Source organism: Mesoplodon mirus (genome assembly GCF_964341445.2).
Source record: "Mesoplodon mirus genome assembly, chromosome: 5".
Taxonomy (NCBI): domain Eukaryota; kingdom Metazoa; phylum Chordata; class Mammalia; order Artiodactyla; family Ziphiidae; genus Mesoplodon; species Mesoplodon mirus.
In genome coordinates, this window is record NC_138980.1 from 139988426 (window position 1) to 140132604 (window position 144179).

At 39.3% G+C, this 144179-nt stretch overlaps 1 protein-coding gene across 3 annotated transcripts; it reads right to left on the minus strand.

The window, feature by feature from the left end:
• Positions 1-22849: 22849 nt before the first annotated feature.
• Positions 22850-95490, minus strand: GPBP1 (GC-rich promoter binding protein 1). Of its 3 annotated transcripts, none has more exons than XM_082623781.1 (13): positions 95317-95490; positions 93130-94083; positions 61271-61390; positions 48508-48631; positions 48148-48371; positions 46632-46698; positions 45505-45564; positions 37526-37710; positions 36768-36908; positions 34812-34979; positions 34148-34335; positions 29604-29706; positions 22850-23344 (listed from the first exon to the last, which is right to left on the minus strand). In XM_082623781.1, the coding sequence occupies exons 3-13, from the start codon at positions 61331-61333 to the stop codon at positions 23186-23188; spliced, it is 1482 nt and encodes a 493-aa protein (XP_082479907.1). In that variant the 5' UTR covers positions 61334-61390; positions 93130-94083; positions 95317-95490; the 3' UTR covers positions 22850-23185. The 3 variants fall into 3 exon arrangements, with proteins under 3 accessions (XP_082479907.1, XP_082479908.1, XP_082479909.1); XM_082623782.1 differs by lacking the exon at positions 95317-95490 and adding an exon at positions 94644-94942; XM_082623783.1 differs by lacking the exon at positions 45505-45564 and having other exon boundaries at positions 95317-95488.
• Positions 95491-144179: the final 48689 nt, after the last annotated feature.

The window sequence follows — 144179 nt, forward strand, 5'->3', positions numbered from 1 at the left end:
ACTGTAATAGCTAAAAAAGGGGAACAATCTAACTGCCCATCAGCAGGGGAATAGCTAAACAGGTGGTTGATTATTTATGCTATGGCATCTTATTCAGCAATTGAGAAGAATAAGATAGTTAGTTTACATGTACTAACATGGATATATTTTTTTAAACACTGTGGAATTAAAAAGTGTATTGTAGAAAGATCCACACAGCATGGTATTATGTATTTTTAATACTATAAATTCTCTCCATGTACATATATAACCATGTAAGTACACAGAAAATATCAGGAAGGCCACATACGAAACACATAACAAGGGAATGGGAAGGGAGGAGGGCCAGGATTCAAAAGGGGCAACTTACAAAATATGGATTCATTAACTACTTGAGTAATTAAAAAGTAATGTAAAGATAATCATCTCTCCACCCTCATCCAATCCTACCTCCCCAGAAGTAATCAACCTTAAGAGTCCTTCCATAACTTTCTCTATTTTCATGCAAAGATATACAAATATACATGCACATACAATGTTTTCTTTTTTTAATTTTCTAAAATAGGATTAGACTATACATAATATTCTACAATTTTCTTTTTTCACTTAGTAATATTTCAAAGATACCTTTTCAGGTAATATATAGATATATTTCATTCTTTCTTAATAGTTTCACTATAATCCATAGTATGAATGCATCATAATTTATTCAAAATTCCCTTACTTATGAACATTTCAGTTTTTTCTAGTGATTTCTTGCTACCGTATCGCCTGAGTGTATGACATATACACATGTATCATTTAAATAGAATATGGCAGCAAAAGTACAGATGTATATATAGAAATATAAACTCATATGAAATAGAAAAAGAAAGAACCAGAACGATTTATCTCTGCACCATGGCACTCACACACCCACCAGCAATACACGAGGGTTCCCATTTCCCCCACACATGCTCACCAGTTTAGATGTTATCAATCTACTACCAAATACAAGATTTGGAAGAGCATCTAAGCAAGCTCGTCTACTACAACCTCCTTGCTTTACAAGTGCAGAAGCTAAGACCTAAAGACATTAAATTATTTACCCAAATCACACAGCACCTAAATAAATGAGCTGGAAACTAGATCCCAAGTCACTTGCCTGGCATCCACTCCCCCTTCACCTAGTAATAGCTCCCTGATCTGGCAGAGGGTGGTGGGCAGAATATTACCCACCCCGCCGCCACCAAAGATATTCATGTTCTAATACCCAAAACCGTGAATGTGTTACCTCACATGGCAAAGGGACTTTTCTGGTATGATTAAGTTAAGGATTTTGAGATGGGGAGATGATCCTGGATTTATCTGGGCTGGAGTGATATGATTGCTGGCTGTAAAGATAGAAAAGGGCCATGAGCCAAGGAATGCATGCAGCCTCTAGAAGCTGGAAAAGGCAAGAAATGGATTCTCCCCTAGAACCTCTGGAAGGAATGCAGCCCTGCTGATACCCTGATTTTAGTTCGGTGAAACCCATTTCATAATTCTGACCTCCAGAACTGTAAGATAATAAACTGGTGTTGTTTTAAGCCACTTCGTTTACGCTCATTTGTTACAGCAGCAAAAGAAATTAGTATGGGGAAAGCACCGGCTTCCTACTCTGTAGTTTGGATGGAGAATACAGAAAAATCAGCCAAGGGCATATGACCCAGGATTGGGTAGTCAGCATATGCCATGCCCCAGGCCTATGTGACTCATGGATCGGCAGGTCAACAATATTGGCCTATGAAAGTCAGACCCAAAATTTGTATTGGAACTGTTTACTAAACAGAATTTCTATTTTTCACTGGACTTTACCTGAAAGCATAGAAGTTTGGCATTTCCCAGGGCTACCATGAGGGGGAAGCTAGCCTGAGAACAGAATAACACAGAGATGGACAGAGCTAAGAGATGGATATAAACAGCTCCCTCCTCAATGCTGTTTACACACTTGATCGATCTGAGTCTGAAGACAATTTCAGTCTGTTTTTCATCATTAGTAGCCTAAAACAAATTCTGCCTAATTCACCAAATTCCCAGTCATATGCTTTTGTCATTATGGTTCTTTCTGAAGATAATTTTAAGTTATTTTTTTAAGGCAACTGATATACTAGAAAACTATACAAAACCACAGAGCTAACTAAAAGCACAAGATTAATAATTACCTGGGCTTCCCTGGTGGCGCAGTGGTTGAGAGTCCGCCTGCTGATGCAGGGGACACGGGTTTATGCCCCGGTCCGGGAAGATCCCACATGCCACAGAGCGGCTGGGCCCATGAGCCACGGTCGCTGAGCCTACGCGTCCGGATCCTGTGCTCTGCAACGGGAGAGGCCACAACAGTGAGAGGCCCGCATACGGAAAAAAAAAAAAAAGATTAATAATTACCTGATAAAGCATTAGCCAAGATCCCAGCCTAGTGGGTTCCTTTCCTTAAGTACAATAAGGAGCATCACGTTTCAGCTAAAAGCAGAATGAATTTAAGTTTGACATGGAAAAAAAAGACCTTATGGCCTTCATAGGTTGTAAGATATAAACATATTCTAAGGGACTTTCCTGGTGGTGCAGTGGTTGAGAGTCCCGCCTGCCAATGCAGGGGAGATGGGTTTGATCCCTGGTCTGGGAAGATCCCACATGCCACGGAGCAACTAAGCCCATGCACCACAACTACTGAGCCTGTGCTCTACAGCCCACGAGCCACAACTACTGAAGCCCACACACCTAGAGCCCGTGCTCTGCAACAAGAGAAGCCACTGCAATGAGAAGCCCGCACACCGCAATGAAGAGTAGCCCCCACTCGCCGCAACTAGAGAAAGCCCGTGCACAGCAACGAAGACCTAATGCAGCCAAAAATAAAAAATAAATAAAATAAATAAATTTTTTTAAAAGAGTATATTACTAATATTAAAAAATATATATTCTAAAATTACAGTGTTTTCCAGAAATCTTTGGGAATATGCAAGCGACTTGGGGACAAATACCAGGAGGAATAGTTAAGTACCTCTGGCCCTTTGCTCTGACCCTTGGAAAGAAAGTGCATGTTCTGTTGGTTGCAGATATAAGCCTAGTTGTCTAGAGCAGGGGTAGCTACTTGGTTTTGTAAATAAAGTTTTACTGGAAAATATCCACACTCACTTGTTTACATATTGTCTATGGCTGCTTTCCCACTACAAAAGTAGAGTTGAGTAGCTGCCCACAAAGCCAAAAACATTTACATTTCTCTGGACCTTCAGAGAAAACATTTGTCAACCCTTGAACTAGAGAGTTGCCTTATTCTGGGTCAGGCTGGGGAATAATGGCTCCATAAGAAGCATGGTTAAAAGTATGAAAGCAACCTAAGTGTCCATCAAAAGATGAATGAATAAAGAAGCTGTGGTATGTATATACAATGGAATACTACTCAGCCAGAAAAAAGAATGGAATTTTGCTCTTTGCAACAGCATGGATGGACAGGAGGGTATTATGCTAAGTAAAATAAGTCAGAGAAAGACAAATACTGTATGTTATCACGTATATGTGGAACCTAAATTATAAAACAAATTAATGAATATAACAAAATAGAAAAAAGAAGGATTAAACCAGTCTACCAGGAGGGTTAGACTTCACATCAAACCAAACACTCCCTAATGCAGTAGTGCCTGTTATGTGCAGGCACTGGGGTAGGTGCTGGGAGTATAAAGATGAAGAGCATCCAGGCCCTAACCTCTAGGAGCTTTCTGTCTCTGGGGAAACAGATACATAAACAAACAGAGCACAGCACATATGGGATTTGTACATTTAAACAAAGGTGCATTTAAACAAAACAATAAGCAAAGAATGCTTGGCACAGTGCCTAATACATAGTAAGCAATTAATAGATGTAGCTCTTAACTCTTAACAATTTTTATTATAATTCCCCAAATGCTTTGAGAGCCACCTAACCTTAGCGGAGGTCAGAGGTATTTCACCAGATTAGGCACTGAAGCAATGGAGCAAGAAGGAACAGCATGACTCAAGGCATGCGGGATTAGGCTGTGAGTGTGAAAAATATCTATTTTGTCAGAGTGCAGTAAGTAACTTCGAAGTCTTGGGCTTAGCAATTGCAGAAGGGAAGAATCTCTTAAAGCATCTGAGACTCAATCGTGAAAGATTCCTCGTGTTGCTAACATACAAAGAGCAAAAGGAAGAAGAGAAAGACAGGTTCAAGGAAGAGTTTGTTTTAGGATAAAGAAGCACTAAAAGGCTTGTAGGCACAGCGGAGGGAAAATAAGGGAGGGAAAAGGAGACCAAAAGCCCAGGCCTTGGGAAGTAGGTATCTTCCTTGGAGAAAGCAAAGAAGAAGGGTGTTGCTTCGAAAACTAGCCCCGTACACTGAGGGTAAGGAGAGACAGAAGGAAGAGGCAGGCCCCTCATTCCAGATGGGCAGGTGGCAGGTTTAATAAGCAGGGAACTTACATACTAGGCTTGTCTTGGGCACCACAAGATGGAGCAGACCTCCGCACAGGCCACCAGAACCTTAAAATGTATATAAAGGCTTTAATGGGGTTCAGTCACGTATAGGGACCATCCAGATGGTCTCAGCCACCCGTTGTACTGTCAAGGCTGCGTCCTTGGGGCAGCTCCTAGTGTGGGGAAGGCAAGCGGATGCATATTCCAAGGACAGGGAGAAGGGAGGGGCCTCCAGCTGCCCTGGTCCAGCGCAAGGGTCAACCCGCAGTCACGTCCTCTCCATGACCTCCTCCAACACTCCACCCCTCAGACAGGCTCTTACAACCTTACACCCACCCTCTTCCATAACAATCGATCCTTCAGCAGGGGGTCCATCAGCATGGAGGCAGCTCCTCAGGCAGCTGGGCCAGCAGTTCCCAGGCTACACTGGAGGCAGATCCCACAGCAGCAATAGAGGCACATGCAAGAGAAAACACAGATCAAGATAACGATTTTCACATAAGTAATTTTTTCCACCAAGAGCTCCATGATCTGAACCACTGATCACTTAGTCCACAGGGCTGGGGGTCAGATCAACCAGGGCACTCACTTGTGTCCTCATGTGATTGAATAAAGACGATACATTAGCAGACTCATCAGGTATGAACACATAACACTTCATGTGGATAATGGCACAGGTGTCTCCTTGTGAGGCCATCACAGTGTCCAAGGCCATTCTACTTTGAAGGACAGCTTTTCTCATTAGAGACATTTCAGTGTTCAGTAAAAACAGGCTTTGATAGCTATAATTTAAGACTTGCTGCGAGAGTTTAGTAAGAGCTTCTGTGTGTGCTTTCACGTCCTCCAGGCCAATGGAGCAGCCAAATGATGGAACCAGTGGAAAACAGACCACCACCTGGCCTTAAGGAGAGGGAGGCTGGCGGCATTAGGGATCTGATCTGGTTGTGTGGATCATACGTGCTGGCCGGAGGAAGAGGCAGTGTCTGACGTGAGATATGCTGGGGGTGGGCAGAGTTAGGGTTCAAAGCAAAGCTTTCCCAACTCTAGTGTTAATTACCTTACCATTTCCCATAATGTTCTTCACGTGGTTAGCAATCACCTCCAGCCTTTGACACTTTAACCCAAAACGTGGTCTTCTCTCTTCAGCCACTTGCCCGCATTTGACGTCATCATCCACCTCCCTCCCCGGCTCCAGTATACCCTTCTAGTCTTCTTACCTTCCTGCCCTGCCTGTTCACTCGCTTCATGTCCCCTGCACCTGGCCTTCCTCTGCTGGGCTACACCTCTGCACATGCTCCTCTCCCAGCTCAGTCCTGTCGACACAGGTCCTTGTTAATTTCTTGCTGATTTTAAACGAAATACTGACTTAAAGAAAATACATAATTTACATGTCATTATGACAAGAAAAATGGCAACAACCTGGTTTATAAGTGTCACCATTTTAAAGATTAAGATTAGCCACTGGGACTTCCCTGGTGGTCCAATGGTTAAGACTCCACACTTCCACTGCAGAGGGCACAGGTTCGATCCCTGGTCAGGGAACTAAGATTCCGCATGCCAAGCAGTGCACCAAAAAAAAAGATTAGCCACTTAACAAGAAAAATCGAAATGCCTAAAACCTAACAGTTCTCTGTGTGAAATGTGTGAAACACATTTGATAGAGGTTTTCTCCAATTAACAATTCTAAAAATGTGTTAGTTATGAAACTAAAAGAAACTTTTCTAAACTATCAATAATGAAAGACAAATTTCAGTTAATGACATTAGGGGGAAGAGTGGATTCTCTTTCTATTCCACTTTAAAAAATAAGAAAATGGTGTCATATGAAAAAGAGATCAGAGAAAATGCAGCCAAAAACTGTACTGGAAAAAAGTATTATAAAAGTATGTCTGTGAACTAATTTTATTTTATTTTATTTTTTAACGTTTTTATTGGAGTATAATTACAATGGTGTGTTAGTTTCTGCTTTATAACGAAGTGAATCAGTTATACATATACATATATCCCCATATCTCTTCCCTCTTGCATCTCCCTCCCTCCCACCCTCCCTATCCCACCCTTCTAGCTGGTCACAAAGCACCAAGCTGATCTCCCTGTGCTATGCAACTGCTTCCCACTAGCTATCTATTTTACATTTGGTAGTGTATATATGTCCATATATATTCACTACCACTCTCTCACTTTGTTCCAGCTTACCCTTCCCCCTCCCCGTGTCCTCAAGTCCATTTTCTACTAGGTCTGCATCTTTATTCCCATCTTGCCCCTAGGTTCTTCATGACCATTTTTTTTCTTTTTTTTCTTTTTTTAGATTCCATATATATGTGTTAGCATATGGTATTTGTTTTTCTCTAACTTACTTCACTCTGTATGACAGACTCTAGGTCCATCCACCCCACTAAAAATAACTCAATTTTTTGGCTGAGTAATATTTTATGGCTGAGTAATATTCCATTGTTTATATGTGTATGACAGACTCTAGGTCCATCCACCCCACTAAAAATAACTCAATTTTTTGGCTGAATAATATTTTATGGCTGAGTAATATTCCATTGTTTATATGTGCCACATCTTTTTTATCCATTCATCTGTCGATGGACACTTAGGTTGCTTCCATGTCCTAGCTATTGTAAATAGAACTGCATTGAACATTGTGGTGCATGATTTTTTTTTTTTTTTTTTTTTTTTTTGCGATACGCGGGCCTCTCACTGTTGTGGCCTCTCCCGTTGCGGAGCACAGGCTCTGGACGCGCAGACTCAGCAGCCATGGCTCACAGGCCCAGCCGCTCCGCGGCATGTGGGATCTTCCCAGACCAGGGCATGAACCCATGTCCCTTGCATTGGCAAGCGGACTCTAAACCACTGCGTCACCAGGGAAGCCCCCATGACTCTTTTGGAATTATGGTTTTCTCAGGGTATATGCCCAGGAGTGGGATTGCTGGGTTGTATGGTAGTTCTATTTTTAGTTTTTTAAGGAACCTCCATACTGTTCTCCATAGTGGTTGTATCAATTTACATTCCCACTAACAGTGAAAGAGGGTTCCCTTTTCTCCACACCCTCTCCAGCATTTATTGTTTCTAGATTTTTTGATGATGGCCATTCTAACTGGTGTGAGGTGATACCTCATTGTAGTTTTGATTTGTATTTCTCTAATGATTAGTGATGTTGAGCATCCTTTCATGTGTTTGTTGGTAATCTGTATATCTTGTTTGGAGACACGTCTATTTAGGTCTTCTGCCCATTTTTGGATTGGGTTATTTGTTTTTTTGATATTGAGCTGCATGAACTGCTTGTAAATTTTGGAGATTAATCCTTTGTCAGTTGCTTCATCTGCAAATATTTTCTCCCATTCTGAGGGTTGTCTTTTCGTCTTGTTTATGGTTTCCTTTGCTGTGCAAAAGCTTTGAAGTTTCATTAGGTACCATTTGTTTATTTTTGTTTTTATTTCCATTTCTCAAGGAGGTGGGTCAAAAAGGATCTTGCTGTGATCTATGTCATAGAGTGTTCTGCCTATGTTTTCCTCTAAGAGTTTTATAGTGTCTGGCCTTACATTTAGGTCTTTAATCCATTTTGAGTTTATTTTTGTGTATGGTGTTAGGGAGTGTTCTAATTTCATTCTTTTACATATATCTGTCCAGTTTTCCCAGCACCGCTTATTGAAGAGGCTGTCCCTTCTCCACTGTATATTCTTGCCTCCTTTGTCAAAGATGAGGTGACCATATGTGCGTGGGTTTATCTCTGGGCTTTCTATCCTGTTCCATTGATCTATATTTCTGTTTTTGTGCCAGTACCATACTGTCTTGATTACTGTAGCTTTGTAGTATAGTCTGAAGTCTGGGAGCCTGATTCCTCCAGCTCCGTTTTTCTTTCTCAAGATTGCTTTGGCTATTCAGGGTCTTTTGTGTTTCCATACAAATCGTGAAATTTTTTGTTCTAGTTCTATGAAAAATGCCATTGGTAGTTTGATAGGGATTGCATTGAATCTGTAGATTGCTTTGGGTAGTATAGTCATTTTGTGAACTAATTTTAAAATGCTATTTTTCTGGATTTTATGAGTTTGTAGCACTTGTCATCTTTTTAAAATTTATAATTTGTTGTGATTTGTTTTCATTCTAAATAAAGAGTCTCTTCTGTAGTTTTTAATTTTTCTTAAAGGAAGTCCCCCAAATTGCATATGTTTTAGATTCCACAAAACCTGAATCACCCCAACTAAGCTGGGATGGTATATTAGTTTTGTACAGGCAAATAACCACACAGAGGCTTAAACAACACAAATTTATTACCTTACAATTGTGTAGATCAGAAGTCCGACATGGGTCTCACTGGGCTAAAATCAGTAGCGGGCTGTATTCTTTCTGGAGGCTCTAGGGGAGAATCTGCTTCCTTGCCTTTTCTAGCTTCTGAAGGCTGTCCGCCATTCTTGGCTTGTGAGCTCTTCCTCCATCTTCAAAGCCAGTAATGACGGTCAAGTCCTTCTCACATCCCATCACTCTGACCTTCAGTATTCACAGTGCCCTGACTTACTCTCCTGCCTCCCTCTTCCACTTTTAAGGACCTCTGTGACTCCACTGGGCCAACCTGGATAATCCAAGATAGTCTCGCTATTTTAAGGTCAGTTGATTAACAATTGTAACTTCATCCACAGTCTTAATTCCCTGTTGCTATGTAAGGTAACAAATTCACAGGTTCCTGGTCTCAGGACATGGGCATCTTTGGGAGTTATTCTTCTGCCTTCCACAGAGGGTGTAAGCCTGGACCACTGTGCACCGGGCTTCTCCACACCCATACCCACACCCAAAGGCTGAAGCTATCAACAGAAGGGAGAATAAGGGTAAACCTCAGGAGATAGGCAGGGTGTGTAGTGAAGAGAGGGAGAAGGAGAGGAGATAGGGAGAGAAAGAGAGAGAGGGAACACTCACAAGCCCTGGTAACACTGAGTTCTTGGCTCCACCCCCTGTTCTTCCTTGCCCTTCTGCTTGAGCAAGCTAGAGTTCAGTTTCTGTCACTTGCCACCAGCAGAATCCTGATTAATAGTTCAGTCATTTATTGAGAGTCTACTATATGGCAAGCACTGCAAAACACTTCACATGTACTTGGGCTTTTTTAATCCTCACAACCACCCTGCAAAATATTAGTTTTTTTGCATTTTAAAAATGAATAAGCTAAGGCTCTATGAGCTGAAGTTCCTTGCCCCAGGTCACACACCAAGGCTCAAACCTCAGTCTGTCCAAAGATTTAAACAGACTTTATAGATAGAATTTGGAGCTCCTCTTCTGTGGGTCTTTTCCTTCTGGAATTCCCCCCTAACTTTCTGTCCTTTGGTTATTCAGCCAGAAAAACTACAGGTTTTCTATTGGGGTTTTAGCTGTTCCTAACTAGGGCCTGACTCAAGACAGAAGCCATGAAAACAGGAAACTCAGACAGTGCCATTCATTTCTCCAGAGTCAAACTCCCTCCAGATTTTGCTGGCTGGTCTCTCTCCGGTGCCCCTCTTCTGCCTTCCAAATCGGTATGACTAGACATTGCCATTTGAACATCTCAAATCCAGCATCCAAGGCTGGATTCTTATGCCCAAGGTACAATGTTCCTTCTGTATTTCTTATCTTAATGGCCGACACAACCATCTAAGCCAAACACAAGGCAGGTATCTTTGACTTCTTCACTCCCTTACCTACCAAATGCTATTGACTCTCACTCCTTAACACTTCAATTTCATTCCCATTAAACTGAATTGCCTGGGCTCACTTCTTTTCCATTCTTTGCCAGTATTACTGTAACATCCCAAACTCACTCCCTATTCTTCAGTTTACCCCCTTCCTGTCTTTTCTTTACACTGTGGCCAAAGTGATCTTTCTGAAATATATGTATCTGCTCATATGACTCCTCTGCTTAAAACCCTTTAGCAGTTCATTGCCTCCAGGAAAACATGCCAGACATTTAGTTGGACTGTCAAGATCTCTGCCTGCCACTTTAGCCTTTAGATACTCCTCCACACACAGTCCTCCGATACTGTCCACACACTAACCCCTCTGTTGAAACACGCTTTCCTCCACCATCCAGCTAACACCTAATTATTCCTCAAAAAAGGATCAGAATTTTACCTCTGCAGAGAATTTTCTGACCCTTTTCAATATCTGTGTTCCCAGAGCCTAGGACAATGGCTGATATGTATTCGATTCTCCATAAATATTTGTTGAACAAAAAATGAAACAAAATGTTTAAATAATAGAAGGTAGTTATATTGTAAATATACTTTGTGGATGCTTCTACCCTAGACTTTTCCCTATCTAGATAAAGAATTTTAGTTCTTCCAACCTTTCCTTTTAACACTTTGGTGAACCTCCACCAAAAAAAAAAAAAAAAAAAAATCTCCAGCTTCATCATACTGCATTCAACCTGAAGTGAACATCCCTAAAGCAAGTGTATTACTCTTGGTTCTTTCCACTACACTGACCATCAGTGTGATTGAGTGACCTAAAAGTTTTTTTTAATAATTTGGGTAGCAAAAGGAACTCAATACACCTAAGGCATGTCATCAGAATTGCCAAATTTCTTAATAATAACTGGGAAGAGCACCCACATTTTCCATTTACGTAAGAGTTCCCTGTGAATGTGGTCACCCTCGTTCTTTTGGTTAGAAGTATGCTAGTGAGAAACTATTCAGTAATGAATATTATCATTTCAACCTGTATCAACATGAAATGGCACGTAGGAATGGAATACATGCAAAGAATTTGACATTAGCAAGATAATTTGGAGTGGAAGAAAAGTCTTATTAATACAGAGAAGCAGCAACCCAAACACAAATTGGGCTCAAGATTAAAAAATAATGCATGCAGTATTTCTCCTAAGCTGCTTTGTAGTATTATGCCACTTGAGGGCACCAAAGATTTTAAAATATTTTCACGTTTTCTGATGAAATAAAAAGTTCTCAAATTTTTTCAATGAACATTTATTGAACTTACTGTTAATATATTTTATGGACAAGGAGCCATAATAACGACACAAAGATAAACAAACATGATCACTGGCCTTGGTGAGCGAGCTCAAGGTCTGGTGGGAGTGGCCTTAGCACTACAATGGAGAATGTAAATTTTTGAACTAATTATTGGCATTAGGTATAAGCATATCTAATCTATCCTTGACAGTGGTTCTCTAAGTAAGGTCCAGACTCCTGAGACTCATCTGAGTCCCTTTTGGGGTTTAGGGAGGTCAGAACTACTTTCATTATAATACGAAGATGTTTTTGCTTTTGTAATTTTCCTTTTCTGGCGCATGTACGGTGGAGTTTTCCAGAAGCTAAGTGACATGTGATAATGTTATTGCTCTGCTAACTAATGGAATGTGTTCGTATATTATAATTTTTTTTTTTTTTTTTTAGAAATCTCTAAGGTGTAGTTGGTTTAGGGTATGAATTCATGCATTTTCTGAGATTAACTAAGTTTGTTCTCTATTCTCCTCCTGGGCTCTTGCTAACTATCCTCAGTTATACTTGTTATGATCTCTGCAAACTCATTATCCAATAAATCATGGTTTTGAAGCCCACAAGTTTTTCTTGTACCTCTATGGAAACAACACTACTAAGTATACCTTGATATTTTTATATTCTTTAATATTGAATATAAAATTCAATATTTTTAAACTCTTGAAACTTTTAGATTTTTTTACCTAAAATATTATTTCATAACAATATTTTTATATGAAAATTAACTATATGTTGTTTCTTATGTTTAAGAACAGATGGCTTAAAATAGAGGGATTGAAAGACTGGTTCTTTTCAGTGCACAGTTGTGCCAGGGAGGCTCAAGAGGGAGGGGATATGCGGATATATGCATGCATAAGGCTGATTCACTTTGTTGTACAACAGAAACTAACACAGTATTGTGAAGCAATTATACTCCAATAAAGATCTATTCAAAAAAAAAAAAAAGATGTTGAAAGAGCTGAAACCAACACCCAAGTGTTTTCTATCTCATTGAAGGGAGGAATCTACTCCAAAGAAACAGGGCAGGGATTTCCCTGGTGGCACAGTGGTTAAGAATCTGCCTCCCAATGCAGGGGAGACACAGGTTCAAGCCCTGGGCTGGGAATATCCCACATGCTGCAGAGCAACTAAGCCCATGTGCCACAGCTACTGAGCCTGTGCTCTAGAGCCCGCTAGCCACAACTACTGGGCCCGTGTGCCACAACTACTGAAGCCCACGCGCCCTAGAGCCTGTGCTCTGCGACAAGAGAAGCCACCGCAATGAGAAGCCCATGCACCACAACGAAAAGTAGCTCCCATTCGCTGCAACTAGAGAAAGCCCATGTGCAGCAACGAAGACCCAACGCAGCCAAAAATAAATAAATAAGAAAGTATGAGGCAAATAAATTATACAGAACATCTAAGGGAGAAGCAGTTGAAGTTATTTATGACCTTGTAATAAGCCACAATGAAAAATGACACTTTAAAAAGCATGAGTTAACACATTTCATCTATGTAAGAGCATACAATCTAAGTCAAAAGGGCCATTTCAGTTATCTAGGTCAAGATTTTCCCGAATACAAAAAGTCCTTCATAATATCTATCAACATTGGTCACCTACCTCCTGCTTGTCTACTGCCACTGCTCACATCCTCTCAAGCAAACCACTTTGTAAGAACTCTAATCGCAAGATTTTTCATTCAGTGAGCTGAAATCTCCGTCGTTCCTCCAACATTCTTCGCTTGGCCCTTAAGGTAGCCTGACATAGTGGAAAGCACACTAAATTAGGAAATTAGAAGACCCCATTCATAATTTCCACTGTACCCACATGCTAGCAGGGTGACTTTGGGCAAATTACTAACCTCCTAGGATTTCAGCTTGTAAAAATAAAAAGTACTAATCCTTTCAACTACACTCCAGTCACATTGGTGCAAGGATCAGTGAAGAATATATTTAAAACTACTTGGTAAACATAAAAATGTTTATTCATGTGACACATTTATTTAGAAAAATTCCTTGTTAGATTTCTCTCCACTATGCTGCGCAGAAGAAAAATAATAACAAAAGCTAATATTTCTGATTGTTGACTACATGCCAAGCTCTCAAAATGGGCTTTACATGTTTTGGGGTTTTTATTAGTCTTCCCCAAAATTTTATGAGGCAGCTCCAAAGAGCATCCCATTTTATACCTAAGGAAATTGAGGCACACACAAGTTAGGTAACTTAGCCAACGTCACACAAAAACCACCTAATTAATCCCTCTTTTTCTAGTAGTCCTGCAAATACTTAAAGCCAGCTTCAGCTTTCCTACCTGCTCTCTAGTTGCCTTATCTTTGGGGGACCCTCGCACACACATTTATCTTTTGCTCAGAATAGCCTGGAGTCAAAGCAATTGATAGATGGACCTTCTGAGACCCAAGAATGCCTGTGCTAATTAGATTCAACAAGACGAATACCCATGAAAAGCCACCCAGCCTGCATTGAGAGATATGCTAGGAAAATCTAACCTCTCTTCGTAATTATCTCCAAGTCAAAAAGAACAGCTTGAAACTTTGCCAAAGTGAGCAACTGCAATTTCAGCAAAATTCCTGTCTACCAAATCAATAGCTAAAACTCAAGGCAAACAACCAGTATTACTCTAGAAATTTTTCATCCCATCTTATAAAACAAAGAAATGTGATTTTTATTTTTTAAGAGACACACTGGAACTGGAGCATCCAAATGACTATTGTTCCAGAGTAGTCACATTGGTAGGCTCTGTACTTCATAAGACTCAGGAGAGTGCTGGGCACACAGAAGCTGCTAAATGTGTGAATAATTTTGGTGATGCTACCATTACTTAGGGGGCATTTTTGGAATTCTTTTGGTTATGTCCTCCAAAGTCAAGACATGTATTTATTTTGGGGCTTCCCTGGTGGTGCAGTGGTTAAGAATCTGCCTGCCAATGCAGGGGACACGGGCTCGAGCCCTGGTCCGGGGAGATCCCACATGCCGCGGAGCAACTAAGCCCATGCACCACAACTACGGAGCCTGTGCTCTAGAGCCCATGTGCCACACCTACTGAAGCCTGCTAGCCTGGAGCCCGTGCTCTGCAACAAGAGAAGCCACCACAATGAGAAGCCCGCACACTGCAATGAAGAGTAGCCCCCGCTCGCTGCTACTAGAGAAAACCCACAGGCAGCAACAAAGACCCAACGCAGCCAAAAATAAATTAATTAAATTTTAAAAAGACGTGTTTATTTTAAATAATCTTTGATAGTAGCACTTTGGCCTTAGAGGACACTGCATAGCAAGTTGTGAAATGCTTCCTTCCTCTCAACTGTGAAACAAACCACGGAAAACTACATACAACATATGAAGAATTTGAACATGCTTTAAAATGTAAATTCAATGTATTTTTGGAAATACCTAAAGCACCTATTCAAAGAGATTTTTTTTAAAACAAATTTTCAGGTACTAAGAATGTACCTAGGTATCTATACAAAGAATCTAAGACTTACGTACCCTGGACTTAGTTATGTATACAGATATTTAGGTAAAAAGGTCATGTCTCTTGAGGAAGGGTCACGTCTTTATATGCTGAGCCTCATTCATTAACACTACATTTTGTTTATGGTAATTGCCAAATAATTATTCAATTACTTGCTGTTTAGTACGAGTTACTTTGGACAAGAGAAAAAAGGTTTATTTATTAAGAGAAAAATTACTTATTAGAACCTCATTTTTGTGGGGTCATTACAAGGTATTATTGATGGACTGCCTTGGGGAACTTCTCTTGTGCAGGCCAGATCCTTGTTCAACCTAACCCCCAACATGCCAGTTATAGTTTCCTCTTCTATTGCTAACATGTACCCCTCAACCTAGATGACTTTACCTACTCACACCTGCATGAGGCATTTGCAAGTCTTCCCTACCTGTAAGAAATCATACATACGAACCCTGATGTTAAAGGATTTTTAAAGCTCCAGCTTATACTGAACCCCATAAGGTTTCCTGAACTCATAGCCTACACAGGCCTAAAATTTGCCTAAAATTCTCTTCTGCCTTCTGTGTGCCTTATTATTCATTAAAACTGAGCTATGACATCCTCTGGAAAGCCTCCCCTGAACCCTTTTACCCTGCCCTTAAGTAACCCTACACACTGCACATACTTGAAAACTCATTTGCAATATGTTTATCCTACAGAGCTCTGATCAATTTCAGCACAGGTGTTATCTTTAATCTTTGTACTTTCAGCACAGGGCCTGGCCTAGCAGGCCCTCATTTTACTGACTTTACTATTTGTTTTAACTTGGGAGGTTGCAGATGTAATAAATATTCACTACTGAAGAAGTCACTGATCAAATGTAAATGTAAACTAACAGAGTTTGTACCTCCACACTTTTTCACTCTCCATTCTGGATCAGATCCCTTCTTATCTAGGTTGGATGACAAATCAGATTAACTGAACCTGGAGCCAGTTAGACTCTGTTTAGCCCTGCCTCTAGTGAGGTATGGTAGGGTTCTCAGTCCTTGCTGCAGCAACTTACTCCTTATTCTTTTCTATGGATTTAGAGCCCATGTGGTACCTGTGGAATGGCTTAACTACATCGTTTTGCAGCTTCACTAGCTGAGGAAGTTTCCTATCTCTAGTTTCTGGGTTCAGATTCAATACACTGATTTTACTTTCTCCCCCCATCACAGACATGAGACCTTTCCCTCACTCCAACCTCAGGAATAATTTTGGTACTGTCCTCTGCGCCAAATTGTTGGCCTGAATATGCACTACTGAGAGATTATCTGAGCTATTATCTGGGCAGTCTTACAAGCATCCATCCACCAGACTTCAAATGCAGGCACCAAAAATCTGATGGGAACCTGATGTCTTGTAATAGTAACTTCCAATACCAAACCTTGGACCCTGACTTGTTTCAAAGCTCTTGTCCCAATTTATTTCCTGTTGCAGGTACAGATTTGCTTCTGATTCTTGACTCATGTCTAACAAAAAGGATAACATACTCTTCACCACAAACTCCATCGTTTCAGAGAAAAGCTCTAATTTCTACCAAAGGCTTTGCCTAAAGGCTCTTCCTTTAAAATAACTGATTCATATTACTGTTGACAAAATCAAGAAAAAGACATTTTTTTATGTTTATAAACACACAAAGTACAGAATGCCGGCAGAGTAACGGAAGTCAAGAAATTACTGCACTTTTAGGGGATAAAAAAGTTTGTCCTTCTAAAACTCTCCATGTTTTACTAAAGTTTTCCCATTTTCTCAGTAGAAGTCTCTATTTGTATTGCATTGATAAATCTGCATTTCTTTCAGTGTGTTTCAGGATTCAATGTATTTTATCCTGGATAAATACTACAATCATCTTCACAAAAACAGGAAAAATATTTTCTTAAAAGTATTTTGTAAGACTGAAAAATCATCCAGGTAATAGTGCAAAGATCAAATACCACAACCCAACTTTTACTTAAGTTCCCAAAGGTCTGGTCCTTAAGACTTAGAAGAGGAATCAGCAAACTACTGTCCCTAGATAGCTAGTTTTATTGAAACACAGAACACATCCAATCATTTACATATTGTCTATGGTTGCTTTCATGCTATAATGGCAGATTTGACTAGCTGCAACAGATTATATGGCCTAAATATTTACCATATGCCCTTTATAGAAAGTCTGCCAACACCCAATTTTTAAAAAATCTCCCAGAAGGAAATTACAGACATCTTAATAGGTGGCATGAAGCCTCTATGCCTCTCTTTGGGCATAAAGATGGTCCCTATATGCCTTACTTCTCAGTACCCAAGTTTTATCCATTCTGCCACATGACTCACTCTACAACTCACTTCACCAAAATAATAAATGCTAAACATTGTCAGGACAGTAAGTTCAAATTTGAGGGGAAATACTAACTCCAAATAAAATACTTTTTCACCTCACCAAATTAACTTCTTATAAAGCAACTACTACTATTACAGTATCCAGACTAACCGAAGAAAAATACCAGTTAATTGCTAGTTTGCCCATTTCTCCAGTCTTTAAAGAAAACCACATTAAAGATGCATTAAGGCTGAATTTGACAACAAATTCCTTACTAAAAGGACACTCTCATATCTAAAATGTCATTACAAGGGAACCCTCCTACACTGCTGGTGGGAATGTCAATCGGTACAACCACTATGGAGGACAGTATGGAGGTTCCTTAAAAAACCAGAGTTACCATATGATCCAGGAATCCCACTCCTGGGCATATATCCAAAGAAAACTATAGTTCAAAAAGATACACGTACCCCAATGTTCATTGCAGCACTATTTACAATAGCCAGGACACAGAAGCAACCTAAATGTCTATTGGCGAAGGAATGGATAAAGATGTGGTAGGGACTTCCCTGGTGGTGCAGTGAATAAGAATCCGCCTGCCAATGCAGGGAACACGGGTTCGATACCTGGTGCGGGAAGATCCCACATGCCGCAGAGCAACTAAGCCCGTGCGCCACAACTACTGAGCCCGAGCACCACAACTACTGAAGCCCACAAGCCTAGAGCCTGTACTCCGCAACAAGAGAAGCCACTGCATGGAGAAGTCCGCGCACTGCAATGAATAGTAGCCCCTGCTCGCCGCAACTAGAGAAAGCCCGCATGCAGCAACTAAGACCCAACACAGCCAAAAATAAATAAAAAATTAAATCTTAAAGAAAAAAAAGATGTTGTATATATATACAATGGAATTATTACTCAGCCATAAAAAGGATGAAATAATACCATCTGCAGCGACATGGATGGACCTAGAGATTGTCATACTGAGTTAAGTAAAAGACAAATATGATACTGCTTACATGTGGAATCTAAAAAAATGGTGCAAATGAACCTATTTGCAAAACAAAAATAGAGTCACAGATGTAGAAAACAAACTTATGGTTACCAAGGAGGAAGGGAGGGTGCTGCTGGGAGGGATAAATGGGGAGATTGGGATTGACATATACACACTATATATAAAATAGATAATAAAAACCTACTGTATATGTATAGCACAGAGAACTCTACTCAATACTCTGTAATAACCTATATGGGAATAGAATCTAAAGAACAGTAGATATACGTATTAACTGATTCACTTTGCTATACAGCAGAAACACACTGTTAATCAACAATACTCCAATAAAAATTTTTAAAAATGTTATTACAGAATCACAAACCTAACACAAAAGTTGATACCTAAATCTAATTTTCTCAAGTCATCAATGTCACCCAGACCTAATGAGCTTATTCCATGATCTAGTGTGCATTTAAGAAGGGTAAACAGCTTTTTAAAAGTCATATTCCTCTCATCACGATCTCCAGCCCATTATCTGTTCATCTTTAGCATCCCAGAAAAAGGAAGAAACCTTGAGAGAAATGGAGTTAGCAAGTCAAACTCCAGCTTTGAATTGTTACTTCCACAAATCACATGAAATGATGTCATTGTTGGAGGCAAATCTATTTTTAAAAGTTTGAAAGCACTAAAGCCCATCTTTGTAATTAGTTCACAAGAGTATGATTTACCACTAAAGTTTGATGATTGCATTTCAGAAAACTGATTTTACTTTAAGGTGAGGTTTACCAAATTATCAAGCTTAGTTCATAACTGAGCATAATGACAAATAAATGAAGTGGAGATGAAACAGTTCAGTTTTAGTTCACTGTGAGAACTCAACCAGATGTTTCACACCATACACAACCATTTAGAACAGTTTCTGCCTGTTTAATCTAACATAATTTTTTAAAATATGTACTACATGCTACTGGGAGTTCCTGTTGAATAACATGGTGTTAACAGTAGTGATTAAACAGCTAAAATTTATGGAAGACCTACTATGTACTCAGGATTTACACCAAGTGTTAGTGATTCTCTTCATCCTTACAGTAACTCTACGGAATAAACATCTCAAGAAGCTATCTGGATTAAGATCACAGCTCACATAAAAGGCAAAACCAGAATTCAAATCCAGGTGTAACTTCCACCATACTGCATGTCAATACATTAGAATCGGGCTTCCCTGCTGGCACAATGGCTGAGAATCCTCCTGCCAATGCAGGGGACACGGGTTCGAGCCCTGGTCCGGGAAGATCCCACATGCCGCGGAGCAACTAAGCCCGTGTGCCACAACTACTGAGCCTGTGCTCTAGAGCCCATGAGCCACGACTACTGAGCCTGCGTACTGCAACTACTGAAGCCTGTGCGCCAAGAGCCCATGCTCCGCAACGATAAGTCACAGCAATGAGAAGCCCACGCACCACAATGAAGAGTAGCCCCCTCTCTCCACAACTAGAGAAAGCCCACGCGCAGCAACGAAGACCCAACACGGCCAAAAATAAATAAAATAAATTTATAAAAAAAATACATTAGAATCACCATTTTTTTAAGCTCTCTAATGACATCAATGTGCAAATTTGGAAACTACTACAACATGGGGTCTTATGTATACCAAGAGTTAGGACATTGCTGCATTAAACATGCTACAGTAATGTCCTAACACACCTAATGATTTGACACATAAATTTCAATCACTGTTTCAGATTAGGTTTCTACAAAACAAATATTACAAATGGATAAGGTAGAGTGAAACGTACAGGATAAGTTAAATGTCAGCAAATGATTAACTGCACAAGTTATGCCTCACAAGTATACAAGAGAACTTCAATTACAAAACCTTTTAAAGTAGGTGATGACTGAATTACACATATTCTCAAGCCCTTAACTACTAACTTTTCAGGTCCATGTGTTACATAGCACCCAGAATTATATATTAAAATAATCAAAGCTCTCTTGGGAGCTCCATCATTTTTCTAAATTCTAGCATTCAGCCCTAAGGCAAGGAAATTAACATTAAATAACAAAGTAGGATCAAAACTTCTCTGCGGCACTTGGAGGTTTTAGGGATTTTACTATTGCTTGAAATGCCCTGCTCTCTCACTTTGAAGAAAAATTTCACAAGTGCCTTTTCTAATCCAAGTATCTGAATTCTAATAAAAGCACATTTTAATAAAACATCTTTCACAAACTTTTTGAGTAAAAGATTATGGATCATCCCAGTAGAATCTGATGTCAGGTTAAGGTTAATTATATTTGGGGGGGGGTCAATAAGTTAAGACATTATTATTATTTAAACTTATTCCTAAATAAGTTTAAAATGTTTATATAATCATATTCTAACATCATTACATATAAACACTAGCAAAAGGGACTAAAAATGTTTAGATACCAAGCCCTTCAACATACTGAACTGTAATTAAGGTAAACCTAATATTATCAAATCGATCTGATTATTTTTAGATTAACACTTCTACATTTCAACTTTAATAAAAATATATTTATGGAAATAAGTTATTCTAACTCTTAATATAAAACAAGATATAATTTTGGAAATGCTATTTTAAACCCATTACCATAAGAATTTTGCTCATTTCATTAAAAAAAAAAAAGGCTGGGAAGACAGGAGAGTAGTAAAAAGGAAGGATCACAAAGGAGGAAACACTAAAAAGCTCTTCAGCGTGACATATATTCACTACCCTTAATTGCAGCAATGGTTTCACAAGTCAAAGGTTATCAAATTATATGCTTTAAATATGTAGTTTATGCCAATTTATACCACAATAAAGTGGTTGTAAAAAAGAATTTGCTGCAGAGAAACTGAGTTTGAAGCAATCAAAAGTAGTAAAATTTTTTTTCAGGCCTCCATGTCCTGGGTTTGGCAATTTCACACTAGATGTACAATGTAACTAGTTCCTACTTGTGGGCTCCCTTTCAAACAATAGAGTTCAAACTCTACCAGCTGCCCTTATTTCAACAGCAACTTAAAATTATGCTAAGCTTTAACCATTCTATCAAAATACATTTGCATGGCTCCACCCACTCAGTAGCCAAACTGGTTAAGGCTATAATGTAACACATAATCACACTGTTGTATCTTGACACACTAAACACATTCAATATGACAATGTGTGAATACACAATAAACAAGTAATAACTGCTGATAAAGAGTTAAGGCAAAAAAAAATTATCTGAATAGAAAGCAGAAAATGCCAAAAAATTAAAAATTCCAGAATCTTTTCTGAAAGCTATTTAGAAAACACATTAGATTTCAAATGTAAACCACATTTCTCAGATCCCTTCTAGCTTGTGTTAGCAAATACAATTTGCATCTGATAGATTTTATTAACCCATAAACGAAAGTGAAATCTAAGAATCCCAAAAACATTCAATATATGATACTGACAGAGCTTTGTGAAAGCATACTTTCAGGTTCTCTTGTGGCTAATGCTACATTTTACTTTAAGTGATTGGACTGACTTGTGGCATATTATATAATAAAGGCTGATTTTAAATGATAACTTTAAGATATATTTAATACTTTGTTACCACTCTAGGCCACCCTCCATAAATTTTGTGGGGTTGAAATTGTGTTTTGTTTAAATTTCCCCAACACCACCAGTCTCAGTGTAAACCAAAAAAATCTGGCTTCTGGTGGAAGCTGGAGAACTTGGGTAGGATTACTGAAATGGAAACAGCAAAAACACTGAAGCCTTCTGAGAAAACACAATTTAAAAATCTTGAGGATTACCTCAATCAGACATAAAACCTAAAACATTTTTGCTCTAAGATTATGCTCTTTACAATCAGAATACATTTAAACATGGGAGTGGGATGGAGGAAGCTAAAGCAAATGTGAAAATCAGAAAAATCAAAAATACAAAAAAAAAAATTACTCTTCCAGTGAGCAGTAAACAGAAATGATTCTAAAATTAACGTGCAAATGAAAAATAAAGTGGTTAACATTCATTTAATAAACTTGTTAAGCAGTTGATAATAAAAAAGCTATTTTCCATAGCTTGCTTTCTCTAAACTCAAAAGGTAATCACCATCTTTAATAAAGTTTAACTTTGTTTTAATAAGTGAATAAAGCACATTATGTTTACAGACCAATACCTTTAACACTACAGAGAACGACAATATTCTGAAAATCCAGTTTATTTTTCATGTTGTGGACAGATCCAGTCAGTGTGATCAGTTTTTCTGCATGTGTAATAATTTATCAAAATAAGTTTTCCCACAAGACTCTTTTCCATCAACTCTGAAAATCCTGGTCTGACAACATACCCAAATAAAGCTCTTGAAAATCACCTCTTAAAATTTGGAAGAAAATGTGGCAAGTCTTTGCTGTAACATTTACTGAACTACAAATGGCTAAAGAGCAATTTATGTTTTAAAAGGTAACTAGTACAATAGTTGAGTTCAGGAAATTAATGTTTTAGTGCACTTTGCTCCAGTTTTAGCCAACATGCTACATTGTCCTTTTTTTGCAGGGGGGAGGGGTGAGGGTGAGGGGAGCCGCACAAAGTGGACTTGAGGATTTCCACTGTACGAAAAAGATATGACTCTGCAAGCAAAACAGTGTAAGCTGCCTTTTTTCTTAAGACCTGGACATTTTAAGACAGAAGCTTTGCAAAACATTACACAATTTTTTTATTATTAAATGAGAAAATCTCATTTGTTACATCGTCACATTGCTAGTCAGAGAAATGCTGCAGTGATGAAGAAAGTCAATGTTGGATCAACCAAAGTCCTCATTTCTACAACATTCATTTAACAAAGAAATAATGTTCAACACAGCCCAACACAACATTCTTGGTTTTCTTCATATTGAAGTTCCCCAAAAAAATCATCTTCTAATGGGGTATTTTACTACATAAATTATAGTTCTTCATTTTTACAATTCACCCCAAACTGTATGAGAGATGTATCACACTAAAATTTCTAAAGCTGTTAGGAAATCCTTCACACATCGTCGTCATCTGATGTGTCACTGCTACTTGTCTCTGTGTCATCATTCTCAATAGTGGGTTTGAAAGTGCTGTTTTTCCAGGGTCCAAACTTGAAGTCACAGATCAGGCCATTTTTCAAAATACCATTTTTCCTCAGACCGTTCTTCTGTAACTAAAATGTCAACAAAAATAAATTGAATAAACAAACTATCCTCCAAGAGTTACTACAAATTAAGAATGCTCTAATAATCAAATGTACCCATGAATGCAATGAAGGTAATATAACTCCATAGATTATGATATCATTTTTGAAAAACTAGTTAGATATAGGTAATTGATCCAACCAATATAACAAAGTATTTCCTATGAATAAATCACTACCTTTGGGAGAACTGCATTTATCACTTACCAAACCACTATTAAAAAATATATATATATACATATATATATATATATATATATATATATATGGTGTATAGTACTAGTCTAGTGAAAAGATTTTGGATCCAGACAGGGTAGGTGTGAATTCTAAGTCTGTCACTTGTTAAGGAATTAACCTTCCCAAATTTTCATTTCCTTAATGAAAACTGTAATAAATATCTTCAGGTGCTGCCTACAATATAATGAGCAACCACTAAGCTACAGCTGTTATTTTTATTATTCTGACCTAACTAGGCTATTAACATACCCCACAATCCACTGTATTCATACTCTGCAGAATAACCAGAATACAAAGTACTCCAGTAAGTAAGGAGTATTCAAATAAGGTAAGTACAAGGTAACAAAATCAAACAGAGGCCTTTGCTTAACCACAGAGATTAAGATATTGAAAAAAATAATAAGTTATTTCTGAAAATCAGAACTGAAGGGTTAGTATGGTAAGTATGGTATAAGTAAGAAAAATGTCTGAGACTGGTAATTTTTATCAAAATGAGAAATACAAATTTCTGTAAGACCAAATCCAGTTATATAATAAGTTAATATTTGGAACTATCTATAGGTGTCATAGTCTAGAGGGCTTTTTTAAGTCATAAGGATTAGGATAAGATCCAAACCCAAAGGGCAACTTACATCATAGCTAATTTTGCTACAGACCTTGATAACTAGAAATAACAAGTCTTATTAGCTCTCAGTTTTCCTTTTTCCCTCCGTATTTAGCTACCTCCCTTTACTTTGAACAAATGACCTCACCACCAACTTTACTAAGAAAAACAAAAGCCATGTGGCTCAGTGTTCTCAGTCTCTGGCGTTCTCAGCCACTGTGATGGTTACAAATACACCTCATCTCTCTTTTAAAGGTACACCTTTCTAATCCCTCAAAGTTCTATCCTTGCTTCACATGATTTATCACCCAGTGCCACCTAATCTTTCCACAGCTTAAAATCAACTGTGGACAATTATGATAAAAACCAAATCTGATCTTTATCTCTGATTTCTCTAAATGCCTGCACCCTCCCCCCACCCTGGGGGTGGGGGGTGGGGGGCGTGGGGGGAAATACACACACACACACACTTGTCTATTTTACATATACATGTATTTATGTCATAGAATTACACACATACATACATGTGTGTCTATATATATATACACAGTCTCCTAAAATCAGCTCCTCCTCCTCCATTCCTGTCTATAATAATGATATAATTATCAGTTCATAGGTTGAAATTTCAAAATCCTGCTGATTCTATTTCAGATCTCAGTCTCATCAAGACCACGTTTTACTGTCATTTCTCTACTTCAGGCCCTCATTTACCCCTTCCCTAATTATTACAATATATTCCCAACTAACCATCCTGTTCCCAGTCTTCACAATTACACTTCCAATATACACCTTACACTATACCTGTACTTCCACACGTACAAATGGTTTCACATACCTAAAAATACCTCAAAAGGTTTCCTATAATAAAACACAATCTATACTCCTGACATGGCATACAAAAACCTTAATATGACCACAATGTGTTTTTTCAACCTTATATCACAGTTATAGGCACAGGCTATGAAGTCAGCCAGACTTGGGCTCAACTTCCAACTCCACTAATGATACACTGTACAGACCTAGAGAAAGTTACCCAACCACTATGAGCCTAATTAAGTTTTGTCATCTACACAGCAGGACTAATGATATTACCTACTTCATACAAATACTACAAAAATGCACTTAGCACAATTACCTAGAGGGCATTAAGAGCTCACATGACGTTACTCACAATTAGGGAGGCCACGTTAATTTATCATTCAAACTAGGGCACTTTTGAGAATGAGTAAACGTGCCATTAATAAATACAGCGGGATTAACATGCATAAACTGGGACTCTCCAAGGCAAACTAGGACTTAGACTCACCCTACTTATTACTGTTATCAAGATCTTTCATTAAAATCTTTCTACCCCATGCTCCAGCCACTCTGAACCCCAGCATACCCTGAACTCTTATTACTTTTGCCTTTGTTCACTCCCTACACCAGGAATGTCATTCCCTCATCTTACCTGACAAAGGCCAATTCAAACCCAACTCAATTATGCTTTTCCAGATTACTGCAACTGGCGTTGACCTCTAGATTAATTAATTAATGTAAATTCTACATGGGCAAAATTTTTTGTGTTTTCCCAGCACTCTAGAATAGGACCTCAAGAAACATTTGATGAATTTGCATGACTCTCTCTCTCTCTCTCTCTCTCTCCTGTCCTCACCTTAAATATTCTGAAAACTGCTACCACATTCCGCTTTATATGGGAATCTACCTATCTTCATTAAACTGCAGCACTGTGAAGGAGCTCATCTCCATAAACTCTAAAATCTTGGGCATAGTGAACACTTGATAAATGTTTGCAGAATTTGAAGAGAAGGAGTTTAAACTCAGATTCTCGACTGTTACCAGATACAATATGAATACTTTTATAAACAGCATCAGGCCCTAATGGTTTTTTAGGCATCTAAATGTCAAATGACATGTCATCATTAACATAAATATACTCATGTCTTTATCTTTAGTTTTTTAAAAAATGGACATTATACTTACAGGCCATTGCTCTCCAACCCACAGTATGCACAAATTTTTTATATCAGTTAATTATTTTATTATCAATAGGGTTTTATCTACCTGCCCCAGTCATAACAGGATTTTAAAGCCAATTATCTTGGTCAGGCAATATTATGTTTTCCTTGACTACTACCTTATGGTAATGATACTAAGTGGTTTTTCTTGATGCCTTTCTTCAGATTCAAAACAAATCCTTCAAAGAGATACACAAAATGGCAAACCCACACAATGGACTACTACTCACCAAACATGGGTGAGTTTCAAAAGCATGAAAGTAACCAGATCCAGGACTATAACAATATATGGTTCAATTAGTAAAACACTGTGTAACTTGGGAGATTGGGATTGACATATACACACTACTATATATAAAATAGATAACTAATAATGACCTACTGTATAGCACAGGGAACTCTTCTCAATATTCTGTAATGACCTATATGGGAAAAGAATCTAAAAAAGAGTGGATATATGTGTATGTATAGCTGATTCACTTTGCTGTACAGCAGAAACTAACACAACATTGTAAATCAACTATACTCAAATAAAAATTAATGTAAAAAAAAGGTATTCAGGAAAAAAAATTGTGGAAAGGCAAAACTATAGGGACAGAAAGCAAATAATCAGTGTCTGCCAGGGGCAGCTGGGAGTAAAAGAACTAAATGCAAAGAGGGACAATGAGGAACTTTTGGGGATCATAGTCATACAGCTATATACATTTGTCAAAACTCACCCAACTGTACACCTAACATGAATTTTTTGTTTGTAAATTGGACAATATAATAAACAAAAAAAATCCTTCAGAAGTATTACCCATAATCAGCTTGTGAAAAATAACATGGTTCACTAACTTCCGAATTAAAAATTTACATTAACTGGGAAGGAAGAAATATGAAAGTGGAAAAGAAGTAAAATTATCTCTGTTTACAGACAACATGATCTTATATGTAAAAAGCCTAAAAATTCTATTTAAAAACCTGTGAGAACTAACACATGTAGCAAAGTTGCAGGACATAAAACCAATACATAAAAATCAGCTGCATTTCTGTAACAATGAACAATCCAAAAAGTAAATTAAGAAAACAATTCTTAAAAAGAAAACAATTCTATTTATAATAGCATTAAAAAGAAAAAATACTTATTCTTAATTATAAGGAATGAACTTAACCAAGGAGGCAAAAGACTTCTACACTGACAACAAAACACTGCTGAAAGAAATTTTTAAAAACATTAACATCCCATACTCACGGATTAGAAGACTTAGCATTGTTAAGATGCAAATATTACCACAAACAATCTACAGATTCAATGTAATTCCTATCAAATCTCACGGTTATTTTTTGCGGGAACAGAAAAACCCATCCTAAAACTCTTATAAAAGCTCAAGGGATTCCAGAATAGCCAAAACAGTCTTTTGAAAAGAAGAGCGAAGTTGGAAGTTTCATACTTGCTGATTTCAAAACATATTATACAGAACTTCCCTGGTGGCACAGTGGTTAAGAATCCGCCTGCCAATGCAGGGGACACAGGTTCGAGCCCTGGTCTGAGAAGATCCCACATGCCGCAGAGCAACTAAGCCCGTGCGCCACAACTACTGAGCTTGCGCTCTAGAGCCAGTGAGCCACAACTACTGAGCCCACATGCTGCAACTACTGAAGCCCGCACGCCTAGAACCCATGCTCCATAAGAGAAGCCATCGCAATGAGAAGCCCGTGCACCGCAACGAAGAGTAGCCCCGCTCACTGCAACTAGAGAAAGCCCGTGCACAGCAACGAAGACCCAACACAGCCAAAATTAAAAATAAATAAATAAATTTATAGGAAAAAAAACTCCCACAAAAACAGAATTGAAGACCAATGAATAGCAAGCCCAGAAACAAACCCTTGCATATACAAATGATTTTTAACAAGGGTGCCAAGACCATTCAATACAGAAAGTACAGTCTTTTTCAACAAATGGTGTTGGGAGAAAAATACGAGAAATGAGAGGGAAGAGAGCACCACTGGTGGGAATGTAAAATGGTGTGGCTACTACAGAAAAACAGTAGGACAGCTTCTCAAAAAGTTAATAATAGATAACCATATGATGCAGCAATTCTACTTCTGCGTAAATACCTCAAAGAATTAAAAACAGGGACTCTACAGATATCGATAAGAGTCTACAGTTATCTATAGACTATCTATCTACCTATAGATATAAATGCTGCTGTGGACATGGGTGTATAGGTATCTATCTATAGATAGATAGATATAGATAGATACAGATAACTATACACCCATGTTCACAGCAGCATTATTTACAATAGCCAAAGGTGGAAGCAATCCAAGTGTCCATCAATGAATGAATGGATAAACAAAATGTGGTACATACACATATAATGGATTATTGTGTCTTTAAAAAAGGATATTCTGATTGACCCATGCTTCAACATGGATGAATCTCAAAGACATTCTGCTAAGTGAAATAAGCCAGTCACAAAAGGACAAATACTGCATGATTCCACTTATATGAGGTACCCAGACAAATTCAGAGACAGAAAGTAGAGTGGTGGTTTCCCAGGGTTGGGGGAGCAGAGAATGAAGTTATGGTTTAACGAGTACAGAGTTTCAGTTTTACAAAATGAAAAGAGCTCTGGAGGTGAGCGGTGGTAATGGCTGCATAACAATGTCAATGTACCTAATGCCACAAAACTGTACACTTAAAAACGGTTGAAATCGTAAATTTTATGTTATGCGTATTTTGCCACAAATTTTTAATTAGGACGATGAAGTCTATTTTATTATTAAGTAAACGTAACTAATTTCCTCAAAGATTTCATTCAAAACATTTAAGAAGTGTTTTGAAGATTGTAGTATAAATTATAATATCTCCATATAGAAAATCACTTCTGCATGACCAGAACTATTTTAAAAAACTATAATGGATTTGAAAAAGAAAAATCTCAACTCCCTGACACTCTACTGTACATTTTCTAAGGAATACTCTTTCAAAACGGCAACTATCAAGACATTTAAAAAAAGATGTTCTAGAATATAAAATATTCCTGTGCCAAGAAAAGGATAAAAAAATGAAGCTACATTTGGCAAAGCTACTGTTGTTTTCTACTTCTTATCCCCAAGTCATTTTTTAAATACCTGAAAAGTGACAAATCAGACATATTCTTTACACTAATTCCTAAGCACTGCAGATCCATGGATTTAAAGAAGTCAGCATTGCAGACCTATTTAAAAAAAAGGCAAATCTGACCTACAGTGTGATGTTTAACAAATTCCTAAATAAAACTGTAAAACTTTCTTTCTCCCCACCCCCCAAAAATGCTTAGTTATGTTGTTCTGATTAAGGAAGGGCAATTTTTAAAGTGAACTTATATGATTCAGCGCTTACCTGTTCACTAATAACCTGGAATTCTCTCATTTCATCCTCAGTTAAGGGAGCACATGTTTCATCATTTTCACTGTCTTCTTGCCAGCCCATCTCCTTTAACAATCTGGAAAGGGGGGAAAGAATAAATTTAATTTAGAACTTAACCCAAGTAAGATAATTCCTTTTACACTGTGAGCAAGAAAACATGATCTATTTTATTGGGTTGGCCAAAAGGTTCGTTCGTTTTTCTGTAAGATGGCTCTAGTAGCGCTTAGTTGTCTTTAACTTCTTTTGAAACAATTTTGTTAGACTGTATTGTAACAGCTGTCATATTCAGCATGCATTTTAAAAAAAAGCTTATCAAAATTGGTGAATTTTTGTGTAGCCATTTTAACAGTGAAGATGGAACAAAGAACATGTTTGGCATATTATGCTGTATTATTTCAAGAAAGATAAAAACGCAACTGAAAAGCACAAAAAGATTTGTCCAGTGTATGGAGAAGGTGCTGTGACTGATCGAATGTGTCAAAAGAGGTTTGCGAAGTGTGCTGGAGATTACTCGCTGGACGATGCTCCATGGTGAGGTAGACCAGTTGAAGTCAATAGCGATCAAATCGAGACATTAATTGAGAACAATCAACGTTATACCATGCGGGAGATAGCCAACATACTCAAAATATCTAAATCAAGCACTGGAAATCATTTGCACCAGTGTGGTTATGTTACGCGCTTTGATGTTTGGGTTCGCCTAAGTTAAGCAGAAGAAAAAAAACCCTCTTGACCATATTTCCGCATGCGATTCTCTACTTAATTAACATAACGAAAACATTCCGTTTTTAAAACAAATTGTGACGGGTGATGAAAAGTGGATACTGTACAGCAATGTGTAATGGAAGAGATCGGACAAGCAAAATGAAACACCACCAACCACACCAAACGCCAGTCTTCATCCAAAGAAGGTGATGTGTATTTGGTGGGATTGGAAGGGCGTCCTCTATTATGAGCTCCTTCCGAAAAACCAAACGATTAATTCCAACAAGTACTGCTCCCAATTAGACCAAGTGAAAACGGCACTCGACGAAAAGCATCCAGAATAGTCAACAGAAAATACATAATCTTCCATCAGGATAACGTAAGACCAAGTGTTTCTTTGCTGACCAGGCAAAAACTGTTACAGCTTGGCTGGGAAGTTATGATTCATCAGCCGTATTCGCCAGACATTGCAGCTTCAGATTTCCATTTATTTTGGTCTTTATAAAATTCTCTTAACGGAAAAAATTTCAACTCCCTGGAAGACTATAAAAGGTGCCTGGAACAGTTCTTTGCTCAAAAGATTAAAAGTTTTGCGAAGATGGACTTCCCTGGTGGCGCAGTGGTTAAGAATCCGCCTGCCAATGCAGGGGACACGGGTTCGAGCCCTGGTCCGGGGAGATCCCACATACCGTGGAGCAACTAAGCCGGTGCACCACAACTACTGAGCCCACGTGCCGCAACTACTGAAGCCCGTGCGCCTAGAGCCCGTGCTAAGCAACAAGAGAAGCCACCACAATAAGAAGCCCACGCACCGCAATGAAGAGTAGCTCCCACTCGCCACAACTAGAGAAAAGTCCGTGTGCAGCAACAAAGACCCAATGCAGGCAAAAATTAATTAAACAAAAAAAAGAACAGATAAACAACAAGGTCCTACTGTATAGCACAGGGAACTATATTATTCAGTATCCTGTAATGAACTGTAATGAAAAAGAATCTGCATCAGTTTGCTGTACAGCAAAAACTAACACATTGTAAATCAACTATACTTCAGTTAAAAAAAAAAAAGATTAACAGGGAATCAACCACTTTCTCTAGTTGGGCAAACAAGAATACTATAGGGCTTCCCTGGTGGCACAGTGGTTGAGAGTCCGCCTGCTGATGCAGGGGACACGGGTTCGTGCCCTGGTGCGGGAAGATCCCACATGCCGCAGAGCGGCTAGGCCCGTGAGCCATGGCCGGTGAGCCTGCGCTCCGCAACGGGAGAGGCCACAACAGTGAGAGGCCCGCGTACCGCCCAAAAAAAAAAAAAAAAAAAAAAAAAAAAAAAAACAACGAATACTGTAGCCATGACTGTTGCATTTGACTTAGAGCCTTCAAAGCTTCTGTTTCTTATATGGCCACATATCTTGTCTGATTATACTGGTTTTTGTAAAAAAATATCTTTATTGGAGTATAATTGCTTTACATTGTTGTGTTAGCTTCTGCTGTATAACAAAGTGAATCAGCTGTATGTATACATGTATCTCCAAATCCCCTCCCTCTTGCGTCTCCCTCCCACCCTCCCCATCCCACCCCTCTAGGTGGTCACAAAGCACTGAGCTGGTCTCCCTGTGCTATGCGGTTGCTTCCCACTGGCTATCTATTTCACATTTGGTAGTGTATATATGTCCATGCCACTCGCTCACTTCGTCCCAGCTTACCCTTCCCCCTCGCCGTGTCCTCAGATCCATCCTCTACGTCTTCGTCTTTATTCCTGTCCTGCCCCTAGGTTCTTCAGAACCATTTTTTTTTTAAGATTCCATAATTACATCCCTTAAACATACTCCTTTTTACACCTAACTCATCTTTCAAATTGAACCTGTCACATATTGGCTACTTTGTAGCCTTTACACATTTTCAAACAATCTCATAAAATAACAGTGCTCAGAGACTGGAAATAAAATGTAACACTATACCCAGATTTTACAGATGAAGAACCAGGATCTCTTAAGTAAAAACAATTTGCCTACTTGACAGCAAACAAAGGAGTAGAATTCTGGTTTTTTGCCTCGTAAGTTAGTATACATTGCACCAAACTCTGCTGCCTCTGGACTAAAATGCCGCAGTCACCATCACTGTTAATTACTATTTCTCACATTTCTTTTAATCAGTTAAAGCTTTGTCTTCACTGTAACCTAGATGGCCTCCCTGTGGAATGGCACTTCCATTCTCAATGCCACCCAGTCCAGAGTCTACAGATCTAGACTGGTAAAAACAATCTCACACCTTTCACTAGATCCTTACTTTTATTTGTTTCACTTTTAAAAACTGAATCATAACTAAATAATAATGCAGATGGAACAAATTATTTCAAATGTTATGAAAAACAAGTATTCCTAACTGTCCATTCTCTCCTCTTTCCACTTCCAAGGGCTGTAACTGTTAACTGTTTCTAGAATAGCTTTCTAAACAAAAACTCTGTATTTCCCTATTCCCCACAACTAGGAATACACCACAACAGTGATCTGCACTTTGCCTTTTCATTAGCATTTCTTCCTATTCTCTTTCAAATTATTACCAAATCACCCTGATACCATTTTCACAATTACCACCCTCCACTAAATATTTTCGATGGCTTCCCACTTCCTAAAGAACAAACTCCTTAACCTTAACACCATGACCACAAATTCAAATTCCTTACATTAGAAAAAGCACAGGACTAGAAGTGGAAGACCTGGGTCACAAATCCTACTCTCCACAAACCAGGTATAAGACACAGGCGAATTTGTTCACTTCCCTGAGCTATTTCTTCATCTGAAGCATTGAAAGAGCTTGAATAGATCTCTAAGGCCCTGCCTTTTCAATTTATCTCTAATTCCATTAAGGACTCCACACTCCTGTCAAGATATTCTATTCACTAACCCTAAAACAAACTAGGTATGTATTCAACTCTAAATATCCTTTCATGCCCCTTTTTATTCCAAAATGACTACCCAGTACCCTTGCCCGTACTGTCTCACCCTTTAAGATTTAATTTAGGTCCCAATTAAAACTCTGACTGGTACTCAAGCCATAATGCTATCTACCCCCAAACTCCCTTGAATTTCTCTGGCACTCATTTCTATTAATTCTTTTGGTGCTTAGACAAGGTAACAACTATCCCTCTGATGTTGAAGCTATCCTCAATACCTTCACGACATACTGAAACTTGATAATAATAGTAATATATGTGCCTATTTCATATTTTATATTTTTTAACAAAAAAATTGTCATCCTTGAGAATTGTGTCACTGTTGCCTAAGTTGTTAAATCAAGCAATATGAGTAACTTATATGTGTATGTAACTTAAGAATCAGAAAGTTTACAGGGAGTTCCCTGGTGGCCTAATGGTTAGGATTCAGGCTTTCACTACTGTGGCCCAGGTTCGATCCCTGGTTTGGGAACTGAGATCCCGCAACCAAAAAAAAAAAAAAAAAAATTACAGAAAATTTGAAGCCATGGAAAAGAAATATCACTCAATTTTCAGAGAAACACATGCTACACCACAGATGAACCTTGATAAAGTATTACTGAAAGCAAACTGGTGGTTACCTAAGGACAGAGAGTAACAATGAGGAGTAACTGTAAATGAGCACAGTGTTTCTTTTTGGAGTGAAAGAAACGTTCTAAAATTAGACTGTGGTGACAGTTACACAACTTCAAATACATCAAAATTTAGTGAACTGAGTAAAAAATTTATAGTATATAAATTATATCTCAATGAAGCTGTTAAAAAATCAATTTTCTATAATAAAATCAAAATTCTGGGTAGAGACAGAAGTAAAAATACTAACCTGTGTTCTGCTTCAAGTGAACTAGAAAGAACATCAGTTTGTGGGAAGGTTGAAGACCGAATGATCTGTTGGGAAATTACCGAGGCATTGCCATTCTCTTGTGGAATTTCATTTTCATCAAAGTTTCGGTTTATATCCCTTTCTTGGTGAGTACTATTGCTGTTATGCAAATTAAATGAGTCGTCATCCTGATTTTTGAAGAGTTAAAAAAAATGAGTTAGAGAATAGAATTGTTTAAAAAAAAACTTTAATAGATCTTGGTTAGATTTTCATTGATAAAACAACTGTAATGCTTATATAATCATTTAGGAGACAGTTTCATAAGATGTGAAACTAAGTTGTGAAGGGTACCAACAGCTTTCTGACTCTATGTATTCACATCTATTCAATAAAGACAAAACTAAAAGGATAAATAAACGTAGGCAAGATGGGGAAAACCAAAAACACAAACGTGAACAGGAATTTTTTAAATTTCATTTTTGCACAGGAACTACAGAGTAAGAAAATCTATTTTAGAAATGAATTCATTATTTATGCAAATAGCTACCTAGTCTTGCTTTCAGAAATATGAAAATATTCAAAGGTCCTAAATAAGTAATATTGGCCCACCTATTCCAATGACATGCTAATGTCAAACCAAGAATTACACTGCAAGTTCAATTACCTTTTCTGAGCCCGCATGGCTTTCATCTTCATGTTCCTCTTCTACTCTGTCCCTTTTCAATGCTTTCAAAAATTCACTCTTCTTATCAGTGCGCATACGTGTCAGTTTGGTTAGACGAGGCTGCTGATTAAGTTTGTCAACAGGTGAAGAGGAATTTGAGCGATTACACTAAGAAAAAAAATCAGAAATGTTGATAAATGTAGACAGAGAATATCAATATAAAGTTTACAACTACCATGACTTTCTATTTCACCTTCTTCCCAATACAAAATTGATTTTAAATTCTATTTTAAACTCTGTTTTCCACTATGACTGTCATTTTTATCTATCCCACTTAATGAGTAAACATAAAAATTTTATCCCAAAAACAATTAAGGTCTGATAATACCAAGAACTATGATTCTAAATTAGGGCTTTAAATACTATTTTATAAAATGAATCCTGAAATTGCTTAAACATTTCTATAATTCAAAATAAAGCAGTTTTAAAAATTGTGTTCCACAGAGTTCTAAGGTTCTAGTAACAGCTTCCCATACGAACTATTATAATTCTTTACACACAGGTACACATTGAGTTTATCAGATAGGGTTTTACGAGGGAAAATTTTTGTGGAAGAGCAGGAGGGGACAGTAACAGAACATGTACTGGAGTCCTTTTTGTTTTTGATACTTTGACAGTGGAGTACAAAAGAAAAGAGAATGTTAGAATTCTGTGTCACAGGTATTTTAAGCCATGGGACTAAACCAAAATGCTTAACTGTTGGCAATAACATCCGCAGAATTTAAGCCACAGACGACCAGCTGAGAATGCTTGTCCTTCCATCACAGCTCTAAAATTCTATGACTGAGAACTAGTATATGAGGGGTTATAATGTTCCACTATAGTACCCAGACCAATCTCAGTTATAACAATACAGTCACAAGTGTCTTTTGACCCTGAACTGGTCAGGGAAGTCCCTGATCTAGAAGTTTCAGAAAGCTGGCCAAATGAGAAAGAAATACGTAAGCTACTTCAAAGTCAGTAAAATAATAATATGCACCTTTCCCTTTTCTTCCTCCTCTCTGCCCTCTCTTAGTGTCCATCATCCCCAAAAGAAGATTATACAATAAAAATCCTTATTTTTAGTCAAGGTTCAATCAGACAGCATAGCATAAGTCTGTGGCAAAAGTCAAAATACCCGTTTTCATTACTCTTCTCTTAAAAATTACTCTTTCTGGTTGATAAGTATATGGGTGTTTCACTGTATGATTTTCTCTACATTTTAGGATATTTGGAAATTTTGTTAGAAACTTTAAAAATTATCCCTACTTAGGGCTTCCCTGGTGGCGCAGTGGTTGAGAGTCCGCCTGCCGATGCAGGGGACACGGGTTCGTGCCCCGATCCCGGAAGATCCCACATGCCGCGGAGCAGCTGGGCCCGCGAGCCATGGCCGCGGAGCCTGTGTGTCCGGAGCCTGTGCTCCGCAACGGGAGAGGCCACAGCAGTGAGAGGCCCGCGTACAGCAAAAAAAAAAAAAAAAAAAAAAAAAAAAAATTATCCCTACTTAAACTGCAAAAAAAGTTAGCGAACAGAGGGAAGTATCTGAATCAAGTTTTCTGAAAGAACTAAAATATCTCATTTTAATGCATTCATTTAATGCATCTATGCCTTTTGTTCACTGTTAATTAAATCACCATGATTAAGATACATCTTGCTTCTTAGGAGTAATATATATATATATGTATTTTTTTTTTTTTGCAGTACGCGGGCCTCTCACTGTTGTGGCCTCTCCCGTTGCGGAGCACAGGCTCCAGACGCGCAGGCTCAGTGGCCATGGCTCACAGGCCCAGCCGCTCTGCGGCATGTGGGATCTTCCCGGACCGGGGCACAAACCCGCGTCCCCTGCATCGGCAGGCAGACTCTCAACCACTGCGCCACCAGGGAAGCCCGACTCAGGAGTAATTTTAAATGCCATACCTCTTTCACTGAAGTTGTTGATGGACTAAAATTCTTGGCAGTTGATTTAAAAGTATTAAAGTTTCCGACACCATATGTAGACTCATGAGGGAAAGAAGTCCCAACTTTATTTTCTTTAGTTTGGCTTTTCCACTGTGTAGGCTAAAGAAAAACACACAAACGTTAATGTGTATCTAAAACAGAGTATATAGAAGAGAGAGAAAACAAACTGAACACATAAAGATGACTAAATGTGGCTCATAAAAACAATTATTTTTGTATTATACCTTAATCATTTCTACATGGTTCTCTTCCATCTTTTTTTTACAAATAAAATCAAAACCTGGTATTCAGATAAAACATCTAACTACACTGCTGTTTTTTCAAAGTTTTATAAACCTTAAGTTAGGTTTCTTTTGCCTAATACCAAGAAAACACAAGTGACCAAGTTTCAAAAACCTTAAACTGAACACGAAGGACAGAGCATTTTATACATTATTATTAAGCAAATATATCACAGATACATCTTGCAAAACAAGTATTTATAGATTTCATTTACTACTGACTACTAAAATAAGAAAACACACATGGACAAACACACAAGCCACTTACAAGACAATTAAAATCAATGACACACAGTGGGCCAACAATGCTTTCCACTTAGAAATCAGCAGCCCACCAATACCGCCACACTTCAACGTGAAATTTTTAACATTTTTTTGGTCAAAGTAATTCAATTGATATCAACTTAAAACTTGCATGTTTAACTTAGAACTTACTTTTGTAGGTGGAGCAGCAGGTTTAGGGACTAAGCCTTTATAAACACTTGGACCAGTCCCATTCTTAACTGGTTGTGACTGAAGATTTCCTACTACTGGGAATCCAGATAGCTGTAAGTCTTTTGTATTACCTTTCTTAATGACCAGCATCCTTTGAGTTCTAGATTTAGGATTCGGGGGATATTCTGCATAAATAAAGCACGAGCAATAGTTATACAGTTTAAATTTTAGCATAAAATTAAACCACCAAAAGAATCGTATATTCCAAACTTGATTATATTTAAAAATAACAGCTGCTTCCTGAGTAAAATAATTAAGCTAAGTATGAACTATATTCCTGCTTGAGAAGTAAAGCTAAAACAGTCAAACAAATCATAGCAAGAATTGAGCAATGTCAAGTAACAAAGATGAATTCAGCTAGATAAGTCTCCTAGAATGGTTAACTATGACCCAGCCAAAATTAACTACATTCTAGCATACTTTTCATTAATTTTTTTTAATTACAAATTTCATCCTAATGGCTCTTAAGACTTGAAATATAAAATATATTATATTTTCCTCTTCTCCATTTTGAAAAGAGAATTTTCCTAATTCCTTCATTCTTTTTATCTCACTCATAAAGTTATTACTAATTAGAAAGAAACTACAGTCCCTCTATTTCTAAATTCCTACTTAAGTTATGACTAATGAGGAAGGGAATTGTTTTCATAATACCAATTCATTCAAATATTTACTGGCCATCCACACTACACTGTGCAAGTCGTAGGGGATCCAACTCAATCCTGGCTTCTGAAGATAGTACTAGAAATAATATTTGCTAACTGAAAGCTGTTCTCAGTACATCCACAGTTGCTAAAATATGAAAAATTACTCCTAGAGTTTAATCAGTCAATGTGTAATCAAACAGATGTTACAGTGAGCATATTCACAATTATGGCAGTGACGTATGTCTTTCTTCCCTTAGAAAAACTATGAAAGCATCAGTTTCACAGTTGGAGAGTTTAGAAGAAAAGAATTAACTCAAAGAAAGAAATCGCAGAAAAACTAAATTAAAATTAGCTTAAGATATGACTCTGTGAGATGGTGAGTAGCACAGATGTATATGATGATGCCCTGCATCAAACAAACCAAACTTCCTACTGGATTATCTCAAAAACTAAACTAAACAATGACTCCTAGGGACATGGGACTCTCGAAGTCCATCTGAAACTTTGAACTCTTCAAACTATAGACCTGATATGGTATGTCATTTACTGTAATGCTAAAGGATTAAAGAACAAGGACCTGGCAATTCCTTGGCAGTCCAGTGGTTAGGACTCAGCGCTTTCACCGCCAGGGCCCAGGTTCAATCCCTGGTCAGGGAACTAAGATACCGCATGCTGTGTGTTGCGGCAAAAACAAACAAACAAACAAACACAACAAGAACCTAAAGCAAAGTGAGAAAAGATTCATCTTTCTGAAAGTTAAACACTGAAAGTTTATCTACTAGGGCAAACATTCCAACTGCTCAGCTGCCTACAAAGGCCCAAGATATTAAGGCTAAGAAAGATATTTTCAGGCACATAAGCACACAAATTACATCACCAATATATAGTTTTTCTGAAAAACTAACAAAATGAAGTCAAAACGAAAATGAAGAATAATGATCTCAAACAGAGGCCAATGAAGAACGCTAGAAAGTGCTAAACAATTTAAGTTACAATTACTTCTGGTAAACAGATGGTTACAGCATAACTAAAATTCTTGTAATTAGCAATTCTTTAAATTAAAATATAAGATAAAATCTTAACAGTCTGGTACTCATAACCTAAATTAAATGAAGCTCAGGAATCTGAAGAATGATTGATGCTGGGAAATGCAAAAGGTAGTAAGGGTTTGCAAGGTCTGATCTCAGAGGAATTCAGGTGTTAAAGCAGGGGGTATTTCTATCAGTACAGCACAATTAAGTAAGTTCAAACATGACAGATGAAGACTTCTATTCCAATATTACGAACTAAGCAAACAAGTTTATCTTCTTTCTCTTCTAGATCCTTATGTTAGAATTACTATAAGGGAGGAAAACAAATACAACAGTAAAGAAGAGGAGAAGGGGACTTCCCTGGTGGCGCAGTGGTTAAGAAACCACTTGCCAATGCAGGGGACACAGGTTCGATCCCTGTTCCGGGAAGATCCCACATGCCTCGGAGCGACTAAGCCCATGCGCCGCAACTACTGAAGCCCACACGCCTAGAGCCCATGCTCTGCAACAAGAGAAGCCACCACAATGAGAAGCCCGTGCACTGCAACGAAGAGTAGCCCCCGCTCGCCGCAACTAGAGAAAGCCCGTGCACAGCAACGAAGACCCAACGCAACCAAAAATAAATAAATTTATTTTAAAAAGAAGAAAGAACAGGAGAAGGTTCATCAGCAATGGATGACCTCAACACATATTTCTAGAGAGTGAAGTAAAGGAAAAAACTTCAGCTTAGAGTGTGTGCACAAAGGAACCCAACAGCTGAGGAAGGGGCTAATCTGCCCTTTAGAATCCTAGATTGTAGAACTGGGAATTGGAAGTGCCACATAAGGCAGAAGACAGAAATGAAATCTTTTCAGACAAAAATCAATCACCAAGAAAAGATCTTTACCAAAGTAAATCCTAAACAACGTATTGATACTTTAGGCAGAAGTAAAATGATCCCACATTGAAAGCTGAAGGTACAAGAAGAAAAAGAAAATATTTTTATATGTAAATCATCATTGATCAAAACTAGAAGACAGAAGAGGAGAACAGATAAGCAAGCAGGCATTGTTTAAGCCTCAATATAATTCCTGACTACAAAGTTCACCTTTCCTAAAACAGGATTTCTAGACACCTAAGAGCAAGAAATATTCTGACAGTTTCCTCAAAGAGGTCTTCAGTGCAAAGAATGAGAGAATTTCCTATAAAGAAGAAGGGTGAAGCCGAAGAAATCAGTCATAGAAGAGAGGTAGTAAAGTAAAAGATGATAAAGGTACCTAAAAGATGATGATAGGGATTGGGAGGAAAGAGAAGCAGACATAGTGCTGATGTACTTACGAAGTATTCACAGTCAAATAGTACAGAGGTTAAGACCATGTGTTTTTGTGCCAGATTTACAGAATTTTAATACTTGCTCTAACCTCACTAGTTAATCTCTCATCTGTAAAATGAAAAACAGTTCCTGTCTCAGAGTTGCAGTGAAATGTTTTCTTTAAACCAAATACTAGAAAAAATGTCCAGAAGTCATATACAATCTCCACTATAATAGGTTTCCAATTGTATTTCAAATAAAAGGTATCCTTTTTCAAGAATTTTAAACCTAAAATTTAAACCTAAAATCCACGAGTATGGAAGATGAGAAAAATTATAAAATAAACACCTTTAATAAAGACTAACCTATACTTTATATAACTATGCTGAACATACTACATAAACCTGCCTGTTTAAGAACAAGAAAAGTGTTCTTAGTCTAATGGGCCAGAATGGTGGCCACCAGCAGTGGTGTTCACGTGGTAGAGTGTTCCCAAGTGTGTGTGCCACCAGTGTCTATGTCCCCAGGGTGAGCTGCAGCCTCTCCAGAGAGACTCTCCAAGACCAGCAGCTGCTGGTTACTGAACTGCTGGTATCATGAGACTGAGGACTTGGACTCCAGAGACCCTGCTTTTGATCGGGAGACACCCTATCTGAGAGCTTGAATTGATAAGAATGTGTTAGGGCTTCTCTGGTGGTGCAGTGGTTGAGAGTCCGCCTGCCGACGCAGGGGACACGGGTTCATGCCCCGGTCCGGGAAGATCCCACATGCCGCGGAGCGGCTGGGCCCGTGAGCCATGGCCGCTGAGCCTGCGCGTCCGGCACAACGGGAGAGGCCACAACAGTGAGAGGCCCGCGTACCGCAAAAAAAAAAAAAAAAAAAAAAAGAATGTGTTAAATAACAATACAAGAACAAACAAGCCAAAAAGAATGAATGGGGGCAGGGGGAGTATTGGAGGGAGGGGGAGGGGTGAGGGAGGGGGAGAAGGGGAGGAAGGAGGGGAGGGAGGGGAAGTTAGTTCTTGATGGTAATTATCACATATAAGTAATGGAAAGGGTGATGGCAGCACTAATAACTTAATTTTGCCTCATTTATATTACTTATAAACTGGCTCATCTATTCATAGATTATCTCTACAAATTCTCCTCACACAAACCTTCTGAGTTAAAGTGTTGAATCTGTTGGATTCAAACAGTATCCAATGACGACTCCTACACTTTCTCCATTTACTTTATCAACTGGTAAACTACATGAAAAAGACCCAAATTGTTCAGTTTTTTAAAGAGAAAATTTATGTACTGATGAAAGACTTTAACACTTATAAACAAGAATTAGAAAGTAAGTGACTTTGGTGACTTCCTTCTATAAGTCATATGTGCTTATTATCAAGCTCATATAAACAGTTACTCTTATTCAAATTGCCTTCAAAATATCTAAAGGCAAATGTTTTGGATTTTCATATCATTATTTCCCTCTATCCTCACAGACAACTGTGATCTGATAACAACTGACTTTAAATATCCTTTTATTATCTTATTATTTCATGCTCTCCCAGTATCTTTGAATGTTATAATTAGTTTTGTTCCTTTAAATCCAAAGCCAATGGTGGAGGGGAAAGGCTCAAGCCTTTGAAGAAAGATTAGAATTAAAATACTGCCATGTATAATATTGATACAAAGTAAGCTGGCCAGACATAAGTCAGAGCTGACATCTCAATTCCTCATCTTCTTTTCTGTCTTTAACTATATTCTCCATATAGTTGCCTTATACATACATATATACATTCTGATTCAATCAGTTTTTATTTTTATCTTTTCAATCTATCACTTAGGACACTCTTTTTTGTCTTTTATTAAATGTACCAGAATCTCCCTCACTTATTGGATTTCAACATAATTAGCTAACATGTATTAAACACCTGTGACATGACCAAGGATATGACACAGTAGACAATTTAATATTAACAGTGCTTTTTCCATTAGTGTTAGTATAGTGATCCTCCTCATTTCACAGACAAGAAAATTCACTCAGAGATTAAGTAATCTTCCCAAAGTCTAAATAATTAATAAGTAAAAGACCTAACATTAGGGCCCAGACCTATCTGATTGTAAAACCAATGCACTTAACCACTATATTATACTACTGGAGAAAATGGAAATTAAAGTATTGCTAGGTCAGATACTTCAAAATGTATACTATCTCCAACTAAAATACTAATAACAAGTCTGTACTGAATGGTCAAAATTAAGAGGCTTGTAAGTGTTCATTACTAAGTCAGGGGTCCGCCCTTTCCCTCACCATCACAGTGATGCCAGTTAATAATTTAATTTGCTCATCTTGACATAAGAGGCAACTTTAATGTGTGAATAAAAGCATACAGCCAAGGGAAGGATAAACAGTATTTTAATTAAGTTTTCACACTAATTTGAAGAGGAAACTTAACCACATAAAATACAATAACATACAAATATCAAAAGCAAACAATCAGTACCACAGCAATTAAATCCAGTTGAACACTAATTTTAAAACAGAAGAATATTTTAAGTTTTTATACAGATTGAGGTTGTTTGAATTTTGCTGGTTTTGAATTTTTTATTTAATGTACAAATCTTTTGTTTTATAGTAGTATGAGAGTTTTTCATCAAATGAGTTTCACTAACATAATTTATGTCAAAGCAGGAGTATGCTATTCTTTCCTTTAACAAGGTCCCCATGTTACTCATATGAAAAAAGAGTGGGCTTAAGTAAATATATTTCTAAAACAAAAACAACTTAAATGATGAACGCTACGTGTAACTCTGACCAAATAAAATTTACTTGTGTCAAGTTGTCTAATCAAACTATTAATTTTTCCTTCTCAACCTTGAACATGTGTTGCATTACCTTTTTCTTCTTGTTATGTTAACAAATGTTTTCATATAAGAAAGACATTGAAGGAAAGTGTAGTCATATCAATATATAAACAATCTACCAACAGAATGCTTTTATACAAAGAAATTTGATAAAGATTATTCCCTTCTCTTAATCCTTTTACAAAGTCACTTTAAAAACTTCACTTGTTTTCATGACCTAAACGAATTTAGTGCAATCATGTCACTCAACCTGTATGCTAGTGGTTAATACCATTAGAATTCTCTAGAAAACAACCCACCTATAAGAACTGGTCACCAGGGACTTCCCTGGTAGCACAGTGGTTAAGAATCCGCCTGCCAATGCAGGGGACACGAGTTCGATCCCTGGTCAGGGAAGATCCCACATGCCACAGAGCAACTAAGCCCGTGCACCACAACTACTGAGCCTGCGCTTTAGACCCTACGAGCCACAACTACTGAGCCTGTGCGCCACACCTACTGGAGCTAGTGCGCCTAGAGCCCGTACAAGAGAAGCCACCGCAATGAGAAGCCCAAACACCACAATGAAGAATAGCTCCCGCTTGACGCAACTAGAGAAAACTAGTGTGCAGCAACGAAGACCCAACACAGCCAAAAAAAAAAAGAGCTGGTCACCAATTTGCTTTGATTTAGAAAGCTAAAAAAAAGAATACAGTTCTTAAAGATGAGCCTTGATGCTCTTAAGTACTGTATCAAATATGAGAAAAACTCAGGAATAAATTCATCAAATTCTCAAGGAATAAACACAAATATATATGCTGAGCTGAAACAAGACTATGCTTAAGTTAATTACTAGTGACTGAAGTTTTTCATTATTTAGTATCTTAAGCACAAAATGTTAGGCTCTGCTAGTGATATGTTCCTGACATTATGCCAACACAAATAGCCAGCAGGACTTCTAAAAACACACAAATCAATTTGATAGTCACTAATGTCTCCAATTGCATACAAACACACAAACACATCATTTTCTCTCTCTCTTTCTCACTACCCACATCAGTCACCCAGGTAAATTATTTTAAAATTCTCACAGGCACACTGAAGTGCCTTAAATTTTTGTTTAGTTTTAAATTATTAGGTATATGAGATAAATTAATTAGTAAATATTAATCTTATGCATCAAGCAACAGTGATCCTGGTTAAGATCAAAACACTACAGAAGTTACAGATATAAATGTAGGGTGTTTCCAATAAAGCTAATTAAACTCTAAGTAGAATTAAACTTATATTTAACTATAGTTTAAATAGCTTGACTACTTTCACTCAAAGTATTTTTTATTTGGGATATTATGTTTAGACTCTTGCAATTTTTGATCTACAAAAGGACAGTTTCAGGGACAAACTGGTGGTGTTTGCTTTTTAATACATACTACATTTCTGTTATTAAATTTTGACTTACCTGGAAGGAAGTAGCACTAGAAAAGTTCTACTGAAGTCCTTCCTAAAATTCTCTCATGTCTTCCTCAGGAACATAGCTATTTTAAATGTTGCAATGGGGAAAACAATATTTGGGAACCCAGGGGGGTAAAGTAAGAAAGGAATAGTGAAGTGTGATACAATGAAAGTTTCATTGTATTCCAATGGGAAGTACTGGGAATTTAACAATTAATCAAGCCACAATTAACCATTTTCTAATGCAGACACACTTTTTAGTTTACCTAAGACACAGTATTTTTAGTTTACCTAAGACACAGTAAAGAGTACATCTTCCTTTTAAACATCTTTTCAACTAGTGCCCAAAATCCTTAGACCAACCCTGAAACAGGAGAACCAAAATCTTTATATTAATACATTTTATTCTCAATATTTTCAAAGATGTATTTGCCTTTAAATCATTTCTAAAATTATTATATTAACCAAGGATCAGTACCAATAGTATCTATAGGTAGTTTTATATGACAAATGCTCACTAGCATTCTTGATTTTTTATTTACTTTCATTTTAATCAAATCCAAATTATTCCTAATTTCTTAGAGATTTTATTTAACACCTTCCAGGTGGTTCTATATTCTTATGCAATCAGCTGTTCCCAGAAAAACTGAATAATAAGGAAACATACCTAAGAGAGGAGCTTGGGAGATTTTTTTGGTTGGGTATGTGTGTGTCTGGGCGTGTAGGCCTGGGGAGAGTGGCAGAAATACTAATTTGCAATACAGAAAAAACAATGCCATTCACATGGTTCTAACAAAAGTGTCTGACCACCCCCACCCCCACCCACAAGAAGCCCTTAAATTGGGAGATCAAAAGAAACAAAATAATTCCCCCAGCGTATCACCCCATAAATACAATAAAGAACAGCACAGGAAGTGGCAAAGTTTAAAATAATGCCTTTACTGTTAGGACTAGTATGCTGTCATAAGCCACAATCCTTTTGTTTTGGTAAGTTGTTGATTTTCAATAGAAAACACAAATGAACATGTGTACAAGTTCCAAAGTGGATACATCACCTCTGAATTTGGTATCAAATAATTAAATTTATTTTTCAGATATCAAATCTTCATATGTTAAGTTTTTTCCATTATTTTAAACTTCACTTGAATCTCTAAAAAGCTAACTAAGTTGTACTATATGAGTGCAGTTTAATCTTCTGTAAGATGCTATCAAATTAAACTCTCAGCAATTTTAAAGAAAAGGGAGTTATTACCAGAAAAACTCATTAAGATCTGACAATCAAAAAGGCAAATAATTTCAAACAGACTAGTTCGGTAGGCAAAATTTATACAATTATTTTTTAATACTGTCTATGTATAACCATTTTCATAAGTAAAAAAATTAATTTTTTATATCACACTATGATTGATTAAAAGTACTTATCTTTCCAGTTAAGTTTTCAACTTTGAAAAACTACAAATTAAGTTAAAGTAAATTTTTTGTTTCGTTAGATTATCAGGCTGCTCTCAAAATGACTTTAATTCATTACATTAACTTACGACCATTTTTTCAAAATGCATATTTGAGTGTACTTAATGGTACTAACGTGTAAATCAACTATCCAAATCAAGATCTTCTGCTATCTGCAATATCTTGGTTTTTAAAAGGTAAGTGCTACCTTTTTTGTAGCTTAGCACATCAAAAACAGGTATTTAAGAGAAAGTTTAATTCTAGCCTATTTATTTTAAACAACACAAATGTGAAACCTAAAAATAACATTTTATATCCCTCAAAGATAGATCAAGAATTACTTACCCCATACACCTGCAGCTAAAGACTTATTCTGATTTGGTTCTCTCTCATACTCAGGATTTAAAGACGGCTGAAAAAAAGTTGGAATAAAAATAATACAATAAATGTTTAAACTGCTCACATTTAAGAAAAAAATCCTTTTAAAAATAATCTTAGGGACTTCCCTGGTGGTCCAGTGGCTAAGACTCCATGCTCCCAATGCAGGGGCCCAGGGTTTGATCTCTGGTCAGGGAACTAGATCCCACATGCTGCAACTAAAGATCCCACGTGCCGCAACTAAGACACGGCGCAGCCAAATAAATAAATATTTTAAAACTAAAAAAATAAAGGTAATCTCAAAACTATACAGAAAAATCTGACAGACATAATATAATGAACTTTAACTACTAAACACTAATTATTCATAAATATTACTTTCTGCTCATTCTGCTAACAATTAAAATGGTTACTATCTACACTCACTCCAAGTTGAAGAAAACAAAAGAAGGGTCTTTAAATATTCTCCTCATCCCCAACTACGTGAGGAAAAAGTATGAATTTTTTTAAAAAGGCAAACGTTAAGAGAATGTAGTCTTTGCATCAATATGAGAAATCATCCTTTCTTAGCATAAGGTCAAGAGCAGGGAAGAGGAAAATCAGACAATTCCTCAACTCTTCTGTTAGGTTTGCATCACTCAATGTTTAGTTAAACATGCTCATTTTCAAAGCAAAGTGCAAATTTATATTTCAAAAAGTGATGCTCAGGGTATTAAAAAGAAAACTGAGGTGAGCACTGAATGTGTACTCTAAAGCTAATCTTATTAGATGTTTACTCTCTAGAAAAGGGAATTTGTTTAAATCGCTATGAAGAGAAAAATGACATAAATTTATCCAAAGTTTTAAAAAACCACACAGTGAGACACAGGAATATAAGTAGGAGGGAAGGAGGAAGAAGACTGGGGAAGGGAAGAGTTATGTACAAAAAGCCTCACAAAATGTAAGGATTAAAAATAATTGAGGAGGGCTTCCCTGGTGGCACAGTGGTTGAGAATCCACCTGCCGATGCAGGGGACATGGGTTCGTGCCCCGGTCTAGGAAGATCCCACATGCCGCGGAGCAGCTAGACCCGTGAGCCATGGCCGCTGAGCCTACGCATCCGGAGCCTGTGCTCCGCAACGGGAGAGGCCACAACAGTGAGAGGCCTGCATACCGCAAAAAAATAAAAAATAAAAAAAATAATTGAGGGACTTCCCTAGCGGTCCAGTGATTGGGACTCCGAGCTCCCAATGCAGGGGGCCTGGGTTCGATCCCTGGTCAGGGAACTAGAGCCTGCATGCCGCAACTAAAGATCCCACGTGCTGCAATTTAGACCCGGTGCAGCCAAATAAATAAATAAATATTTTATAAATAAATAAATAATTGAACCTGTCAAGTGTGATCTCTGTAGAAAATGAGCTGTGCTGATAAAATCTGAGAGAGACTTGATGCTTACACAGCACTTACAGAAACCTCATTTGTATTAAAATTATAAGAAACTTACAAAATCCTCAGCCTCAAACTGTTTGCGTTCTCTCTTGTCTTCTTTCCTCCCCGTTTCACTGTCAGGTATGCTGTTTTCATGTAGGCCCTGGCTTTTTCCAGAATGGAAAATACTGCTACGAGAACGGGAACTTCCACCATGGTATCCCCCTCGATGATTTATGTTTTCAGTACCATTTCTTCCATGTGTACGCCATCCATTTTTTTCTTTCCTTCCAAAGTTACCTTTATTTAATAATGGTAAAGTAGTATAAATTCAAAGAAGATGGGTATGCTTAAAGATTTAATCACAATCAAAACATTCTCATAAGAATGTGAAGAAAATTATTCTTAAACTCTACTGTTCCTTAGCAAATTTTACCTCCGTTAGGACGTCCAATTCCAGAATCAAAGCCATCTGAAGAGTTGTGTCGTCGACGATTCACATCATAACGATTTTCTGTCCATGAAAAGTTTTCAGAATGCTTTTCAAAATTCAGTGACGACTGAAACAGATTATAAGCATACAGGTAAACATACATATACAACTTAACTATAACTTAAAAAACTAGTAATACTCTGGCTTAATTTATTTCCAAGAATTTTAAATGGTTAAGAAGAACATTTTATAGTTATTTTCAATGTGTTTGGTAACTGGTAACTTATAAGATGAGTTCCATTGTTCATCTATTTTTTTCTACCTAACAGAAACAAGAGCACCATTCTGAGCTCAACAACTATATTTATCCAAAAACTTTAAAGGTAAAAGACCGCTGTAAGGAAATCAAAGCAAATATAGTACCCTTATTTTATAACAAAATGTAATATTGTGTATCACACACTATTTGATTTAAATAGCTCAAGGTTTTCTTCAACATCAGAAAATTATGGCAAATGAAGCTAGTTCTATTTTAAGTTCTGTGGGTTTATTTCCAAACTCCTCTTCTCCAAAGCACATGTTTTAAAAGAAAATTTATCAAAGGAAGAATGTGTAAAAATGATTTTAAAGAATTAGAAATGTATAAAAACTCACAATGATTCATAAAGGTTGCGGTTTTTCCCCAATATTAATCCATTAGTCTGATAAAATCACAATCAGAACTCCAGAGCTTTTTTGTTTTAATGTCCTGACCATTCCTCTGGATTGTACTAATATTACAATTCTCTCCAGGACAAAGAGTAGAGTTCCTCAGTTACAATACAAACCCACTACACATACCCATTTCATCCAACTGGGCCCCTCCACATGGCTGCTGTGGGACTTAACTGGTGCAAGTTCCCCTACTGCCCCTGGCTTCATCCTCATGCTGCTTCTGTGCATGAAAGGTAAAGCCTTTGATTATCTGTCTTCTGCCAGCATCCATGAAACAACGGTAACAAGCTAGCTTGCTAAGCTTTTAAGTAGAGTAAAAACCCAAGCCCTTCACAGACCCTAACAGTTTTGGTGATGAGGATGTCACGCTCTCAGAGTTAAAACCTTCTGGAAAAAGAAAAACAAGGATATGGTCTCTTGGGCCAGACTGGGGCATAGGAGAAGACTCTCCAGGATCTGGCAGCAATTGCTCTCACCCAAGTGATGGGTGGAAGTGAGGGTCCCTCACTGTTTAGCGACCAAGTGGCAAGGGGCAGGACTGAAACAAGGTGTCCATACAGTGCTCTGATTGTTGCAAATCTCCTCTGAGTCGAAGGAAGGGATGTATTGCCATGAGATGGGGTCCCACCTGAAAGGCAATATGGCTGTGGCTGCCAAAGTCAAGAGGTCTCCAAAGCGGAAGAGCAATGAATATACAGAGTTTTGGAAAGACTGAAAACATTAGAAGTAAGTTTATTAAGCTGAACTGCTGCTAGTACTGGAAACAAAGAAAAGGCAGAGAGAAACAAAGAAAAAGCACAGAGTATTCTGTGCTCTTCGTACTCCCTGATCCCTTCCTTCCCCACATCAAACTCAGCTGCTTCAACAAGAAAGTCAACTGTGCGAGAACTTAAGAAAGAGACAACCTCTTTTAGTTCTGTTGCACACAGGTACCCAAGACACCATCCTAACCACTCCCATGGAGGAGAGACAGTACTAAGCATAAGAGTGGCTGAAAGTTTTCAGTATGGGGCAAAGCCATGGCAGTACGGTACATGGGGGCATGAAAGGCCCCAGCCTGAGTGTTTGCTGGGGCCAGGAGGTACACAAGAGAGAAGGCAACACCAATCCTGGCTTCAGAAGCCAGAACAGCAAAAGCCTCCAAGCCACCCATGCAATCCCCAAAGGAGCAGTCTTTCTCTCCACCCTGTACTTTCCCACATTCCAAGCTAAAGAAATCATGTAATCTCCTGAAAGCTTAGACTGTAACTCTGATACGCATGTACTAATAAACTCCTTAGTCTGTGTCCCCATAGTGGGAAAAGGCACCCCAGTGCCCCAAGGTGGCCAATAGTTTGGAAAAAAACTCAGCAGGAGAGAGAAATTAAAAGCAATCTTGCAGGTGGGGCTATTAGGCCAACTCAATGAACTGTTGTGTTTTACAGTTAGTGGTAATGCTACATGCTTGTACTGAAAATGCTCAAGATTCTCCCATTCAGGAAATGTCACAGGTTGACAGGTGATTCCCATCCCCTTCCAAGTGGTCTAATAAAAAGCACAGCTCCCAGAAGGAAAGAAAAGAAAATCAGATTATGTGGCTGAAGACTTGACGGCTCTGGAGTATTCAAAGAGGCTATTTCCCAGTAAGGCAGTGCCATCTGCCTGACACACGCACCAAGTACACTCCTTTTTAAAATGGAATGCGGGGAGTTCCCTGGTGGCCTAGCGGTTAGGATTCCAGGCTTTCACTGCCGTGGCCCAGGTTCAATGTTCAATCCCTGGTCGGAGAACTAAGATCCCAGAAGCTGCACAGCCAAAAGAAAAAAAAGAAGAAAAAGTGGCTCTTGTCCTAATGCTGAGCTCTTATTGAAAGCAAACAACTCAAACTAAGGACTCACCAATAAAGTGGTACACCAATCAAGAGCCCAAGAGGGCTCCTGACCAAATGGAAATCGTGTGTTCAACAGCACAGCTGGCCTAGCCCTAGAAGTGGCAACTACGCTTTGGAGTAAACTTTATTCCCCCGCCTGTCACCTGTAACAAGCCACTATAAGCCACTATTTCAATAAGCCTCTCAAATCAGAAAAGTTCCCTTAAACGCCTGCGCCTGGCTCACTGATGCTTCAACTAAGTTAAAAGATGATGGTGCACACAGCAGCCATCCAGCCCCAACTCTGGAAAACCAAATGGGTTAAGTGCTAATCAGCTAAACAGAACAACATAAAAGCTACGACCCTCGCCTTAGATAATATTCTTTAGGACAAGACATTCTCTATTTTTCTAACTCTTGGTCTGTTGCCAATGGCCTAGTCTTCTCGTCTGTCACCTGAAAAACAACAGACTAGCAGATTAAAAACATCTCTCTGGGGTCACACACTGTGGGAAACTGCAGCTGTTGCTGAGGCAATCTGAGTCACTAATGTTGATTCAGTAAGGCTTGCTGTCTGATGAGAGTGAATGGCACTGAGAACGACTGAAATTACAATGCTGATCAAGTCTTTGGCACACCACCTAGATCCACCATCACACCAGACATGGAACACACCCACTATCATAGACTGGCTACAAAATAAAGGACTTTATCTTTCTGATGCAGAAGCCACCACTGCATGCCAACTTGTGACTCTTGCCAAAAGTTGGTCCATTTGTCTCACTGTGAAGAAGACCATATCACACAAGAACTACATTGAACCTTTGAGTACTTCATGGAGCTCTCAATGGAGTCTCACTACCACTGAAACTTTTTCAGGCTACACTGTTACTGCTGCAGTCTGATGGGCTAACTCTGGTCACACTATTGTGGCTCTTGAAATTAATTCATGTAATGTTTTTGGTATATTCCAGACCACTAACATTCCACTAACAGTACATCTTTTGTCAAAAAGGTCATCCCTGCAATGAGCCAATATTCAAAGTACTCAATGAACATTCCATATTCCCTATCCACAAGTACTGACAAGCATTTTAACACATCCCTCATTTCTTCTCACATCTTAGTAAGACAGTCTGGTCAATGAATGCAGCATAGCCAAAAAAGGATCATCTCCTCTTAGCCACTTCCTGGGTAATCATCAGGATGAAATAAGTGGAGAGTTATGAGATTATACAGACCTACATCAAAAATTCAAGATTCTGCCCTGATTATCTTGACGTGATGTTTCTTTCTTTCCCCTAAGAACAACTGCAGGCCAGGCCACCCCTCAGGCTGATGGCCAACCAAAAAGGAATTCAAACAATCTGGTTTGGCCACCTGGATTCTCTTGTTGAACTGGCATGGTCCTACACATATAGACAATGACCATTTGCTTGTGTACACTTCTCACCAAGTCCCCACCATAGTGTCCAATGTAGACCAAGGTAAGGGTGAGACACCTTTATAATGGGTCTCTGAAAATCATTTTAAAATGCCCCTCTCCCAGTCACGTCCAGTTCCTCTAGATAAAAAAATCTGGGTGCGGGCTTCCCTGGTGGTGCAGTGGTTGAGAGTCCGCCTGCCGATGCAGGGGATGCGGGTTCGTGCCCTGGTCCGGGAAGATCCCACATGCTGCGGAGTGGCTGGGCCTGTGAGCCACGGCTGAGCCTGCGCGTCCAGAGCCTGTGCTCCGCAGCGGGAGAGGCCACAACAGTGAGAGGCCCGCGTACCGGAAAAAAAAAAAAAAAAAAAAAAAGGTAACCTTGCCATGGGCCAATATTCAAAGTACTCAATGGACATTCCATATTCCCTACCTGTACAACCTATTTCATTCTAATAAAAATTCATATGATTCTCTTAACACTTAAGTGGTCTTAGGTTATGCCATGTATGGCAACTGAGGTTGCAACTAATGATGACACTGTCCATGCTTCTTAACCAAGCCAGTGTAATAGTAATCCAAATCAAGTTTAACAACAAATTGGAGTGATCTGTGTCTCTTTGGACAAACTGGAGTGATCTGTGTCCCTCTGGGTGGTATGTTTGTAAAAGGGACGGGGGGTGGGGGAAGATAAGCCACAGAATGTCTTCTATTGAGGATAAATGTTGCTTTGGGGCCCATCTTATTGCCCCTATAACTGTAGGTAATAACACCAAACCTCAAGTCAGTTTCCCTTGAGTGGATTTGGGGGGTGGGGGGCGCATGCTGCGCAGCATGCGAGATTTTAGTTCCCTGACTGGGGATGGAACCTGCACCCCTGCAGTGGAAGCATGGAGTCTTACCTTAACCACTGGACTGCCAGGGAAGTCCCTCCCTTGAATGGATTTTAATGGATATAACAGAGTGGTCTTAGACCATATACTGGTTGGCTGAAATAAATCATTTACTGGTCCCCCCACAAGTTATTCACAATTGGCTAAATCCTGGTCTCACTCACTGTGCTGCTTGGGACACTGGTAGTAGCCTTCATTAAATGCTGTGTAAGACAAATTAAATGGATTTGGTTCTAGCCTCTGTTTGTCAGGTTAATCAGAGTAGCTGAGTGAGTGGTACAACCATGTGAAAATTCAAATTTGGCCAAAAACATGTATGGCTGATGGGTGGACTATTGGGACAAGCAACCAATCATGGGCCCTGAGCATCCCTGCATGTTCTTATTGTATGCCAAGAATGCAAGGCCTTGACAGCTCTTTGTATGGCTCATTTCTCAGGGTTACGTTCTCAGAGAACACTGAGGAACAGGTAACGTCCTACTCTGAGACAAAGAGCAGACTTCTTATAAATGCGGTAGATTTCCCTCTCAGTGCAAGAACAGCATCCACCTGGGCCCCCTCCATGTCAACTCCCAGAGGTTTTAAGGGACATGAAGAACCAGTGCCACAATCATGCTGTACTGCTTGTTGTGCTAAAAGTAATAAAGCTCTCTGGGACTTCCCTGGTGGCGCAGTGGTTAAGAATACGCCTATCAGGCTTCCCTGGTGGCGCAGTGGTTGAGAGTCTGCCCGCCAATGCAGGGGACACGGGTTCGTGCCCCGGTCCGGGAGGATCCCACATGCCGTGGAGCGGCTGGGCCCGTGAGCCATGGCCGCTGAGCCTGTGCTCCGCAACGGGAGAGGCCACAGCGGTGAGAGGCCCGCGTACTGCAAAAAAAAAAAGAATACGCCTACCAATGCAGGGGACGTGGGTTTGAGCCCTGGTCCAGGAAGACCCCACATGCCGCGGAGCAACTAAGCCCGTGCACCACAACTACTGAGCCTGCACTCTAGAGTCCGCGAGCCATAACTACTGAGCCTGCACTCTAGAGCCCACGAGCCACAACTAGTGAGCCTGTGTGCCACAACTACTGAAGTTGTGGCACTATACGCACCTAGAACCCATACTCCGCAACAAGAGAAGCCACTGCAACAAGAAGCCTACACACCACAACAAAGAGTAGGCCCCCACTTGCCACAACTACAGAAAGCCCACGTGCAGCAACGAAGACCCAATGCAACCAAAAATAAATAAAAATAAATAAATAAATAAATAATAAAGCTCTTTGTCTCTGACCCGGAAGTCTCAGGAAGTCTCACGTCTTTTGCCAGCATCCATGAAACAGTAACAGGCTACCTTGTTATAGTTACCTTGAAAGTAGGATAAAATTTCAGAGCCTTCACAGACTCTGACATATAGCCAGCACAATAAAATATGAATAAGAAACACAAGTAAGATGACTGAAAATGCAGAGAGAAAACTGATATTATTTGTGAATGAACGTTTTTCCACATTAAAAAATCCAAAAGACATTAGAGTAAAAACTACTGAAGGTTGCTAGAAACAATACTAACACAAGAGACAATATATCTGCAACAAAGACTTAATATGAAAGCTTTTTAAAACAGCATTTAAGATAGCAACAAGTACTATAGAGTACTTGAACATATATCTAGTGAAATACATGGGAGACAAAAAAAGAACTATGTGGGGCTTCCCTGGTGGCGCAGTGGTTGAGAGTCTGCCTGCCGATGCAGGGGACGCGGGTTCGTGCCCCGGTCCGGGAGGATCCCACATGCCGCGGAGCGGCTGGGCCCGTGAGCCATGGCCGCTGAGCCTGCTCTTCCGGAGCCTGTGCTCCTCAACGGGAGAGGCCACAGCAGTGAGAGGCCCGCGTACCCCCCAAAAAAAGAACTATGTGACTTTACTTAAAATATTAAAGATCACTCACACACACACACACACACACACACACTCCAAAACCAATCCCCCCCAAAAGGCAACCCAAAAGAAATAACAAAGGATGTGAACAAGCAATTCAAAGAAATATAAGCCAATGTCCAAGAAACAGTGAAAATACATTTCACAACAAAGATTGGCAAAAATGTTAACTGATAATCTGACAAAGTTTTGGCAAGAGTACAAAGTAAAGACAATAGTTACGCACAGCATACAGGGGTATAAATCCGCATACCACATGGAAGAGGAATTTAGCAATATAGAACTAAATTCCGGCAATTTTTTCTTTTAACTACCGGTTAGAGCCTTGCTATTCAAAGTGTGGTCCACAGACAAGCAGAATCAACAGCATTTTGAAGACTGTTAGGACTAGGACCCCATTAGAGACCTACTGAAATTAGAATCTGCATTTTAACAAAATTCCCAGGTTATTTTCATAGCCATTAATGTTTGAGAAGCAGAGGCCAAAAGAATTCTTATCCAGGACTTCCCTGGTGGCACAGTGGTTAAGAATCCACCTGCCAATGCAGGGGACACGGGTTCAAGCCCTGGTCCAGGAAGATCCCACATGCTGCGGAGCAACTAAGCCCGTGCACCGCAACTACTGAGCCTGCAAGTCACAACTACTGAAGCCCGCGCGCCTAGAGCCCACAATCCGCAACAAGAGAAACCACCAGGGGCTTCCCTGGTGGCACAGTGGTTGAGAGTCCGCCTGCCGATGCAGGGGACATGGGTTCGTGCCCTGGTCCGGGAAGATCCCACATGCCACAGAGCGGCTGGGCCCGTGAGCTGTGGCCACTGAGCCTGCGCGTCCAGAGCCTGTGCTCCGCAACAGGAGAGGCCACAACAGTGAGAGGCCCGTGCACTGCAACAGAGTAGCCCCCACTCGACGCAACTAGGGAAAGCCCGTGCGCAGCAACGAAGAGCCGATGCAACAAACAAATAAACAAAGAATTCTCATCCATGTATACAAGGAGACAGTACATGAATAGTCATTACAGTTCTCTCTAGAGTAGCCTAAAGATATAAACAATCTCAAATTAATGAGACAAATGAAATGTGATACAGAGGCACAAAAAAGATTACTGTACAGAGCTTTAAGATAATTACAGCATATCTGCAGGTATCAACAGGGGAAAAAAATCTCGAAGATATAATGAATATAAAAACAAGGTGCAGACATAAATGATAATCGTTTATATAAATGTTTTTAAACATACAGAACAATACTATTTATTTATTTAATTTATTTATTTATTTTTTTTTTTTGCTGTACGCGGGCCTCTCACTGTTGTGGCCTCTCCCGCTGCAGAGCACAGGCTCCAGATGCGAAGGCTTAGCAGCCATGGCTCACGGGCCTAGCCGCTCCGCAGCATGTGGGATCTTCCCGGACCGGGGCATGAACCCGTGTCCCTTGCAACGGCAGGCAGACTCTCAACTACTGCACCACCAGGGAAGCCCTCAACATACAGAACAATACTATTTATTGATATTCACATACTTAGTAATAATATAAGAACATGCATCGAGAATGCCTCTGGGGAAAAAATGAAGACAGAAAACAGACTGTGATGAAGTATACAGCAGACTTCAATTGTTTATTTCTAGAAGAGATACAGAACTAACATGACAAAATGTTAAGATGTGACTCTTGGATGGTTAAGTGTTCGTTTAATTATTCTTTATGCTTCTTTGTATGTTTAAATATTTTATTAGAACCATCCACATGGTTCTTTTAGAATTATCAAGACAAACACACTGGAGGGAAATATCTGCAGAATATACAGCAAACAAACCCCTCAATATGAAAAGAGGTATTACAAATAAATCACTAAGAAATAAATTACATGAATAAGCAAGTTCTTAGAAACAGTTCCTAACACAAAAATATGCTCAACCATAATAATGCATATCAAAACAACGAAGTGCCATTTTTCATCCAATTTCACGAAGATGAAAAAAATGGGAAAACATCCAGTGTTGCCAAAACTGAAAAAACTGGTCCCCCCTTATAAAATTTTTATAGGATTATAAGTTGGTATAACCTTTTTGGAGAGCAATTAGGCACTATCTACCAAAATGTATAAATCTTCCAATTCGCTGATTCTGCTGCTAGGAATTTCCCCTACAAATATATAATCAAGAGATGCCCAGGCATTCCTGTGGCTTAATCCATTAATAAGTAACCAATTAATCTCTGTAAATTCACCCAATAGAAGATTACAGTTGACAGTTGAACAATGCAGGGGGTTGGGGTACCGACCCTCTGCGCAGTCAAAAATCCATGTATAACATTACAGTCGGCCCTCTGTATCCACAGATCACACAGTACTACAGTACATATTTATTGGAAAAAAATCCAAGTGCATGAACACAAATAAGTCAAACCCATATTGTTCAAGGGTCAACTGTACAAAGCCACTGAAGAGTTAGATACCCATGTACTAAGTATAGAAATATATTGGAGATGCTATCCTTGAAGGAAAGAAAAAAAAAAAGCAATTTCATTTGTTTATCCAAACCAGGATAAAAATATATTCTGGTGTATGCATAAAAACGTCCTGGTATTTCACTTCTAAAAATTGGTCTACTTAATAATCAAGAAAAGAAAGTTATTAAGCTGATTAATCTTCAAAGTCAGGCACACATGGGCTCCTATCCTAATTCTAGCATTTTGGGTCAAGTTACTTATCTCACTCAACCTCAGTTTCCTCATATGTAAGTGGGGAGAAGAAAACAGTACTTTACCTCTTATGATTTTTGTTAGCCTTCTTATAAAGTGTTTTACACAGTGACTGGTATGCAGTAATGACTCAAGAAACACTAGTTATTACATTTTAAATCTTTTTCTGAATTCTTTTTCAAAATATAGCACAATTTTCTGATTCCCAGAATACCTAAATCAAAAGTTAACAGAAACTACGTAGTAAACAAGAAGTTTCAATGAACTCAACTACAAGTCAGACTACATTTTCTCATCCTCTCTTAGCCTAAAGCACACATTTTCAGGCAAACCGACACTGCTTACATTACTGAAGGAAAGTAATTACAATGTTACTTTTCAAACTGCAGGTCAGGGCCCATTATAAAGGACATGAGATTAGTAGCAATTTGCATTTTTTATTGGAATAACAAAGACCAAAAGAGAAAGAAGAACACAGGTAAATGACTTCTGTTTTAGTTATATCAATGTGCATTTAAAAACATTATGTAAAATTTCTTACTGGGTCCCAATCAATAGTTCAAAATCCAATGCCCCACTTCATAGACATAAACAACCACATGCAGTTTAAAATTTCACCACATGATGGGGCTAAACTTCTGTACACCTCAGAAAACTGCTCAGATGCAGTGCTGAAAATACTGCTACCCTTAACTCAAGTGCTCCTATCATCCCTTCAAATAACAAAGAAAAGACTTAACACTGAATTGAGGCAGGGTGGTGATGGGATGAATTGGGAGATTGGGATTGACATATATACACTAATATGTATAAAATAGATAAGTAATAAGAACCTGCTGTATAAAAAAATAAAATAAAATTCAGAAAAAAAACCCGCTAAGTTGAAATAGAGAACCCAACAGTAATTTAAGTCTATCCTATTTATTCAGGATAAGATTAAAGGGCTCTGGCAGAAAACAAGAGATTAATTATAACTGAGAATCCATGAACAGTGATTTTGAGAGATAAAAGCAGTATAAGAAGTCATTACTAAAAGTGTATACTTGTTTGTGTTCGTCAAAACCACTCTGGGTAAGGTCTAAGGAGATAGTTTAAAATACTGCTAGTTAAGAGTTCAAACTGATACTACTTTCTGCAGGTAATTTAAAATAAATTAGAATAACTGATCATTTAGAACAGGCAATCCCAAGTCTCAAAATCATCATCTTCATTCATGATCTATATAACCAGATCAAGAGTCTGGTTCTAGAAAGCAGTAAGGATTCAAGAGTCTGATTCTAGGGCTTCTCTGGTGGCACAATGGTTAAGAATCCACCTGCCAATGCAGGGGACACAGGTTCGAGCCCTGGTCCGGGAAGATCCCACATGCCGCAGAGCAACTAAGCCCAGGCACCACAACTACTGAGCCTGCACTCTAGAGCCCCTGAGCCACAACTACTGAGCCCACATGCCACAACCACTGAGCCCGCGCGCCTGGAGCCCCTGCTCTGAAACAAGAGAAGCCACCACAATGAGAAGCCCACGTACCACAATGAAGAGTAGCTCCCGCTCGCCACAACTAGAGAAAGCCCGTGTGCAGCAACTAAGACCCAACACAGAAATAAATAAATAAATAAATAAATAAATAAAACGGGTAAAGTGCATAAATAGACATTAAAAAAAATGAAAACAAGTCTTATACTCATTTCAGAGAAAATGAACTAAAGAGAAAAAGGAAACAAAGGGAGGAGCAAGAAACTCATACGTATCCAGGCTCTAAAGTAGGCCTGGAAAAAAATGAACCCAGGGAAAGCATAACTGAGAGCAGCCTGGGGGGTGGGGGTTGGGGGGTGGGGACATTAAAAAAAAAAAAGAAAACAAGTCTTATACTAATTTCAGAGAAAATGAACTAAAGAGAAAAAGGAAACAAAGGGAGGAGCAAGAAACTCGTATGTATCCAGGCTCTGAAGTAGGCCTGGAAAAAAATGAACCCAGGAAAAGCATAACTGAGAGCAGCCTGGGGGGTGGGGGGTGGACACAAACAACAGCAGCAACAGCGAAGCAAATTTCAAAGACCTAAAAAGAAGAGGAAAGGGGGCAGAGTCTGTAACTAAGAAGTGATCTCAGTTACTTCTCAGTAATAGTCTACATTTCCTAACAACTATGATCCATTTTATGTCTATGAAATGAAATGTTCAATCATTTTACGAAATTCCAAAATGAGTCCTATGGAAATATTACAGAATAGAAAATGCATCCTAGATTCTAGTCTAGGCTCACACTAATTACATGAAAACAGGCCAATTAACCTTCCAGAGAACCAGCTGTATAAAATAAAGTCAGTTCACATGATCATTAAGAGCCATCTTCAAACTTTAAAAATCCCCTGTCTAGGAAAATTTTCTCTCTCCAATGCAGCTTTTTCAATATATTATGATCTGACAAGTCCTTAATGGGGAACAACCTTCCAAATTGTAAAACTGTTCCTATAAGAGCTGTTTTAGTAAACTCTTCTGTAAGAACTGCCTGTACCCCCAAAAGGTCCTAGATGAATGCCTTAGCATGGCAGAGCTTGATTAACAGGCAAGCAGATGATCAAGACCCCCTCTTGATTCCTTTGCACTATGGAAAAAACAAAGTGGAAGACAGCTATTGAGCCAGACAGATTGATTCTAATCAATTTCAAGGTCCCTCTTAGCATGCCTTGTAAGTGGATGACAATTTCAATGCCAAGCAAGTCTTATAACAAACTATGTCCTGTTTTGGTTATGTAAAATGAACATTTTTAAATTAGTGAGTCACCTGATACGTAACAACACTGCAAAGTTCTCAGAACTCCTAAAATTTGAGTAATATGCCATTCACAGTCTCATTTATTTGAAAAAGAAGTCTTCTGGTTGTAAGAAAAGACTTCAAAAACTTCCGGTTTTTTTAAAAAACATTATCTATAGGAAAGTAAGTAAAGCAAGTTATCAGAAGAATAGTATAGGAAAAGGTAAGATGCAAAAGTAATGTGCAATGTACTTACCTGGTTTGAATTTTAAAACGCAGAACTTTGAAAAAACAACTTTTGAAGTAAATGGTTTAGTATGTTGATGGTATATTGAAAATTGACTTCTTAAATAATAAAAACCAAAGATTAAATATAAAATAACTTAGAAAATAATATAAAAAGTATTTTACGACAAACACATTAAGCTTTAGTTTAACTACATCTGTGTAGAACATGAACTAAACAGAGGCAGGCAGACAGACAAAAAGAAAAGAGAGATGCAAGAAAAAATACCTTTGTTGATGATGGTGGGGTAGGAAAATTAAGCCAGGCTGGAGCAAAGTCATGCTGCGCCATTTAGGTCCAGTCTCTCCAACTCAGCGAAACAAGGCTTCAACACCTCATGGCAAGTCCCTGTCGTATAAAAATAGAAGGTATTAGATCTATACAGCTCCTGGCCAAAATTATCTTCTTATACCTCCTTTAAATTACAATGATCTGACTACTACAAGATTTCAATTATAATGAAATTCTAGAAAAGGCAAAAATATAGTGACAGAAACTAGATCAGCGGAGTGCAGGTGAAGGGCCTGGGGAGGACGGAAATGACTACAAAGTGAAGGAAGAAATTTTCAAGGGTAACTGAGTATTTATCCTAATTGTGGTGATGATTATACAAACTATACACTTGTTAAAACTCATCAAATTGTGCACTTAAAACTGGATAATTTTATTATAAACTATCTCAGTGACACTTATTTTTTTAAATTACAATAGTCTTATCACAAAGATGAGTTATCAAGTGTCTCCTGACATGACACAATAGGATGTATGCAGCACTATCTATGTACACAGCACAAGTTATTCTTGCCGCCAACCCTTACAGAATCTGAAATCTAACTAACAATTTGCAGGAAATTCAACATAGAGAAACAAATTAAAGGACAAATGAAGGAAGTAACCCACCAAATGCAGATCACACGATGAGTTAAATGATCTGGTTTCTTCAACAAATAAATAGCTTTCATAGGCAGAGCAATCAAATACAACATGTGGCCCTTACATAAATCCTTACTCAACCAAGTTTAAAAAGTGAAAATTATGAAACAGTCAAAAATTTGAACATGAGCTAAATATTAAATGACTTTAAGAAATTACTAATCACTTTAGATGTGATGACTGTTAGTGCAATGCTGGTACAGTGGACCCTTAAAGAACAAGGTTTAGAACTGTGAGGGTCCACTTATACATGGATTTTTTTTTTCCACTAAATACATACTATAGCAATTCACGACCTGAGGTTGGTTGGATCCAAGGATGTGGAGCATCGGGTGTGGAGGGCCAACCGTAAAGATTTTCTGTATGGATGGACAGCACCCCAACCCCCACCCTGCTCAAGGGTCATCTGTAATAAAAGGACATATACAGAAGTCTTCGCAATTAAATCAATACATCTGGAATTTGCTTTAAAAAGAAAAAGGGAACGCTGAACACGGGTGTCACTGAAACAAGGTTGTCCATATGTTTATAAATGTTAGTAAAAGTAAGTGTACAGTCTCTCTACTTATACATATGTTTGAAAATTTCCATAATTAAAAGGTTTTTTAAAATTACAATCATCACAATGGGTATCCACTGCTCTTGCATTCTAAACTTAACTTTTTGGAAGCCTCTCTCAATTGCATCAATAAAAATTTCAAGTTGCCAGCCCAATCTAAACACAGTAAACTCATAGTTTTTTAAAATGAGGGAGAAGCCAACTGGGCAACTGTACTCATTTCAATATACAGCTTACATTATCAGTCAATGAAGAAATCAAATTTTCTGAACATTAATGACTAAGTTTACTAATAAATGTTTCATATTTACAACTACATAATAATCTCAAAAGTGGAACTTGAAAAAGCAAAATGATCAATACCATTGTTAGTCTTCCTTTTTCAAAATTCTTTCAAATATAAGTGCGTGCCATGGCAGAATTTGTCATACCAATTTCCTAAAATACTTTAAAAATTGTCAAGATACTACAGAAACGTTCTACTTCTATCCCAAACTGTACTGGTTCATTACAAAAAAGGTTAAGGAAAAAAACCCAAAAAACAAAAAAAAAACCCTGATACAATTTACCAATACCAATAAAACACTTATGAAACAAATACAATATTTTAAGACTGTACCTAAATCAAAACGAACTACACAAAAATTTGGACATTTTGACCTCTAACTCTACCACCACCATACATTATATTTTAAAGTCTTCTGAAATAAAAATGAAAACTCAAGTGTTTTAGGATGTATAAAAATTTTTATTATCTATTTTGACATGAAGCTAAATACTGTTTTGAGGTGTCTGTGATAGTATGTTACTTTTCCAACAACTTTTTAGAAACTTTTTGTTGGAAACTCTTAAAATTATAGGTCCAATAATTCAATGAGAATGAAAAATTATTTTTATAGCTTGTTACAAATAAAAATTCACAAAAACTCCAAAGGACCTAAATAAAATAACGAATAATTTAAAGCTTTTTCATTTTATACAGCGTCTCATCCCAAATGATGGTTAAATGAGAAGTTATATTCTAAAACTTATACCTAGGAGGCAAACCACTACTACCGTCTCTGTTTCTGCAATGTCTTTATGAATTCTAATTTAAATCAAGTTCTTACACAATAAAGCATGGATAGCTAATGGCATAGGTTTTCCTGTTCTGAAAAAAGGTAAAGAGCAATACTAGCTAATATTAGGACATTTATACAAGTATGTGAAAGGATCAGGATATGCTATCCCCAAAATATGCCAATTTGACATAAGAAAAATTTTGAGCTGAAGGCATGTGAGTTCCTGAAATCCCTTACCTACCTCAAAGCAGTGCCTCTCAAAAGAATTTATTAATCCCTTCCCCTGAAGCAACTCTAATCTTCTCCTTTTGGGAAACAACCAACAAACAAAAAATCCAGCACCACCAAACCCAGACATTGCCACAAACTCCTAAGGACCCAGTTATCTATCTTTTCTCAAAAGTCATTTGCTTTTTCTATTAAGTATCCTTTTTCCCTGTGAAGATATAGAGATCCCAAATTCTACTCATCTCTTTGAGTTACTCATCTCTAAGTACTGCTAGGTGTGAGGACACACTAATAAACTGGTTTGTTTTCTCTTGTTAATCTGTCTTTCCTCAGTCTAATTTACAGGGCCCCAGCCAGAGAACCTAGAAAAGAAATTTTACCCCCTACACATATAAAAGCAAATTAAAGTTTAAAAGCTCCACCCTATCCACTTTCTTTTTTTTCCTTTGAATTTTTGAATTTTATTTTTTATACAGCAGGTTCTTATTAGTTATCTATTTATACACATTAGTGTATATATGTCAATCCCAATCTGCCAATTCATCCCACCACCACCATCCCCGCCTCTTTCCCCCTCCATTTTCTTTTAACTGTGCTTTATGCCATCTGATTTCATTCCATCTTCCTTTCCCTATGTTATAGGCTGAACTGTGTCCATTCCCCAGCCCCCCTGCCCAAAATTTCATCATGCTGAAACCTAACATACCTCAGAATGTAGAAAGAAAGAAGGAAAGAGAGAGAAAGAGGGAGGGAGGGAAAAATGCTGCCAGTAGGAAAATCCTAATTTCTCATCTCACCCAATTTACTACTTGTTCACCACTGACAATAGAAATCCACCAGGGGAACACTGGTTCTGAAATGACCCAAATCTAAACTCTATACGTTCTAAGTGTACATGCTTGACTTTAAAAAAAAAAAAAAAAAAAGACCACTAACTACCTAGAAGTCCCAAATATAGTTCTTTAAATTGAAAACTAATATACTTTGGCAAGAAATACACAAATAGATGGGACTTTCCTATTTCTGGTAATGTTTTACTTCTGAATCCACAAAATTTGTGCCAAAGAATGAGCATCAAACTTACATCTTTATAATGGTTTATATTTCAGATAAATAAGCTTTAAAAGTCACGAAGCCTATCAAAAACACCCCAAATCAACCAATGGCTAAAGCATTCTAACTAGAGGTAGAATATAGATTACTGTTAAAAAAAAGAACATGGGAGGACTTCCCTGGTGGTCCAGTGGTTAAGAATCTGCCTTCCAATGCAGGGGACTCAGGTTTGATCCCTGGTCGTGGAACTAAGATCCCACATGCTGCGGGGCAACTAAGCCCGCACACCGCAACCACTGAGCCTGTACCAGAACTAGAGAGCCCGCATGCCGCAACTAAGACCCAACACAGCCAAAAATAAATAAATAAATAAAAAATTTTTAAAAAAAGAAAGAGAACATGGGCTTCAGAGTCCAACAGTCCTGGATTCAAATCAGCTCAACCAGTTACTAGGCTGAGTCTCAGCTTCCTCTCTTCATTAAAATTAAGATAACTACTACTTACTTACCTTATAAAATTCATCCTGAAAACGTTAAAGTTATTTTTTTTAAAAAAAGAAAAAAACTAGTACCCTTCCCCACCATAATGGTTTTATAGCAACCCTTGAATAAGGTTAAGTTTTTCCAACATTAAACAGCTAACATTCCTTCATTAGGAAGGCAAGAACCAGAAGACCACTATTCATAGTCATCTTTAGTTCTCTTATTGGTAAACCTGTGGAATACTCCTTTAATAAGCTTAGTTTAATACATTAACAGATTTCCTTTAAAAAGTAGTCTTCTTCCCAATTCAGGCCTAAAGCCATTATACAGGGCAGAGCAAAGGAGCCAAGGGTCTAAAACTAAGTGTTAGAGCCAGAGTAGGGATGACAGGGTATTAACACATGGAACTGGCCCAGCACAGTATGTCAGCATCAAAGCAGAGCAACAAAGGACATCCATGAAGAAGGGACAACCAGGGATGGGGCAGTGAGCCCAAAAAGAGTGAGGAAGGCATCCATGCAGTAGAAAGGAAGCAGCTAGAACAAGGAGTTATAAGACTAAGCAGGGAGAGAAGGGTATCCACATGGAAGTGGCAGCTGGGGCTACAATAAAAAATTGGTTATATACAAGGAAAATGATCAAATAAATATATTCAGAATGATGAAAGCTAATAAGTTTCATACTGTTAAAGATGGTAATTAATAATGGAAAGGATGAAAACTAGAGTGAATGATGTGTTGTTGTATGATTAACACAAGTCACGTATTAATAAAATACTAATATTCATATATATCATAAAGATAAATATTTCTGGTTTTGTGTGTGTGTGTGTGTGTATCCCTCCTCTCCCCCAGCTCTGCACACTGAACGGGCCAGGCCTAACCATAGTGACACTCCAATAGCAACAAGCATACTTAACATCCAGGTCTTGTCTTCTAAAAACCATTTTCCAATAAAAGAAACCAGGGCTTTTTTGAGAAATGAACAGCTGATTCCGGGGCTAGGAAAAGATGACAAAGCAAGTCTGGAATATTTTTTTGTGGCAAAAACCAAGGAAGTGTCCAAATAATGACTAGGAAATATCAAAAGGACACAGAAACCAGCTTGAGTGAGCTCCCATTGGTCAAATCAGAGACAATTTGAGCATTAAAAATGAGAAAATATATGGAAAGGACATCAACACAAATGGTGAAATACAGAACTCCAAGAGCCTACCCCTCCACACAAACACCAAAAACTCAAGCAAAATCTGTCAGAACCAACTTTATCAGAACTCTGAAAAAGTCTAAGGTTTACAACAATTAGGGCAGCACTGAATCAAGAAAATGGAAACTTTAAAATGATAGTAAAGCTTTATGGCATTTTCACTTGCCCTTGACCCACATCTTCTCCAGGGCACAATGGAGGTTTTGAAGACCCAGTGTAGGACTCTGGTCTCTGGTTCCAGAGTGAGCAGAGCAGACCTTATTCTCACAGAATTATGTTTGTCTGTGTAAACCTGTCTGGGGGCTACGTGAGGACCGAGGACAGGCACTTGCCTTTGTTTTGCCTAACAGGAAAGGAAAATGTGTCAAGCAGAGAGCAATCCTCCAAAACACTGTAAGGCAAATGCAGAGCCCCCTGCCAAGGACAGAGGTTTACAATTCAGTGAACAATAGCGCACCCAAAGCCTGGGAGAAAAGGCTGAGAGGGAATTGGGTGGAGGGTGGGGGAGAGTTATGGCATTGCAACAAACTCCCTCATGCCCTATAAGGGAAATGAGAAAACCACACCAACACTCAGGGCAAGATTCATGCTCAGGAAAAAAACCTGAGAAGGTCCTAAGCTTTCACCCCTGGCTGATCATTAGGTTCAGCAAAACCAGTACATGAAGGCTAAGACAGTTATAAACAGTGTGTAAAGAAATGCCCTAACACAGATCCAGTAAGAAAAAAGTGGGAGAGTTCATATTTTTTTCCTTTCCCTTTATTTTTATTCCCTTTTGGCTCCAGGCATGCATCTGCAACAAAACACTAGCTGACAAGGTAAAGATGGCTCTTGTCTGAAGAGCTCGGAGAACAGCAGTATCCATGGACAGCTGAAATAAAACTGCTATTGTATTGCACTGAAACTACTTTTTGTAACCACTGAACCTTTAGTAAAGCCTTACTAAAGGCTGCAACCTGTCTCAGATGTGCTGTGAGCACCAAGATGGTTTCTGGCTTGGCCCATGTGTGAAGGATTTGCAACCTTTAGACAAAATAATATATTGACCCTGATAACTTTTATATTTTGTTCATCATGGATTTTTTTGCATTAATTTAAATTTCATTAAAATGTTATTTATCTCAAACAACAACAAAACACTAGGTGATCGCAATCTAAGGGACAGAGACTTCAGAAACTAACCAACACAAAGAATAAAGACTTTCAGAAATAGTTTAGATAAGTCACTAAATGAACACAAAACCACAATCCACAGCAAGCAACCCTCAAGCATGGGGAGAAAAAACATTTGATTCCTAAAGTCTCCAAATTACAATATTCAAAATGTTCGATTTTCTAACAAAAATTACAAAGCGTACAAAGAAACAATAAAGTATGGCCCACTGTGGGGGGGGGGAACGTGGAGGGGAGGTTGTGATATTAGCAGACACTGTCCCCGATGATGAACAGACATTAACGGTCTTAAATACAAAGAGCTAAAGGAAACCAGGAGAACAATGTCTCAACAAATAGAATATCAATAAAGAGACTGGAATTACAGCAAAGAACCAAACAAATTCTGGAGCCAAAAAGTACAATAACTGAAATGAAAATTTCACTAGACAGTTTCAACAGCAGATCTGAGCCGGCAAAAAGAAGAATCAGAGAACTTGAAGAGGTCAATTAAAATTATCAGTCTAAGGAGCTGGAAGAAAAAAAAGAAAACTGAACAAAGCCAAAAAGACCTGTGGGACACCATCAAGCATACCAACACACAGATAATGAAAGTTTCAGAAGCAGAGAAAAGGAGGGGGGTAGAAAGAGTCCCTGAAGAAATAATGCCTAAACACTTATCAAATTAACTAAAGACACAGAATATACATATCCAAGAAGCTAACCAAACTCCAAGAAAGATAAACACAAAAAGATTCACACCAAGACACATAACCAAACTGTCAAAAGCAGAGAATCTGCAAAGCAGGGAGCCAAAGGCCAAAGGCAACTGGTGGCATAAAAGGGATCCTCAATCAATAATAGGCCACACTGTAATGAACAAAGACCTACTATACATAGCACAGGGAACTATACTCAATATTTTGTAATAACCTAAAAGGGAAAGAAACTGAAAAGGGATATGTATATGTATGTATACTGAATCACTATGCTGTACACCTGAAACTAACATGACACTGTATACCAACTGTACTTCAATTTTTTTTAATTTTTAAATAATAATAATGCCACATTAACAAAACGAAGGAAAAATACCATATGATCATCTCAGCTGCTGCAGACAGGCACTGGACAGAATCTAACACCCTTTCATGATCAAAACACTCAACCTGATAAAGAATCATCTATGAAAAAACCACAGCTAGGGCTTCCCTGGTGGCACAGTGGTTGAGAGTCCGCCTGCCGATGCAGGGGACACGGGTTCGTGCCCCGGTCCGGGAAGATCCCACATGCCGCGGAGTGGCTAGGCCCGTGAGCCATGGCCGCTGAGCCTGTGCGTCCGGAGCCTGTGCTCCGCAACGGAAGAGGCCACAACAGTGAGAGGCCCGCGTACCAGGAAAAAAAAAAAACGCAGCTAACATCATACTCCACACAACTTGTGTATGTATTCAATGGAAAAAGACACGTTCTGTTAGAATTAACCATGAAAACATGTTAAGAAAAAGAAGCCAGACACATCCAGAAGCCAGATCACATGTTGCAAAATCCCAGTTTTTATGAAATATCCAGGACAGACAAATCCATAGAGACAAGAAGCAGAGACAACCAGGGACTGTTGGGAGGGAGGAACGAATGGGTACTGGTTGCTAAACGGATACAGATTTTTCTTTTGGGGTGATGAAAATGTTCTGGAACTTGGTAAAGCTGGTGGTTTCACATCATTGTGAATGTACTAAATGTCAGTGAATTATACGTTTTAAAATGGTCAATTTCATGTAATGTGACTTTTGCCTCAAAAATAAATCAAAGTGCCGTATTACAACCCCTTGAATAAAACATATGAATCCAGAGAGATGAATACATACACTGAAAAATTTTAGGAGGAAGAGGTTATTTATACAATTTCTAAGAACCTCAAAAAAAGAAAAGTTACTACAGTTTTGCAGTGAAATGGCCTGGCAAATAGCCTGGGAAATCCTTAATCAACATATCAAAGTGAATCATCAGTAACAGAACAAACTGAAATTGCGTGCCAATGAGCAAAACAGAGCACCACTTCACTTTTATAATATCCCAACCAAAGATAAAGAAGCACAGCCTGTCTCAACAGGACAAAAGCTAACTTGAGAGACATTACATGTACTAAAACAACTGGCCCATAATCTTCAAGAATCAGGTTATGGAAGTCAAGAAAAATCATTTTTTAAAAATGATGACGCTGTGACATGTTTATTCTATAATTTTATGAGTCATGTTTTTAACTTTTGAAAAGTATACTTTGACATTTTATTCCATTCAGTTTTGTTTGCTTCACTACTGCAATACCATTAATAAAGTTTTATTAATATTTAGTAAGCACTAGGTAATTTCCAGACTTCCCTAATAAAAAGTAAGAGGCCCCTCCCCTGTGGAGTCTGATTCAACAGGTCTTAAGCAAGGCCTAGAATTCTGTTCTTACACAAGCACTTAAAGTAATGATCATCAGGAAAAGATGGTAAATACTGTAATAATTATTTACCAAGAAGAAAAAAAATCCTTGCCTATGGAACATGACCTCTAAAGGAAGCAAAATAATCTATTACTTTACTATTTTTTGCAGTTTTGGTCATGACACAGTGTCCATATCTTCTGTTATCAAACTCAAAATTACAGATTAGACTCTCAAATATAAAACAGCATTAGCAAATTTCACAAGAAATCTAGACTATTAGAAATTTCCATCCTTTAAGAAGTTTCGTATTATTAATGCTTGCTTTAACCTGGAATTTTGTTAGACCCCCTTATCCCCCTCAGCTTACCTCATCAAGTTGTTCAGAACATTTCTCTGTTTTACTTACATGAAAAAAAAATCATAAAAAAAAACAGCAGAGGAATGTTATGAGAATTGTTATTATTTGTTAAATTGCTACATATGAAAATTGCTACTTTCACCCCGACAAAAAAGAATTTTAAGGAGAAAAACACATTACTGGAAACAGCATGCTTTCAATTCTCAAGTTTTTAGGTATAATACACAAAATGTAACTGAAGTACTCCAAAACTTATAATGAGCTGACTTAATTTTCATATAAAATGCACCACTACAAAAAAATAAGCCTTACTCTATAAACAAATTTTTACTCATTGAGCTTCTCTTTCCCTCACAAAACTAAACAGTTTAAGTCATCCCTGAATGAGATTTTTTTTTAAAGGTTGGTAAAGGTAAACTTTAATTCAGAATTATACTGCAAACAATATGGACTAAATGGCATAAAATTTAATTCAAATCAACTCATTTACTAAACAGCCAATGTAAGCAAAAACAAGTGCTAAACACTGAATATACAAGGGCAGTTTTCCTTCTAACAGCTAACAAGCTAACAACTGGAAAACAAGGTTGCTGCCTCAAATCCTTTATCAGAAAAGGTATAAGCAAATTATTTATCTGAAGTATTTAACCGTAAGAAAAGTGCCAACATCATCAGGGTTCAAAGAGAGTAAACATATACACTTAAAAATATATATATACTGGGATCAGCTTAGATATGTTCTCTGAAAAGTGGGCAGAATCAGAAGAGATAAATAATTTACCGCTAAGCTACACAGCCAGTAATATGAACTCAGATTCTTCTGCCTCAAAAGCCATGTTCTTTGTTCACTACCAGTATATTTCTCAAACTTTCCCACAGAAGTTACTTAAAGCTAGTAACAAGTCCACTCTCCTGCCCCACCAAAATGTATTTTCGGAAAGTAACCAAAATAACTCATCCTCAAGTCCTATTTTTTTACAAACTTATAAAATTTCTGCATTATACTATAATATATCCATGTATGTTTTAATACAAAAATTTTTAAGTTATTACCATCAAGTAAAATAACCTTGCAGCAAGAGATGACTGGTTTACCCTATGTGTTTCTTAAACCATGTGTTTGAGAAAACACTGCTATAACAATGTAAAATCCCAGCGATGACTTAGTTCAGCTGGAATATCAACACGAACAAAAAAGAACGTAAGTATATATGACTACTGTTAAAAAAAAAATCTTGGATACAACTGACAATGTCTCATATAATGTAGAATTGGATTTTTTTTTAAACCAGGATATTATATACTACAATCAAGAAACTTCTAAATTACCGTCCCTTAAGATTCAAAGATAGTCTTTCTTATTTAATATGTTCAAACTTATTTTATTTAGCCCAAGACACAAAACCATAATGCTTAATGTTTTATTTCAATTAAGCAGAAAACAAAATTACCCTCTCTGGCACTGATGCAGGAAGGAAATGGAATTTATCACTGTTTCTCCCCACCTGCCCCCACACCTTGGCCAGTAACGTAATTCTAAAAAAAAAAAAAATCTGAAGCAATCAGTCACTCTGTGTGAAGAATTTAGAGTAAGCATGGAATATCTCTGAACAGGTCTCTTAAAACTATTGGGGGCTTCCTTTCTAAATGGTACTAAACCATTCTGCTACAAATATATCTGAACTAATGAATCTAGTCACTATACTCTCAACACATCAAGCCAGTAATGAACAGGTCAACCAAACACCACTTAATATGCCAGGTATATCTAAAACCGAGTAGAGAAAATACTCTGGGGAAAGTAAGCAGTGTGCTTTGAACAGCACACAGGAATAAGAAATCTGAACTACATTCAGCAGGCAAGGGAAGTACTCAGAAGTTTTAAAGTTGCAATTACATGTCTGGAAATGTGCTTTCAGAAAATAAATCTGGTAGCTTGTTGTAAAATAAAGGGGGTGGGGAGGATTCAGTAAATTACCTGGAGAGGAAAATATTAAAATCTAGAACTTTAGTTCCCATTACCATCATTCATAACAAATGTTTTCAAAAGTTTCGTTAATTTTTTAAAGGACTATTCATGAGTTCAATTCCAATGGAAAAGAGCTTCCCTCAACTTTCTAAAAACGACAATATAAAAGCCAAACTCAAAGCTCTCATAAAAAATGGAAGTAAAGAGAGCAAGAGTAAGGGAGTAGTACAGGTAATTCAATAAAGTTGGAACACCCCTTCACACCATACACAAAGATAAACTCAAAATGGCTTATAGACTTAAATGTAAGACATAACACCATAAAACTCCTAGAAAAGAACATAGGCAAAACATTCTGACATAAACTGTACCAATATTTTCTTAGATCAGTCTCCAAGGCAATAGAAATAAAAGCAAAAATAAACAAATGGGACCTAATCAAACTTATAAGCTTCTGCATAGCAAAGGAAACCGTAAAGACAACCTACGGACTGGGAGAAAATATTTGCAAACAATGTGACCAACAAGAGCTTAATTTCCAAAATATACAAACAGCTCACACAACTCAATAACAAAAAAAACCAAACAACCCAAACAAAAAATGGGCAGAAGACCTAAATAGGTTTTTCTCCAAAGAAGATATATGGACAGCCAACAGGCACATGAAAAGATGCTCAATATCATTAAGTGTTAGGAGAAATGCAAATGAAAACTACAATGAGGTATCACCTCATCTGATCAGAATGGCCATCATCAGAGTGTCTACAAATAATAAATGCTGGAGAGGGTATGGAGAAAAGTGAACCCTCCTACACTGATGCTGGGAATGTAAATTGGTGCAGCCACTGTGGAAACAGGATGGAGGTTCCTTTAAAAACTAAAAAGAGTTACCATATGATCCAGCAATCCTTCTCCTGGGCATATATCCAGAAAACACGAACACTCTAATTCGAAAAGGTACATGCACCCCAATGTTCATAGGAGCACTATTTACAATAGCCAGGACATGGAAGCAACCTAAACGTCCATCAACAGATGAAAGGATAAAGGAGATGTGCGCGCGCACACACATACACAATGGAATATTACTCAGCCGTAAGAAAGAATGAAATAATGCCATTTGCAGCAACGTGGTTGGACCTGGAGATTATCATACTAAGTGATGTAAGTCAGAGAATGACAAATATTATATCACTTATATGTAGAAATCTAAAAAAACAGTACAAATGAACTTATTACATAACAGAAACAGACTCACATAGAAAACAAACTTACGGTTACCAAAGGCAGGTGGGGAGGGATAAATTGGGAGTATGGGATTAACAGATGCACAACACCATATATAAAACAGATAAACAACAAGGATGTAAACAACTACACTTCAATTAAAGAAAAATTCAAAAAAATAAAAATATAAATAAGGGGGTAGTAACAATGGATATGGAGTGGGGAAAAAATGGCAGAGAGAGGAAGACTGCAGAAATCTACAGGTGGGTGATGGTAGATGACTGGATGTGGAGAGCTAAGGAGGCTGAGAAACCAAAGATGAAAAACATTTCAAAGTTAGGAAATGAGGGGGACACAAAGAAGATTTGGGGATGCTAGTAAATGGTGTTAACACTGTGTGTTCATTTTGTTAGAATTTATCAAGCTGTATACTTAAAATTTGTGCACATTAGTGCATGTGTGTTACAATTAATAAAACATTCAAATGCAAACGTTTTTTGAACAGAAAACCAGGAACAAAGTTCCCGAGAACTATTTGGTAACTTGGAGTGAATCACTGAAGGTCAGTGATTTAACCATTCGTGCCTAGGTACTAGAACCTCTGTAAAAACCCTAAAGGAAGAGGTACAGAGAGCTTCCAGGTTGTGGTACACCCCAAACTCCACAGGGACCCTTCCAGACCTCACCCTATGTACCTCTTCATTTGGCTGTTCAGTCGTGCCCTCTAGCATATCCTTTAGAATAAACCAGTAACAGTGGTGTTTCCTTGCATTCTGTAAACCACTACAGCAAAATATGGAACCTAAGGATGGAGGAGGGTTTTGCGGGCATGGGAATCTCCAATTTGCAGCCAGATCAGACAGAAGTGTGGGTAACCTGGGAATCTTCTACTTGAGGTTGGTATCTGAATTGAGGGCAGAAGGGCAGTCCTATGGGACTGAGCCCTTAACCTGCAGGGTCTATACTAAAGGGTCTATAGTAACTCCAGGTAATTGGTGTCAGAAAATCCTAACTGAATTCAACTGTAGAACACCCAGTTAAGTGTGTCCACAAAAAAATGGAGAACTGCTTGCTGCCTGGTATATGAATGCACACAAGAGTATCTAACTATCATTCAAAAAAAAAAAAAAAAAGGAGTCGGGGTAGATTCTCCAAATAAAGAGCTAACATGAGCGCTGACACCACAGAGATATTTGGCTTTTCAAAGTCTTTCAACATAACATTCAATAAACACTGCTCACATACACAAAAGTCCCAAACAGCTTTTTATCACCTCATTCTCGAATATGAAATAATAATCAAACATTTTAAGGAAATGGCAATAGGCAAGAGACCACTAAAAACCACGAACACAAAGGAAACAAATAATTCAAGAAATAACTAGCGAAATGGAATTTTCAGAACCCCAAAGATAAAGAGCAACTTCAGGAGAGATAAAAAGAGAACACTCCTGTAAAGGAAGGAAAAAATCAGAATGCATCAAAATTCTTAAAGATCTCCTGCTATAACACAACAAAATAGCAATCAAAGTGCTGAGGGAAAAAGTATTTTGAATCATGAAAGCTATACCCAAAATATCAAGTGTGAGGCAGATAAATACATTCTCAAACAGTTCCTAACAGCCAGGAGGAAAGAAAGACCAGTGGGACTTCCTGGCGACCCAGCCATTAAGACTCTGCGCTTCCACTGCAGGGACTGTAGGTTCAACCCCTGGTCAGGGCACTAAGATCCCACATGCTGCATGGTGCGGCCAAAAGAAAAAAGAAAGAAAGAAAAAGACCAGTGACCAACATTTTCTAGTCAGTCCATAAAAAAATTAACTATTAAACAGGAAAAGATGCCCTGCTATTCTCGTAACAAGAGAAGTACAAATTAAAATACTGGAACTACTCACCTACCAAACTTGCAAAAATCTTTGTTAGGGTGGGTCCAGAAAAGCTTGTAGTCTAGAGTTAATTTTTGTCCCCCTAATTGGAGCTAATCCTTTTGAAGACTTTGCCTATACTCCATTTACTGCCTGTGCTCCATCTGTTAGGTGGTCTTTCCACTGAGGCTGATGGAAACAAAGACTTTTCCTGGTCCTATGTAAATCTTTGGAATTGTTTCACCTACTCCTTTCTGGTGGTTCTATTCCCTGGCTTCAGTCACTTCCAAACGCGCATGTGCAAGTCAGTCCTAAGTCAAAGCCTTGAGTGGACCCTTTTGAGTTCTCTCTCCTACCAAGTTTCCTATTATAATACTTTGCCCCACAAATTCTACCTACTTTGACCTTTTCAAATTTTCAGTTGTCTCCTTAACTTTTAGTTAAGACCACCAGACTATGTTTGAATTCACCCTCCCTGTGCTGAAACCTATTAATTTTCTTCAAGCAATGAGCTGGGGCATTTATAACATTGACCACCCCCCGTCAACCAATATCTAAAAGCCTGTTTCATACACTTTGCCTGGCTTTTTAGATTTCTCAGATGAGTGGGTAAATCTGGTTATCTGGTTGCCTGTTAGTCCATCACAGCCAGAAGTAAAAGTCTGCGTGCCAATTCAATTTTTTTTTAAATTTTTCACCGGAAACGTGTCTATTTTATTTTATTTTTAATATTTATTTATTTATTTGGCTGCGCCGGGTCTTCATTGCAGCATGCGGGATCTAGTTCCCTGACCAGGGATCAAACCCGGGCCCCCTGCATTAGGAGCACGGAGTCTTAACCACTGGACCACCAGGGAAGTCCCTGCCAACTCAATTTTAACACTACAGGATTTTCACTAAATTGAATGTTTTACCTGTATAAATTTTCTCATGGAATTTTTCTTGAAAGGATTCAACTAATTCCAATTTAACTGTTTCCCCAAGCAAAGTCCAACAACAAAATCTAGCACTCAACAAAATGAAATTCGTAATTTTCAGCATTCAATCAAAAATGATCAGTCATGCAAAAAGGGGGGGGCTGCAGGAAAATGCTACCAATAACAAGAAAATAAATCTATCTTTATAGAAAGATATCCAGAAATGATGGATAGGATGGAATTAGCAGACAAGGACATTAAACCAACTATATGTTTAAGGAAAGGGAAAATAGGAACACAAAGGAAAAACAGAAGCTATAGAAGATACTTCTAAAGATTAAAAAAAAGTAATATCTGAAATGAAAAACATTGAATAGGATTAACGGCAGATTAGACAACGCAGAAGAAAATGATCAGTAAGTGTACTGCTACGGTAGCGTTCAAACTAAAAAGCATCAAAGGAGACAAAGACAGACACTTTATAACTGAAATGTACGTTTAGCAAGATAATTCTAATATTTGTGTACCCAATAACAATGAAACACTTTTATAAACCAGAAAATACAGGTGATACAAGAAAAACATAGAAGACTTGAACACACCTTGCTCAGTCCCATAAAAATCTTATGGATAAAAAATTAGTAAGAGTATAGAATATTTAAACCATACTCATTTAGGTGTTCACAGATTTTATATATCAAATACTAAACCCCCAAATACAGAAAGTATATCTTCTTCAAGCACCCATCTTAGGTCACCAAAAAATCTTTAATAAATTTCAAACATACCTGCAAACAGCACTATCTGACCATAATTCAATGAAACTAAAAATAACAAAATCAAAACAAAAAGACTCTTCTACATGTAATTTTAAAACAAAGTAGGTGAAAAGAAGCAAATTCACAAAACCAATAGTTAACAAACTGGAAAAGCTGAAGAACTACAAATAAATCCCAAAACTGTTCTGGGTGGGGGGGGCGGGGAGATCAATTGAGAAGCTACTAGAAGGTAAAATCAAAAATGACAAAAAATCATAAGAAATCATCTGAACGACTCTATGTAAAGTTGAAAATATAGAAATGGACAATTTTTAGAAAAATACAATTTACTAAAAATATCCCCAGTAAAGAGAAAACCTAAACAAATTACCATGAAAGCGTTCCATTACCAAAAAAAAGTCCAAAAGTGTCCTTGAGAACCAAGATTCTAAGCACTGAAGGAAGGAAATACACATGGTAAGACAGAAGGCAATAAATAAAAACCCTGTGGTCCTAAAATACGATTGGAAGTATCAGTATGAACTTGTGCAGTACTGTAGGGTAAATATACATTAAGACTGGCTTAGAATTTAAATTCTACTTTAAATATCAAGCATTCAAAATTTAATTCAATGCGGTAAAGCAACTATCACTTTTAAAACTCTTCCATCCATGGATGAATGGATAAAGAAGCTGTGGTACACGCTAAAAAAAAAAAAAAAAGGAAACCCTGCCATTTGCGACAACACGGGTAAACTTTGAAGGCATTATGCTAAGTAAAATAAGTCAAAGAAAGACAAATACTGTATGATCTTACTTATATGTGGAATCCAAAAAAAAAAAAAAAAACCAAACTCAAAGAAAGAGATCAGATTTGTGGTTACAGAGGTGGACTGAGGAGGCCAATAGATAAGGGTGACCAAAAGGTACAAACTTCCAGTTACAAGATAAGTACTAAGGGTGGAATGTACAGCATGAGATAATGGATGGTAACTAAACTTACTGTGGTAATCACTTCACGATATATGTGAAGTCAAAACATTATGTTGTACGCAAACTTACACAATCATATATGTCAATTATATCTCAATAAAACTGAAAAAAGATTCAAGGCATAAAAAAGTTTTTTTAAAAAAACCCTGACCGTTTCACAAGTTACTTATCAAAACATTCAGCATATATATATATATATATATATATATATATACATAGGCTATTCCATTAAACACAATTAAGCTTCCCATAAAAAAATATTTGACATATTTGTTTTCTGAATAACACAATTCATCAACAAAAATGACATTTATGGAGCAGATACTCCAAAACACCACTTTAAACAACTTTCTCCACAAGAACGCATACTAGTATGGAATGAATGAAGAACTGAATGAAGAACGGGAGGGAGGGAGGGAGATCAGCTCATTCTTCCCAGGTATCAGGAATGGCAATTACATGTAAAAAAACAGAGGCGCGATACTGGTAATGATTATCCTCAAACTACCAAATGTGAAATCCACCAGACCAAATTACAATGAATGTGGTATCAATTTAATTCCATAATTGGTTACTTTGTGCTGAAACTCCACATAAGTAGATATATTAGCAAAGAACAGTAAAAATCTTTAAGAAGGGAAGCACGTAGAGATAGAAAATTAATGACAAAAGTAAACATTACAGAAAAGGGAAAGAGAATACTTACTGAGCCTACATGCAGATACCATGTTAACACTTTACATCTCAATCTTCTTAATAAGAAAAAGTATTTTAATCCCCATTTTACAAATTTAAAAAAAAAAAAAAAAAAAACTTGTACCCATGGTGTCACAGCTAGTTCCAAACTAGCTGTTTGGAGGTACAAACACAAAAATCTTACTCAGTCTCTTCATCTAAATTATGGCACAGAATTCATTTTTTAAAACACAACTGTCCTATTTACAGGTTTGATAATTTGCATTTCAAATCAATTTTCTAGAATTAGGAAACCATAGATTTAAGAATATAGTTTCCTTAATTCCAGATTAAATAGTTCTTTAACTCCTTTTTATCTAACGTAACTCACTTTAAAAGCCACAATTTCACCGTAACATTAATATGTGAATTGAAAGAAACATCAATGGTAGACAAAATATACCCGACACATACAGAAATTTAGTATGTGAGTAAAGTTGAGACAACCCTACCTCAAAGCTTACTCAAAATAATCATCAAATGGATCAAAGACTTAAAGGAGAAAAAAGCAGTCATTATATAAAAAGTAGAGGAAATTTTCATTATCTCAGAAAGGGGAAGGAAGGCCTTTCTAAGTATGACACACAAAAACAGAAGTAATAAAAATATATTTACATATGAACTCAAAAAGCATTCTATATGATAAAATTCACAACCAAGGTCAAAGAAAACATCATACTGCGGGGGGGGGCAGGGCATACTTGTCACATAAAGCACATATAAAGGGGCTTTTCCCTTCCTACATAAAATGTTGCTACAAATCAACAGAAAAAGAACTCAATAGAATAATGAGGAAAGAATATAAAGAGTTCACAGAAAAAGATCTTATATATAAAATTTTCATTCTCGGGAGTTCCCTGGTGGTCTAGTGGTATTAATATGGAATAAACTTCTAAGATAGTTCCGTAGTAAAAAAAGGTTACAGAGCAAAGTGGACATCATGCTACTACTTGTATAAGAAAGAAAAATATAATGTGCTTATATATACATAAGGTCTCCCTAGAAAAATTCATAGAAATAGTTTCTTCAGACAAGAACTATTACTGGACAAAAGGACAGAGAGGGTGACTTTTCCACAAAAACCCTTGTACTATTTGTAATTTGCACGAGGTGCATGTATCCAAAATAATTTTAAATCCTCTTTAGTCTGACTCAGCTTTACCACTTCTTGAATCCTCAAACTCTTTAACATAATCCACCTTTTTCTGAAGCCAAGTTAGGCTGAAGAGCAGAATCCCAAGAGCAGCAAACAAGTTTCAACAAATGAATTTATAAAGCCTAACCCTATGAATAAGTTCACCAAGGGCTAAGAGATACAGGACCCTTGATAATGAAATGAAAAGATTTGGGGAATTCCCTGGCGGTCCAGTGGTTAGGACTTCCACTGCAGGGGGCATGGGTTCAATCCCCGGTCTCAGGGAACTAAGATCCCACATGCCTCGTGGTGTGGCTAAAAACAAATAAATTTTTAGAAAATGAAAAAGACTTGGAAATTCAGGTACCTTAATTTAAGGACATAAATGGTTATGAAGACAAAAATATACACTGAATATATATATTCTCTCACACAGACGCACACACAATCTGCTACGCAATTTGCTTTAGGGCTTTACAAGTACTATCTCATTTAGTCCTCACTATATCCCCAGGAAGTTGATATTGTCTTTTCTACAAAACAAGAATAACAGGTTTTTATATAGATGTGAAGCACATTTTAAAGTTCTCAGGGTCACAGTACAGTCAGTGGCAGCTCAAATTCTTAACCACTCTACACACCCTACACATGCTGTAAATAACCCAGGATACATTAGGTAGAGACCATGCGTTATATAAAATATTAGCTTTAAGTTTAACAAGCACCTAGGTCAGTCTCTAAGTTCTGAGTGTAAGTTTTAATCTTACCTGTCAGGCACTGTCTTCAGCTATAGCTTTATATCAAACTATACAAAATACAGATCTCAATCTGCTAGACAAAAAGTCTCTTACATGGCAAAAAAAAAGACAACGAGTAATTTGAACTACCGCAGCAGTCACAACTTGCTTTCCACTAACCTAGCCAACTTTGTCTCCAAATAAGACTCTTGTCCTCTCATCGAATTCAGTCCTTGGAAGGCCCTAATTTTAAGGACTAAGGTGACAACATTTTTACTCACTTTTCCCCATTTCCACAATGTGCGTATAAAAGGTACTCCTTTTAAATGAAGAAAGACCAGAGACTACAAACCTAAAACAATCAGTTGAGTTAAAAAAAAACGTGAGGCAACTATGCTTGCACAGGAAAAGTCCTTAAGACATCTTGATTATCAGGTAGTTTTCAACCTAGCTAGCATGCATGAAGCAATGATTTCATTATTCACCTAATGATACTTGCTGCAGTAGCCTCAAGTTTAGCATCCTGCTAGAGCTTCAGTAAATAAGGCCCCCTGCAAGGGATCTGTAAGATCCAAAGCTAGACCAAACTGAGAAAATTTGTAATAATACCAAAAATAATTAAAGCTCTACGGACATAAATCTGCATTTCCATCTTTGAGGAGACAATGTAAAAGGATTATGTTTCCTCAAATAAAGACATTAGTTAATATAAATGAACTATTATGGCCTTCCTGATTTCCAAAAATGAGGAGCCTGAATTAGCCACCCACATATTTCAAAGTCACTCCTTGAACTCTAAAGTGTGTTTTATCTTTTTAAACCTGAGAGGGCAATTTCACTAGATTTCAATCCCTCTGACTGAATACTTCAAAACTGGGGACATTTTTTGAAAGGCCAGGGTCATAATAAAGAAGTCTTTATCAGGTAGTCCCCTCAGAAAGCCAACAGCAAATCCAAAGCCAGCCTTGAATCTAGCAAACAGACTAGAAGCTCATGTAACAATTTAAGTCTAGGCAGATAAAACCGCTTCTAAATGATCAGACAGCAAAGAAACTCGGCTGTAAATAATCTCCTAACAAATTTTACCTAGTCCCCACACAGTTAAACAGCAGTTCTATAATAAAAATACCAATTATATATACTCAATTTGGGGGGAAAAAGAGTTAAGTTACATTATCTAAGATGTTAACAATTATTTTGCTGTTAACAATTCTCTTGCTCTGCAAGTAACTGCTCTGCAAGTAACTGCACTGAGCATATAACAATAAACAAATGAGACAAGGTACCTTCCCTCAGAAGTTTATGCAATAAACATGGGTGAGAGTAAATAAGATAACTAAGAGACTGATCTGAATGAAGTAAACAGGATAATATAGAGTAACAAGAAAAATCAAAGGATACAGGAAGGGGGTTGACCACTTTACATAGAATGGTTAGAGAAAGTCACTCAGAATGTAACATGAGTCAAAAACTGAGCTAACAAGGAAAAAAAAAAAAAAGAGGCAGAACATAAAGGCCCAAAGACAGGAAGGAAAATGCTTGGTGTAGTGAAGGAAGAGAAAGAAGGCCAAAGGTCAATGGTCTAGGAAGACAGTAAACAAGGTTGCAGAGAAAGGAAGGGGACAAACAATGAAGACGCTGGTAGGCTATAGAGTCTGCATGTTATTCTTAGGGTCCAATGGAAAGACATTCTGCTCTGCGAATCATAAACTACAGGAGTGTAAGAATGGCACAATAACAAAGTTACAAGGCTATATAGCAAGTAGTTCAAATAAGAGACGATGGCGGCTTGTATAAGCCCAGTGACAGTGGAACAGAAATGGATATAACAGAAATGGACATATCTGTTTGGGAGAGCAAACAGATTTGCTAATTGATTAGATGGGAGGAAAAGAAGGAATCAAAAGTGAGCCCTGGTTATTTAGCTTGAGTAGGTGGATACTGTATCCATTTATTGAGCTAGGGAAGAATGGAGAAAGTATGGGGCTGTGAAACACTCAAAAAAGCTCAAGTTTTGGATATGTTAAATTTGTAAACTAAATGGAGAAGTCAAGGTTAGTTAAATTACAATAGTAAAATATGGGGAAGATCTTTTGCATAAAGATGCCATTTAAAACTATGGTACCATACTGCAGGTTAAACAATTACCTCAGAAGAGTGTAATGCATTATGCTTCAACAATTTTAAACTGGTCATAAATGCAACCTAAACATACCTGATTTCTGCTCAGTTCTGTCCCTTCAACTTACATTTATCTATTTTCCCTTATCCACAATCTTCCTCCTGGTTGATCATATGATCCTCAAACACTACTATCTATCTGACCCAGCCATAACAATACTACTACTACTGTTTGTTATCATCTTACAATTTCGAAGCATTTAGCATTCATTACTTCACTTGATTCTAACGATAACTTTGTGAAACAGGAAAGAACCAGTTTTACTACAGCAGGAAATAAAAGTCTTACAAAGGCTGGCCTGGCCAACAACAAATAGCTATTATTTACTAGATGGGATGAAATCAGCGTTCAAATTTAAGGACTGTCTGCTCTGAAGTTCTGTGAATACTGAGTAAACAAACCACATGAGTTCAAGAACCTTACATTTTTGCCTTGTTTGTTAGTAAACAAGAACCAGTGAAAGTACAGGCACATAGTAGACACTCAAATATCTACTAGGCAATGAACATCTCTAGCATAGACTAGTACTCAAGAAATAAAAATCCCAGATCCACTGTTGAGCCAATGTTTTAAATAAGGTAAATAAATACCTTTGTAAGTAAGTAAATACCTTATTTAAGTAAATAAGGTGGTATGTTTGTATCCTACTTTCTCATTTCCAATATAGAAATGTTGTCATTTATTTTCCAAGTATGCTCAAGTATAAATTAGATAATATCTAACATTTCAAGCCACTCAAAAGAAGATTGCTCTATGAATTCAGGATGGCATTATTTTGCAACCAGTCTTATTTCACATATCCATAAAAACAATTTCCCCTTTTAATCCGAATTTCCTATAAAAGATTTTAGGAAAGAAAAGATGTCAAACAGGCTTTACAATAGAGCAGAAAAAAAAGATCAAAAACTACCATTTGTATTTATCGACTACTATTTTGTGGAACTAACATAATACATACATATCAAGGAAGAGGCCACAAATAGTTCCACATGCATAAGGTCAACTGATATTCAACAGAGGTATTCCAACATGATCCAATGGGAAATGAAGTCTTTTCAACAAACTGAACTGGGAGAGTAGAACATCTAAATTAAATAATAATAAAGAAATGAACCTAAACCCTTTCACAGGCCAAAAATCATTCAAAATGGATCACAGACATAAAAATATAAGCTAAGCTACAAAACTTTTAGAAGAAAGCTAAAAAAGCAGGAGAACATCCTGTGACTTGGGGTTAGGCAGAAATTTCTTATGACACAGAAAAGCACAAATCAGGGACTACCCTGGTGGTCCAGTGGGTAAAACTCTGCGCTCACAATGCAGGGGGCCCAGATTCGATCCCTGGTCGGGGAACTAGATCCCACATGCATGCCGCAACTAAGAAGCCACGTGCCGCAAATAAAGATCCCACATGCCGCAACGAAGATCTCACATGCTGCAACTAAGACCTGGCACAGCATGCATACATGCATGAATAAATATTTTTTTTTTAAAAAAAGCACAAATCATGAAGAAAAAAGTAACCAATTTTACTACAAATTTTGAACTGCCTGATCTTCAAAACACAGTTAAGAAAATGAAGACAAACCATAGATGGGAAAAATTTGCAAAACGTGTATCTAATACACTTGTAGCCAAAATATATAAAGAATTCTTACTATTTAATAAAACAAGCCAATTTTTTTTAATGGACCAAAGACTTTAACAGACACTTCACCAAAGCACATAAAAAGATGCTCATCATGTCACTACACCATATGATAGCTTTAATGCTGGCTAACTACCCACTCAACTACCCTGGCAGTAAATACTATAAAAATAAAGGAAATATACTCCAATTAATCACTGTATTATTAATCAACTTGAGGTACTTTTCTTCCTTAAAGGACAAGAATACTTACGAACAATAGATCATCTGCTTCTTTTAAGAAGGGCAAATAACCTGTACACGGTGTTTTGGAAATTGGGGGGCAGGGAGGTGGGTGTCTGATCACACCTGTGCTATTACATATTGAAATACATTATTATGAATGTCTTTTTTTATAGCTGTATATCATTGTGATCTTATTATATGCATAGGATATTTTATTTCAGGATAGTATACACATTTTAAAAAGTGCACTTTAAAAAGGTTAGGGATCTGACTGGATTCTGTACCACTGCTCTAGAGCTGTGCTTTCCAATACGGCAGCTAGTAGCCATATATCGCAATTTAAATTTAAACTAATATTAAATAAATCTTAAAATTCAGATCCACATCTGCACTAGACACATTTCAAAACTCCATAATGACATACAGCTAGTGACTATAATACTGAACAGTATAGACAAAAAAATGCTTTCATCTTTTCACAAAGTTCTATTGGACAGCACTGCTCTTACAATACAACCTATTACTTAGAACACTAAGGAAGTTAACTGTAACAGGAAAATGAAGATAAACAGAATCCAAATTATGGTTCTGTCACCTACTGAGAAGCCTGAGTAAACTATTTAATTTCAGACTGAGTTTCTTAAACCACTGAATGGAAATAGCATTTCTTCTACATGATAATTGGGAAAAGCACTTTATAAATTAAAATATTATATAACATTATTTATGAAGTGATCCTAAAGGAGAATATTCCTGGAAAAGAACTCATTTGAACATTTTATTATGAACAAGTCACAACTGTATCACATTAAGGAAAATAAAATTTAGTTGCTGGCTAAGAATAAAATATCTTCTAAGTTCCTGAAACAAAATAGTATTTGACTTTCTTTATATTGTCACAACTCTAACTATGAGCCATAATGGGTGGGAGTCTACGTTCTGGATACTGAATGTATGGATTCAGAAATACCACTCACTTACTGGCTGTGTAACCTTAGCAAGCAATTTAAAATCTGTGACTTCATTTTCTCATCTATAAAATTAGGACAATAGAACCTTCCCACACACTGTGTTTATGAAGATTAAATTAGTTAATACAGGGCTTCCCTGGTGGCGCAGTGGTTGAGAGTCCGCCTGCTGATGCAGGGGACACGGGTTCGTGCCCCAGTCCGGGAAGATCCCACATGCCGCGAAGCAGCTAAGCCCGTGAGCCATGGCCGCTGAGCCTGCGCGTCTGGAGCCTGTGCTCCGCAACGCAAGAGGCCACAACAGTGAGAGGCCCGCATACCACAAAAAAAAAATTAGTTAATACAGTTAAAAAGCTTAGAACACTGCCTGCAACATGGTAAGCATTAATATTAATTAAAATCCACTCATTATGGTAAATGTTGGTATCAAGAATAAAGAACTATAACTCAACAACAAAAACAATCCGGTTTACAAATGGGCAGAAGACTTGAATAAATATTTCTCCGAAGACATACAAATGGCCAATAAGGACATCACTAATCATTAGTGAAACACAAATCAAAACCATAACGATACCACTTCACACCCATTAGAACACAAAACATGGAAAACAAATGTTGGGAAAAAATAGGGAGAAATTGGGACCCCTGTGAACTGCTGATAGGAATAAGAAATGGTGCAGCCACTATGGAAAAAAATATGGTGGTTCCTCCAACAATTAATAATAGAATTACCATATGATCCAACAATTCCACTTCTAGGTATCTATCCAAAAAAATTAAAAGCAAATCTTCAAACATATATTTGTACACCCATGTTCACAGCAACATTATTTACAATAGCCAAAAGATAAAGGCAACCCATGTGTCCATCAATGGATGAATGGATAAGCAAAATGTGGTACACACACATATAATGGCTTATTGTGTCTTAAAAAAAGGATATTCTGATTGACCCATGCTACAATATGGATGAACCTCGAAGACGTTCTGCTAAGTGAAATAAGCCAGTCACAAAAAGACAAATACGTCATGATTCCACTTACATGAGGTACCTAGTCAAATTCATAAAGACAAAAAGTAGAGTGGTGGTTTCCAAGGGTTGCAGGGAGCAGGGAATGAAGAGTTATGGTTTAATGGGTACAGAGTTTCACTTTTACAAAATGAAAAGAGCTCTGGAGCTGAGTGTGGTAATGGCTGCATAACAATGTCAATGTACCTAATGCCACAGAACTGTACACTTAAAAACGGTTGAATTGGTAAATTTTATTGTTGTATTTATGCATAATGTCATGTATATTCTGCCACAAATTTTTAATTAGGACAATGAAGTCTATTTTATTATGAAGTAAACATAACTAATTTCCTCCAAGATTTCACTCAAAATATTTAAGAAGTGTTTTGAAGAATACAGTATCAATAGGTATGAGGTACCTAGAATAGTCAAACTCATAGAAAGTCAAATGGTGATTGCCAGGGGCTGGGGAGAAAGGGAAATGGGGAGTTAATGTTTAATAGGTACACAGTTTCAATTTGAGAAGATAAAAATGGTTCTGGAGATGGATGGTGATAATTGCACAATAATGGAAATGTACTCAAGGTAACTGAACTACACACTCAAAAATGGCTAAAATGGTAAACTTTGTTTATTTTACCATAATAAAAAAGTTCCCTCATTACACAGATTGGGAGATTAGAGCAAGGAGTGGAAAACCTTACATATCTCACACAGTGGTTCAAAAGGTAGAAAGACTTAAATCTTCTAAAGTGATACAAATTTAGAATACACTTTCTCCTCTAAACTTAGAACAATTCAAACCTCCTATTTTTTGGGTGAAGACTTTTAGCTAGTTATACTGACACAACTACTGGGTGTAAAGAATTACCCCTATTGTAGTTTTTAACTATGTCCACAAATTCTTTTGACAAAAGGTGGAGCCTAACTCCTCACCCCTTGATTGTGGGTTAGACTTAACAACTTGCTTCTCATGAAGAAAGTGTGGCTGAAGTGACTTCTGAGAATACGTCATAAAAGGTATCACGGGGCTTCCCTTGTGGCGCAGTGGTTGAGAGTCCGCCTGCTGATGCGGGGGACGCAGGTTCGTGCCCCAGTCCGGGAGGATCCCACATGCCACAGAGCGCCTAGGCCCGTGAGCCATGGCTGCTGGGCCTGCGCGTCCAGAGCCTGTGCTCCGCAACAGGAGAGGCCGCGGTGGTGAGAGGCCCACATACCGCAAAAAAAAAAAAAAAGGCATCACGCTTCTACCTACCTCTCTTCTCAGATCACTTCCTCTGGGAGATGCAGCTGCCATGTAAAGAAACTCAAACAGCTACAGGTCTGCATATGGTAAGGCATATGGTAAGGAAATTGAGTTCTCCAGACAACAACCAGCATCAACCTGCCAGCCCAATGAGTACACCTTCTTGGAAGGAGATCCTCCAGCCCCAATCAAGCCTTCAAATGAGTGCAACCCATGAGATTTTCATGAAAAGACATGGAGGGAGCCAGAACCACTCAGCTAAACTGCTACGAAACTTCTGACCCACAGAAAATCCATGTGCTATACTATTTTTCTTTAAACTCACTTGTTGAAAGAATATACAATTTACCCTTAAACAACACAATTTAGAACTGTGCAGGCCAACTTATATGTGGATTTTTACCAACAGTAAATACTACACTATCCACAACTGGTTGAATTCGTGGATGCAGAACTGCAGATACTGAGAAACCTCAGAAATGGAAGGTTGACTGTATGTTATGTGTGAATTTTCCACTTCAAGGGTAGGTGCCCATAATCCCCACGTCATTCAAAAGTCAACTGCGGGCTTCCCTGGTGGTGCAGTGGTTGAGAGTCCGCCTGCCGATGCAGGGGACACGGGTTTGTGCCCCAGTCCGGAAGGATCCCACATGCCGCGAAGCGGCTGGGCCCGTGAGCCATGGCCGCTGAGCCTGCGCGTCCGGAGCCTGTGCTCCGCAACAGGAGAGGCCACAGCAGTGAGAGGCCGGTGTACCGTAAAAAAAAAAAAAAAAAAGTCAACCGCGTATTTATGTTCACTGAAAAGCTAACTTGTTTTTACTAGTATACATATGTAAAGACAAAAATGACACTTCTTCAGTTGAAGAATGTTTTTTAACATATCTGCAAGTTGAGTTTCAACAGAAAAAAACCTATGTAACTAGGATTTTTTAAATTCTTATTCTTGCTTAAAAAATTGTTTTAAGTATGGAAAAAACTTTTAAATATAGTTTTAAAAATATATAACCTGAAAACTGGATTAAAGGGTAGAAAATGAAGATCAAAAATACTGCACTCCTCAAGCTGTGAACAGAAAGATGACTAAAGAACAAGAAAATGAGTAGGATATCTTGTATAAAATGATGCACAAACCACCAACTACTTGAAAAGATACAGAGCAAAAGCCTGTAACTATTCTGCTAGGTGGGGCAGCTAACAAAAAGGGGAAAAGCAAGCAGGTAAAACTGAAAAAGACAGACCCAACCACAAAGGGTCTTCAACAATTTTAACATTTTGTTTTTTACAATGCTACTGTCGAAAGAAATGAATCTGCTCTCCAAGAAAATACATGGAAGCACCACCAAAATTATCAATTTCGGAGACTTCTCAAACCACAGCCAAAAAGAATTCATGTAAGGAGCCGCTCACACATACATCATTAAAAGCAGGGAGGGCAGGGAATACATCTCTTTCCAACCTACTCTTCCCTAAATATTCCAAATACATGACCCTAAAGGCTGCTAAAGCAACAATAACAAGAACTATAATTTAGGTAGATTTCTCTGGCCACAGGAGACTTTGTGGAGAACTGAATGTAACTAAAGGCTAACACATGAGTTAGGAGTTTATTTCCTTAGTCAAGGACCAAGCTAGCACAATAAATGGAACTGGAAATAAGTAGGCAGCGCATGACTGGCATGCAGGTAATGCCATTAACAGAAACAAGAGATAGAATGACTTCAGAAACTAAAATACTGGTTTGACATGTAAAATACATTAAGCGGAATTTTAAAACGTTACAATTAAAATAAAACTTTACCTCTATATTACACCTCACAATTAACAAAGCCATCAGTTTTATGAAGAAACTAAGGCCAAGAGAGGTTAAGTAAATATACAAGGTCATACAGGCCCTTTTCTAGATATTCCAAATCCCAGACCGAAAAATCTCCTTTCTAACTCCCAGAAATTACCCTTTTTCTACATCACTACCCTTACCTGGATCTAAATTGTTATCAAAACATTTTCATCAAAAATTAAGCAAAAAAAGTGGTTGACTCAAAGAAAATCTGGCCTGGGTTTAGGTTCTATCCTCACTTGTAATTTTTCTTTCAGATTAGAGGTTCCCATCCTTATTCCCTTCTCTTGCTAACTTTAAATTTTATTTTCAGGGCTTCCCTGGTGGCGCAGTGGTTGAGAGTGCGCCTGCCGATGCAGGGGACACGGGTTCGTGCCCCAGTCCGGGAAGATCCCACATGCCACGGAGCGGCTGGGCCCGTGAGCCATGGCCGCTGGGCCTGCGTGTCTGGAGCCTGTGCTCCGCAGCGGGAGAGGCCACAACAGTGAGAGGCCCGCGTACCGCAAAAAAAAAAAAAAATTAATTTTCTTCTCTCTTACGTTCACTCCACAACCTGAAACATTTTAATTTTTAGCTAACCAAAGTTATCACTCAAATAGCTACTAACAAATAGCAAAACTAACAGTAGTTTATCTTCTTTCAGCTGGTCTCCAAGCTCTACTAGTAATCAATATTAACCAAAGAGAAGCAGTAAATAAGAAAAACAAAAACATCAGTGATTATGCTCAAACAGAATGAGTTAATAAAGTAAAATCCACATGAAGGCAGTATTAAATATGACTAGTGATTAAGCATTTGGGACTCTGGAGTCAGACTTGGAAATTTGGTCAAGACTCCAACCTAACCTTGGTCATAACCAAGTAACTCTCTCCCAGTCTCAGTCTCCCTAAAATCTTAAATTTCTCACCTATACCACTGTAACAATAGTACTTTCCTCTAAGATATACTATCTACACAGCAAAATACATGACACTATCATCATCTATAAACGTTAGTCATTATAATTGTTATTTTAGACCTATATCTTTTTCAGGCACAGGAGGGGGAAAAAAGGGAAAAAAATGGGAGTAGGGGAGACAGAGGTACTTAAGGGGGGAAAAGAAGCAACCCAGCAATTGTTCCAGTTACTACTGGTACTGTATATTTCAATGCAAAGAAAATAATGAAATATTTATCAAAAACCCAAGTTGAGTGAATCTGTCCTTGAACAACTGCTGTAAACAAATTTCACGAATGTCAGGATTAGAGTTAACTGAACCTGGTCGGGCTTCCCTGGTCACACAGTGGTTAAGAATATGCCTGCTAATGCATGGGACACAGGTTCCATTCCTGGTCCAGGAAGATCCCACATGCCGCGGAGTAGCTAAGCCCGTGCGCCACAACTACTGAGCCTGAGCTCTGGAGCCTGCAAGCCACAACTACTGAGCCCACGTGCCACAACTACTGAAGCCTGCGTGCCTAGAGCCCATGCTCCACAATAAGAAAAGCCACAACGAGAAGCCCACACACCGCAACGAGGAGTAGCCCCCACTCACCGCAACTAGAGAAAGCCCGCGCACAGCAACGAAGACCCAACATGGCCATAAATAGATAGATAAATAAATTTATATTTAAAAAAAACACCCTGGTCACTGAATAATCGTTATCCTGATACTACTGCTTGGAGTAACATCATCAATAGGAAAAATTTAAAGAAAAATAATCACAAATAGTAAACGTTACGTGGTTCTTTTCTATAAATAAAGGCCATTCACTTCCAGTTCAACTTCTCAATCACATTTAAAATGCATGTTCTTAGACAAGTAACTTGAAAATCCACTAAGTTAAGGAATACATAAAATACAAGCCCTCTGAAGCATAAAAATTAAGGGGGGAGAAGAGGGGTTGTTCTCATCGTAATTTTACATAAATCAAGGTGGAAACTCAATTAGGAGTACTACACACAGCTCTGACCCAGAAAACACAAATATCCTATTCTATTCTAACAGATTTATTGAACTCTAATCTCAATTTTACATCAGAAAATAAATACCATATATGTATATCTAAATACCTACAATCTTTCGGACTCGCCTACCTCTTCTGCTCTAAGTGAGCTAACAAGATACAACAGTATAACAACAACAACAAAAAAGTTCTGTGTTCAAAATAAATGAGCAACTGACCAGTTATTAGGCCATCCTGGCAAAGTGTTCAAAAGTTACAATTTTTTTAATCTCAGAAAAATAATGAAATGAAATAAACTCTAATTTTAGCTACACTGATCTGTTAATATAAATTGCTTTAAAAATAAACTTTACTTAACTTTTCAAAAACAAACACTTCTACTGAATGCCTATGATTCACTGAAAAACTAAATGCAGTAACAAATCGTAACACCACTCAATCCTCAAATATACAAATATTATTAAAAGATGATACTCTTATTCGTCAAAAGATTTCTATTACAGCAATTAACATTCACAACTTTTTTAACAAGCGTTGTTTATAAACTTAAGGCAGCATAACCTTCCAAGGGAGAAAACATACTCGTTTTTTTTTTTTTTTAAGTCATTTGAAAGGTTCTCAGTGCACCTTGCTCACTTCCTCTCAGTTTCTGTTCCAAGTAATGAACTGACTTTTTGGAAGTCGGATCTTAAGGAATAATTTGAAATACAAAACCACTTCAAAAATTGTTTCAAGAGATTTCTATAATGGATTAAAAAGTTAGGAACTGTTACCCCTTAAAACAATTTACTTCATGAAATACCAGATTAAAAGTCAAGCCCTATAATTTGTTTTAAACAACTACCTAAATCTAAATTGGAACACTCAACTGCATTTAGAACACAATTTTCACTCATTTAGAAAAGTAAACTGGCTATTTGTTGTGTTTTTTTCCTACCTTTCTACCAATCCATAAAGCCATACTGACCACATGGATTTTGTCTTTTACTTTAGAAGCACAAAAACTTCAAATTTGGACTATTCCATCTGAAATATTCTTAACTTTTAATTCTTTCTGCATTTCAATTTACTTAATAGTTGTTTTCAGACTGCCCAGGAAACTGAAGCCAAGCAATCTTATTGCAAGAAACTGAAAGGCTTCCAAGAATAACACAGGGATAAAGTTGACTCTCATTACAGTTTACAAACGGACATTTGATTTGCTCACCACACGGTACTTACAATTTCCAACAGGACTGCACAGGAAGGTGTTGGGTTCTTCTCTGTAATCTTTATGTTTTCCAGTTTGTTTTTTTAGTTTGTATCCTCTGAAATAAAATCCAAGTTCTTTGAAGATACTTAACCTATGGCTACTTGACATAGAGTTACTTCAGTCAGCTACCCATATTTCTGTTTTAAAGTTTTCATATGGTTATCTCCAGAATTAGCCAAGTTCCTTGGATTTAAGATTTTAAAGTCTTTATTATTCCATGTACTTGTAACTGTTGTACTTATCCACTCCAGATGAAATATCCAATTTACGAGCCAAAAAGCAAAAACAAAAAGAAAATTTCACATCTGAAGAGCATTCCTAAACATCAGCATAAACAGAGACACACAGCTATCTCAATACTACCATGCTGCTGGGAAACTGCAACATCTTAAATTTCCATGTAAATAAAAGATAAAAGCAGAAAAACTGTATTCGTTCAATGTCTTCATTTAGAAAAGCTGTCCCATTGTGACATGAAAAGGGCTGAGGTCAAAAATTCCTAAAACTTTAAATAAAGGTAAAAATAAACTGCCATGAAACTTCAGCAATATTTAAACAGTAATTTGAAACTGCAGAGAAATTACTCAGTACACAAATCAAACATATCTTACAGTTCTGGCTGAAGAACACCAACAACAGGGGAGGGATTGGGGGGGGGGCAAAAATACCACCAGCTGAAATACTTTAACCAGTTATATAATCCGTTTGAACCAAAATACTGAAGAAATGCCTGGGTCTCTTTAAAGCTTGTAGAATTGTTCACTACTACCAATTCACTTCAGAGATGATTCTTGCCAATTTTAATAAACTTCTGGGGCAAAATTATCCAGAAACATTGTAATTCCAAAATGGCCACTTGAAATATCCGGGGCCTTTTACACAAAACCTAGAAGATGATCTTCATATCTGAGTAATTCAATCACCTGTAAAAGTTATAAAAAACAATTTAAATTACACAGTGAGCTTTAATTTTGAGCTAAAAATTAATTCCCATCCTAAACAGTCAACCTCTGGAGAGAAATGCACTTCTATACCAAGCAAGCACCCAAAAAAAGTCAACAGTATGAAAAGGACTTCAGGATATGTAGAGACAAGGGAAAAACGATGGGAGATGGTATTATGGAGGGCAAGCGCTGATTTCAACTGGGAAGGGGGTGCGGATATAAGCTAACAGGATTATATAAGCAAACCTCCTTATACTTTGAGTAAATATTACGAACTATGAAACGAGCAAACAATCTTACAAAAGACATTCTGTATTTTCTATTCAATCCACCAAAGGAAAACGAATAGACAGGTGTGCTGCCACCGAGCATTATTACTAAATGCAACTTAGAGAATGAGGGATATAAAGAGAAAGACGCTCCCTCCAAATCAGAATGTCCAAAAGAAGAGGCATGTTTTCCCCGCTCAGAGTAGGAAGGTTAGTGCCTGAGAAGTGGGGCTAGAACATTCCTTAAATTCGCCCGAACGTGAGACTTACCCGGCTTCTAAGGGCAGCAGGAGATGTGAGGATTCCCAATTTCCTTGAATTAACGAAACAGGTTTCTTTCTCACAGCACTGAGGGGGTGGAAGAACCTAGCCCTTCTCGTAAACCGCGTTCAGAGTGGTTCTCTCCCCCAAACAGACCAGTCCCCTCAGACCCCACGGGACTCAGAGGGACTAGACAGCGCTCGCCTCAGTCCACAGCTCGGGCCACGGACCTCGAGAGGCGGGCTGACCGGCCGCGCTGAGAAACCACCGAAGGCCACAACTCGGCCTCGACTCCCTCAGCCCTCCGAGAGCGGCAGCGGTGCGGAAGGAGGCGGGCGCGTGCGAGAGGCCGGAGCGGGGAAGACCAAGCACGGACGGCGCCGGACTCGTTCCCAGCCTCCGCCAAACAACCCCCCCCACCAGCCGCCCAGGCTAAGCCACCCACCCCCTCCCCACAACTGCCACCTCCGCTCCACCCGGGCCAACACCTAGAAGGGCCTCCCCGCGCTGTCCTTCCCTCTCTCTCCTTGCTCTCCCGCCACCTCCCCCCCGCCGCCGCCCGCGGACAGCCTCACACCTCGCGCAGCCAACGCCGCTCCCGACCCCTCAAACCTTAACGCCGACACGGGCACCCCCCCTCCCCTCCCCAGAACCCGGCGCCGAGCCCAGAGGACGCTGTTACCTTCTGCGACACCAGAGGTGCCCCTGGCCTAGGGATGCCGCTGAGCTCGATCCCGGGAGGAGGTTTTCGGTACTTTGAATAATCCCCTTTTGCCGCTTTTCCCTCCCCCACAACCAGTCTCAGTCCCAAAATGGCGCCGACCCGATCCGCAATGTTCTGGGCCAAGTCTCGCGAGATCGGGGAAGGTGGCGAGGCGGGGAAGGAACTAGAGGAGCTGAGGAGACGGGAGGGGAAAGGCGGGGCGAGGAGAAGGAGGAGGGAGATAGGGTGTGGAAGAATCGGTGCGAACGAACCTACTGGGCGGGGCAGCAGGAGGAGTTCCTCCACCAAAGAACCTTCTGGCCCAAGCAACCGCTCACGCCCCGGCCAAACAAGCTCCGCCCCCTACGTCGGGCGGCTGGGGGGAGGGGAGGAGGGCGTGGTTATGCCTGAGGGCGGGGCTTCGAGGAGGTCCCGGAGGCAGGGGCGCGCAGGGGGCGGTGGCTCCGCGCGGTGACGTCAGGAGCAGCTGGAGTTGGGGATTACCCCCTGCTGCTGACGTGAGGACGGTGAACAATCGGGAAGGTTCGGTGGAAGGGGGAATTCCCCGCTGCTCCCTGAGGAGCCCCTCCTCCTTCCCTTCCCCCAGTCCGGGGCCAGCCAGGAGCCTGGGATGGTGGGGCCTCTGGGGGGGCGGCCAGAGGGGAACGCTGCTTCGGGAGGCGGCCGCGCGGGCTCGAGTGGCGCGCGCCGCGGCGTCTTCCACTGCTAGATGTTCGGAGGTGCCGCGGCGCGCGCGATGCGCGGAGTACCGCGCTGGGGCCTGGGCGGCTGCGAGATCACAGGCTCGCCTGTACACTGCCCCTCCGCGGGCGGAGCGCCGGCAGGGTTGGCGCAGGGCTAATCGGGCGCCCTGAAGCAGTGGATCCACTACCGTGTGCAAATATTAGAGGGTGTCGGACATAAATAATATACGTATGCGAGTCTGGTGACTGAAGAGGCGAGACTCGCTCTTTGGAAACGAAGCCCAGATTCTGAAGGGATAAAAATGGCTACTGGATATAATCGTGCTAATTATCGTTTCTCTCTTTATTAAATCTACAGCAGGGGAGAATTATTTCAAGTGTCTCGGTCCCACACAGCTCAGACGATTTTGTGTAGAATTCTGTAGGCGTCACCATTTTCTAGTTGCGATACCTTTTCGCGTTGTAACTGAAGGCTCACTTTGAAACCTGTGAAATTGGCCTTCCAAGAGGAAGAAAAGTAACAATGTTTGTTTACGGATTATGTGGGGGGAAGGTGTATTAACGAGGGAAAATCCAGAGAATAAAAAGTACTTGGCTCTTCGCCCTCCTCCAAGCCACAAAGACTTCATACACGGAAACTTTATGGTTCTTTTATATGCATTATGGGGTTTGTAGTTTAATGAACTGCTTCTAAAAGCTCCCTGAAAGAATATTTGAATGTAAACTCACCAAAAATTACACCTCCCAATCTTTTACTCTTCGTAGGGGAGGTGGACACTTGGCAATTAATAATGCCTCGCTGAGTGCAAAGGAATTAACACTTGATAGATTCCTTGTCTGTGCCAAGCACTTAATCCTTATTCCAGTCTCTGAAGTGGGTGTTACTTTCCTCATTTTGTAGATGAGGAAACTGGTTCAGGTTACACGACATGGAAGTTGGGTGCCACAACTTGCCTGTACCAGACTTTATCACAAGTCCGTTTGGGTCTTAATTCACCTTCTTTCCACCACACCACATTACTTCTGTAGCAGTAACTTATGTTTTGGGACAAGACCTGCTTCTCCTTCTGTTTCTAAGCATGTTGTCAATTCAATAAACAAAGGAAAAGTATTGATAATTTAAAAACACTAATTGTGGGCCTCCCTGGTGGCGCAGTGGTTGAGAGTCCGCCTGCCGATGCAGGGGATACGGGTTCGTGCCCCGGTCTGGGAGGATCCCATATGCCGCGGAGCGGCTGGGCCCGTGAGCCATGGCCGCTGGGCCTGCGCATCCGGAGCCTGTGCTCCGCAACGGGAGAGGCCACAACAGTGAGAGGCCCGCATACCGCAAAAAAAAAAAAAAAAAAAAACACTAATTGTGCCTTTCCTATGGCAAAAGACATTGTAAAGTTGAAAACCAAATAATGAAGTAGAGAAACAGTTGTAACATGGATGACAAAAAGGTTAATATTTAATTATAGACACTTGGCTGCTATCCTTAATATCTAATAATGTTTAATTTACATAGTAAATATATCAAGAGCTCTTAGAAATTAAGGAACAGATAACCATACTGACTCTTAAAGAGTAAAGGACATGAACAAGCTAATCCTGTATGTGTCAGTAATTATACGGAAAGATGCTCTACCTCACTAAAATCAGAAACATCGAAAATAAAACTAATAGTGACGTACTACTTTCTCCTAGCAGATCGGCAAAGATTTAAGAGTAAAACCTAGATGAAGGTATAAGGAATAGGCATTTGCATTAATCCGTATCAGCTGCTCTTCTACATCTTAGAATTTTTATTTGTAAAAAATAGGAAAGGTGTCCAATAATTTATAAAGGTACTCATTGATAAGTTGCTTAAAAGTACAAAAAAAAAACCGGAAACAACCCAAATGCATATAAATACAGTGAGTAAATAATGGTATATCCATAGATGGAATATGAAGCTGTTAAAAATGAGGATATAGGGCTTCCCTGGTGGCGCAGTGGTTGAGAGTCCACCTGCCGATGCAGGGGACGCGGGTTCGTGCCCCGGTCCAGGAAGATCCCACATGCTGCGGAGCGGCTGGGCCCGTGAGCCATGGCCGCTGAGCCTGTGAGTCCGGAGCCTGTGCTCTGCAAAGGGAGAGGCCACAACAGGGAGAGGCCCGCAAAAAAAAAAAAAAAAAAAAGGTCACATGAAAAGATGTTCATAGCATACCATTAAGAAAAATAAGAGGTAGATTATAGGACTGTCCATTTTTTGTCATCTAAAAAAAGTATATATCAAAGGATAAAGTCTGACTGAATAGATACCAAAATGTTACCAATGCTTATTTCCAGGTAGCAGAATAATAGAGGATCTTTACTCTTCATACCTGTTAAGGGCCTATGTTACTTTTCTAATCATTAGGAAAAAGCTAACTAAAAAATTAAATACAAGAACTTGTCTCCAACCAGTAACATGTTCTCCATTATTTTATTCATTTAGTGAAATCTAAACAAAGGATTTATCACATAATAGAGTATTTTAATTTATTAATGAACATACATTATAGTAGTTTGAAAGAACACTTTTTTAACCAAGCCCTATATAAGAAATATTGAATAAGTTTGGTAATTCTTTCAATGATTTTATAAATATTAGTCACAAAGAGATTAAGTAGCTTGCTCCAAAATAATGTTAGCCCAAGTATATATGATGTGTAAATGAAGGTATTCATTTCCAACTTACTTGTAATAGTGAAAACCAGAGAACCTAAATGTCTACCAACCGAGTACTGGTTAAAAAGCTAAGGTACATCCATATAGTAGAATGCTGTACAGCTGTTAAGAATAAGGTAGGCCAACATATGCAAAGATGTTCAATATGTTAAGAGATAAAAGTATGTGGCAGGGCCTTCCCTGGTGGCCCAGTGGTTGAGAGTCTGCCTGCCAATGCAGGGGACACGGGTTCATGCCCTGGTCCGGGAAGATCCCACATGCTGCAGAGCGGCTAGGCCTGTGAGCCATGGCCGCTGAGCCTGCGCGTCTGGAGCTTGTGCTCCACAACGGGAGAGGGCACGACAGTGAGAGGCCCGCGTACCGCAAAAACAAAAAACAAAACAAAAAAAAGTATGTGGCAAAACAGTATATATAGCATCAGAATGTATTATTTTTCAAAGTAGGTATATTTATATAGAAGTAACTAAAGAATAACTTTAATATCATCAAATCAGGATTTTTTTGTTTTCTTCACTGCTATACTATTTGAATATACTATTTTATAATAACTTAATGTTTAAAACTTTATTGCCCCAAAATCTGCAGCAATTGGGGAGCAAAATAAAATATTTCTGTAGGAAACCATGTGACTATATCCAGTGTTCCTTTTCTGTGTTCCCATTGTACAACCCTGTGCTTACCTCTATGACTATCTACCCATTTTTACCTCTACCTTGATCCTAGAAAGTGTCCAGGAGCTTCCTTATCATCCCCCACACTTATTATACTAGATTATAGTTGCTGATTTCCTTACTTGTCTCTACCATGGAACTCAAAGATCCCTGAAAGCAACAACTATGTCTTATTCATACTTATTCGTAGCAACTAGTATAGTTTCAGCCACAGCATAAATATTTGTTAAATGCATGCCTTCCCCACTTTTAGTCTTTGTTTTAGCCACACACTACTCGCAGTTCTCAGAATTTCCCTTGTTCTTGAACATTCTGTGCAGATATTATTCCCTTTTACTAGATTACCATTCTCCTCTCCACTCTCTACTTTGCAGATTCTTATTTCTTATCCCTAGAGACCCTGTTCAAATGGCACTGAGGTAAATAACCATCAGATAAAGGTTGGAACATCCTTCTCTGGACTCTCACATGGACTTACACTCACTTTTATCACTTTGTGTCCCTCCCTTTCTAGACAGTGAGACTGTGGTCAGGGACACTGTTCTATTCATCCTCTGCCCCTAAATCAATGCTCAGCCCATAGAACATCTTCAGTGAATATGACTGGCTGGGTGGTTGAATGAAGGGTCCAGAACCCACTCAGCTCCGTTCCTATGCACCAGCACAGACTGACCAGTCTCTGAGGTCACTGCCGAGGTACAGAGGTCCTCTCATATTCTCTGTTTACTGCCGATTGTGGTCCTACTATTGCACTCTGGTGGTTCACAGACAATCCGAGTTGAGGCTCAAATATCTCGCTTGAAGAAAATCAGAGACTCACACAGGTTTTCTCCTTGCTATCATAAAAAATATTTGCTTGCTCTTCTTTTTTCTTGGCAAGTTTCAAAACTTTGTGCTGATCTGATTAATGGGTCCCTCTCCTCAATGGATTTGATAAGTGGAGAGCCCATTCCCGTTTTGTCCATTGCTGTGTCCCCAGCACCTGGCACGATGTTGGGCACAGAGTAGGCACGCCATAAATATTTCCTGGATGAGTGAAGGATTGGTTAATGAAAATGAAAATATTTTGAAGAGAAATGTTTCAGGAACAATCCTGCTCTACAAGAAATAAAAAGGGTTTTTTTCCAGTTATGTAACAAATGAAAAAATGATAGAGTATAACTCTAACTTTGAAAAGATCTGTTTTGTCCTTAATCTTGTCGACATTTAAAGATAAATTTGATTGATAAGTTTGGGGTTCATTAGTAAAAATTTTTAAGTATAGAAGTTGTACACGTAGAAAGTTTGACAGACACAGAAGAGTATAAACAAATGAAAATTACCTATAATCCACCACCCAGACATAACGGCTCTTAAATATTAATGTATTCCTTTTAAGTATTTGTTCTTTGTATATCTTTGTATCATAGCTTTATATCCAGGACTTCCCTGGTGATCCAGCGGTAAAGAATCCGCCTCCCAATGCAGGGGACGCGGGTTAGATCCCTGGTCAGGGAACTGAGCCCTGTGCACCACAGCTACTGAGCTCGCGCACCTCAAATAGAGAGCCTGCGTGCCGCAAACGATAGAGCCCCCGTGCCCCGGAGCCTGCATGCCACAACTAGAGAAGAGAAAACCCGCACGCCACAACTAGAGAGAAGTCCGCGCGCCACAACAAAGATTCCCCCATGCCGCAACTAAGACCCAGTGCAACCAAAAATAAAACAAAATAAATAAATAATAAATAAATAAATCTTAAAAAAAGAAACATTTATTTAAAAAAAAATTTAATAAACCTTTATATCCATTTTTTTAATCCATGTGTTCAAAATTTCCCATATTTAAAAAATTCTGGGCTTCCCTGGTGGTGCAGTGGTTGAGAGTCCGCCTGCCGATGCAGGGGACAGGGGTTCGTGCCCGGGTCCGGGAAGATCCCACATGCTGTGGAGCGGCTGGGCCCGTGAGCCATGGCCGCTGAGCCTGTGCATCCGGAGCCTGTGCTCCCCAGCGGGAGAGGCCACAACAGTGAGAGGCCCGCATACCGCAAAAAAAAAAAAAAAAATTCTTCCTTTTGTCTATGTTCCATTTTAAGGATTAACATAACATTTGATTTCTAAATTTAAAAATTTTTTTACTAGTCTTTATGATCTCTTTATTTTAACACAGTAAGGATGGTTACTATTTTTGAGCCACTTTTCTAACCTGCCTTCCACTAGAAAAGGTTCCTGATCCTGTTAAGTTTCACTCAATTAAATTCATGATTATAAATTTAAATTTACCAAGCATTTTCTCCTTTTGATGAGTTTTTCAATTGTACATAGAATTAATTACTGGAGAATTGACCACTTACTCCTTAATCAAAGCCGATACGTGGGTTGACAATTATTCCTCCCGGATCCAGTTATGGGTGGCCCAGTTTTCCTAACTGGCACTTCCACATCTGTATTCCTCCCTCTGTCCTAGAAGGTATGGAGGAACACTATTAGCATGAACACAATTATCAACAAAATTTTTAAATGTTCTCTCCAATATGTGACTTCCAAAACACAGACTCTTCTTGCATGGCATCTATAATTTTAAAGCTACAGCAGGAATAAATGCATGTAAATCATTGTACATAAAGTGAAGAAAACGTTTTGTAGAGTTTTTAAAAGATTTGTGATCTATTTCAATATGTTGTTTCCTCTGCCATCTCTAGAAATGGTATACGAGGAACCCTGGAGGTGTAACTGCCACCACCCCCTATACACCTTTTTACTGACCAAGTGGCATGAGAGAAATTCAGTCAAGAGCTGGGCTACTCTGCTACCTCTTGATTCTAGGTACAATAAATATGTGGGACACTGCTTAGGAATATTCTCTGTGATGGCATTTCCCTGGTATTTATCCTCTTAGCTTTCCAAATTCATTTTGGGGTAGCACCCTCCAAAACTTTTGGTTCTGAATACCCATTTTGTGAAAAGAAATCCATCATGTACTTTAGAAACTTTATTGAACCAATAGCTTCCCAGTGCAATTCAGTGGAAACCCCTGCCTCTCCAAATAATACTACTTAAATGCATTAATGCCTCTTGTAACACTGAGTCTAATTGCCTAAAGAGTCTATAGGGATACCGACTGGAGGCTAAATGGCATGATCAAAAGCCAGTCAAAGTATATCAGATATGGAAGTAAAACTAAAGATTTCTCATTTTGATACCTAGTATTAAGCCTTTAAGTTTCAGAATTAAACAATCATAGATCACTTCAACTTTACTAAGACCAGAAGCTGCGTTGACACTAACTGGCTTTTAAAAAATTCATAGGAATTAATATGGTAATAGTTTATGTTATCAGAGCATCTTTTAAATTTTCACCTTTTTCTTCCTTTTTAATTATGAAAATGATACAAGTTTATTATAAAATCAAATAATACAAAAGTGTATAAATTAAACAGCAAAGTCCTACTGTATAGCTCAGGGAACTATATTCGATATCTTGTAATAAACTATAATGAAAAAGAATCTGAAAAAGACTATATATATATATATATATATATAGTCTTTTTCAGTTGTATACAAGTATACAACTGAATCACTTTTCTGTATACCAGAAACTAACACAACATTGTAAATCCACTATACTTCCATAAAACATTTAAACATTAGAAAAAAAACCTATTGGAGATAAATAACATTCATGGAGGACGTCCTAAGCATCAGTACTCTGCATAGATGGCTCAATTCATTTTAGGTCAAGGATCATTGTGAGAATCTAATGGTAATAATGTACACCATCCCCAGGGGGAAAAAAAGTACATTTCTACATACATACAAAAGGTACATGCTCTGTCAGAGGGTGCACAACCCCCTGTAGCCCATCTGACAATGATCTAGGAGAGTCAGGGGTGTCTCTAAATTAAGAACCACAGTCCGACTCACAGACATAGAAAACAAACTTATTACCAAAAGGGAAAGGAGGGGGGAGGGATGAATTAGGAGTTTGGAATTAACATATACACACTACTATATATAAAATAGATAAGCAATAAGGGCCTACTGTATGGCACAGGGAACTATATTCAATATCTTGTAATAACCTATAATGGAAAAGAATCTGAAAGAGAACAAATATATAAATATGTATAACGGAATCACTTTGCTGTACACCTGAAACTAACACAACATTGTAAATCAGCTATACTTTACTAAAAAGTTGTTTGTTTTGAAAAAAAAAAGACTATATAAATTAGAAGTGGGCTTCCCTGGTGGCACAGTGGTTAAGAATCTGCCTGCCAATGCAGGGGACATGGGTTCGAGCCCTGCTCCAGGAAGATCCCACATGCCGCGGAGCAACTAAGCCCATGCACCACAACAACTGAGCCTACGCTCTAGAGCCCACGAGCCACAACTACTGAAGCCCGTGCGCTCTAGAGCCCACGAGCCACAACTACTGAAGCCCGTGCGCTCTAGAGCCCGTACTCCGCAACAAGAGAAGCCTGCGCACCACAATGAATGGTAGACCCCGCTCACCGCAACTAGAGAAAGCCTGCGCGCAGCAACGAAGACCCAACACAGCCAAAAATAATGAATTTTTAAAAATCAATAAAAAAATAAATAAAAGCACTCCTTTACGAGTGGACATCTGGTTTAAAAAAATAAATTAAAAAAATAATAAATTAGAAGTAAAATCCTACTATACCTCCAGAGTTAAGCTTTTGTGAACGGTTTGTTGTGATCCTTGTAGGTTCTTTCCTATGCATACGTGTTGTACACATATATATTTTAACAAATTGGTCTATACATACTATTCTGCAATTTGTTTTTTCAACTTAGTAATGTATGGACATCTTTCTATGTCAGTACACTTAGTGCTAACTTATTTTTAAGAACTGTGTAATAATCCATTGGAAGAATTCACCTTATTTAACCAGTGTCTTATGGAAGAACATTTAGATTGTATCTAATTTTTTCTTCTATAAACTGTAGAGTAATAAATGTTTCTGAATTTAGAGGGTGTGTCTGGAGAGGAAGGAGAGGGCAGTGGTGGAAAAATTATGGTAATATGCCAGAGGGTGACCCATTGAGCCAAGGATGGTAGTTTAAAAGGAAGATTTGACAAAATAACATTATTTATTGAGCATTTATGATGAACCAGGTCCTAGATAGATGCGATCCATGCTGCCATTTTTCATTAATAGTGTTACTACTTTTACTTTAATAGACTCAGATTCACCTGGATTCCACATAGTAAAGGAAAGATCATGGGCTTTGGAATTAGGCAGACCTTGGCTTGAATACTAGCTCAATTCAATTCAGATTTAATTATATGAGGCACTGTTGTGCTGTTGAGGATACAGAAATGATTAAAACACAATCTGTCCTCCAGACTCTTACAATCTGAGGGATGAAGCTGACATAATATCTGTTTTGTTCACTGCTGTATCCTCCAGTGCCTAGAACACTGCTAGCAATAGTAACCACTCAACACCTGTCAAGTGTACGGATCTCAAGACTTTATCCCAAGTGCTATGTTAGAGGTATGCAGAGTGCTGTGAGGTGGCTTTCAAAGAACTCTTTAAAAAAGCTGCGTCTGGGGGCTTCCCTGGTGGCGCAGTGGTCGAGAGTCCGCCTACCGATGCAGGGGACACGGGTTCGTGCCCGGGTCCGGGAAGATCCCACATGCTGTGGAGCGGCTGGGCCCGTGAGCCATGGCCGCTGAGCCTGCGCGTCCGGAGCCTGTGCTCCGCAACGGGAGAGGCCACAACAGTGAGAGGCCCGCGTACCGCAAAAAAAAAAAAAAAAAAAAGCTGAGTCTGATGAGTTGAACAGAATTCCAGGAGGCAAGGGCCTTCCAGTTAAAATCTGTTGCAGAGCCAGAGGTGCAAAGGTGAAAATAAACCAGAGCAAGGCATTTCCAAAGATGCAAAAGAAGTGACTGCCACCACACAGACTGCTAGGAGCCGTGAGGGAGGACCAGAGAACAACACAGAGAACACATCCCAAGAGCCTTGACCCTGTGCTAGGGAGATTAGGTATTTATCCTGAAGGCTTTGGAGAATCTTTATTTTAAGTAAGAAAGAGACATGTTGGATTCATGTTTTAACAAAGGGCCTCCTTGTAATCCTCTGAAGAAGAGATTAGGAAAATGAAACTCCACGAAGGGAAAAGCTAAAATGCTATGGCAGTAATCCAGGTGAAAGATGATGATGCCTTGAGACTGCCGTGGCCATCTTTCAGTTTCTCCTACACACCATAATTCTCCTCCATGATTCTTCTAACACACCACGATTGTGTAAAGGGTCATCACACAAACTGTTTCTTTTGGCTGGAACACACGTGATCTCCCACTTTCTGCCACCTGTTCTTACGAATTTTCAAGTTTCAGCCTAAATGTCACTTCCTTAGGTAGTTGTCCCTGACCCCCTAGTTCCCCTTGTACTCTCCCTTATAGCACTGATCGTAACTATAAGTTCAACCGTTACTTTTATGGTTATTTTTTTGCTATATGCCTCACCCACTGGACTCTGGATTTCATGAGGAATTGAGTGAGTGAATAGGTGAATGGACAGAGAAAGATATGAACAGATTCAAGAGTGGATACAGAACATGTTATGTTTAAATGTTTGTGAAGGTAAGGCAAGAAAAAACTAGTTTCTAATTTGGTCACCTGTGTTGATGCTGGTGGCATTTTCTGAGCTATGAAATCAAAGCAGAGAAACAAATTAGGTGGAAGATGGAAATCACAATTCAGATTGGGACATGTAGTGAGTATGAATCTCAGATCACAAACTCAAATGCTCAAGAAATAGAACTCATCTAGGTTTCCATAATAAGCCCTATATCTCAGTGTTAATTTCAGTAACCTCCAGCGCTGACTCCAATGATAACTAAGGCTACTGATTTTCTCAGTCATAACTATCCTGCTTCACTCTTGGAGTTATTTTGCATCTATTTTATTTGTGTCTTTTCCTCCTTTTTTTTTTTCTTTTTCTTCCTAATTTTCTCTCTTTCCAAGCCATTAAGTCATTAAAGCAAAGTTGTCACAGTTGTTTGACATCTCTGTCAAGATTCCAACAAAAGTATGTGTGCTTATAAATTAGAGCATGAGTGATCTTGATTGGAAATAAAGAGATGATTTCTGGTAGAAATTTACTAAATATTAGAATGGATAACAGAGTAGTTTGAAGAATTGCCATCTTTTAAGTTTCAGACTTGAAAGAAGTTTAAAGTGGAGACTTTAAAAAAAAATGGCAGGGGAGGACTTCCCTGGTGGTGCAGTGGTTAAGAATCTGCCTGCCAATGCAGGGGACACAGGTTGAAGTCCTTGTCCAGGAAGATCCCACATGCTGCAGAGCAACTAAGCCCGTGAGCCGCAACTACTGAGCCCACGTGCCACAACTACTGAAGCCCGCGGGCCTAGAGCCCATGCTCTGCACCAAGAGAAGCCACCGCAACGAGAAGCCCGCGACCCGCAACGAAGAGTAGCCCCCGCTCGCTGCAACTAGAGAAAGCCTGCGTGCAGCAACTAAGACCCAGCCAAAAATAAGTAAATAAATAAATTTTTAAAAAATGGTGGTGGGGCACCTAGCCAGCACTCCTTCCATTTGAAAACAGAATGCCGGTTTCTTAAGAGAACCATTCTGTGTAGTATGAGTGGGACTGATCCCACCCCATTAGCCATTTCCCTCCCTATTCCTCAGTTCCAAGTGTGGATCTGTGTCCGGTTCCTGCCAAACTGGAATACTATCTCCATGGCTACAGTGTTGATTTGGAGCACCTGACTCAAGCTAGATCCATTAGAATCTTCTCTGAGACTTTTCTACAGATTCTATCAGGAAAGCATTCTCTTTCTACTGGAGTTACTAAAAACTAACGGGGTGTAAATCTGGGATTTCCAGTGGAGAAACTCTGGAATTTCCATCCTGCCTACCATGTAGCTCTCAGAGGCAAACATAATCAGAACCCTAACATCAGTTTAGTCCTTGGATCTAGTCCTTCCTGAAGTAATGACCATCTCTGGACTTCATAGTAATGCAAGCAAATAAATTTCCTTTATTGCTTTACTAGTTTGTGTTACGTTTCTGTCAGTTTCAGTCTAGGAGTGTCTATGAATTCAGGGTCTTTGTCCTTTAGGCTGGCTGATACTATGCAATGTTTTCTTTCATCTCTGATATCCAGAGTCAATTGTGAAAGACCTTTGGTTTCTGGTAAAGGAACTGGCCATCTGAAACAACCAATGGGATAAATGTAACAATTCTGGTGTTTTTCCTCCCTTGTGTCAACACTGTGGCTAGCCCAAAGAAAAATCAACTTCACTTATTCTATCTATAAATAAGTTTCCCTTTAAAGGAGGATTTCTTTTGTGGAAAATAAATTGACAGAGAAGCAATTTATCCTATCCAATTGTCCTCCATCATCCAGGGCAAAAGCTCTTTTCACTTCAACAGAATGAAAAGGGAATCTGAGGAAGACTCTGGGAAGTCGCCCTACAGTTAGCATTCTTTTCTACTGCAAAGGATGAATTCAACCAGACTTCCAGAAGTGTAAAATGAATAGGTGAAGGAAGGCAATCACTTTGAGGGGAAAAAGTTGGTGACTCAAAGAGTGAGAGAAAAGCAGAATTGGAATGAGAAAATAAATTGGATAAGAGAGAAAGAAAACTGAAACAGAAAAATAACCTGATTTAGAATTTTCTTTGTTGTTCTTTGCTTTAACTTACATGCAAAAAATTTATTTATCGATGCCATAATCATTCATCCATTAAAAAAAAACAAAGTCACGTAAAGCCTACTCTGACCAAGGCACAGGCTAAATGTTGAGGATGCAACAAGGAATAAGATACCCATGACCCCATCTATATTTATAAAAATCAAAGTTTGATTGTAGGCAGGATTGAGGAGAAGAGAGAAATAGTTGAGGGAGATTAAGAGGTACAAATTTCCAGTTACAAAATAAGTCATGGGTATGAAAAGTACAGTCATGGGTTTGAAATACAGTTGATAAGTATGTAATATCTGTATATTGTAACAGACAGTTAACTAAATTTAACATGGTGATCATTTTTTAGCATATTATATGTAATATATATGTAACATATATTACATAAAACATGCGTTGTATAATAATGTAATCTAGTATAATGATACATAATTATGTGATCTATTATATATAATAGATTATATATGTATGAATCTTTATATATAATTTTGTACCAAAAAAATCAGTATTACACATTCTTGCATATACTGAACATCACTAAAAATCATCAAGTATCATCAAGTAAAAATCATCAAGGAAATTTTCAACAAATTACAAAAAAACTGAAATCCCAGTCTTAAGTTTGTTTGGGTCATTATAAAAAAATACCATAAACTAGGTGGCCTATGAACAATAGAAATTTATTTCTCAAATTCTAGAGGCTGAAAAGTCCAAGATCAAGGCACCAGCAGAGTCAGTGTCTTGTTAGAGCCTGCTTCCTGGTTCACTGTGTCCTCACATTGTAGAAGGGTCATTGTGATCATTTTGAAATGTATAGAAATATAGAAACACTATGTTGTGTACCAGGCACTAACATAGTGTTGTAGGTCAATTATATTTCAAAAACAAACCAAACAAACTGATCAGATTTGTGGTTGCCAGAGGCCGGAGGTCGGGGAGGTAGGGGGAGGGGTACTTGGATGAAGGTGGTTAAAGGGAAAAAACTTCTAGTTATAAGGTAAGTAAATCCTAGGGATGTAACGTACAACATGATAAACATAATTAACACTGCTGTACTGTCATCCATACCAGCCCCTGAGAGCTAAAGGATCCTTGCCTTAATTTATCCCTGTGTTTGTTTCTAAAGCACCTGGTATTTGACAGAGATGTTTTGCAGCTGTGCTTTAAGAGAAATGCGTGGTCAACTGCTCTGAACCGGTCAGCTCTGACCTGACCACAGGAACATGCCTGAGCAGATGAGACCTGGAGGTGTCCAAAAGTTACCTTTGCTTCATTACCATGCTAAGGTCTCTGCCCAAGGGGGGATGTGTACTCTGCTAGGCACAATTTGTGCCACGTGCAAAGAATCGTGGAAGACTGCGCAAGCCCCTCTGCCTCTGGCTGCTCCAGGAAATCTCTGCCCCTTTCCTAGAGCCCTGATGACAAGTCTGCCTCCTACCCCTTGAAATTTCCTTAGTCCCCTCCCCTGGGGGAGAAGGGAGAGCTCATGCTCTAAAAACATGCTCTAAAAACACATTCCTTGGTCAATGAATAAAGTTTCTGCTCTGCTATGTCAAATCTTCGATTGGCATTTGCAGCTCCGGGCAAAGGACCCATCGACGGGTCATTGATCCATTGGGGATCAGTAACAGTATGTTATATATGAAAGCTGTTAAGAGAGTAAATCCTGAGAGTTCTCATCCCAAGGAAAAAAATATATCTATGTATCTATACATATCTGTATTTTTTTCTGTTTCTTTAATTTTGTATCTGTATGAGATGATGGACATCCACTAAACTTATTGTGGTAATCATTTCATGATGTATGTAAGTCAAATCATTATGCTGTACACCTTAAACTTACACAGCACCATGTATCAATTACATATCAATAAAACTGGAAGAAAAAAGTTTAAATAAAGACAGGATGAGTAAAAAAGAAATTGATTGTAGGAAGAAAAGAGAAATGAATAGCAAGAACCTACTATATTATTGCGGTGATATTCTCCCTCCCCCCAAATGCTCTGGGTACTGGGCAAAGGGAGGAAGGTGCTTAGGCCATCCTCAAACCAATGAAGAGGGAAGCTTGGAAGACAGGACACCTGACTCAGGCCTGAAAGTCTCAAAGTTGTGGTGACCTGCTTTTCCGACAACAGAGCTAAGCAGAGAACTGTGTTGGGAATGGCCTGCACCTGAAGCTTGGTGGGGTAGGGGATGCATGAGTGACCCACAGACCAGATGTGGACTCAGGGAAGGGAGCTGGACTTGACCCAAGATGACCACCTGAAAGGGTGTGGTGACTTCAGCAGAGAGGTGGGTCACTGGAAATCCCTGAAAACGATCAAAGTAAAGCAAAGCCGGACTCTAAAGTGGTAAGGACACATTTTAATCAGTACTATACTACTGCAATAGGAAAAAGAGTCCAATGTGAACTGAACTCAACTTTGAGTTGAGTTTGTTCAGAGGTGGCTGGGCAGTTTAAAAGGAGAATAGTGGAAGAGCGGAGAGCAGGGGCTCAGTAGAGTGAGGGAGGTGAAAAATCATAAAAAGCTGGGAGAGCAAGTTGGTGCCTGTGAAACCCATCTGTGTTTGTTAACTGGCCCTTATCAAAGTTAGACGTCTATGCCTCCACAGAGACTAGGAGGCAAGGCTCTATCTGCAGGTGTTGGCTGGAACAGTCAATTCTTTTGGCAGCCTTGAGGTTTCTAGGGAGGCACTTTAAGGGAGTGAGGCTCATCCTAGGGATGCGGCCTTGAGCTGTTAGAAACAATGTTTGCATTTGTTCCAATCTTTATAGGCCAAGGTCGAAGCCTACTGGAGAGAGGGCTCAGAGGTGCCTGGCTAGAAGGCAGTCAAGGAGAGAATCTTTGTCAAAACCAGGGGCCAAGGGAGGATCCCACATGGCCAGTAGAGGAGCCAGTAGGAGCCTACGAATATAGTTTTTAAGGTTAGATATTCTCAAAGTGGGAAGGGTTTACTAAGTTTTTAGAAAAGCACTCTGTGGGAGAGAAGCAGCATTTGGAATCTGTCCAATCCAGAAGGCACCAACACCAGATTACAACTGTGTAACACCTTTCAGCCCCTTGTCCCAGTTTCCTTTTCCCACTCCCCTCTCAATAAAACAAGAGGCAATGCAACCTTGACATTGGGGGTAGGGGAGTAGAAAACAGGGAAGAAACTGACCACATCCCTCCCCCCACTAAAGGTTTAAAATCTGAAAAGATTAGAGCCTAAGGAGGGAGCTTGACTTGGTGAGAGCTTGAAATATAGATTATTGGACCGAATTGGCCTATTTATTATCTGAAAGTGACAGTGAAAATACTATAGAACATGCCCAAGATTTTGTGCTGAGACAGACAAGAACCATTCTAGAGAGTTTAAACACAAGGCTGCAAAAGAATAAGGGTTGTTTTCTGTTTACACCCTAGCAAGTCTACCTTATTTATGAAACTATTCACACACCCTCCTCCAGTACCTCATCTTCCAAATATCCCTTAAAAATGACTCTATTTGCATATACAAAGCATAGGTTGCTTATGCAAATGTTTATGCTTATATACAGAACTTATAAGAAGTCTCCTGGTTTACATGATGTTCTGAAAGGGTCTATTGATCCCAAAGGAAAAAGGTCTTACATTAGGCCAGTGGGTCTTAGCGCTACTAATCTACTCCCTCCTCCCTCCCTTTTTTAATAATAAATGTGTTGTGTTGCCCCTGTTACTCTAATAAACTGGAAGTCATTTATAATAAAACACAGTTCAGTGTGTAAATGCTTAGTCACAGTTTTACTAAAAGGAATGCATAATGGGATACTCATATGTCTGTAGTGTTAAAAATTAAGATAACAGGCCCCAAATGGAATCACTTATGCTAAGGCCCATGTTGCCAAACCAAGACTTAGTTACAGTTTGTATTCTCCCAGAAACGGAATCTTAAACCAGTTAATCAGGAATCATCTGATCAGCACTAGCTAGGTACTCTGCCTGATAGATTCCTGCCACCCCCTGAAGGAAAGTAACTTTGCAATAACAAAAGGCTTTTTTGCTTCCTGTAATTTCCTTGTTCCTACACCCTTCTACAGATAAGTGTTTCATGTTGTACAGCTCCTCAGAGCTCCTTTCTACCTGCTAGATTGGATGCTGCTCAATTCTAATCAATTTTTGCCTAAACTCTTAAAATTTTTAATATGCCTCAGTTTATCTCCTAACAGTTCCCATATGTGGAATTATTGACTGCAAAAGCTACAAGTGCAGACTAAAACAAGTGTATTATATTGATTTAAATAATATTAGCTGACATGTTACTAGTGGTATTATTTGGAAAGTTCTGAATGCTTCTTGGTAAAGTTCTCCATAAAAGGAGGTACAATTTTCCTTCAGTTTATTCAGTAGTTGCCTTCCTAGAAAATTCAGCATACCTTAAAGCCAAGCAAGAGAAGTGAGGTTGATTAGATTTAGCTTTACTAAATGCTATCTTTGTAACAATCAAGAAAACACCCTCACAAATTCCCAGCTCACCCTCAGGGGCTATCCTGGCCTTGGCTGTTGTGGTACTGGGAGGGTCTGTGAAGGGCTTCTACTCCCACTTCTCCCTCAGCTAAAGGAGAATTTCTGGATTAAAGAGAAACCTCTTTGTAGTATTTTTCTTTTAGAAAAATTGAGATCTGCTAGATCTCATTATCTAATAAAGCTAAATCTTGATTGTATTTTGGATGCTCTAAAACTCCCCAAATCACTCATGTTCTCAACCCTTCCTTTGTGGTGATTTTGTTTTCAGAGGGTTCTCTGTCTGTATTTGGGGACTCTCCTGCCGAAACTCCCAGAACCATGCTGACTGACCCTATTACAAATTTACAAGACTCCATTTCAGGTCTCCTGGAGCTGCGTGATCAGCTTCTCCCATTTCCCTCAGCACTGATCCCCAGCCCTTACCCCTTTCTTTTTTTTTTTTTTTTTTTTTTTGCGGTACGCGGGCCTTTCACTGTTGTGGCCTCTCCCGTTGGGGAGCACAGGCTCCAGATGCGCAGGCTCAGTGGCCATGGCTCACGGGCCCAGCCGCTCCACGGCATGTGGGATCTTCCCGGACCGGGGCACGAACCCGTGTCCCCTGCATCGGCAGGAGGACTCTTAACCACTACGCCACCAGGGAAGCCCCTTACCCCTTTCTTCAAGCCTTCTAACCAATCCATCTCTCCAGCTGAACCTCACTTCCTGCCTCACTGAGATAAAGTTGTATAACCCTTCCATTTGTTGCTTCTCTCACAACAACTTTCCAAAGTTGCTAAAACAACAGCTTTCTACAGCAGCGTGCATCCTGGCACCTTGTTATGGAGGAAAAGGTGGAGTGCTCAAGAAAGTTTTTACTGCCAACAGGAGGGTCCCAATCCAGTTGAGTCTGGTCTCTAGGGGATGAGGTTTAGGGAGAGAGAAGTAGTGTAGTATTTTTAAGCCAAAACCCACAAACTGTCTCTATCCTGTATTAGGACAGTGTTGCTGTGAGCAAGCACTGGGTGGGGCTGGAGGACATCCTCTGTTTGTGGGGTTCCTGCCTCAGGAGCAGAACTTTCAGCTGCCTCTGCTTCAAGCTAGGTGGCCAAATCACGATCTGAAACCACCTTCCTTTTGGTGCAATCTCCATGCCATTGCCTCCATCTAGAAAAAACCAGGAGTGTAATTTTAATCACCCAAGAGGTCCACTTGGGTCAGAGGAAACCACCTGGCAGAAATTCCTATAGAGATAACTTTATCATTCATAAATTGGGTGAAGAAATAAATTTGCAAAAAGCATTTTGTTACTTACAGAACCAAAGAGTGTTTTGAGAGTGTTTTTTTAATATATATAATTTTTAATTTTTAGAGAGAGGATTTTTTTTTAATTGAAGTATAGTTGGTTTACAATGTTGTGTTAGTTTCAGGTATATAGCAAAGTGATTCAGCCATATACATATATATATATATTTATATATTCTTTTTCAGGTTCTTTTCCCTGATAGCTTATTACAAAATATTGAGTATAGTTCCCTGTGCTATACAGTAGGTCCTTGATGGTTATCAGAGAGTGGATATTTTTTGAAGTAAATGGTTTTGTGAATTAGAATGGCAAAGTTCTGAAACGCATTCATATGGAATTAAAAGTGTTGCATAAATCATTACCATTGTGTTGTAATGTTCTGATTGTCTTAAAATTTTACTGTTCTTCATCTGTGTCAAGTATGCCTTTATGGCCCCTGACTTATTTTTAAGGATCTGCTATCACTTGTTGTCAAGTGCAGTACTTTCCTCTGCTTTCAGATGCCACCTCCCTAACCTTCATAAAACTCTTAGATGGTTGGTCCATTTTCCCCTCACTAAGAAATGGGTACTGACATTTAAGAGTAACCTCCAGGTGGTTAAAGTATGACTAATTATTTTACTATTTTGTATTTTCCAGATTTTGAATAATAAACATGTATTGTGTTTCTTCTTTTTTAACTTTGAGAGATGTTAAAATACAGAAAAGTGCAGAGAAAAACATAACTAATACCTGTGTTCCCATAATCCAGAGCTCATCTATAATGTTTATAATCAAGAAAGTAATACAAAATTAGTAGAGGTTACAGAATGGAGGCATGAGATGATGTGCTTACCTGAAAGCCTGAAATCCACCAGGTGGGCTTTCAGCACGAACTCACTCCATCCCTATCACCTTTGTGCTGCTGATTTTTTTTTTCTAAATATAAATAAAACATTATCTTGTAAAACGTAAAAAGGCAGACTGAAAGGGACTTCCCTGGTGGTCCAGTGGTAAAGAATCCACCTTCCAATGCAGGGGACACAGGTTCGATCCCTGGTCGGGGAACTAAGATCCTACATGCCGCAGGGCAACTAAGCCGCAACTACTGAGCCTGCGCACTTCAACTAGAGAGCCCACACTTTCTGGTACCTGCACGCCACAATTACAGAGCCTGTGCACCACAACTACAGAGCCTGCGTGCCACAACTAAAGAGAAGGCCGCACACCGCAACAAATATCCAGCGTGCAGCAACTAAGACCCAATGCAGCCAAAAAGAAAAAGAAATAGAAGAAATGTGTATACTTAAAAATAAATAAATAAAAGCAGACTGACAGTGGAATCTGAATAAAGAGGTCATTACTAAATGTGTAAAAAGTTAAATTGTATTTTCTCAAGCCCAGCTACTCTAGAGAGTGAAATCATAGGTAAGGAATAATTTTAAAAGATTATGAAGCTGACTTTGCTCTGAAAATAATGATCTAAAGCTTACTATGTGCCAGATACTGTTTAAGTGCTCATTTAACCGTGACAACGATGTGGTAGGTTTATCATTGTTACCATATTATCCTATTTTATGGGTGAGGAAACTGAGGTATAGAGAGTATAAGAGACTTGCCTACAGTCACACAACTGGTAAATGGCAGAACTGGGAATTTTAACCAAGAAGTTCTAACTCCAGGGTCTATATGATTAACCTCTATACTCTGCAGACTTCTCATAGGTGGAAATGTTAGAACTTCAGACCTAAACCAAGTCCACCTTTCTCCCAGTGGAACCCAAGTTGTATACCAGTTATCCATTGCCTCACAAAAAGCCATGCCAAAACTCAGTAGTTTTAAGCAACAACAATCTTATTTAGCTCACAAGTCTGCAATTTGAGTAGGGTTTAACAAGGAAGGCTTGTCTCTGCTCCATGCAGTGTCAACTGGAGCAGGTCATTTGGAAGCTGGAAGATGGCTCACCCTCATGGCTGGTTAGTTGGTGCTGACGATGCTGAGAATCCGCCAGTAATGACAACTGGGGGACATGATCCCTTCCCGTGTAAACCTCTCCACAAGCTGCTTCAACTTCCTCATGGCATAATGAATGGGTTCCTAGGGCCAGTATCCCAAAGAGATGGGAAGTGGAGTCTGCCTGGAGCTGGAAACTATCATAGCATCCATTCTGCCATATTCCATTGGTCAAGCAAACACAGAGCTACCTCTCAATGGGAGGAGAGCCAAAGCATTTGGGACCATGTTTTAAAACCTCCATGGTCCCTGTTAGAGTTCATCTCCAAGTTTGTATAGCTGGGATTCCTCAGCTTTTATTGACCCTTTGGCTCCCAATGAACTGAAGTGACTTCAAAGTTACCAAAGTTACTCCTCTCATCCGCATCCCGGAAGACCTAATAAGTAACACCCCACTCTAGGAAGGAGAAAGATCCACCAGCCCCCATGCTCCACTAGTGTTGACAGGGGTATTAGACCTCAAACCTTAAACTAAGCCTCCTGCCACTTACAGCAGTTCTCTTGTTGTAGGACTTTTCTGAAGTGCTCTGTTAGTTTCTCACAATATCCCACCTGGAGCCATCATCTTGTAAGCCTGGGTCAGAAGACACTGGAAGACAAGGACCTACTGTAGAGCACAGGAAACTCTGCTCAATGTTATGTGGCAGCCTGGATGGGAAGGGAGTTTGGGGAAGAATGGATACATGCATATGTACGGCTGAGTCCCTTTGCTGTGCACCTGACAGTATCACAGCATTGTTAATCAGCTGTACTCCAATATAAAATAAAAAGTTAAAAAAAAAAGACACTGGAAGAAACAGCACACAATACTACTCTCGAAATCAAACTGCTTTCTCTCACCAGTCTTCCCTGCCTCTGCCTTTGTTCTCTGACTGTCCTACTTCAGGATGAATTCCTTCTGCAGCCCAGGTACTGAGTCTATGAGGTTAAGAGGGAACCCTAGGTGTCCGCCCCACTCATCTCCTTATTATTCTCATTGTTCCCATCTTTACCCAATACACCTCTTGTTTGAGAGCTTCAGCTCCTGGCAACACAGGCTGCATAATTTTCTTTTTTTGTTGTTGTTGGGTTTGTTTTTTTAAACGTTTTTATTGGAGTATCATTGCTTTACAATGGTGTGTTTGTTTCTGCTTTATAACAAAGTGAATCAGTAACACATATACATATGTCCCCAGATCTCTTCCCTCTTGGGTCTCCCTCCCTCCCACTCTCCCTATCCCACCCTTCTAGCTGGTCACAAAGCACCAAGCTGATCCCTCTGTGCTAAGGCTGCATAATTTTTGAGGCCCAGTGCAAAATGAAAAGGTGGGACATCTTGATCAAAAAGCAAAGACAAAAATGCCCTTAAAGGCACCAAAATATAAAGATTTTTCTTTTCTTCTTCTGTCTCTCCTGACTTGTAATGGTGTTTTATTGTTCTAAGAAAAACTAAAACAAAAAATTATTGGCATGAATTTTACCATTCATGTATGCAATGCAATGTTAGTTTTAAATGCAAATATCAGAACATTTACTTGCATGCAGAGTCACCAAAATTACACAATTCATATTTCATAATTTGTATTTGCATTTTGTATTTTGCTCTTACCAGAACAGCGAGAACAGCGAGACAGTGAAACCCTGAACAAAACTAACTCAACTGTTTTTATTTTACTTTTTTTTTAATGCTATAATTAAAACCCAGATTCTTTTATTCATTTCCAAAGAGAAATTAGAAGGTAAATGTGAAAAGAATTTCAAATGACTATTACTCTGGGTACAGAGGTTCTTTTGGAGTGATAGAAATGTCTTGGAACTAGATAGAGGTGATGGCTGAACAGTTATTTCACTTCTTGATATGCATACATTCTACTAACACATTCTACCTTCAGCTTTCTGATGAATAAGGAATGACAAAAAAGGAAAGAAAAAAGAAAAAATGAGTTGCCTTATATTATATTTCCCTTTCCTTTTATGTCATCATTTTCACTTGGTTAATACAAGGGATTAACATAGGTAAGAAAGGATATGATAAAGTTCCTTGGTGATTGTTGTTTCTTAGGACACCACTGCCTTTTCCCTCCCCCTGTTTTGGAAACAAGTTCTGGTTCGAGCAGATAACATAGCCTCTGGGGGCTGTCAGGGTCTCACTCTTTACTCAGTCATAGACGCAGTATGCTACCTTGCACTTGCTTTGAGTTTTATAGAGCTCCCACACATTGTTAATCCACAGAAATTCTGTGCCCATGGGCCTCACGAATAGTATGTGCAAATAGAACAGCAACAAGTAGTAGACACATATATTGTGCATATCTCCTCTCTTGATGCATGGGCTTCATTGTCCTAACAAACTTCACTTGCAAAACATAAGTTCAAAGATAAAATTTTTAAGAATTTTAAGACTCTGACAGCAGAGCATTAAACTCTTTCTGAGCTCAGAGTCCTGTGCTACTGCATAGGTTGTATGTCAGTGAAGCACACTATGGTTCCAGGGCACAAATTCAGCTTTCTCAGGATGTTTACCAGGTCCTTAGCAAAAGACAGAGCCTGGGAAACTACTGCAATATTTGGTGACCTCATTTGGAATCAAAATAGATTTTAAAAAATTATTTTATTTGAAAGTGGGATGGAGAATTTAATAACATTATGGGTTGAAAACTTAGACATTCTCTAACTTGCAGCTCTCTTCTCTAGCCCTGTCATGGTTTGATTTTTCTAATTTCCTTTCCTTTATCTATTCTATCTCTCTAGTTTAAATGGAAATATAATCAACATTTAGTACAAGGCACAGATTTTAAACATATAGCTCACTGACATTTTGCCTATGTATACACCTATGTAACTACTTCCTAGGTATGATGTGGAATATTTCCATCACCCCAGAAAGTCCTCTTGTGCCCATTGCAAGGGAGTAATCACCAATCACTAGCTAAAGTTTGCCACTATTCTGATTTCTAGTACCCTAGAATAGTTTTGCCTATTTCTCTTTTCTAAAACTTTATAAAAATGGAAGAAACAAAAAATAATTTAAAAAACAAAAAACAGAAGAATTAAAAAAAAAAAAAAACCGGAGCCCAATATTCTTTTGTGTCTGTTCTGCATAATGTTTTTTGAGATTCATCTGTGCTGTTGCAGGTAGAATTTGTTTATCCATTCCAGTGTTAATGGACATTTGGGTTGTTTCTAGGTTGGGGCTACTGTAAATTAAGCTGCTATGAACATTTGTGTAAAAATCTTTATGTGGACATTTGTTTTCATTTGTCTTGGGTAAGTATTTAAGAGCGAAAACACTGGATCATAGAGTGGTATATATTTTACTTGAGTAGAAACTGCCACAGAGTTTGCCTAAGTAGTTATATAATTTTACACTCTCACCAGCAATGTATGAGAAGTCTCTTTTCTATTACTTCCTCCTTTTTCTTTTTGTTTTGCCTCCTTGCTTCCCCAACCTCATATTCGTTTCCATATAATTGAGAGGAGAGCTCTTAATTTAGGAGCAAACTATGTTCATGGCTAAAGAAGAGAAGGAATTAAAAGTCTGAGGGTCCTTAGCAATTTAATTCTTAGTAATATCTCAAAGAAAACTTGTATGTGTACATCGTGTGTGTGTGTTTTTGCACGTGCGTGTGTGTGTGTGTGGAGGGAATGTGTGTTCTTCATGTGTTCTTAGATAATCCATGGGCCAGCCAAATTTAGGAACCAATGTTCCTGAAGTTCCCACCCAGCTGGGAACTTTAGGAACGTTGAACATATTCCCCTACTCTTCATATTTCAATTTAATCTTAAAAAATTAGCCATCCAAGAATAATGTAAGAAATTACTTTATTAAAAACTTTCAGATATTTATTAATGGTGGTGGTGTGCAACCTACATGTGACATTTTTAGAAGAGATAACAGATAGTACCAGGATAATGTTATCTGTTTTTATTGAATTCACTTAATGGTTTATTATTTGAGAGGCCTCAGCATTTCTTCTTCTTCTTTTTCCTTCCACAAAATCTTCCTTGTTGGTAAAATAACTACAACATTTGAGAGATGAAAAAAGAGATATCTATAGGTAAAATAACATTGCTAAGATCCTATGGCAGCAGCAGGGTCCAAATATACATCTGTGATTACCCCACCTGTCCCAGTTCAAAAAGAAGCTGGGCTTGCTGGTCCACAGCAGTGGCTGAGGGACCTGATCCCAGAAGAGGGCAGCCAAGAGCTGAGGAGAGACTCAGCTGAGACCAAGGGTGACTATAAACGCGATTCTTGTCCATTGTAGGGATTCCCAAAGAGATGTAAGACCAGTTTGGGGCCTGATGGGCTCCAGCTTGACTAGACTAGGAATAAAAGTAGAGGAAGCTAGGAACCAGCTCAGGTAACCCAGAGTGAGATTAAGAAAAAGCAGAAAATTGCTGGCATGTGTCAAAGTCAGGGACAAGGGAGAGATGATACAAGATCAAGATCCACAAAAAGAACAGATTGACCTACAAGCTTTTTCTATTTTTAAAAAAATATTTTTCCTTTAAAAACATTCATGATCATTATGATACACTGGAAATTACAGCAAAGGTTCGTTCTAATGATGAGTTTGAGGACACTTCTAGGGCTAGAAGCCAGAAGAAAACTGTGATATACCATTGTACCAGGCCTTCAGCCTCCCTTGGAGTATTTTTGGGATTAAGGGCTAATGCTTAATTAAAAGCCATCCAGATGTTAACTGAGGCCTCCTATGTTATGAGACCTAGATAGTATTGTCCTGAATGCTCATTGCTTACTGTGGGAAGTCCAAAGCCCTCTCTGAGATTGCTGGGAATCTCTGGGAAGGAGGAGGCAGGTGTTGGGTATTACATTCTCATGGTCACCCTTATGTGTGAAAAGCAAAAGCAAACCCTGGATTACTTTACAAATAATTGTTATTTCCCCCTCTTCATTCTTCTTTCTCCTTCTTTTCTGCTTCTTCCTCCTTCCCCTTGTTACTGTGATGGCCTCTGGCTCTGAGTTCCTGTTTCCATTGGACACTGGTCAGTTAACGGATTGTCTATTTCTTACCCAGGTTGTCACATTCTGCACCATGTGAATCCATTTGTGAATCCCATTCCCTTTCTCAGCTGATACATACTCAACACCACCAGTTCCCTTTCCCCCTCAATATACACAGATGTGTTTATCTGTTATTGTGAGGTATATTTGCTTTTATCAGAATTTAGTGCAAATTTAGGGTGACCGATGGGGTATGAATATTTACAGCTCAACAATGAACTCCTACCACTTGAAAACTAGGCAATTCTTAAAAGTCTTTTTCCCAGGAATTGTTCTGTTGGCTACCCACCCATATATGGGCTCAGCAACACACTAGCTATCTTGTTTCTCTTCCTTTCTCTTGGGTCCTATTTCCTCAGCACTTTCTCCTTCCTGGATTGCAGCCCCCAATGCAAATTCTTATGCTTTATGCAGAGCACACAGTTCTGGCTGGTGTCTACTTCCAAGCTAAGGACCAGACCCACTTTTGCATATCCAAACCCATCCAAATATTCAGCAGAACAAAAAGGCTTTTATTTATCATGCTCCATTCTCCTTCTAAGAACATTGTGGTTGTAAATTTCATTTTCTACTTCTCTGCCCTGAGCAAGTAGAGTGAAGGAGATTTAGCAGGAAGCTGCTGGGAAGAAGACACACTGGTAGAGAAGTGGACCATCCTAAGGAAGAGATTAACATTTGGAGAACAAGTATCTTCACTAACATGGCAGTTTCAGTCTGAAACCCAAAACTTAGACGAATTCAGTTTGTAGGGAATAACACATGCTAAGTGTTCTATCCAAAACAAATCAAAGGAGAGTAGAGACAAGACCCCCAAAATGGGGCTAACAGGTAAGGTGATCAACAAGTTCCAGTGCAATTACAGCCTTCCCTTGGTATCCATGGGGTATTGGCTCCAGGACCCCCTGTGGATACTCAAATCTGGGGATGCTCAAGTCTCTTACATAAAACGGTATAATAGTTGGCCCTCGGTATCCGCAGATACAGAAGGCTGATTTTACTAGGAGACCCGATAAAGCTCGCCCATATTCCTAGCACCTGTGTTGTGGGACCTGAAGAAAGGGTATGGAAGAAAACCCAAACTTGAAAAATCCATGTGAAAAGGAATTAAGCAAACATCCTAGCTGCTTTATATGGATCTGAAGACTCTCTTACATCCATGATGTAATTAATATTTTTTCCACTTGGGGGGGAAACAAGTGTCATTAAATAAAACTGGTTGCTGCCTACCATTCTTAAATAAGTCACAGTAATCACTATGCAATTCCCCTTCCTATAAGATAAATTGTACCTATTTAAAACAAGGGTAAAGAAAATGTATTGATAGTATAATTTCACTGAAAATCTGTGATGACAATAGTGTAGAGCTCATGTAGGAAGACAGACCACTGGAACAGAATAGAGTCTCAGAAATATAAACTTGGTATTTGATAAAGATAGCACCAAAAAACAATGTGGAAAGGACAGTTGGCTTCTTAGGTAGCATGAAAAAATTGGATCATTATACAAAGAAGAATTGAGCTTGATCCTACATTTTTACTACATGCTAAGGAAATTCAAAATGGATTTTACAACCTACTAAGGTAATAAAATATGTGAGGACCACCTTTATGAACCAGGGGGAAAACTTTTTAAGCAACACCCAAAAATACAAACATAGATAAAGAAACAATTCTTGTGACTGCATAAAATTTAAGGATTTCTGTTAAATGAAGTACAAACAGGAGACAGATGACTAAGAGAAGATATTAGCAATGACTAAAATCTACAGGGCATTAAAACTAGAATATACAACAAGGACCTACTGTATAGCACAGGGAAATATACTCAATATTTTGTAATAACCTATAAGGGAAAAGAATCTGAAAAAGAATATATATATATATATGGCTGAATCACTTTGCTATACACCTGAAACTAATACAACATTGTAAATCAACTATACTTCAATTAAAAAAAACTAGAATATACAGAGTTCCTGCAAATCAGTGGGAATAAAATTGGAAACTGAATATAAACATAGATAAAAGATATGATTAGGCAATTTGAAGCAAAGGAAGGCCAAAGGGCTAACAAATAACGAAAAGATACTCAGCCTCACTAGTAAGCAGATAAATAAAAATTAAGCAAAAATGATACACAATTTTACACCCATCAAATTGGCAAAAATTTAAAAGGATGATACATATCAGTTTGGCAAGGATACAGGGATGTACTGTAAACTGGTACAGGTATTCTGGAAAGCGTTCTGGCAGAATTCAGTGAAAATAAGTTAGTGCATGCCTCAGACTCAATTATCTTGGGGAATATACGTACCAGAGAAATTCTTGCATGAATCTGAAGGAGAGTTATACAAGGATATTCGTTGCAGTGTTTATCGTGGTGGTGAGCCAGAGGTATGCTAGGGGACAGGTACATAAAATGTAGTGAATGTGAAAAGCTATGCAGGTAGAAGCAAGATGTGTATACAGCAATATGGGTAGATTATAAATCTTAGGACTGAGGAGGAAAGAAATAAGAAACAGAACAGAATACATAGCATATATCATTTATGTAAATTAAAACCACAGAGGTATGCAATATAAAACTATATATTTTACAAGAACATATGCATATTTTGCAACCTGTATCAAACACATTAGAGTGAGGAGAGGAAAATGGGATTTGGATTGAGGTTAAAAGAAATTAAAATAAACCAGTAATAAGCATTACATAGGTGGTCTTAATATTAAGCAATGAATTGAGAGGTAGGATTAACTAAATTTTCCATAACTGAGGTCTAATATAAAAGGTAAAAGATAAATAAATGATGAAAACATATGCTTATTGAGCATTAACCACCTTGAAAATATAATAAAAGTAACAGATAATTACAATAAACATGGTAAAAATACATTTAGGAACAACTGCATTATTGGATATTTAAAGATGACATGAACTACAGGATTTTGGAAGGGGGAAAAGAAAACAAAACAAATACCATAAATACGTTATTGTTTCCAAGTCATTTTATAACTTAACATCATTCCAATCAAAACACCAATAGGATGTTTCTTAGCACTAGATAAAGCTGATGGAAAGTTCACTAAATATAAAGAGTACTAAACAGGTGAAGGGATCAAAGAATAGCTTCAAAAAGAAGAGCAAAGAGGAGACAGTAGCTTTCAAGCCGGTAAATCATATTATGATGAAACAGTAATTAATATAATGGCACAAAATAGACCCATGTAACTGAATAGAAACTTCAGAAATAGAGCATTATTACATACCATAATTAAATACAGAATTAAAAATACATTACGAGAGGCTTCCCTGGTGGCACAGTGATTAGGAATCCGCCTGCCAATGCAGGGGACACGGGTTCGAGCCCTGGTCCAGGAAGATCCCCATGCCGCGGAGCAACTAAGCCCGTGTGCCACAACTACTGAGCCTGCGCTCTAGAGCCCGTGAGCCACAACTACTGAGCCCGCATTCCACAACTACTGAAGCCTGAGCGCCTAGAGCCCGTGCTCCGCAACAAGAGAAGCCACTGCAACGAGAAGCCCGCACACTGCAACAAAGAGTAGCCCCCACTCGCCGCAACTAGAGAAAGCCTGCGTGCAGCAACTAAAAATAAATTAATTAATTAAAAACAAATACACTACAAAACAAAGGTAGAGGAAAGGATGATTTATTAAGACAACTAGATGATAATCTAGAGAAAATTAACTTAGAACTATAACTTATATATGTACCAAAATAAGTCTGAAGAATATTTGCTTTTTTAAATCAACTCTTCTAAGCATTTTACATGTAGTATTCCATTTACTCTTTACGATAACTCTGTAAATAGGTATAATTATTATAATAATTTTATACATGAAAAACTAAGGCAAAGAAAACAAAATTTTTTTTTTGGCCACACCGTGTGGCTTGCAGAATCTTAGTTCCCCAACCAGGAATTGAACCCTGGTCCCGGCAGTGAAAGCTCCGAGTCCTAACCGCTGGACCATCAGGGAATTCCCCAAAGAAAATTTTAAAAACCTATTCACCATCAAACCATTAGTATGTGCAGAGTCAGGATTTGGACCCAAGCAATATAATACCAGAAATATGTTTTGTTTTGTTTTTCAGAAATCTGCTTTTATCCAATGCATTATGAAGAGCCTACCGTTCTCCAGGCACTGTGCTCAGTGCTATATATACATTGTCTCAAGTAATCCTTGTGGTGGATTGTTTGCAAAGAGAGCAGACAAAATTCCTCCCATCGCTGTAGGCACTTACCACTCCTCCTGTCAAGAGGTGGAGCCGATTTCCCCTCCCCTTGAACTTGCACTGGCTTTATGACCTGCTTTCACTAACAGAATGTAGCAAAAGTAATATTGTATGAGTTCCAGACGTCAAGTCTCAAAAGGTCCCGCAGCTTCTGTTTTTATTCACTTGGAGCCCTGAGCTGCCATGTAAGAAGTCTAGCCATCCCGCGGGAGAAACTAGATGGAGAGGCCCAACCAGCCCCCAGGTGTTCTGGCCATCCCAGCTGTGAATGATTTTGGATCATCCAGCCCCAGCTGAACCTAGGCAAGATGAACAGAAAAACTACTCAACTGAGCTCAACCCAGAATGCAGAATTGTGAGCAAATAAACTGTTGTTTTGAGCCACTAAGTTTTGGTGTAATTTATCACACAGCCATAGATGACAAAAATTTTCCTTTTAATTCTATGAGGTAGGAATCATTATTGTTCCAAGTCTGCAGAGAAGGAGCCAAGGTTCAGGCTGCCTAAATAACATGTCCAACATGTGACCGGTCAATAACTTGAGCTGGGATTTGAAACCAGGTGTGTCTGATTGCAGAGTGCCTGCCCTCAAACTCGGGTCATTCTGTCTCTGAAAAGAGAACTCACACCCCTGAGTCATTCTGTTTCCCACACAGAACTTATTATTCTGTAGAGACGCATTCCATGCTGCTTCTTGGGGGTCAGATCCCTAAATGAATTTTCAGGAATATAGAGAAATCTGTGGATTAATAATGGTCAACAGAATCTGAAAGAGGAGGCATGCACACATTGAGGGAGGAGTATTTCAATCTCAGATATAAGTTATCCCACTTCTGCATTTTCAACATACACAGGTCATCACCTGGAAAGGACAACTCAGGCATCTCCAGTGCAGAAATATGTCCTCCATGGGATGCTGGCTGAGGCTTTGGTTTCCTGTCTGTGAGTATCACTAGCCAGCCTAACACAAACGTCCCAAAAGTGTCTTTATCCCTTTTGTTGGTTGGAATTAAAGTCATTCTCTCCCAGACATTTTCTTCCTTCTGTGCCCAACCTGTGAAGAAATCAATTTCTGCTTTCAATCCAGGCACTAATAGTGACTGTATAAATTGGCCAGACCTTGGGGGAGAATTTACTGGAGACCTAAGTAAGATGTCTGGGAACTCCGAGACCTTCATTTTGATCCAATCTTGAATACAAGCATTGCGATGGTATCCAGAGTGTTTCTTAGAACCTTTTCCAAAGGAAAAAAATATGTCTACTCAAGGTCCTAGTAATGGAATTTAGTTCCAAAGACTGATTTTGGCAACTGAAGAAGTTTGTATGCCTTTGTTATGACAGTTAAAAGATCCAACTCTATCATCTCTCATGAGATCCAAAATCAATGTTCCTTAAATCCTGTTGCTTTGTTTGATTATTCTAGTAAATTGTTTTTGGCCCTCTTGTGCTTTAAATCTATATCTTTTTGGCTAAGCACTAGGTGAGTTGTATTTGTCTGTGCTTTCCACAGGACAGACACCACAGAAACATTTTTTGTTTGTTTTTTAAAATTAATTAATTAATTAATTAATTTGGCTGTGTTGGGTCTTCGTTTCTGTGCAATGGCTTTCTTTAGCTGCCGCGAGCGGGGGCCACTCTTCATCACGGTGCGTGGGCCTCTTACTGTCGCGGCCTCTCTTGTTGCGGAGCACAGGCTCCAGACGCCGCAGGCTCAGTAGTTGTGGCTCACGGGCCCAGTTGCTCGGCGGCATGTGGAATCTTCCCAGACCAGGGCTCGAACCCGTGTTCCCTGCATTGGCAGGCAGATTCTCAACCACTGCGCCACCAGGGAAGCCCAGAAACATCTTTTCAAAGGAGAAGTGACAGAATCAAAAGCACATCACAGGGCCTCCCTGGTGGCGCAGTGGTGGAGGGTCTGCCTGCCGATGCGGGGGGCGCGGGTTTGTGCCCCGGTCTGGGAGGATCCTGCGTGCCGCGGAGCGGCTGGGCCCGTGAGCCGTGGCCGCTGGGCCTGTGCTTCCGGAGCCTGTGCTCCGCGGCGGGAGGGACCACAGCAGTGAGAGGCCCGCGCACCGCAAAAAAAAAAAAGCACATCACAGTTCTGTTAGCTCATGGCCTCAGCTTCCCATTGTGCACGTACCTTTGCTTCCAGAAGAATTAGCTGCTTACAATTGAAGAATACAGAAAAATAATAAATTTAACCAAGCAGTTATCAGGTATCACTGAAATTGCAGGTTTGAAAATTCTCTCTCTCTTTCTTTTGGGGAGAAAGATTAAAATGAAAATATTGTGGTTAAAAACTAGAACAAAATTAAAAGAACTGATAGAGTAAGATCAATGAAGCTAAAATATCACATGCATGGGGATGGTACTTCCCAAATTAAAGGTACTTCCCAAATTAAAGGTACTTTCCAAATTAAAGTTAATGAGAAATGAAATTAAGTAGATTCAAAATGTAATGGATGAGTTCAGCCACTTGTACAAATGATATAACAAAGAAATTGTCTTTAACATTAACTGAAGAATTTGGAAAATACCCAGAATCTAATAAGGAGGCTTGCATTTCAGGGAGGCATGTTAAATGTTATGACCAAGAAAATATCAGCTAGGGGTCAGAAATTCAAATGCCCAAAGGGACCGTGCAAGTAATATAAATATGTAAATCAAGAAGAACTTTGAAAAAAATAGAAACCTATGGATTGGGATATTTGCAAATCATAGATCCTACAAGGGGCTAATATCTAGAATATATATATATATATATATATATATATATATATATATATTTTTTTTTTTTTTTTTTTTTTTTTTTTTTCGGTACACGGGGCTGTCACTGTTGTGGCCTCTCCCGCTGTGGAGCACAGGCTCTGGACGTGCAGGCTCAGCAGCCATGGCTCACGGGCCCAGCCGCTCTGTGTCATGTGGGATTTTCCCGGACCAGGGCACGAACCCGTGTCGCCTGCATCCGCAGGCAGACTCTCAACCACTGCGCCACCAGGGAAGCCCCCTAGAATATATTTTTTAAAATTTCTGGGAATTCCCTGGCGGTCCAGTGGTTAGGACTCTGTGCTCTCACGGCCAGGGACCCAGGTTCAATCCCACAAGCCACGCAACATGGCCAAATAAAAAGTTAAAGAACAAAGCTAATGTTGGCCAAATAAAATATGTCAGCTGGCCACGGGCTATAAATTACAATCATAGTGCTCAGCACTAAGAATACAACTCCTGTGAGGGCAGGGATTTCTCCTCAGTGACTAGAATGGTGCTGGGAACATAGTAGACAGTCGATTAGTGTTTGTGGAATTAATGAACGAAGGAAGGAAAACACATCTTTTAATAGTACTTGTGCAGGCATTGTGTTGGGCACTTAACACTATTGCTGTATAATTGTGCTTTATCTTTTTCTAAAGAAAGATTTAACTTATACAGAATGATCTTCATTGCCTGTATAAAACATGAGTTCAAAGAGACTGTGTTTGTTTTCTATTGCTGCTGTAGCAAATCACCATAAACATAGTGGCTTAAAACAGCACATATTTATTCTTAAAGTTTTGGAGGTCAGAAATCCCAAATGGGTCTCGCTGGGCTAAAGTCAAGATGTTTAGCAGGACTGCATTCCCTCTGGAGGCTCCATGGGAGAATCTGTTTCCTTGTCTTTTCCAGTTTCTACAAGCTACCTGCAGTCCTTGGCTTGTGGCTCCTTCCTTTTTAAAAAAAAATATTTATTTATTTATTTATTTTATTTGGCTGCATCCACCTTAGTTGCAGCAAGTGGGATCTTTGTTGCAGTATGCAGGATATTTCGTTGAGGCACACGGGCTTCTCTCTAGTGTGGGCTCTTCTCTCTAGAGTGCTTGGGCTCAGTAGTTGCGGTGTGTGGACTTAGTTGCCCTGCAGCATGTGGGATCTTAGTTCCCCAACCAGGGATCAAATCCAGGTTCCCTGCATTAGAAGGCGGATTCTTAACCACTGGACCACCAGGGAAGTCCCTCCTTCCTTTATTTTCAAAATCAGCAATGACGGATCCCAGTCTTTCTCACCTTGCATCACTCTGACTGTGACACTTCTACCTGCCTCTTCCACATTTAAGGGCACTGTGACTACATTGGCCCACCCAGATAATCCAGAATAATCTCTCTCTCTCTCTCTCTTTTTTTTAAGGTCAGCTGATTAGCAAACTTAATTCCATCTGTTATCATTAATTCCCCTTTTACATAGAACCCAACATATTTATAGGTTCCAGCGGTTAGAATATAGACATCTTTGGGGAGGGCATTTATTCTGCCTTCCCAGGGACTAAAGTTGGTACCATGTCTCCATATCTGAGCAGCAAAGAGGTCACACTAGCCACTGATAGTATCCCCATAGTGCAGACAGGTGGACCTATCTTTCATACACAGGTGTGTCTGTCTTTCATACATATGTGTATCTTTATTTCATAGATAGGCACATCTATCTTTTTACAGCTTGATCACAGTAGATATTAAAATCATATAATTTCCCTTGTTCTAATACCACATTCAACCAGTTAACTTATAATTTTATCCATGTACATATTTTTTCAAGATACAGAATATTCTGACCAGGCAATATTAATACCTTCTCCATTTGGCAGGTACACCTCTGAGATGCTGGTTTTAGCCTTTTTTACATTTCCTGGACAATTAGAAGCTGATTCTCTGGGTATATAAAAAAAAGTGGACTTTTTGAACTTGAGGACCCACCTCTAGATTGTGGTGAACCCAGCAAAGTTCTGCCATTACATGTGACTGTTCTCCAGTCACTACCTGTCTGTCTCACTGGGCGTTTCTTTTTTTATTTTATTTATTTATTTATTGTGGTACGTGGGCCTCTCACTGTTGTGGCCTCTCCCGTTGCGGAGCACAGACTCCGGACGTGCAGGCTCAGCGGCCATAGCTCACGGGCCCAGCCGCTCCGAGGCATGTGGGATCTTTGTGGACCGGGGCACGAACCCGTGTCCCCTGCATCGGCAGGCAGGCGGACTCTCAACCACTGCGCCACCAGGGAAACCCTGGGCATTTCTCATAAACAAAGCAAGGACCATCAGTCATCATTAATGGAAGTTTAAATGAGTTCTGACTTTTATACAAAGATGACATTACAAAGGAGAACTCTGACTCTCATGATACGAAAGCAAGAGCAAAGACTTTTAAGGCCAAGAAGGCAAGTGGAAAGGCAGCCACAGCCTCCGGAAGGCCCGACAGTTACTTGTCTTCCTGAAGTATAACACACTGCGACTCCAAAGGAAGCTTGAGGGCCAAGGAACACACTAGGTCACAAAGAAGATGGAGAACGACACTGGTTTTTCCTGTGGCTTCCAAGGCCAACAAGCCTTAGATCAAGCACTCTTTGAAAAATCCTCATGACATTGATGTGGATGAAACTGATACCTTGATTAGGCCTGATGGAGCATACATTCAAACGGCCCTTGACTCTGGTGATTTAATGCTGCCAACAAAATTGGGATCGTCTAAACATTTCTCAATATTTTTATTATTCAAAATAACGTTGGGGGGTGCGTATTATGAGTAGAAACAGTTATTTCTGACAAAAAACTGTTTAATATGTGCAAACTCTTTAATATGTGCAACTCAGAATATTTTGAGATATTAGTTTCATATTTCTCCCCACATTTTCCACTTGTTCTTCCCTCATTCAAGCAAATAGCTGGTTCTTTGCTTCTTTAACAGTGCAGAAAACACAAGCCTGTCAGACACCTTGTCTGTATCTGCAAAATCTCAATCCCACAAGGGAACTGAGAGTTTTCCAGAAGTAGAAATGAAAGGGTGTGTGGGACAAAGGGCTTGGATGAAGCCGTTGAGAGGTGAGAAGTTCCTTCATCCAGACTGCAGAGAGATTCCCAGGCTGCAGGGCAGAGAGGGAAGTCTCTGGGGTTTTTTGAGCAGCTGAGAGCCCCATGGTGCTCCTAGGCAGCGTCCTCCAGAGGATGCAGCAAGATTTCCAAGAGAAAAGACCACATGGGACACATAAGGCAGGGATTGCAAACTCAAATAACTGCAGGGCCAGGTAGGTTCCACTAATCAGTGAAGGGGCTTTCAAGGATGAAGCCACTACTTAGATCCAGCCTAGTGTTTTCAGGTGAGAATGTGGAACTCAAGTAACCATATCTCCCAATTTAAAAAATTAATAAATCTGGATGTTGTAAAACAAATCTTGTGATTGTTACATGTTGCAGTTAATTCACGTCTAAATTTTAACCACTATGTGGGCCAGAATAAAATCATCTACAGAGTCCCATGTGTCGAGTGTGACTGAACCACACAGAGCCACCGGACTGGTATGGGCTATTTGCACAGGAACTAGGGCCAGCTCCACCGTGGCCTGTGTACAGAGATAGCCAATGACCAGGGGACTCTACTCCACCTCTGCTGCTTTGACTCTATTAGAGCTTTCTTGGTTGGCATATATCTAGGTGAAACGCAAAGAGTGACTGAGGTTCATTTCTCATCAGCCCAGCAGGATAGATCTTGAAGAAATAATTAAATTCATTCATAAAAAGTAATGGATTGTGACATATCTTTCAGGCGTGAGTTTATGGGCTGAGATTCATGCCTGTTACACAATTAAAGACATCTAAACCCCTGTAATTAGGCCCATGTCCTACCTTATAACCTTTTCTCCACTTCAGTCCATCCTCATGCTAACTGAACTCACTCACACCATATTCTTTTTTTTTTTTGCGTTACGCGGGCCTCTCACTGTTGTGGCCTCTCCCATTGCAGAGCACAGGCTCCGGACGCGCAGGCTCAGCGGCCATGGCTCACGGGCCCAGCCACTCCGCGGCATGTGGGATCCTCCCGGACCGGGGCACGAACCCGTGTCCCCTGCATCGGCAGGCGGACTCTCAACCACTGCGCCACCAGGGAAGCCCCACACCATATTCTTCGATGACAAAGCCAGAAGGGCCATTCCCTTTATGTGCTCTCTCATCCGCCCCAGGGCTTTGCTTACTCTGTTCCTTCTCCTGGAATGCGCTTCCCCACCCTCATTTCTGCCTACCAAAAACTATCATCTTTTGAAGAAGCCCAGAATTCTATTCAGAATCCATCTTTATCTTTTACCCATCTGTTCTCAGCAAGTTGCCTTGCCTGTACTGTGACTCTTCAGGAAGTGGCCTTGTGTTACACTTAGTCATAAATGTTTCCCTTTGCTTTATGAATGAGCCTTGTCTTATGATCTTTGCTTCTGCCATGGTCTCAGAATAGGCCTGAAAATTGATGGCTGACTGGACTTGAATGAAGAAATGTGTTGTGGCTTAGGAGATGCAGCCATGTGACTTTTCTTAGAGTTTGGAAACCAGTGAGTTATACTGTTTCTGTGGTGGACACTGTCATGTACACCTAGAGCCCTTTCGGAAATGAAGGATTTGTTCCCCCAGCTGCTAGGAGTGTTGGGAGGAGTCAGGCCTCAGTTGTCAGCCCTCTTTGGTGATTGCCTGGCTTCAACGAAACTGTCTCGCTTAAGATCACCTGTCCTTTCAGGGCTGGCCTGCAGCCAGTGACTAATAAATGTGGAGCATAAAGGCTGACTCTCTCTCCCCAGTTCTGGACAACTCTGAAGGGCCATCAGTCTGCAGGATAACTTTGTGGGGCTAGCTGATGTCTTTGCTGGGCCTGCATCTCAGCGAGATTTCCTAATCCTGCTTTCCACCTTCCTTTCCTCAGGTGTTGATCCTAAGAGCATTCCCTAATAAGGAAATTACATGTTAACTTCTGTCACAGAGTCAATTTCTGGGAAACCCAACCTGAAAAAGGTTTCATGTCAACTAGCTACTATTTTCTTGTAAATTTACTGCTGTTCATACAGACAACAGAAATGTCAAATCCACATTAATTATGTTTATTTTGTAATATAAATTCAGTGAAAGAGAAAGGAAGGAAAGATGAAGGCGTAGGATAAGAAAATAGGTAGTAATTACTGAATTGTAAAAGCACATAAATTAGTGTCATGAATTTAAAATTGAGTTTATTACTATTTCAGTTCCATGAAATAACTTGGTGTGTTAGCGATCATTTCAATAAAATTAACATTGTGCCCAGCAAAATTTACAGAGCATTCTAGCTTTTGTGCTGCCTGCTTTATGTCTCTCTCCTCAATTTTCTTCAATCAACAGTTCTTTGCCATGAAAGTTTGTGTTTTGGTTTGTTACCAGGAGCATCCAGGCCAAACATCTTCTGTGGGGGAAAAAGAAGTTAAGTGAATTCCCTTTCAGTAGCTTCATCTCTAAATGTGCTCGACAAAGATAAGGAAGAAGACTCATCTATGTCAAGCAAATGGGCAACAAAGATGCTGGCAAGGGCTTCCCTGGTGGCTCAGTGGTTGGGAGTCCGCCAGCCGATGCAGGGGACACGGGTTCATGCCCCGGTCCGGGAGGATCCCACGTGCCGCGGAGCGGCTGGGCCCACGAGCCATGGCCGCTGAGCCTGCGCATCTGGAGCCTGTGCTCCGCAACGGGAGAGGCCACAACAGTGAGAGGCCCGCGTACCAAATTGCTCTTAATGGTGAGCAGTAAGTAAGAGCAGAGACAACATGAAGGTGGCCCCGTAGGCTAAGGGTGAGCAGGGAAGTGCTGAAGGCCAGGAAGGAGAGGCCACAGAGCTGCAAGAGGTGGAGGGCACAAAAAAGGTCAGGGTGCCAACTGGAAAACTGTAAGCTCTTCATTATTAACATTTAAGGGTACAGGGTCTGGACCAGACTGCTTGGATTCAAAATCCTCTAGCCGTGTGACCTTGAACAAGCTCACTTAACTCTTCTGAACTTCCGTTTCCTGAAACTTAAAATAAGGAGAAGGATAATTCTACTCCATAGATTTGTCAAGATGAATAAATGAGTTATTACCTCTAAAGCACCTGGAGCAATGCCTGGCCAGGAAATTGCTTAATGAATGTTAAGCTTGGACCTTCTAGATGGGAGTTGGAAGCTGACCTCCCCAGGCCTCCAGGAATGACCAAAGTGCATTGGAAACAGCATCACAAGAGCAGGGGAAGACGGCCTACCTTTTATTATATTATTTAATTCAGCAGACATTAATTAGCACCCAATAAATGGGGTAACCTGTGGGGACACAAAGATAACTCAGACAGAGACCCTATGCCCCCAAAGCCTATTAGCAGGTAAGGAGCATATGGTCGCCTGGCTTCTGGTGAGTGGAGCCCCATCCTTTGAGATTCACAGTAGAGTGAGGGTTGAGGTGACACCCCACTGGCCAGCAGTCATTCTACGCAGAAAGCCTTCCTTGCGTGAGGCCACCGGTGTAGGGCAAAGAGCACAGGTGTTGGAGTAAGACAGGCCTGACTTTGAATCCCTGGTCTGCTTTGGGCATTCTGAGCATTGCTGAGCCTTAAGTAGCTTCATCTGTAAAATGGGGATCACATTTACCTTATAGGATTGCTGTAATAATTGAGATGATGCAGATTAAATGCCTGCACAGATACTCAGTGAGCATTAATTCACTGAATAAACATTTATTCTGTACCTATTCTTTCAGGCGCTGTGCTCGATAGTGGTGATATCAACCAAAACAAAACATAACAAAACAAAAAGAAAAACGACCTGGTTCCTGGTGTATTTGGGAAGAAAAAAAAATATTCAGAAAGAGATAATATGCCCAGAAAGATTTGCTGATAATATGTTAGCGTGCTAACTGTTCCCAAGAGCTATGGCAAGTTGAATGCTTTACATAGGTTAACTGGTTTGCTTCTTGTATGATTAGCGGTTATGAATTGGTCACTGTTATCCCCTATTATCCCCATTTTACAGGCAAGAGGCTAGAGAAGAGGCAAGAGAGGTAGGTGGTGCTCAAATCGCAGTGAACCTCAGAGCACAGGTCATACAAAAGGTTTGAGGTCTGTGCTGGACCCTGTGTTTGCCCCTCTCAATCCCCTCTCTACCCGGTCCTGCCTGGCTCAAGGCCCAGGAGGCAGAACTGTGAGGCCTGAACCATGGGCTCTGGGCCTGTCTTCCACTGGGCTTCAGCCACTGGTTATCCCCAAAGAGGACACAGGGATGAGGTCAGGGCACTGATTCCCCTGGCTCCCTCCCCGTGAGCTGGACTTAGCTGGCTGTGCTCCTTACCAAAGGCCACTTATTTTCTAAGGGAGACCAACTTCACATGACTCTTCCCCTCTCCATCCCAGCTAATGCTCCCTCCCCTCAAATCTCTACACTTGAGGGACCCGCATCCAGGCTGCCAACAGCAGTGATCACGGAACTATCCTTTGTGGGTTTCCCCACAGCCACAACTTTGTAAACAGTGCTGTTGATGAAAAAATTAATCAGTCTAAGAAATGGAAAATTTTATTTAAGCCAAACTGAGGATTATAACCCGGAACAGCCTCTCAGAAACCTCCAAGAACTGTTCCTCCTGTTAGAGGTCAAAGCACAGTTGTATAAGTTTTTGAGACAGAGGGGTGTACCTTAAGTGACGTATTATTGACAGTTTATACAATCCAGGTCTACAGTACAAAGCGGGTAGTGGGTCATGGGTCATCGTGGCCTCTTAGAAGATTAAGAAGGAAGGTTATCTCTTAAGGAGTTGTGACCCTTGATGAGATTAAGAAGGAATGTTATCTCCTAGGGAGCTCTGGTTAATGCAGATGAACACTAAAGGGGAGGGAGGAGGCCCAAACAGGCAAAGAAAAATTTTATGTTTAAATTTTTCTCATCTTGCCATAAAATATGAATTCGATTACATCAGTCCCTTTTAAAATTAACCCATATGTCTTCCATCTCCACTGCCACTTCCCAAGTCCAGGCTTCCCCAGTCCAGGCTGCCCCTTTAGACCACAACAGTATTCTAGTGTGTTTTACTGTATCTACCCTTTTTTGAGGGGTGGGGGGAGGATTGAGGGAAGGGCATAAAAATGAAATGATACCTTCACTCTTCACTCTGCTCTTGATACCCTGCAATCTAGTCTCCAGATAACATCCGAGTGATTTTTAAAAATATATAAATCAGATAATATCACCACTACCCTACCCCCATGATGCTTAAAAACCCTCACTTGTGTCCTCTGGCTCTAAATCCAAAGATTAAAATCCTTAACATGGTACAAGAAACTGCTTTTCCAATTTCATCCATTTTCATTTCATTACATTTACCGTATTCCACCCATGCTGGCCTTCTCTCCATCTCTCTCAATCACAGGCTCCTTCCTTACTCAAGGCTCCAGAGCTTGGTATTTCCTTTGATGGGGACATTCTTCCCTCCTCTCTTTGCCTAATTAACTCTTTTTTCTCTTTCACATCTCAGATCACCTTAGTTCCTCAGGAAAGCCATCCCTGATTGCCCAGTTAGGATTCTTTACTCTTTCAGTTCCAAGTGACAAGAAAGAAAGAAAGAAAAAGAAAGAGAGAAAGAAAGAAAGAAAGAAAGAAAGAAAGAAGAAAAAAGAAAGAAAGGAGAAAAAAAGAAAGAGAAAGAAAGAGAGAAAGGAAGGAGGAAAGAAAGGAGGAAAGGGAAAGAAAGACGTCAATCACTCAATGAAACTGGCTTAAGGGCTTCTCTGGTGGCACAGTGGTTAAGAATCCGCCTGCCAATGCGGGGGACATGGGTTTGAGCCCTGGTCCGGGAAGATCCCACATGCCACGGAGCAACTAAGCCCAGGCACCACAACTACTGAGCCTGCGCTCTACAGCCCGCGAGCTGCAACTTCTGAAGCCTGCGCGCCTACAGCCCATGCTCTGCAATGAGAAGGCGGAGCAACGCAAGGAAGAGTAGCCCCCGCTCGCCACAACTAGAGAAAACCTGTGCGCGGCAACGAAGACCCAACACAGCGGAAAAAAAAAAGGGGGGGGGTGTTTACATGACCTTTGCTTCTAAAAGAAAAAAAAAAGATACTGGCTTAAGCAGGAAGAGGGGAATGAGCTGGCTCACACCACTAGAATGTTTATTGGTTTATTGGTAGTTGATACAAGGCTGCGTCCATGTGTTTAATATCTTTGGAATGTCAGTTTCTTGGCTCTGCTCTCCTCTGTTAGCTTCATCCTCAGGTTGCGGCCTCATGTCTCAGGTTGCCCTCCTCATGTTGTGGCCACCGGCATCCCCAAGTGTCTTGTTTTAGCCCTGCTGGTCAATTGAAGAAGTGCATCTCATTCTCAATGGCTCCAGGAAAATCCCAGAGCTCTCACTGATCTGGCCTGAGGCACATGAAGCATTCTTGAAACAATCACTGTGGTCATGGGGGTGCAGTACAGGCATACCTCAAAGATATTGTGGGTTCGGTTCCACACCTCCACAATAAAGTGAATATTGCAATAAAGCAAGTCATGAATTTTTTTGTTTCTTACTGCATCTAAAAATTATGTTTAGGGGGCTTCTCTGGTGGCACAGTGGTTGAGAGTCCGCCTGCCAATGCAGGGGACATGGGTTCGTGCCCCGGTCTGGGAGGATCCCACATGCCACGGAGCAGCTGGGCCCATGAGCCATGGCCGCTGATCCTGCGCGTCCAGAGCCTGTGCTCTGCAACGGGAGAGGCCACGACAGTGAGAGGCCTGCGTATGGCAAAAAAAAAAAAATTATGTTTACACCATACTGTAGTCTATTAAGTGTACAACAGCATTATGTGTAAAAAAATGTACATACCTTAATTTAAAAATACTTTATTGCTGAAAAATGCTAACAATTGCTTGACAATGCCGGGTTGCCACAAGCCTTCAATTTGTAAAAAATGCAATATCTGGAAGCGCCGCAAAGTGACACGCAATAAAATGAGATATGCCTGTGCTTTTGTTAGTCAGTACTGGGTTATGTGACCTTCAGTGAAGTCAGTGGTGGGGTCAGCCTCACCTGAACTACACAGTCAGAGGATAGGGAAGGGATAGTCCTCCAGAGGAAAACTGAAGGGCATTTTCTAGGAGAAGAGGGAACGTTGGCCGGGTGAAGAGAGGTGTCTACTCTGTTAGGTTAGATTCTTATTACACACTCTTATGGCGCCATGGATTTTTCCCTCATAGTACTATTCACAAATGTAATTTTACATTTATTTGTGTGATGATTTGATTAATATGTATTCTTCCACTAGGCTGTAAGCTTCATCTGCACACGCATGTTTTTGTTGTTTTACCTTATTATGAAATCCCCAGTGTGCCTGCCTCCAGTGGGAGGCACAATAAATATCTTTTGAATAAATAAATGAACTGTGTTTTGGATATGTGTCTGGGGGTATTAGGTCATGGTGATTTTGGAGTTAGATGAATTTCAATGTTGACTCCGTCACTAATTTGCTTTTAGACTAATTAATAAATTGACCTAAGATTTACTTTCCACATCTGTGAAATCATAATAATACATGGTTCATTGGACTGTTTGGAGGATTCAATCAGACCATGAATGCAAAAGCTTAGTATACTGTAAGAATTGATTATTCTTTTACTCCATCTACTGCCAGGAAAACTGGCTATCCATATACCCATGGCAGAATGGCTGTACAGTTTACTCCCCCATCCAGACACTCCTTTAACTGTAACCATGGCATATATCCCAGTATTTTCCACTCCATAAGGCTCCACCCTTTCATCTATTACTGGAGAAAACTCAAGCTGCATAAGGTTTATGGACCACCCTCCAAGTGACTGCGAGAGAGAGAGAGAGACAGAGAGAGAGACAGAGAGAGAGACAGAGAGACAGAGGGAGAGAGAGAGAGGGACAAGGCTAGTCCAATGAGCAACATGCAGCAGGTGGGGGCCTGGTGTGGCTTTTGTCTCTCCCAGTCACTCATTGCTTTGTACATACTCAGCAATCAAACCAATTAACACAATGGCCTTTTATCTCCGGGTTCCACTTCTATTTGCATCCCTGCCCTTGTTTATAGCTTCATCTAACAGAGGGGGTCCATGCCACACCGAAAGTATCTGATCTGCTCTAATAAGCAGGGAAATGGGTATATGTTTCAGACCAGCCTGGATGCTAAGTACCACAGACACCTGGCACAATAGTCAGTGAACCGGAAGAACTGTCAGACTGAGTGACGCTAAAGGAATGTGTACCATGCCAAGGAGGCTCCTGGCTACCTGCCAGCATTCTGCCCTGGGGTGATAGAGTTAGTCTTACTCCTCCCTCACTCTAAGTGTATGGAGGTCAGTAACTAGTAAAGCACAAGACCTGGATAGGAAGGGAACAAATTCCCTGGAAAGGGCTGGTGTGGGTGTTGGGAAGTGGGCAGGACAAGACACTGGAAGGCTGGCATTGTATAAGGACAAAGCTATGGGGGGTTAAAGGTGCCTACAGGAGAGGAATGGAAATGACCCAAACAATTGATATGACCTAGTTTTGGCATTGAAGGAGTTACCAAAGGAGACAGACATGAAAACTAACAATAATACATAATACAAAATAAAAATTATAATAGGGCTTCCCTGGTGGCGCTGTGGTTGGGCGTCTCCCTGCCGATGCGGGGGACACGAGTTCGTGCCCCTGTCCGGGAGGATCCCACGTGCCGCGGAGCGGCTAGGCCCGTGAGCTATGGCTGCTGAGCCTGCACATCCGGAGCCTGTGATCCGCAGCGGGAGAGGCCACAACAGTGAGAGGCCCACGTACCGCCAAAAAAAAAAAAAAAAATTATAATAAAAGTCTGTGTAAAGTTCTGCGTGAGAGAGAGTCAACCTCTGCTTGGAAGAATGAAAAAAGAGTTTAGTAAAGATTTCAAAGAGCAGAAGACATTCGGGATAAATTTCAAGCAAGGTGAGGTTTCTTTCTTTCTTTCTTTCTTTTTTTTTTGCTGTACGCGGGCCTCTCACTGTTGTGGCCTCTCCCGTTGTGGAGCACAGGCTCCGGACGCGCAGGCTCAGCGGCCATGGCTCACGGGCCCAGCCGCTCCGCGGCACGTGGGATCCTCCCAAACCGGGGCACGAACTCGCGTCCCCCGCATCGGCAGGGAGACGCCCAACCACTGCGCCCCCAGGGAAGCCCAGGGTGAGGTTTCTCGCATACCTGGTGGGTAAGGGTGATCCGAGTAGAAGCAATACATGAGCAAATGTATGGAGGCATAAAAGGGCAGTAGGAGGTAACTGTTGAGCAGGTGATTTAGATATAGCTAAAAATTAAGCTATGTTTGCGGGAATAGCAGGCATAGACGTTGGACATAGGACAGAGCTCAGGGCCAGGTTGTTCAGAGTCTAGAAGTGGCAGCAGAACATTTAAACTAAGAAGTTGGGCTTTAGAGAAACTCAAGTGCACCGTCAGGACAATACATTGTCATCCCAGTCCCACACCTTGGGAAGTGACTCTCTGTGCAGGAAGTTGTTGGAGGCCTCAAATTCACAAAACAGGCACTTTTCTCATGGGTCAGCCCCATTGCCTGAATGTTATCTGGTCTCTAGTCACAGGTTCAATGACTTGGGGGTGATATATTATTAGCAAGGTCAGGTTCCATCTGGTTTCTTTAATAAGACATAAAGCCAGTTGACCCTATACTATAGATTTACCCTTTCAAGACTTCACTTCTTAATGTCAGAGATGCAAAAAAAAATTCAGAAAACAAGAGGGCTGGCTTGCAATAGACAATGGTTGCAATAGAAAGCGGAAGGCTGTGTTGCAACAAACCACATCTGGTGCTTCTGTCTTTATTGAATTCCCTCTAAGCTTTACTTTGGTAAGCACTTGGTTGGCAAACCTCTTTGTTCTTCCACAGAACTTTGGCTCATGGGACCCCCAACTTCCTCATTTAGGCTAGAAAGAGTCTTCTGGAATGCCTTTGACTTTACAACTTATGTTGACCCGGCACTAGACCTCAGATCTTCATTGCATTTGCCATGAGTAGGACTTTTGAACACACTGCCTGACACGAGACATTTGGGCACTGAGTAGTTTGTGATTAGTTAATGTTCCACCAATGTTGCCAAGTACTTACACACACCTAAGATACCTTTTTAATTTTATTCCTTTCTTATTCTAATTAAAAAAAATTTTTTTTGCTGAAAATATGAAAGTTGGTGAGATCATGACCTGTCACCTAGATAGTAAATTCTTTTTAACATTTATTGAAATATTGTTGATTTACAATGTTCTGTTAGTTTCAGGTATACAGCAAAGTGATTCAGATATATCTATCTTTCTATACTTTTTTAGATTCTTTTCCATTATAGATTATTACAAGATTTTTTTTTTTTTTTTTTTTTTTTTTTTTGCGGTACGTGGGCCTCTCACTGTTGTGGCCTCTCCCGTTGTGGAGCACAGGCTCCGGACGCGCAGGCTCAGCGGCCATGGCTCACGGGCCCCGCTGCTCCGTGGCATGTGGGATCTTCCCGGACCGGGGCACGAACCCGTGTCCTCTGCATTGGCAGGCAGACTCTCAACCAGTGCGCCACCAGGGAAGCCCTGTTACAAGATATTGATATAGTTCCCTGTGCTATACAGTAGGTCCTTGTTGGCTATCTACTCCATGTAGTAGTGTGTATATTTTAATCCCAAACTCCTAATTTATCCCCCCTCCCACAGATAGTGAATCTTAAGAACAAGAACATTCAGATGTAAAACTGCAGAGTGATGATCTAACTCAAGAAATTTAATATTGATAAAATACTATTATCTAATATATGCTCCATATTTGCTTTTCACTGATAGTCCCAATATCATCCTTAATAGCAACTCCCCCTCCCCCCAATCTAGGATTCTGACATGTCTCCTTACTCTGGAACACTTCTTCAATCTTTCATTGAAATTAAGATATATTAATAATTTTTATTAATAAACACAGAGTACAAAGAGCACAAGTAATGAGACACATGCTGGGGGGGAATATTTTAACTATCATTTCATTTCATAACAGGAGGTCTTTGCAAGAGTCCATGCAAGAGATGATGAAGTTAAACCAACTAAAAAGACACAGTTTTCAAAAGAGCCATACAGAGGACTCAACTGATTTGGTGTGAGAGGTAAATGAGAAGGCTTTGTGATGACTCCAAGGTTTCTAACATGGCAGTCAGTGTAGACAGTGGTGCTGCCCATTGCTAGAAAGAATACTGGGAGGAATCATGTAGAAGATGAAGATGGTCAATGAATATTGGATATGTTGAGTATAAGGTGCCTCAGAGGTGACTAGAGTTATTTAGAAGTAGGTGACCAACTTGTCCTAGATTGCTTGGGTCTTGCCCAGTTTTAACACTGAAAATCCATGTCCTGGAAATCCCCTCTTTCCTGGGCAAAATGGGACAGTTGGTTCCCCTATAATCAGTAGGCCATTTGTGATATGAGTCTGGAGCTCAGAGAGTGGATGAAGTTAGTGACAGAGAGGGGCACATCCATGTAAAGGTGATAATTTGAGATCTTGGGAGGACTGAGACAATTCAGGGAGAGAAGCCAGGTGAAAAGGCTTCAAAGCCTATACAGGAAGCTGAGACCCAGAGAGTCTCTTTAGCCAAGTAATCATAAAACAAACATTGATTTACTTACTGTGTACATGTTTCCCTCGCTATCCAAAAGCAGAGCGTTCCTATGAAACTTATCCTAAATAGAAATGGCATAAAGTGAAGAAGCAATTACCTTAGTTCACATCTCACTAAAGGATGCACAAAATAAATGGAGAGAAAGCAAGGATGCTCACAGACACAGTTCAAAGCTAGGGCGGCTTGATGCTGAGATGCTGAGTGTAAGCTCCTGGGAAGGAGCTCGGTGGTACCACTCTAGCTGCTTGGGGTGCGCTGCCTCTATAACTGCTTGCTGCAAAGCAAACTTTGAATACTATTCTCACTTTTTGCCTTTTTTTTTTTTGTAAAACGAAATTGTCCGGATTTCACTCAGTTAGCAAAAATGGGTACTAAGTTGCATAAAGCGAACTTTCCAAAAGTGAGGGATAACTGTATATCAAATGACTTTTCAGACAACTGTGAGCTGTTCACAAACTTGTCAGGAACAGAAATGAAATCAAATTCATTTCCCATCAAGGTGGTTATCACCCCTTCAATCTGTAACTCCTTTACTAGACTCAATATCAATTTGGAAGATTTCACTTCTCTTTTATTTTTTTATTTTTATTTATTATTTATTTATTTTTTTGCGGTACGCAGGCAGAGCTCTCACTGTGGTGGCCTCTCCCGTTGCGGAGCACAGGCTCTGGACGTGCAGGCTCAGTGGCTATGGCTCACGGGCCGAGCCGCTCCACGGCATGTGGGATCTTCCCGGACCGGGGCACGAACCCGTGTCACCTGCATCGGCAGGCGGACTCTAAACCACTGTGCCACCAGGGAAGCCCGATTTTTTAATTGAAATTTTGCACAGAAATTCCATATGTAGAAGATAAAAGTTGAACTTCACTCACACTCCTCCCCCCTCCCTCCCCTCTTCCCCCTCCCCCTTCTTCTTCCTCTTCTTCTCCTTCTCCTCCTTCTTTTCCTTCTCCTTCTCCTTCCACCAAGCAGCAGCTCTACAGAACCACTGCACCAAACCAACTTGCTTTCTTCACATCATTTCCTTCCTGTCTAAAGCTCTTACATACACAATTCAAAAAGTGTAATAATAGGACTTCTCTGGTGGCACAGTGGTTAAGAATCCGCCTGCCAATGTAGGGGACACGGGTTCGAGCCCTGGTCCAGGAAGATCCCACGTGCCGCGGAGCAACTAAGCCCGTGCGCCACAATTACTGAGCCCACATGCCACAACTACTGACACCGGCACGTCTAGAGCCCGTGCTCCGCAACAAGAGAAGCCACTGCAATGAGAAACACATGCAGCACAACGAAGGGTAGCCCCCGCTTGCCGCAACTAGAGAAAGCCCTCCCGCAGCAATGAAGACGAAACGCAGCCCAAAATAAATAAATTTATATTTAAAAAGTGCAATAATAAATAGGTAACATCTACTGAACATTTACCCTGTGCCAGGTATATGTGTTATTAATAGTATGTACTCCTAGGAAGTACACACTATTCATACAGATAATTTCTCATTTTACAGATGAGAAGACTGAGGCTTGGAAAGTTAAGTTAGCTCAAGATCACATAACTAGCAGGTGGTGGATTTTATTCCATTATCTACTACTTTTAATGGATAAACTAATCTGTTTTCCAGTGCAGACACCTTTCATCCCTAACCAATGTAGCTAG

Coding starts and splice junctions, on each gene's coding strand:
- GPBP1 (XM_082623781.1), bottom strand. CDS start 61,333: ATGGCGCAGCATGACTTTGCTCCAGCCTGGCTTAATTTTCCTACCCCA. Junction 36,909..37,525: donor CTGCTGCTCCACCTACAAAA/GTAAGTTCTAAG, acceptor GTTTTTCTTTAG/CCTACACAGTGGAAAAGCCA. Junction 23,345..29,603: donor TCCAGGTTATTAGTGAACAG/GTAAGCGCTGAA, acceptor TTGACATTTTAG/TTACAGAAGAACGGTCTGAG.